The sequence below is a fragment of the Pristiophorus japonicus genome, chromosome 17 (assembly GCF_044704955.1).
Source record: "Pristiophorus japonicus isolate sPriJap1 chromosome 17, sPriJap1.hap1, whole genome shotgun sequence".
Lineage (NCBI taxonomy): Eukaryota > Metazoa > Chordata > Chondrichthyes > Pristiophoridae > Pristiophorus > Pristiophorus japonicus.
In genome coordinates, this window is record NC_091993.1 from 111,480,852 (window position 1) to 111,625,030 (window position 144,179).

Genomic DNA, 144,179 nt, shown 5'->3' on the forward strand with positions numbered 1-144,179 from the left:
ACTTGCCCGCCCGCTCCCCGTAACCCTTAATTCCCTTATTGGTTAAAAATCTATCTATCTGTGACTTGAATACATTCAATGAGCTAGCCTCAACTGCTTCTTTGGGCAGAGAATTCCACAGATTCACAACCCTCTGGGAGAAGAAATTCCTTCTCAACTCGGTTTTAAATTGGCTCCCCCGTATTTTGAGGCTGTGCCCCCTAGTTCTAGTCTCCCCGACCAGTGGAAACAACCTCTCTGCCTCTATCTTGTCTATCCCTTTCATTATTTTAAATGTTTCTCGAAGATCACCCCTCATCCTTCTGAACTCCAACGAGTAAAGACCCAGTCTACTCAATCTATCATCATAAGGTAGCCCCCTCATCTCCAGAATCAGCCTAGTGAATCGTCTCTGTACTCCCTCCAAAGCTAGTATATCCTTCCTTAAGTAAGGTGACCAAAACTGCACGCAGTACTCCAGGTGCGGCCTCACCAATACCCTGTACAGTTGCAGCAGGACCTCCCTGCTTTTTGTACTCCATCCCTCTCACAATGAAGGCCAACATTCCATTCGCCTTCCTGATTACTTGCTGCACCTGCAAACTATCCTTCTGTCATTCATGCACAAGGACCCCTTCCCTTTTATAGGGGGCACTGGGGAAAATTGTGATTTTAGTGCCCCAAAAAAAAACACAAAAAAAAAACACAAAAAAAAAACAAAAAAAGGGGGGGGAAAAAAAAAAGGGCCTTGTAAATGTCTGGAGTGTCACCCAGGTCGGGTGGCACCGTTTAATGTTTTATGTTTTGCAGGTGAACTCCAAAAAGAGTTTCATGCACAAGGACCAATTGTGGAACAGTGGAGGCGTGTCCTGCACAGTTGGAGCTGAGCTGCAGAGAGGAGAGCAGCTACCAACTTTTGCTCCTGCCTGGAGAGCCCTGAGACCAGCCCAGGAAGAGAAGGAAGGAAGGGGCTTCACCACCAACTTTCACCCAGAGGGAGAGGAGGAGAACAGAAAACTTTAAACAACTTTTACCATTCTGCAAAGAGTTGGAGAGAGGGGGAAAGGACCAACAACATCCAGTGTGGAAGGAGGGAGACTCTACATCTTCTACAGGTGGGTGTGGGTGCATTTCCCAAACAGATTTTGTTGCATCGGTGGGGGGAGGAAAGAAGACCACTGAGGGCCGGAACATCGCGGGGTGTGTGTGTGTGTGTGGTAGTGTGTGTGGGGGCCTTGCTTACAACTAGGCCCCCCGCACAATTGAACCCCCACAATTGAACCCCCCCCCCCCCCGCAATTGCCTAGCCTGGGATAGCTGGAGCTACCAGGCTGAAGATTTTTCTCATTTACCCTATTAACATCGTTAGGAGTGTGTGCCTGGTGGCTCTAGCTGCCCCAGGTGAAGACGTCTTCTCCCCCCACCTGAAGACCCACCCCAAGGACTGTGTTTTTTGTGTTTTGCCATCTGGGGAGTGCACCCACCCACAGCTGCGAGGGGAGACCTGCCCTCGCAGTTCCCCCCCCCCTTCCCACCCCCCTCTCTCTTTCTCTGTTACTCTGTTTCTCCCCTCTCTCTCTGAGGCCCCTTTCTCCTAATTTATTTAAAAAACAATTGAGACAACTGAGCAGAGGGAGCAAGGCCCCTCCCCAATTGCCAACGAGGGGAGAGGTGCCTCGTTAAGGGCTCCTCTGCTCAGTTAAGATACGAGGCCAATAAAGACCATTAAGGCCTGTGACTTTGGGGTGGGTGTAGCCCTTAAAGGGACCCCGTGATGGCGACCCCATCCACGCCGGCGGCAGGGCCAGCGAAGACGTATGCGCAGGCGGTGTCCACATCCACGGCACCTCCTGCGCCACCCGCTGCCCTGCCACCTTTCAGATTAATTAGCAGAAAACACGGGGTCAAGAGCAACACTCACCCCACAATGAGCATTGAGGAGTGCGTGCGGGCGATGGCTGGGGTAGTCGGCCCCTCGGCCATTGTCGCGGCCTCCAAGATGTCTGGGAAGGCTGTGTTCTTCCTGGGGTCGGAGCGGGCGGTGTCCCTGGCCCTCGAAAGGGGGCTCACGGTGGGCGGGACGTTCCTGCCGGTGGATCCCCTCGAGGCCACCGCGCAGAGGATCATCGTGTCGAACGTCCCGCCCTTTGTTCCGGCTGGGCTCCTCCTCCCTCACCTACAACAACTGGGGGAGGTAAGGTCAGGGATCAACCCCATACCGCTCGGCCTCAGGGAGAGCAGCCTGCGCCACGTGTTCTCCTTCCGCCGCCAGCTCTTTGTCCGGCTGGCGCGGGAGGAGACGACGGAGGGGTCTTTTAATGTGGTGCACGAGGGGACTGTCTATCGCGTCTTCTGGACGTCGGACGGCGTGCGGTGCCATGCCTGCAGAGAGGTGGGGCACATTCGCAAGAACTGCCCCGCCTCCAAGGCCGCCAAACCACCGAAGGCGGCCAAGGCTGGCGCCGCCGCCACCCCTCCCCCTAGTTGCGTCCGCGTGCCGGGAGCCATAGGTGCGCGGGCATCGTCGGAGGCCTTTGTTTTCGGGGCCTCCGGCGGGGGGGAGGAAGAGCGTCCGAACGGAAGGAAGGCGCGGGACAAGGCAAAACATCCAGAGGCGGGTCCCCTCGGTGCGCCAGACAATTTGTTTACCGCGCTCGGCCCAACCCAGTCACCGGCGAGCGCGGGATGCCCCGAGCCCGTGCCCGAGCCCTTGAACAACACCACAGAGGGGCCTGGGCGCGGGCAAGAAAAGGAAAAGGGGGAGGCGGAGCGGGAGGCCTCGGCAGACATGGAGGTCTCCCTGCCTCAGCGCACCTCCAGCAACAAAAGGAGGCGCCGCTCCGTTGAGGCGGAGGGGGAACAACATCCCTCCGCGGAGGAGTCGGTGCCCGCCGCGTGTCCCGCGTCCCACACCAGCGCCCCCAAGCAGCGCCGTAGGCGGGAGGAATCTGTCCCCGGGGAGGGTGAGACAGTCGAGGCTGCCCAGCCTCTGCCTCCCGGGGATGGCGTGGAAGATCTGCCTGTCGTGGGGGGCGTGGGGACCGCGGAGGAATGCATTGCCGCCGGGCCGGGCGCCCCGGGGACTGAGGCGGGCAGGGCCGAAAAGGCCGAACCTGAGCCCGCCCAGCCAATACCCAACTTCCCCTGGGAGTCGCTCGACCCGGCAGAAACCGAAACAAATGTTAATTATGACACTGTAGATGCTGGGCCGGGGGGTGGCAGCGGGGAGGGGGAGGAACACCCACCCTCGCCCCTTACTTTGGAGCTGGAGCACTTGGGGAGCCTGGGGATTTCCTATGGCCGGGTCTCTCCTTGTTCCCCGGTTCCTGGGGCGGAGGGGGAACCCCTTCCGCTGTCGTTTCCCGACCCAGCACCATTTTTAAAAGAGCCCAGTGGGGACTCCTCTGCCGACGATCCTGGGGGTGGGATCGGGGCAGAGCCAGGGCCGGTTGGAGCGGCCGGTTCATTTGCCGTGCCTTGTGCGGTCGATGGGCCGGCTGCTGGCGGCCACCTCCCGGAGGAGGACGGGGACTCGGTGGGGGACGCGGGAGAAAATCTAGAGACCACCGCCAGCGAGGCGGTGGATCTGCTCGCGGCCGCCGCCGAGACCATCCTCATTCCTGCCGGGGTCGCTGCGACCAAGCCCGACTGGCCCTGGAAAAATGGTCCGAGCCAGAGCTGATCAAGGGGTCCGTCCGCGCCGCCGTTAAAACCTTGGCCGCGGGCGGGCCCTTGACAAAGGAGCAACACCTTGAGCTGCGCGAGCTCGAGGGACTCCTCGCTGGGCTGCGGAGGGAGCGGAGCTCAACAAAAGACTCCGCTCCCTCCCCCACAATAGGTTAAGGTAGAGGTTGCACTATGCTTTTGCCATGAAGATAACCATAGCCAGCCTCAACATCAACGGCGGCAGAGGGGCACGCCGTAGATTTGACAATTTTTCGCTCCTGCGGGAGGGGAAATATGCGGTGTGCTTCCTGCAAGAAACCCACACCGTTCCGGGAGACGAAGCCACGTGGCTCCTGGAATGGCAAGGAGAGGTCCGCATGAGCCACCTCACCGCCATTTCTAGTGGGGTGGCCATCTTGCTGGGCCCGCATTTTCAGCCGGAGATCTTGGGGGTCGAGGAGCCCGTGCCAGGCCGCTTGCTGCACGTAACGGTTCCGCCACGCGGCCGATGCCATCGAGTCGCTAAAAACAGCTCTGGGCCCTGACCCCGTTAGGTGCATCGAGGAGGCTCAAGCACGTGGGGAGATCCCGTCCGAACTGACCCCCGTCCGGACGGAATTCCTCATTGGCGCCAAACCCCGGAACCTCCCTCGGGGGCCGGCGCCTCACAACTTGAGCCGCCTCGGGGAAATCCTCTCCGTGCCTTTCAGTTCCGCGCGGAGGGGTTTCCTGTACGGGCTGCTCCTGCACACTCTCAACTTTGCCATCCTCGCCGGCCGTCCGGACACGCCATGGCGTACCATCTTGCCGTCCGGAGGAGGCGGGGGTCCCCGATGGAGGGCACTCTACGCAGGGGTCCTTCCACTATTCATTGGGGACTTGGCCTGGAGGGTGGTGCACGGAGCAGTGCCGTGCAACAAATTTTTAAGCCGGTTCACGGACTCCCAGGCCGCCTGCAATTTCTGCGGTCTGGAGGAGTCCGTGTTTCATGTTTTTATTGAATGTACGAGGTTGCAGCCCCTGTTCCATTATTTGAAGGGGCTGCTCCTGAAATTCTGGCTGCACTTCAGTCCCACTCTCCTGATCTTTGGGCACCCTGTGCGGACGGGAGCGGGTAGGTCCGAGGGTCTCCTCGTAGGACTGCTCCTGGGCACGGCCAAGAGTGCCATCAGCCGGTCCAGGCAGCGGGCGGTCGAGGGGGTCGTTCAACCTGACTGCCTGCCTCTCTTCCGCTCTTACATCCGGTCCAGGGTGTCCTTGGAGATGGAGCACGCGGTGTCCACCGGTACGCTCGTGGCCTTCCGCGAGAGGTGGGCACCGGAGGGACTGGAGTGCATCATCACGCCCGGCAACCAAATTTTAATTTGATTTTACGTTTTAAAGTTTAATTTGTTTTAATTGCCGGTGCTTTTAGTGTCCCCCTTCCCTTTTATAGGGGGCACTGGGGAAAAATTGTGATTTTAGTGCCCAAAAAAAAACCAAAAAAAAAGAAAAACACAAAAAAAAAAAGGAGGAAAGAAAAAAAAAAAAGGGCCTTGTAAATGTCTGGTGTGTCACCCAGGTCGGGTGGCATGGTTTAATGTTTTTTGTTTTGCAGATAAACTCCAAAAAGAGTTTCATGCACAAGGACCCCCCCAGGTCCCTCTGCACCGCAGCATGTTGTAATTTCTCCCCATTCAAATAATATTCCCTTTCACTGTTTTTGTTTTCCAAGGTGGATGACCTCACATTTTCCGACATTGTATTCCATCTGCCAAACCTTAGCCCATTCGCTTAACCTATCTAAATCTCTTTGCAGCCTCTATGTGTCCTCTACACAACCCGCTTTCCCACTAATCTTTGTGTCATCTGCAAATTTTGTTACACTACATTCTGTCCCCTCTTCCAGGTCATCTATGTATATTGTAAACAGTTGTGGTCCCAGCACCGATCCCTGTGGCACACCATTAACCACCAATTTCCAACCCGAAAAGGACTCATTTATCCTGACTCTCTGCTTCTGTTAGCCAGCCAATTCTCTATCCATGCTAATACATTTCCTCTGCCTCTGCGTACCTTTATCTTCTGCATTAACCTTTTGTGTGGCACCTTATCGAATGCCTTTTGGAAATCTAAATATATCACATCCATCGGTACACCTCTATCCACCATGCTCGTTATATCCTCAAAGAATTCCAGTAAATTAGTTAAACATGATTTCCCCTTCATGAATCCATGTTGCGTCTGCTTGATTGCACTATTCCTATCTAGATGTCCCGCTATTTCTTCCTTATTGATAGCTTCAAGCATTTTCCCCACTACAGATGTTAAACTAACCGGCCTGTAGTTACCTGCCTTTTGTCTGCCCCCTTTTTTAAACAGAGGTGCTACATTAGCTGCTTTCCAATCCGCTGGTACCTCCCCAGAGTCCAGAGAATTTTGGTAGATTATAACAAATGCATCTGCTATAACTTCCGCCATCTCTTTTAATACCCTGGGATGCATTTCATCAGGACCAGGGGACTTGTGTACCTTGAGATCCATTAGCCTGTCCAGCACTACCCCACTAATGATAGTGATTGTCTCAAGGTCCTCCCTTCTCACATTCCCGTGACCAGCAATTTTTGGCATGGTTTTTGTGTCTTCCACTGTGAAGAGGTGGAAGAGTAGAGCTTGCATGTGAGCACGTAGGCCTGAAGGAGGTTGCAGAGGAAGAATGGGTTGAGGCCATGGAGGGATTTGTAAATCAGGTTGAGAACTTTGCTTTTGCATTTGATGAAACACCTTCTTCCAAGCTAACTTACATCATCACTTGTATTTTACAATCTATACATATTTAGAGACCTTGACATTGCCATTATTTGTGTAATATTTAACTGTTTGCAATAATACTACGCAATCTCCCATGGCATTGCACACAGGCAGTGAAGACCAAGTGTAGCCTTTCGGCAGGTGCTGGGTTAGCGGGTGGGTGATGATTGGACTAGGGGCCTCTGATGTAATGCAGTCCTCAATGCTGTCAGTGTTTTTATAAAAATTCTTTTGCTTTATGTTATAATATATAGTATAATGGCAAATTGGGAAGCAGAGAAGTAGAGTTTGTTGGTACACAGGTGTTTCTCTGCAGTGTCGGTGAGGAAAGGAGATGCAGAACTGAGGGGTAACAGCGCCACCATTGATGGGAGTGTGTAATTACATTCTGAGAAGTTTATAGAGGCAATTTCCCTGAGAAATGTGGACAGAGGAATTTACAATGGAAAATGTAGACACAATCATAAGAACAGGAAGTGAGGTTTTGTACACAGGAAATGCATGCAGACGTAAGGTTTGTTAGCATATTATAGATAGTAGCAATACGATGCAGTTTAATTTTAGTTGGGTTACACGTAATAATTTATCCAAACCATTAATTTTAAGGAGGGTCTTCAATGTGTTGATCAAAGGGTAAACTCCTTCAGTGCATTTAGTTCCACTGAAATCATCCAGATCCAAAGACCACACCATGGCACCTCCAAAGTTATTATTCTTCAGCCACTGAACCTACAGTTAAAAGCGAAAAAAAATCTAAAATTGGCATTATATTGAACCCGAATGCTTTTCCTGCTAAAAAATGTTCTGCTAGATATATTGTCTCTGATATCCCAATGCCTCTAAGGAATACTCAGCTCACAAACATACGGGAGAGGTAAAAGGAGGGAGACCCATGGCACTTTTACATTGCTTTGAGATTTCTGGGGCTTCCCCTGAGGAAGAGGAACAACAGGTATAGGCATCGTAATGCCCTGGAAATGAGGTGGGAGGGACCTAACAATGCCTCTAAATACAGTTTCCCATTTGGATTCCTGACTGTTTAGTGGGATTCCTGAAGAAACTGTCACTAACCCTCACATTTAGTCCCCCTCAGATTGGTGGCTCTGTGAGGTCAGGCAGTAAGGTGAGGAAAACCTAAAAAGTTATGATGCTTTTCCTTTTAACGTGGGCCCATTGAATTGTTGGGGCTGGATTCAGGTCAGGTGAGGCACAGTGCACTTTGCGTGTGTGGTGGTCAGGATAGCAGTGAGGTAAGGAATATTGCTGCCATCGTTTCCAGACTTGTTCTTTTACATCGGCATGGTTTTCCAAGATTATTGCAGCCCGATTGTATTGTACAATGTTTTTTATTTATCAGAATTCATATAATACCTTGAAATAAGGTGTTTAACTCTTAACTATATTTATTGTTACTCCAGTGAATAATGGCATTCTTCAGCTCAAAACAAATCCATTATATTGCACTTAATCTCAATTACATAGTCTTCTTTACACATGTCCTCCAGCTCATACATCCTCAGTGTTTCTGTCAATCATCCTGTTGCCCATAGCCTATCACAGATAGCCTATTTTTGTATCCAATTCAAAACATGGAATGGATTGAAGACAGAACATGAATTCTGGAATGGGTCTATCACATCACATGTGGTGTGGAATGGATCTATCATAGAGCATGAAATGAATGTGTATAACTGCAAGAGTTACCAACTCCTGTATGTTCCTTCCTTGTAGTATTGATGCCACACTGATTCATTTTATGTACATATCTGCTAGTGTTGCAATGTTTATTTGATTCATTGTTCTTGCCGTGATCAGAACAAATTGTCGGCTATAAATTATACTGACTAAGCTGAAGATAACTGAGTTTTCATATTTAGATCATTTTTAAAATATGTGGGAATTTCCTATGTTGGAAGAACTGCTATCATAACATACTGTGGCACATGAGCCCATACAGAACGAGAGCTGCCAGACCTGGATACCATTCCGAATTGTGTGAGTTGTCACTGGACGAGACCTACTTTATTTAACTTCTACTATAACCTAAGAATAATGGCCCTGAATTTGCAGACAGAGGCTTCCCATGAGGAAATGCCTCCGATCCGCAAATAAAATGCTCACGTGCCTGGAGGAGACTTGTGGTCCTGGTACACGTGGGTTGAGGCCCACGTATCTCATGTGCACATGCAGGTCGCAAACGCCCCTGGGATCATGTAGTCTGGCCCAACCAATAAAAGAAAGGAATCCCCATGCAATGCTTCTGGGAATTCTGTATGTACAGAATCCCATAAGTATTAATGGGAATACCCCAAAAAATACATCTACACTTCAAATTTAAAAAAAATTACACATATAAAATTAATTAAAATTGCATTTAATTAAATATTTAAAACAAGTTTAATCTTTTGAAAAATAAATTTACATGTTTTAACAGGACTAAAAATAAACTTGCTTTATTGCAAAGGGTTTTTAATGTATAACTGATTGATCAAATTTTACTTTTATGTTTTTTAAAACTCTTACGGTGGGCATGTGTAAGAGTTTCACGGGCAGAAGTTGAGCAAATAGCCCAACTCTCCACCCACGGAGGCCCTTTTCCCGGGATGCAGAGGATCCATCAAGAAAATTCTTGACAGATCGCAAGTTCCGGGTTTTTGTGCATGCGCTTGATGCACGAAAACCTGGAACTTGCGCGGCCACTACGGGCGCACCTCGTATACACCCATAGGGGCCGCAAATTACGGCCCAGTATCATTGCTCCCTATTTTGCCGTGTCTAAATTAAAAAACAGTGAATTAAAAAATGAACAATATTACATAACCAGTTTCCAAGCTAATGATTGAGAAAAGCTCCATTGATTTACCTTTATTAATAAAATTATCTTATTGTGTCCTGTGTAGATCTCTGCTGTTATTGAAACTGCATACTGAATACTTCTGGCATATGTGTGAAATTATGAAAATAAATTATAGCACATACTTTGAGTATAAAGCTCTGCCGATCGTCATATCCAACCCATTGATTACCCTTGAATGCATAAGGAACCTTCTGTTCTTCAATCAATTGTGCGGTCGCAGTTTTCAAAAGTGTACAGATCTGTCAATCAAAATCAGTAAGTATTGTTAACGGCTCAGTCAAATCAATCTTGTTTTCTCATAGCCGCAGTCCCATTTATAATCAGCATTGTCAACTCCCATTGTTAATCAATAAAATATATTTCACTGTAGCAGAAGAATGTTGCCATTTTATCAGGAATGAGAGAATCCTTTAAAAAGAGTTTATATTTTACATTAAATAATAATAACTTTTATTTATATAGCGCGTTCAATGTAGTTAAACGTCCAAAGGCACTTCACAACAATTTTATAACACGTTAGATATTGACCATTGAGGGAAAGAGAGAAAAAGTGTGAGAATGAAGTGTAAAAAGAGGTTAAAAGCTCGGGTCTGAAGCGGCAGCTAAAATGCACACGCAGATAGACACAGGCGAAAAATCGGGAAAAAAATTCAAATTACATTGTAAATAATACAACAGTAAAATCAGTAAAATAAAAATCAATTATAATTAAACAAAATTAAATATATACCATAATTATAAATTAAGTTAAAATGAGAAAATCAGCAATTGAAGCAAATTAAATCAGTTATTAGCTGTCTTTAAGATTCATTCCCTGTCCAGTGATTCAATTAATCTGGAAGAACCAATCACTGCCCTCCATCCCTGTGATGTCATAATTTTATTACTTTTCATTTCTCATTAAAGGGATATGGAATATTTAATGGGGTGGTATTATCTTTGTAATGCTAACAGTGAGGATCAATCACAAAGGGATGGGCCAATTATCATCTTAACTGGTCTTTTTCAAGGGCAAATATTGTAGACTTTTTGAATGATCATAGCTCTGTATCAAATTTTCTCCTTTTGTAATAAATATAGACACATATATACAGAGATGATATTTACTTTATTATTATGTGTTCTGTAGAGTATGAAAACATAAGTGGAATGAGTTGGTAAGTACTGAAATGTGACGTGCTGTTTATTGGATTATAAGGACATACGAGGGCTGATGTTTCGACAGCACACATCTGGCGCAGCCCATCACCAGATGGGGAAACCGTGGCCTTGCTCCCCAGTTCATTTTGAAAAATCGGCCGCATAGTGTAGTTGAGGAATTTTTAAAAATTTCAAGTATAGCTTTTCCGAACATCCATAAACCCTTTGGGTGTCAGCTTGGCTACGCTGGTGACATTCTGAGCCCAGAGTCAGCAGGCTGTGCGTTACATGACAGGACTCAGGCATATAATGAAGACTGAAACTCTCGTGCATTACTGAGATAGTGCCCAGCTGTTGGAAATGTTGCCGAGATGTTAAACTAAATTCCCATCTGTCTTATTTTGGTAAAGGTCATTTGGCATAATTTAAACAAGAGCAGGGAGTTACTGTCCTGCCATGGACTGACATTCCTGTGAACATCATCACTTAAACTGATTACCCGGGCATTCATAGCATTTCTTTTTGTGGGATCTTTCAGTATGCTAAATGGCTGCTATGATTGTTCACTGTATATGAAGCCCATTCAGATGTCTCTGAGAGCTGTATAAGGTGCTTTGAAACCCTGGAATTTGACAGTAGTTTTGGTGGAAGACTTACAGAAATCCTGGAGAAACAGCATAAATGGCCAATTGTGGTGGGAGATTGGGGAACAACCAAGGAAATATTACCCCTGTGTTTTTAAACAATTTAATCCTGATCACTTTCTATTTAAGATAAACTATCATGTGATAAATTAATAACATTTTCAGCAAAATTACCTCATGGTAAGCCAAGAATCCAGCCTCCCTGGTTAATTGGCCAGCTTGGCCAGGACCAGATACTGGAGCACCAACACCTGTTGCGGAGGAGCTCAGGGTGAAGCTACGTCCATATGTTGGGAATCCAACAATGAGTTTCTCTGCTGGGGTACCATTGTCTTTCCAGTATTTTATAGCAAAGTCCTGCAAGACAATTTAGCTTGATATCTTTATTGAGATTTTACGAACAAAAAACCTTTTGTTAAAACATATTGGTATAACATTACAGTGGTAATGAAAAAGATAAAATAGAGATGCCACTTTTTATGAACATACTTACAATATTAAAGTAAATAAATTGGCCTTGGTCCTTTGAGCCACGATACAGAGGACTATTGTGTCCAGTAACATTCTCCCAAGATCCATGAAAATCATATGCCATCACAGAGATAAAGTCGAGATAACTGTTTTAAAAAATATATTATAAAATGACGCATTGCAATTCAAAGTTCATTTCAATAGTTATTTATGAAAGCCAATGCAACAGGGTGACCATATTTTCAAAACCAAATCTGGTGACACACTGGCAATGTGCCCTCGAATTTTGGGGGGGTACGTGGCTCTTTAATGGTCTGCGCGGCCCACTCAATGTTTCGCGCATGCGCAAATTTTCGCATTGGAAAAGTCGGTCCTGGGCTGTGCCAGGCCGACAGGTAGCTGCACAGCTTAGATACACTGAATCATGAATATTGTGTGTATTCTGCAGTGGTGCTGTCATCTGCTCGTCCCTGAATACCCAAAATTTTAATTTCTCAATTTTAAATCTGTTCCACAGAAACTGAGATTTTCCATGAAACACCCTCTGTCTCAGAAGGTTTCAGATTCACAAACCTCTTCAGAGTTTGAGAATTTAGAACATGCCTTCCCTTATTCAATTAATAAAAACACCATGTACCATTCCATCCCCCACAGTGCAGTGCGGCCAGAGTTATAGATAGGGCCCTTTCTCAGCCGCTGCATTGTGGGACGGCATGGCCAGCACTGACACTCCAGTCAACGTGCTTCCAGGATTGCGTTCCTGACCTCAAACAGGACAAGAATCTCTGAAAAACAGCTTGCTGTTCATTAACATTGGAAAAAAAAATCAAACACTCAGTATCGGGAAGAGATTTTTAAATCGGGGACTCTTGTTTGTCCCAAGGCACATTCCCAAATCTGGGAACTGTCCCCGGAAAATGGGGACGTCTTGTCTGTCTACATTGTATCTATTAATGGTGGGATGATTTGCATCCTATCTTTGACTATTATGACTATGGCAACTCTTGATGACTGAGTTTTTTTATTTCTCAGCCAAGCCACTAGATGGCAGTGCTCACTAGGTTGGAGAATAGTATCTCAAGCAAAGTCAACCCCATGCTACTTAACACAGAGAAGCACTGGAAAACTGGCTAGCAGTTACAGCTGTAGCAGAGGTCTGTGAAATTAGGAAATTGAACAGAAAGAATAAAACAGAACCAAATTAAAATAATAAATATTACTTCTTGTAGACGACAGAATGTTGTGATATTTCCATCTATCATCATAGGCGGTCCCTCAAAATCGAGGAAGACTTACTTCCTCTCTAAAAGTGAGTTCTCAGGTGACTGTAGAGTCCAATATGGGAATTACAGTCTCTGCCACAGGTGGGACAGACAGTCATTGAAGGAAAGGGTGGGCGGGGAGTCTGGTTTGCCGCAAGCTCCTTTCACTGCCTGCGCTTGTTTTTTGCCTTGTGTTAAACTTCACTTAGCGATGCGTCTCTGGTGCTGCTTGTTACCAGCTAGACAGTAGTATAGGAAGTATCATTTAAACAGGTCAGTTGCTTGAACCCTCAATCGTAAACATGTTGTACGATGAGGAGCATCAAAAGGGGAAGGAAGTGAGTTTAAAAGGTTGCTTGCACCTTGATTAGGTGAAAGGACGAGTCCTATCCCACCGTGTTAAAAATTGACATCGGTCAAAATCTTTAGCTGTTGTTCACAAGGCTAATAAAACAACTTAAGTGGTTTATTTATATTATTTATAATATTTTAAATGATCCATAATGAAAGTTTTTTCCCAAAGTTTGTAAGTTTCAATCTTCTATAAGTCATACTTACTTTGAAATCTCAGGTATATCATACGCGACATCAATGGTGTCTTTTCCAGCAGCAACCGCAGCAGTAAGCAGGAGTCTGCTGTTCCTAGTAGCCTGTGCCTCTGTATTAAAGGCCGCTAGCAATTCCTACAAAAGATGAGTACATTTTGATTTTTAATGATGATAAGCATTCTTCCAAACATAATTATTGTGGTCACAGCTCCTGTTGATAGTGTACCATTTATGGGCATTCTGTCTCTCTTAAACTGCTGTGAATGTTTAATGTGGTGGATGGTGTCCAATTAAGCGGGCTGCTTTGTCGTGGATGGTGTCGAGCATCTCGAGTGTTGTTTGAGCTGCACTCATCTGGGCAAGTGGAGAGTATTCCATCACACTTCGAATTTGTGCCTTGTAGATTGTGGAAAGATATGTCTTGTAGGTGGGGAGTCAGGAGGTGAGGTGCTTGCTGCAGAATACGCCATCTTGTGACCTGCTCTTGTAACCACAGTATTTATGTGGCTGGTACAATAAAGTTTCTGGTCAATGGTGAGACCCCCAGGATATTAATTGTCATTTTTGTATGCTTGGGTTTACTAGCCACCAGGTGGTGCCACTGTCGGAGGTCATTGGGTTGTGCACACGTGTGTGCAGCCAAGGTATAAAAGGCCAACCATCTTGTAATGAAATTACTTTGGGCTCTAATAAAGTAGAGCCAGGTTTGTACCTGTTCGGAGTTTACAGTATTCAGTCTATTGAGTTATTGCATTCACAACGTTTGGTAACGAGGTAACAAGAACCTTCACATGCAAAAATGAGCACAATTGGAATTCTGGAGCAATTCTTGGAGGGAGAAGGTTGGACAGACTTTGTAGCCCTGTTGAACTAACAAAATGGAGGAAGAGGCAGACGTAGTTCGGCGCTGGGCGGTCCTCCTCACGATTTGTGGTCCAAAAATCTATGGACTCATACAGAATCTCCTCTCGCCCTTAAGTCCAACGGACAAGGACTATGAAACATTGTGTGCTCTGGTACGTGACCATCTCAAACCAGATGAAGACATCATCATCTCAAGATATCGATTCTATACGTATGTTCATTCTGAGGGCCAGGATGTATCAGAATTCGTTGCTGACCTAAGATGTCTTGCTGGACCGTGTAAGTTCGAAACTGCATTGGCAGACATGCTGCGGGACTTCCTTGTAATCAGCATCAACCACAAGGTGATCCTGCGTAAGCTACTGGCGGCGGAGATGCTGGATTTGAGCAAGGCCATCACGATTGCCCAATCATGCATGACGACGGACAAAAGCTTAAAGCAGATATCATTGAAAAATCGGAACTCGGCAAGTACTGTAACCAAGATAGTATCGTCATTTGGCAGAGCTGCATATAGCAGGGCCTACCCGACTGCATATGCGAAACCTGTGGCTGCTCAAAATCCGCCAATGAGAACGAATCTAATATCACCATGTTGGCTTTGTTGGGGAAATCATCGGCATCATCAGTGTCAGTTTAAACAGTATATTTGTAAAGGCTGTTCAAAAGTGAGGCATCTCCAGCGCATGTGTCCGCAACTGAGCACCATGTGGAGGATGAGGACCAGTCTAGTGTGGAGTCGGATATGTAATCCGAGATACCAGAGGAGGAAGTATATGGGCTGTATTTGTTCCTAATAAAGAGCCAACCGATAATGATTAATGTAAAATTTAATGGTGTGCTGGTATCGATGGAATTGGACATGGGTGCGAGTGATTTGACAGGCTGTGGGATACTAAGGCTGTGAGGCCTAAGCTGAGTCCAGTCAATGCCAAGTTGCATATGTACACTAAAGAACTCATAACGATGATTGACAGTGCAGTATCAAGGTGTCGTATGATGGTGTGGGTCACGATTTACCATTATGGATTGTTCCAGGCAAAGGTCCAACGCTGTTCAGCAGGAATTGGTTAGAAAAAATCAAATGGAACTGGAACGAGATCAAAGCATTGTCGTCGGAGGAAGGTATCCATGTTTGAACCAAGCATCGGCAATTTCACGGGAGCCAAGGTGCAGATCCACATGGACTCGGATGCAAGACCCATCCATCATAAAGCTGGGGCAGTTCCATACATGATGAGGGAGAAGGTTGAAATCAAACTGGACAGACTCCAACGTGAAGGGTCAAATTTAACGAATGGGCCAGCCCCATTGTTCCCGTGTTGAAAAGTGATGGCACTGTCAGGATTTGTGGAGATTACAAGGTTATAAGAACATAAGAACATAAGAATTAGGAACAGGAGTAGGCCGTCTAGCGCCTCGAGCCTGCTCCGCCATTCAACAAGATCATGGCTGATCTAGCCGTGGACTCAGCTCCACTTACCCGCCCGCTCCCCAAAAGCCTTAATTCCCTTATTGGTTAAAAATCTATCTATCTGTGATTTGAATAAACTCAATGAGCTAGCCTCAACTGCTTCCTTGGGCAGAGAATTCCACAGATTCACAACCCTCTGGGAGAAGAAATTCCTTCTCAACTCGGTTTTAAATTGGCTCCCCCGTATTTTGAGGCTGTGCCCCCTAGTTCTAGTCTCCCCGACCAGTGGAAACAATCTCTCTGCCTCTGTCTTGTCTATCCCTTTCTTTATTTTAATGTTTCTATAAGATCACCCCTCATCCTTCTGAACTCCAATGAGTAAACACTGGGTCTACTCAATCTATCATCATAAGGTAACCCCCTCATCTCCGGAATCAGCCTAGTGAATCGTCTCTGTACCCCCTCCAAGGCTAGTATATCCTTCCTTAAGTAAGGTGACCAAAACTGCACGCAGTACTCCAGGTGCGGCCTCACCGGTACCCTGTACAGTTGCAGCAGGACCTCCCTGCTTTTGTACTCCATCCCTCTCGCAATGAAGGCCAACATTCCATTCGCCTTCCTGATTACCTGTTGCACATGCAAACTAACCTTTTGGGTTTCATGCATAAGGACCAATTGTGGAGCAGTGGAGGCGTGTCCTGCACAGTTGGAGCTGAGCTGCAGAGAGAGGAGCAGCTATCAACCTTAGCTCCTGCCTGGAGAGCCCTGAGACCAGCCCAGGAAGAGAAGGAAGGAAGGGGCTTCACCACCAACTTTTACCCAGAGGGAGAGGAGGAGAACAGAAAATTTTTTTACATCTTTACCATTTCTGCAAAGAGTTGGAGAGAGGGGGAAAAGACCAACAACAACAACATCCAGTGTGGAAGGAGGGAGACTCTACCATTCTACAGGTGGGTGTTGGTGCAGTCCCAAAAAGACTTTGTTGAATCGGTGGGGGGAGGAAAGAAGACCACTGAGGGCCGGAACATCGCGGGGGGTGTGTGTGTGTGGAAGTGTGTGTGGGGGCTTTGCTTACAAATAGGCCCCACACACAACTGAACCCCCCCCCCCCGCCCAATTGCCTAGCCTGGGGTAGCTGGAGCTACCAGGCTGAAGATTTTTCTCATTTACCCAATTAACATCGTTAGGAGTGTGTGCCTGGTGGCTCTAGCTACCCCAGGTGAAGACATCTTCTCCCCCCACCTGAAGACCAACCCAAAGACTGTGCTTGTGTGTTTTGCCATCTGGGGAGTGCACCCACCCACAGCTGCGAGGGGAGACCTGCCCTCGCAGTTCCCCCCCCTTCCCACCCCCCTCTCTCTTTCTCCGTTACTCTCTGTTTCTCCCCTCTCTCTCTGAGAGCCCTTTTCCTCCCAAATCAATTAAAAAAAAACAAACAAACAATTGAGACAACTGAGCAGAGGGAGCAAGGCCCCTCCCCAATTGCCAACTAGGGGAGAAGTGTGCCTCATTAAGGGCTCCTCTGCTCAGTTAATGTACGAGGCCAATAAAGACCATTAAGGCCTGTGACTTTGGGGTGGGTGTAGCCCTTAAAGGGACCCCGTGATGCGACCCCATCCACGCCGGTGGCAGGGCCAGCGAGGACATATGCGCAGGTGGCAACCGCTTCCACGGCACCTCCTGCGCCACCCGCTGCCCTGCCACCTTTTCAACTTATCACCAGGAAACACGGGGTCAAGAGCTACACTCACCCCACAATGAGCATTGAGGAGTGCGTGCGGGCGATGGCTGGGGTAGTCGGCCCCTCGGCCATTGTCGCGGCCTCCAAGATGTCTGGGAAGGCTGTTTTCTTCCTGGGGTCGGAGCGGGCGGTGTCCCTGGCCCTCGAAAAGGGGATCACGGTGGGCGGGACGTTCCTGCCGGTGGACCCTCTTGAGGCCACCGCGCAGAGGGTCATCGTGTCAAACGTCCCGCCCTTTGTTTCCGCTGAGCTCCTCCTCCCTCACCTACACCAACTGGGGGAGGTAAGGTCGGGGATCAACCCCATACCGCTCGGCCTCAGGGAGAACAGCCTGCGCCACGTGTTCTCCTTCCGCCGCCAGCTCTTTGTCCGGCTGGCGCGGGAGGACATGACGGAAGGGCACTTTAATGTGGTGCACGAGGGGACTGCCTACCGCGTCTTCTGGACGTCGGACGGCGTGCGGTGCCATGCCTGCAGAGAGGTGGGGCACGTTCGCAAGAACTGCCCCGCCTCCAAGGCCGCCAAACCACCGAAGGCGGCCAAGGCTGGCGCCGCCGCCACCCCTCCCCCTAGTTGCGTCCGCGTGCCGGGAGCCATAGGTGCGCGGGCATCGTCGGAGGCCTTTGTTTTCAGGGCCTCCGGCGGGGGGGAGGGAGAGCGTCCAAGCGGAAAGAAGGCGCGGAACAAGGAGAAACATCTAGAGGCGGGTCCCCTCGGTGCGCCAGAAAATTTGACCACCGCGCTCGGCCCAACCCTGTCACCGGCGAGCACGGGGTGCCCCGAGCCCGTGCCCGAGCCCTTGAATAACACCACAGAGGGGCCCAGGCGCGGGCAAGAAAAGGAAAAGGGGGGGGCGGAGCGGGAGGCCTCGGCAGACATGGAGGTCTCCCTGCCTCCGCGCACCCCCAGGAACAAAAGGAGGCGCGGCTCCGATGAGGCGGAGGGGGAACAACATCCCTCCGCGGAGGAGTCGGTGCCCGCCGCGTGTCTCGCGTCCCCCACCAGCGCTCCCAAATTGCGCTGCAGGCGCGAGGAGTCTGTCCCTGGGGAGGGTGAGGCAGTCGAGGCTGCCCAGCCGCTGCCTCCTGGGGATGGAGTGGAAGATCTGCCTGTCGTGGGGGGCGTGGGGCCAGCGAAAGAATGCATTGCCGCCGGGCCGGGCGTCCCGGGGACTGAGGCGGGCGGGGCCGAAAAGGCCGAACCTGAGCCCGCCCAGCCAATACCCAACTTCCCCCGGGAGTCGCTCGACCCGGCAGAAACCGAAACAATTATTTATGACACTGTAGATGCTGGGCCGGGGGGTGGCAGCGGGGAGGGGGAGGAACACCCACCCTCGCCTCTTGCTGTGGAGCTGGAGCACTTGGAGAGCCTGGGGATTTCCTATGGCCGGGTCTCTCCTTGTTCCCCGGTTCCTGGGGTGGAGGGGGAACCCCTTCCGCTGTCATTTCCCGACCCAGCACCATTTTTAAAAGAGCCCAGTGGGGACTCCTCTGCCGACGATCCTGGGGGTGGGATCGGGGCAGAGCCAGGGCCGGTTGGAGCGGCCGGTTCATTTGCCGTACCTTGTGCGGTCGATGGGCCGGCTGCTGGCAGCCACCTCCCGGAGGAGGACGGGGACTCGGTGGGGGACGCGGGTGAAGACCTAGAGACCACCGCCAGCGAGGCGGTGGATCTGCTCGCGGCCGCCGCCGAGACCATCCTCATTCCTGCAAAGGAACTCCGGGATTTTTTGGCCCAGAGCCGGGGTCGCTGCAACCAAGCCCGACTGGCCCTGGAAAAATGGTCCGAGCCAGAGCTGATCAAGGGGTTCGTCCGCGCCGCCGTTAAAACCTTGGCCGCGGGCGGGCCCTTGACAAAGGAGCAACACCTTGAGCTGCGCGAGCTCGAGGGACTCCTCGCTGGGCTGCGGAGGGAGCGGAGTTCAACAAAAGACTCCGCTCCCTCCCCCACAATAGGTTAAGGTAGAGGTTGCACTATGCTTTTGCCATGAAGATAACCATAGCCAGCCTCAACATCAACGGCGGCAGAGGGGCACGCCGTAGATTTGACAATTTTTCGCTCCTGCGGGAGGGGAAATATGCGGTGTGCTTCCTGCAAGAAACCCACACCGTTCCGCTCCTGGAATGGCAAGGAGAGGTCCGCATGAGCCACCTCACCGCCATTTCTAGTAGGGTGGCCATCTTGCTGGGCCCGCATTTTCAGCCGGAGATCTTGGGGGTTGAGGAGCCCGTGCCAGGCCGCTTGCTGCACGTAACGGTTCGCCTGGGGGACGTGCCGCTCCATCTCGTGAACGTGTACGCCCCTCAGCCCGGCCCGCAGCAAACGCGCTTCTTTGAAGAGATGTCCGCTCTTCTTGGCTCCGTCGACGTCGGCGACTGCATTGTCCTCGGGGGGGATTTTAACTGCACCCTCGAGGCGAGGGACCGCTCCGGTGCCCCGCAGTGCATGACGGCGATGGAGAAGTTGAGGGACCTGGTCGGGTCCTTCGACTTGGTGGACGTCTGGCGAAATCTCCACCCCGACTCCAGCGCCTTTACTTGGGTGAGGCCTGGAGTAGGATGGTCTAGAGTCGACCGCCTTTACGTGTCTCGGGCGTACGTTTCCTGCGTCCCGGCGGCCTCCATGCGGCCGGTGCCGTGTTCGGACCACCACCTGGTGTGGGCGGAGCTCGCTTCGCTCCGTGCGAGGACTGGGTCCGCGTACTGGCACTTTAACAACCGGCTGCTGGAGGACGTGCGGTTCCAGGACTCGTTCCGTCGATTCTGGTCCGACTGGAGAAGGAAGCAGGGGGGCTTCCCCTCCTTGAGGCTATGGTGGGACGTGGGCAAGGCTCACGTCCGCGTCTTCTGTCAAGAGTACGCGAGGGGGTCGACCAAGAGGCGGGCAGCCAGAATCGGGCGCCTAGAAAAAGAGGTGCTCGACCTGGAAGCCCGTCTCGGTCAAGTCGTCCAGGACCCGGCCCTGCGGACGGTGTACGAAGCGAAGAAGGCCGCGCTGAAGGACCTGCAGCTCGTCGGGTCCCGAGGCGCGTTCGTGAGGTCGCGGATCCGGTTCCTGCGGGATCTGGACCGCGGCTCCCCCTTCTTCTACTCGCTGGAAAAAAGGCAGAGTGTCCGTAAGCAGCTCTTCACGCTGCTGGCCGACGACGGCTCTCTCGTCTCGGATCCGGAGGGCGTCAACAACAGGGCCCGTGAATATTACGGGGCTCTGTTCTCTCCGGATCCGTCCAGCGAGGAAGCGCGTAGAGTTTTGTGGGAGGACCTGCCGAAGGTCAGCCCGGAGGGCGCCGAAAATCTGGAAGCTCCGCTAAGCCTGGCGGAGCTGACCGGTGCCCTCGACCGGCTCTCGAGGGGAAAATCCCCGGGGCTGGACGGGCTGACCGTGGAGTTCCACAGAGCGTTCTGGGACGTCCTGGGGAGCGACTACGCGCGGGTCCTGGGGGAAAGTCTGGCGACCGGGGAGATGCTCCTCTCTTGGCGCAGGGCAGTCATCGTCCTGCTGCCTAAGAAGGGCGATCTCCGCCTCCTTAAGAACTGGCGCCCGGTCTCCCTCCTCAGCACGGACTACAAAATCTTCACTAGGGCGATGTCTGCTCGCCTTGGTGCCGTGCTGGATCACATGATCCACCCCGACCAGTCCTACACGGTCCCGGGCCGGACAATCCACGATAACATCCATCTGGTCCGGGACCTCATCCATTGTTCCCAGGAGGCTGGTCTCTCGGTCGCCTTCCTATCCCTCGACCAAGAGAAGGCGTTCGACAGGGTGGATCACGACTATCTGCTCGGAACTCTGCGCGCTTTCGGGTTCGGGACGCATTTCGTCGCCCGGATCCGACTTTTGTACGCCGCCGCGGAGTGTCTGATTAAGGTTAACGGGTCCTTGACGGCGCCCCTTCGCTTTAGGAGAGGGGTGCGCCAGGGATGCCCCATGTCCGGCCAGTTATACGCCGTTTGCGTGGAGCCTTTCCTGCGCCTCTTGCGGACGAGGTTGACGGGACTGGCTCTGCAAGGGCCGGGCGTGGAGGTCGTCCTCTCGGCTTACGCCGATGACGTGCTCCTCGCGATAGAGGATCCCGCTGACCTGCGGAGGATGCGTGAGTGCCAGGAGATTTACTCGGCCGCATCCTCCGCCAGGATCAACTGGGAGAAATGTTCCGGACTCCTGGTGGGTCAGTGGCGGGTGGACTCCCTGCCGGAGGAGCTCAGGCCTTTTGCCTGGAGCACGACCCATCTCCTCTATCTGGGAGTCTACCTTAGCCCCGACGAGGGAGCCTGGCCGGCGAACTGGCAGGAGCTGGAGGCCAAGGTCGCCGCTCGCCTAGGGCGCTGGACAGGACTGCTCCGAGTGCTGTCCTACAGGGGTCGAGCGCTAGTCATAAACCAGCTGGTGGCCGCAATGCTGTGGTACCAGCTGGTCACTTTGACCCCTCCCCCTGCGTTTGTCGCTAAGATACAGAAGAAGCTGCTGGACTTCTTCTGGAACAACAGGAAGCACTGGGTCTCTGCCGCGGTCTTGAGTCTCCCGCTTGAGGAGGGCGGTCAGTCGTTGGTGTGCGTCAGCGCCCAGCTCGCGACTTTCCGTCTTCAGACCCTGCAGAGATACCTTTACGTCGAGCCCCCTCCTAGGTGGTGTGCTCTGGCGAGGTATTTCTTCCGCCAGCAGCGCGACCTCAATTATGACACGCAGCTCCTGTTTGTGAACTTGGGGGGTGCCAGGACCGCCCTCCGGTAGCTGCCTGTCTTTTACAGGGAACTCATCAGGGTCTGGAACAAAGTCTCCACCAAGCGCAGCTCTCCGCCGGCTGGAGTGGCGGCCGTCCTGCAGGAACCGCTGCTCAGGAATCCGTACCTCCACGGCCGAGGTTTTATGTGGCGGTCGGAAGAGAGGGCTGTGGCTGGTTAGGTGACCAGGGTCAGGGACCTGCTCGATGGCGGAGGAGCGGGCTGGATGGCGCCAGACACGCTGGCGCGGCGCCTAAATTCTGCCAACGTCCGCCACGCGGCCGATGCCATCGAGTCGCTAAAAACAGCTCTGGGCCCTGACTCCGTTAGGTGCATCGAGGAGGCTCAAGCACGTGGGGAGATCCCGTCCGAACTGACCCCCGTCCGGACGGAATTCCTCATCGGCGCCAAACCCCGGAACCTCCCTCGGGGGCCGGCGCCTCACAACTTGAGCCGCCTCGTGGAAATCCCCTCCGTGCCTTTCAGTTCCGCGCGGAGGGGTTTCCTGTACGGGCTGCTCCTGCACACCCTCAACTTTGCCATCCTCGCCGGCCGTCCGGACACGCCATGGCGTACCATCTTGCCGTCCGGAGGAGGCGGGGGTCCCCGATGGAGGGCACTCTACGCAGGGGTCCTCCCACTATTCATCGGGGACTTGGCCTGGCGGGTGGTGCACGGAGCAGTGCCGTGCAATAAATTTTTAAGCCGGTTCACGGACTCCCAGGCCGCCTGCAATTTCTGCGGTCTGGAGGAGTCCGTGTTCCATGTTTTTATTGAGTGCACAAGGTTGCAGCCCCTGTTCCATTATTTGAAGGGGCTGCTCCTGAAATTCTGGCTGCACTTCAGTCCCACTCTCCTGATCTTTGGGCACCCTGTGCGGAGGGGAGCGGGTAGGTCCAAGGGCCTCCTCGTAGGACTGCTCCTGGGCACGGCCAAGGGTGCCATCAGCCGGTCCAGGCAGCGGGCGGTCGAGGGGGTCGTTCAACCTGACTGCCTGCCTCTCTTCCGATCTTACATCCGGTCCAGGGTGGCCTTGGAGATGGAGCACGCGGTGTCCACCGGTACGCTCGCGGCCTTCCGCGAGAGGTGGGCACCGGAGGGACTGGAGTGTATCATCACGCCCGGCAACCAAATTTTAATTTGATTTTACGTTTTAAAGTTTAATTTGTTTTAATTGCCGGTGCTTTTAGTGTCCCCCTTCCCTTTTATAGGGGGCACTGGGGAAAATTGTGATTTTAGTGCCCAAAAAAAAAACCAAAAAAAGAAAAACACAAAAAAAAACAAAAAAAAGGGGGGAAAAAAAAAGGGCCTTGTAAATGTCTGGAGTGTCACCCAGGTCGGGTGGCACCGTTTAATGTTTTATGTTTTGCAGGTGAACTCCAAAAAGAGTTTCATGCATAAGGACCAATTGTGGAGCAGTGGAGGCGTGTCCTGCACAGTTGGAGCTGAGCTGCAGAGAGAGGAGCAGCTATCAACCTTAGCTCCTGCCTGGAGAGCCCTGAGAACAGCCCAGGAAGAGAAGGAAGGAAGGGGCTTCACCACCAACTTTCACCCAGAGGGAGAGGAGGAAGGCAGAAAACTTTTTTAACAACTTTTTACCATTCTGCAAAGAGTTGGAGAGAGGGGGAAAGACCAACAACAACATCCAGTGTGGAAGGAGGGAGACTTTACCATTCTACAGGTGGGTGTGGGTGCATTTCCCTAAAAGACTTTGTTGTATCGGTGGGGGGAGGAAAGAAGACCACTGAGGGCCGGAACATCGCGGGGGGTGTGTGTGTGTGGAAGTGTGTGTGGGGGCCTTGCTACAACTAGGCCCCACACACAACTGAACCCTCCCCCCCCAATTGCCTAGCCTGGGATAGCTGGAGCTACCAGGCTGAAGATTCTTTAAACACCTAATTAAACATCGTTAGGAGTGTATGCCTGGTGGCTCTAGCTGCCCCAGGTGAAGACGTCTTCTCCCCGCACCTGAAGACCAACCCAAAGACTGTGCTTGTGTGTTTTTGCCATCTGGGGAGTGCACCCACCCACAGCTGCGAGGGGAGACCTGCCCTCGCAGTTCCCCCCCCTTCCCACCCCCCTCTCTCTTTCTCTGTTATTCTCTGTTTCTCCCCTCTCTCTCTGAGAGCCCTTTTCCTCCCAAATTAATTTAAAAAAAAAACAATTGAGACAACTGAGCAGAGGGAGCAAGGCCCCTCCCCAATTGCCAACTAGGGGAGAGGTGTGCCTCGTTAAGGGCTCCTCTGCTCAGTCTATTAAACGAGGCCATTTAAAGACCATTAAGGCCTGTGACTTTGGGGTGGGTGCAGCCGTTAAAGGGACCCCGTGATGGCGACCCCATCCACGCCGGTGGCAGGGCCAGCTAGGACTTATGCGCAGGCGGCATCCACATCCACGGTGCCTCCTGCGCCACCCGCTGCCCTGCCACCATTCAAACTAATAACCAAAAAACACGGGGTCAAGAGCTACACTCACCCCACAATGAGCATTGAGGAGTGCGTGCGGGCGATGGCTGGGGTAGTCGGCCCCTCGGCCATTGTCGCAGCCTCCAAGATGTCTGGGAAGGCTGTGTTCTTCCTGGGGTCGGAGCGGGCGGTGTCCCTGGCCTTCGAAAAGGGGCTCACGGTGGGCGGGACGTTCCTGCCGGTGGATCCTCTCGAGGCCACCGCGCAGAGGGTCATCATATCGAACGTCCCGCCCTTTGTTCCCGCTGAGCTCCTCCTCCCTCACCTACACCAACTGGGGGAGGTAAGGTCAGGGATTAACACCATACCGCTTGGCCTCCGGGAGAACAGCCTGCGCCACGTGTTCTCCTTCCGCCGCCAGCTCTTTGTCCGGCTGGTGCGGGAGGAGACGACGGAGGGCTATTTTAATGTGGTGCACAAGGGGACTGCCTACCGCGTCTTTTGGACGTCGGATGGCGTGCGGTGCCATGCCTGCAGGGAGGTGGGGCACGTTCGCAAGAACTGCCCCGCCTCCAAGGCCGCCAAACCACCGAAGGCGGCCAAGGCTGGCGCCGCCGCCACCCCTCCCCCTAGTTGCGTCCGCGTGCCGGGAGCCATAGGTGCGCGGGCATCACCGGGGGCCGATGCTTTCACGGCCTCTGGCGGGGGGGAGGGAGAGCGTCCGGCGGAAAGAAGGCGTGGTAGAAGGCAAAACATCCAGAGGCGGATCCCCTCAGTGCGCCAGAAAATTTGACCACCGCGCTCAGCCCAACCCTGTCACCGGCGAGCGCGGGGTGCCCTGAGCCCGTGCCTGAGCCCTTGACCAATACCGCAGAGGGGCCCGGGCGCGGGCAAGAAAAGGAAAAGGGGGGGGCGGAGCGGGAGGCCTCGGCAGACATGGAGGTCTCCCTGCCTTCGCGCACCCCCAGGAACAAAAAGAGGCACCGCCCCAATGAGGCGGAGGGGGAACAACATCCCTCCGCGGAGGAGGCGGTGCCCGCCGCGTGTCCCGCGTCCCCCACCAGTGCCCCCAAATTGCGCTGCAGGCGCGAGGAGTCTGTCCCCGGGGAGGGTGAGGCAGTCGAGGCTGCCCAGCCGCTGCCTCCTGGGGATGGCGTGGAAGATCTGCCTGTCGTGAGGGGCGTGGGGCCAGCGGAAGAATGCGTAGCCGCCGGGTCGTGCGTCCCGGGGACTGAGGCGGGCGGGGCCGAAAAGGCCGAACCTGAGCCCGCCCAGCCAATACCCAACTTCCCCCGGGATTTGCTCGACTCTGAAAATGCCAATTTTATTGAATCCGTACACGCTGGGCTGGGGGGTGGCGGTGGGGAGAGAGAAGAACAACAACCCTCGCCCCCTACTGTGGAGCTGGGGGAATTGGAGGACCTGGAACATTACTTTGACCAGGTCTCTCCCTGTTCCCCGGTTCCTGGGGCAGTGGGGGAACCCCTTCCACTGTCGCTTCCCGACCCAGCACCAATTTTAAAAGAGCCCAGTGGGGACTCCTCTGCCGACGATCCTGGGGGTGGGATCGGGGCAGAGCCAGGGCCAGATGGAGTGGCTGGGCCGTTTGCCGTACCTCGTGCGGTCGATGGGCCGTCTGCTAGCGGCGACCTCCCGGAGGGGGACGGGGACTCGGTGGAGGACTCGGGTGAAGATCTCGAGTCCATCGCCAGTGAGGCGGTGGATCTGCTCACGGCCGCCACTGAGACCCTCCTCATTCCCGTAGAGGAACTCCGGGACTTTTTGGTCCAGTGCCGGGGTCGCCGCGACCAAGCCCGTCTGGCCCTGGAAAGATGGTCCGAGCCGGGGCTGCTCGTCGCGTCCGTCCGCGCCGCCGCTAAAACCATGGCCGCGGGCGGGCCCTTATCAAAGGCTCAAGGCCTTGAGCTGCGCCGGCTCAAAAAGTTCCTCGCTGGGCTGCGGAGGGAGTGGAGTTCAACAAAAGACTCCGCTCCCTCCCCCACAATAGGTTAAGGTAGAGGTTGCACTATGCTTTTGCCATGAAGATAACCATAGCCCGCCTCAACATCAACGGCGGCAGAGGGGCACGCCGTAGATTTGACAATTTTTCGCTCCTGCGGGAGGGGAAATATGCGGTGTGCTTCCTGCAAGGAACCCACACCATTCCGGGAGACGAAGCCACGTGGCTCCTGGAATGGCAAGGAGAGGTCTGCATGAGCCACCTCACCGCCATTTCTAGTGGGGTGGCCATCTTGCTGGGCCCGCATTTCAGCCGGAGATCTTGGGGGTCGAGGAGCCCATGCCAGGCCGCTTGCTGCACGTAACGGTTCGCCTGGGGGACGTGCCGCTCCATCTCGTGAACGTGTACGCCCCTCAGCCCGGCCCGCAGCAAACGCGCTTCTTTGAAGAGGTGTCCGCTCTTCTTGGCTCCGTCGGCGTCGGCGACTGCATTGTCCTCGGGGGGGATTTTAACTGCACCCTCGAGGCGAGGGACCGCTCCGGTGCCCCGCAGTGCATGACGACGATGGAGAAGTTGAGGGACCTGGTCGGGTCCTTCGACTTGGTGGACGTCTGGCGAAATCTCCACCCCGACTCCAGCGCCTTTACTTGGGTGAGGCCTGGAGTAGGATGGTCTAGAGTCGACCGCCTTTACGTGTCTCGGGCGTACGTTTCCTGCGTCCCGGCGGCCTCCATGCGGCCGGTGCCGTGTTCGGACCACCACCTGGTGTGGGCGGAGCTCGCTTCGCTCCGCGCGAGTACGGGGTCTGCGTACTGGCATTTTAACAACCGGCTGCTGGAGGACGTGCGGTTCCAGGACTCGTTCCGTCGATTCTGGTCTGACTGGAGAAGGAAGCAGGGGGGCTTCCCCTCCTTGAGGCTATGGTGGGACGTGGGCAAGGCTCACGTCCGCGTCTTCTGTCAAGAGTACGCGAGGGGGTCGACCAAGAGGCGGGCGGCCAGAGTCGGGCGCCTAGAAAAAGAGGTGCTCGACCTGGAAGCCCGTCTCGGTCAAGTCGTCCAGGACCCGGCCCTGCGGACGGTGTACGAAGCGAAGAAGGCTGCGGCTAAGGACCTGCAGCTCGTCGGATCCCGAGGCGCGTTCGTGAGGTCGCGGATCCGGTTCCTGCAGGATCTGGACCGCGGCTCCCCCTTCTTCTACTCGCTGGAAAAAAGGCAGAGTGTCCGTAAACAGCTCTTGACGCTGCTGGCCGACGACGGCTCTCTCGTCTAGGATCCGGAGGGCGTCAACAACAGGGCCCGTGAATATTACGGGGCTCTGTTCTCTCCGGATCCATCCAGCGAGGAAGCGCGTAGAGTTTTGTGGGAGGACCTGCCGAAGGTCAGCCCGGAGGGCGCCGAAAATTTGGAAGCTCCGCTAAGCCTGGCGGAGCTGACCGGTGCCCTCGACCGGCTCTCGAGGGGAAAATCCCCGGGGCTGGACGGGCTGACCGTGGAGTTCCACAGGGCGTTCTGGGCCGTCCTGGGGGGCGACTACGCGCGGGTCCTGGGGGAAAGTCTGGCGACCGGGGAGATGCCCCTCTCTTGGCGCAGGGCAGTCATCGTCCTGCTGCCTAAGAAGGGCGATCTCCGCCTCCTTAAGAACTGGCGCCCGGTCTCCCTCCTCAGCACGGACTACAAAATCTTCGCCAGGGCAATGTCTGCTCGCCTTGGTGCCGCGTTGGACCACATGATCCACCCCGACCAGTCCTACACGGTCCCGGGCCGGACAATCCACGATAACATCCATCTGGTCCGGGACCTCATCCATTGTTCCCAGGAGGCTGGTCTGTCGGTCGCCTTCCTATCCCTCGACCAAGAGAAGGCGTTCGACAGGGTGGATCACGACTATCTGCTCGGAACTCTGCGCGCTTTCGGGTTCGGGACGCATTTCGTCGCCCGGATCCGACTTTTGTACGCCGCCGCGGAGTGTCTGATTAAGGTTAACGGGTCCTTGACGGTGCCCCTTCGCTTTAGGAGAGGGGTGCGCCAGGGATGCCCCATGTCCGGCCAGTTATACGCCGTTTGTGTGGAGCCTTTCCTGCGCCTCTTGCGGACGAGGTTGACGGGACTGGCTCTGCAAGGGCCGGGCGTGGGGGTCTTCCTCTCGGCTTACGCCGATGACGTGCTCCTCCCGGTAGAGGATCCCGCTGACCTGCGGAGGATGCGTGAGTGCCAGGAGATTTACTCGGCCGCGTCCTCCGCCAGGATCAACTGGGAGAAATGTTCCGGACTCCTGGTGGATCAGTGACGGGTGGACTCCCTGCCGGAGGAGCTCAGGCCTTTTGCCTGGAGCACGACCCATCTCCTCTATCTGGGAGTCTACCTTAGCCCCGACGAGGGAGCCTGGCCGGCGAACTGGCAGGAGCTGGAGGCCAAGGTCGCCGCTCGCCTAGGGCGCTGGACAGGACTGCTCCGAGTGCTGTCCTACAGGGGTCGAGCGCTAGTCATAAACCAGCTGGTGGCCGCAATGTTGTGGTACCGGCTGGTCACTTTGACCCCTCCCCCTGCGTTTGTCGCCAAGATACAGAAGAAGCTGCTGGACTTCTTCTGGAACAACAGGAAGCACTGGGTCTCTGCCGCGGTCTTGAGTCTCCCGCTTGAGGAGGGCGGTCAGTCGTTGGTGTGCGTCAGCACCCAGCTCGCGACTTTCCGTCTTCAGACCCTGCAGAGATACCTTTACGTCGAGCCCCCTCTTAGGTGGTATGCTCTGGCGACGTATTTCTTCCGCCAGCAGCGCGACCTCAATTATGACACGCAGCTCCTGTTTGTGAACTTGGGGGGTGTCAGTACCACCCTCCGGGAGCTGCCTGTCTTTTACAAGGAACTCATCAGGGTCTGGAACAAAGTCTCCACCAAGCGCAGCTCTCCGCCGGCTGGAGTGGCGGCCGTCCTGCAGGAGCCGCTGCTCAGGAATCCGTACCTCCACGGCCGAGGTTTTATGTGGCGGTCGGAAGAGAGGGCTGTGGCTGGTGAGGTGACCAGGGTCAGGGACCTGCTCGATGGCGGAGGAGCGGGCTGGATGGCGCCAGACACGCTGGCGCGGCACCTAAATTCTGCCAACGTCCGCCACGCGGCCGATGCCATCGAGTCGCTAAAAACAGCTCTGGGCCCTGACTCCGTTAGGTGTATCGAGGAGGCTCAAGCACGTGGGGAGATCCCGTCCGAACTGACCCCCGTCCGGACGGAATTCCTCATCGGCGCCAAACCCTGGAACCTCCCTCGGGAGCCGGCGCCTCACAACTTGAGCCGCCTCGGGGAAATCCCCTCCGTGCCTTTCAGTTCCGCGCGGAGGGGTTTCCTGTACGGGCTGCTCCTGCACACTCTCAACTTTGCCATCCTCGCCTGCCGTCCGGACACGCCATGGCGTACCATCCTGCCATCCGGAGGAGGCGGGGGTCCCCGATGGAGGGCACTCTACGCAGGGGTCCTCCCACTATTCATCGGGGACTTGGCCTGGAGGGTGGTGCACGGAGCAGTGCCGTGCAATAAATTTTTAAGCCGGTTCACGGACTCCCAGGCCGCCTGCAATTTCTGCGGTCTGGAGGAGTCCGTGTTCCATGTTTTTATTGAGTGCACAAGGTTGCAGCCCCTGTTCCATTATTTGAAGGGGCTGCTCCTGAAATTCTGGCTGCACTTCAGTCCCACTCTCCTGATCTTTGGGCACCCTGTGCGGAGGGGAGCGGGTAGGTCCGAAGGCCTCCTCGTAGGACTGCTCCTGGGCATGGCCAAGGGTGCCATCAGCCGGTCCAGGCAGCGGGCGGTCGAGGGGGTCGTTCAACTGACTGCCTGCCTCTCTTCCACTCTTACATCCGGTCCAGGGTGTCCTTGGAGATGGACCTCACGGTGTCCACCGGTACGCTCGCGGCCTTCCGCGAGAGGTGGGCACCGGAGGGACTGGAGTGCATCATCATGCCCGGCAACCAAATTTTAATTTGATTTTACGTTTTAAAGTTTAATTTGTTTTAATTGCCGGTGCTTTTAGTGTCCCCCTCCCCATTTATAGGGGGCACTGGAAAAAATTTGATTTTAGCGCCCCAAAAAAAAAAAAAGAAGAAAAAAAAAGGGGCCTTGTAAATGTCTGCTGTGTCATCCAGGGCGGGTGGCACGGTTTAATGTATTTTTATGTTCACAGATAAACTCAAAAAGAGTTTCATGCACAAGGGCCAATTGAGGAGCAGTGGAGGCGTGTCCTGCACAGTTGGAGCTGAGCTGCAGTGAGAGGAGCAGCTACCAACTTTAGCTCCTGCCTTGGAAGGCCTGGAGAGCCCTGAGAACAGCCCAGGAAGAGAAGGAAGGAAGGGGCTTCACCACCAACTTTCACCCAGAGGGAGAGGAGGGAAGCAGAAAACTTTGAACACTTTACCATTTCTACAAAGAGTTGGAGAGAGGGGGAAAGACCAACAACAAACATCCAGTGTGGAAGGAGGGAGACTCTACCATTTCTACAGGTGGGTGTATTGGTGCAGTCCCCAATCGACTTTGTTGAATCGGTGGGGGGAGGAAAGAAGACCATTGAGGGCCGGAACATCGTGGGGGGTGTGTGTGTGTGGAAGTGTGTGTGGGGGTCTTGCCCACAGCTAGGCCCCACACACAATTGAACACCCCTCCCCCATTGCCTAGCCTGGGATAGCTGGAGCTACCAGGCTCAAGAAAATTTACCACCTATTTTACATCGTTAGGAGTGTGTGCCAGGTGGCTCTAGCTGCCCCAGGTGAAGACATCTTCTCCCCTCACCCGAAGACCACCCCCAAAGACTATTTGTGTTTTGCCATCTGGGGATTGTACCCACCCACAGCTGCGAGGGGAGACCTGCCCTCGCAGCCTTCCTCTTTCCCGCACCCCCCTTCTCTATCTCTCTCTCTCTGTCTCTCCCCTCTCTCTCTGAGACCCCTTCCTCCTAATTTAAAAAAAAACAAACAAAAAAGCAACTGAGCAGAGGGAGCAAGGCCCCTCCCCAATTGCCAACTAGGGGAGAGGTGTGCCTCGTTAAGAGCTCCTCTGCTCAGTCTATTAAACGAGACCATTTAAAGACCATTAAGGCCTGTGACTTTGGGGTGGGTGTAGCCCTTAAAGGGACCCCATGATGGCGACCCAATCCACGCCGGTGGCAGGGTCAGCAAAGACATATGCGCAGGTGGCAACCGCTTCCACAGCACCTCCTGCGCCACCCGCTGCCCTGCCACCATTCAGATTAATTACAAGAAAACACGGGGTCAAGAGCTACACTCACCCCACAATGAGCATTGAGGAGTGCGTGCGGGCGATGGCTGGGGTAGTCGGCCCCTCGGCCATTGTCGCAGCCTCCAAGATGTCTGGGAAGGCTGTGTTCTTCCTGGGGTCGGATCGGGCGGTGTCCCTGGCCCTCGAAAAGGGGCTCACGGTGGGCGGGACGTTCCTGCCGGTGGATCCTCTCGAGGCCACCGCGCAGAGGGTCATCGTGTCGAACGTGCCGCCCTTTGTTCCCACTGATCTCCTCCTCCCTCACCTACACCAACTGGGGGAGGTAAGGTCGGGGATCAACCCCATACCGCTCGGCCTCAGGGAGAGCAGCCTGCGCCACGTGTTCTCCTTCCGCCGCCAGCTCTTTGTCCGGCTGGCGCGGGAGGAGACGACGGAGGGCTATTTTAATGTGGTGCACGAGGGCACTGCCTACCGCGTCTTCTGGACGTCGGACGGCGTGCGATGCCATGCCTGCAGAGAGGTGGGGCACATTCGCAAGAACTGCCCCGGCTCCAAGGCCGCCAAACCACCGAAGGCGGCCAAGGCTGGCGCCGCCGCCACCCCTCCCCCTAGTTGCGTCCGCGTGCCGGGAGCCATAGGTGCGCGGGCATCGTCGGAGGCCTTTGTTTTCAGGGCCTCCGGCGGGGGGGAGGGAGAGCGTCCGACCGGAAAGAAGGCGCGGAACAAGGCGAAACATCTAGAGGCGGGTCCCCTCAGTGCGCCAGAAAGTTTGACCCCCGCGCTCGGCCCAACCCAGTCACCGGCGAGCGCGGGGTGCCCTGAGCCCGTGCCCGAGCCCTTGAACAACACCGCAGAGGGGCCCGGGTGCAGGCAAGAAAAGGAAAAGGGGGGGCGGAGCGGAAGGCCTCGGCACACATGGGGTTCTCCCTGCCTCAGCGCACCCTCAGCAACAAAAGGAGGCGCCGCTCCGTTGAGGCGGAGGGGGAACAACATCCCTCTGCGGAGGAGTCGGTGCCCGCCGCGTGTCCCGCGTCCCCCACCAGCGCCCCCAAGCAGCGCCGTAGGCGGGAGGAGTCTGTCCCCGGGGAGGGTGAGACAGTCGAGGCTGCCCAGCCTCTGCCTCCCGGGGATGGCGTGGAAGATCTGCCTGTCGTGGGGGGCGTGGGGATCGCGGAGGAATGCAATGCCGCCAGGCCGGGCGTCCCGGGGACTGAGGCGGGCGGGGCCGAAAAGGCCGAACCTGAGCCCGCCCAGCCAATACCCAACTTCCCCCGGGATTTGCTCGACCCGGCAGAAACCGAAATTAACAATTTTAATGAAACTGTAGATGCTGGGCCGGGGGGTGGCAGCGGGGAGGGGGAGGAACACCCACCCTCGCCTCTTGCTGTGGGGCTGGAGCACTTGGGGAGCCTGGGGATTTCCTATGGCCGGGTCTCTCCTTGTTCCCCGGTTCCTGGGGCGGAGGGGGAACCCCTTCCGCTGTCGTTTCCCGACCCAGCACCATTTTTAAAAGAGCCCAGTGGGGACTCCTCTGCCGACGATCCTGGGGGTGGGATCGGGGCAGAGCCAGGGCCGGTTGGAGCGGCCGGGTCATTTGCCGTACCTTGTGCGGTCAATGGGCCGGCTGCTGGCGGCCACCTCCCAGAGGAGGACGGGGACTCGGTGGGAGACGCGGGAGAAGAACTAGAGATCACCGCCAGGGAGGCGGTGGGTCTGCTCGCGGCCGCCGCTGAGGCCCTCCTCATTCCTGCAAAGGAACTCCGGGACTTTTTGGCCCAGAGCCGGGGTCGCTGCGACCAAGCCCGACTGGCCCTGGAAAAATGGTCCGAGCCAGAGCTGATCAAGGGGTCCGTCCGCGCCGCCGCTAAAACCTTGGCCGCGGGCGGGCCCTTGACAAAGGAGCAACACCTTGAGCTGCGCGAGCTCGAGGGACTCCTCGCTGGGCTGCGGAGGGAGCAGAGTTCAACAAAACATTCCGCTCCCTCCCCCACAATAGGTTAAGGTTGAGGTTGCACTATGCTTTTGCCATGAAGATAACCATAGCCAGCCTCAACATCAACGGCGGCAGAGGGGCACGCCGTAGATTTGACAATTTTTCGCTCCTGCGGGAGGGGAAATATGCGGTGTGCTTCCTGCAAGAAACCCACACCGTTCCGGCAGACGAAGCCATGTGGCTCCTGGAATGGCAAGGAGAGGTCCGCATGAGCCACCTCACCGCCATTTCTAGTGGGGTGGCCATCTTGCTGGGCCCACATTTTCAGCCGGAGATCTTGGGGGTCGAGGAGCCCGTGCCAGGCTGCTTGCTGCACGTAACGGTTCACCTGGGGGACGTGCCGCTCCATCTCGTGAACGTGTACGCCCCTCAGCCCGGCCCGCAGCAAACGCGCTTCTTTGAAGAGGTGTCCGCTCTTCTTGGCTCCGTCGACGTCGGCGACTGCATTGTCCTCGGGGGGGATTTTAACTGCACCCTCGAGGCGAGGGACCGCTCCGGTGCCCCGCAGTGCATGACGGCGATGGAGAAGTTGAGGGACCTGGTCGGGTCCTTCGACTTGGTGGACGTCTGGCGAAATCTCCACCCCGACTCCAGCGCCTTTACTTGGGTGAGGCCTGGAGTAGGATGGTCCAGAGTCGACCGCCTTTACATGTCTCGGGCGTACGTTTCCTGCGTCCCGGCGGCCTCCATGCGGCCGGTGCCGTGTTCGGACCACCACCTGGTGTGGGCGGAGCTCGCTTCGCTCCGCGCGAGGACGGGGTCCGCGTACTGGCATTTTAACAACCGGCTGCTGGAGGACGTGCGGTTCCAGGACTCGTTCCGTCGATTCTGGTCCGACTGGAGAAGGAAGCAGCGGGGCTTCCCCTCCTTGAGGCTATGGTGGGACGTGGGCAAGGCTCACATCCGCGTCTTCTGTCAAGAGTACGCGAGGGGGTCGACCAAGAGGCGGGCGGCCAGGGTCGGGCGCCTAGAAAAAGAGGTGCTCGACCTGGAAGCCCGTCTCGGTCAAGTCGTCCAGGACCCGGCCCTGCGGACGGTGTACGAAGCGAAGAAGGCCGCGCTGAAGGACCTGCAGCTCGTCGGGTCCCGAGGCGCGTTCGTGAGGTCGCGGATCCGGTTCCTGCGGGATCTGGACCGCGGCTCCCCCTTCTTCTACTCGCTGGAAAAAAGGCAGAGTGTCCGTAAGCAGCTCTTGACGCTGCTGGCCGACGACGGCTCTCTCGTCTCGGATCCGGAGGGCGTCAACAACAGGGCCCGTGAATATTATGGGGCTCTGTTCTCTCCGGATCCGTCCAGCGAGGAAGCGCGTAGAGTTTTGTGGGAGGACCTGCCGAAGGTCAGCCCGGAGGGCGGCGAAAATTTGGAAGCTCCGCTAAGCCTGGCGGAGCTGACCGGTGCCCTCGACCGGCTCTCGAGGGGAAAATCCCCGGGGCTGGACGGGCTGACCGTGGAGTTCCCACAGAGCGTTCTGGGACGTCCTGGGGGGCGACTACGCGCGGGTCCTGGGGGAAAGTCTGGCGACCGGGGAGATGCCCCTCTTTTGGCGCAGGGCAGTCATCGTCCTGCTGCCTAAGAAGGGCGATCTCCGCCTCCTTAAGAACTGGCGCCCGGTCTCCCTCCTCAGCACGGACTACAAAATCTTCGCCAGGGCGATGTCTGCTCGCCTTGGTGCCGTGCTGGACCACATGATCCACCCGACCAGTCCTACACTGTCCCGGGCCGGACAATCCACGATAACATCCATCTGGTCCGGGACCTCATCCATTGTTCCCAGGAGGCTGGTCTGTCGGTCGCCTTCCTATCCCTCGACCAAGAGAAGGCGTTCGACAGGGTGGATCACGACTATCTGCTCGGAACTCTGCGCGCTTTCGGGTTCAGGACGCATTTCGTCGCCCGGATCCGACTTTTGTACGCCGCCGCGGAGTGTCTGATTAAGGTTAACGGGTCCTTGACGGCGCCCCTTCGCTTTAGGAGAGGGGTGCGCCAGGGATGCCCCATGTCCGGCCAGTTATACGCCGTTTGCGTGGAGCCTTTCCTGCGCCTCTTGCGGACGAGGTTGACGGGACTGGCTCTGCAAGGGCCGGGCGTGGAGGTCGTCCTCTCGGCTTACGCCGATGACGTGCTCCTCGCGGTAGAGGATCCCGCTGACCTGCGGAGGATGCGTGAGTGCCAGGAGATTTACTCGGCCGCGTCCTCCGCCAGGATCAACTGGGAGAAATGTTCCGGACTCCTGGTGGGTCAGTGGCGGGTGGACTCCCTGCCGGAGGAGCTCAGGCCTTTTGCCTGGAGCACGACCCATCTCCTCTATCTGGGAGTCTACCTTAGCCCCGACGAGGGAGCCTGGCCGGCGAACTGGCAGGAGCTGGAGGCCAAGGTCGCCCCTCGCCTAGGGCGCTGGACAGGACTGCTCCAAGTGCTGTCCTACAGGGGTCGAGCGCTAGTCATAAACCAGCTAGTGGCCGCAATGTTGTGGTACCGGCTGGTCACTTTGACCCCTCCCCCTGCGTTTGTCGCCAAGATACAGAAGAAGCTGCTGGACTTCTTCTGGAACAACAGGAAGCACTGGGTCTCTGCTGCGGTCTTGAGTCTCCTGCTTGAGGAGGGCGGTCAGTCGTTGGTGTGCATCAGCGCCCAGCTCGTGACTTTCCGTCTTCAGACCCTGCAGAGATACCTTTACGTCGAGCCCCCTCCTAGGTGGTGTGCTCTGGCGACGTATTTCTTCCGCCAGCAGCGCGACCTCAATTATGACACGCAGCTCCTGTTTGTGAACTTGGGGGGTGTCAGGACCGCCCTCCGGGAGCTGCCTGTCTTTTACAAGGAACTCATCAGGGTCTGGAACAAAGTCTCCACCAAGCGCAGCTCTCCGCCGGCTGGAGTGGCGGCCGTCCTGCTGGAGCCGCTGCTCGGGAATCCGTACCTCCACGACCGAGGTTTTATGTGGCGGTCGGAAGAGAGGGCTGTGGCTGGTGAGGTGACCAGGGTCAGGGACCTGCTCGATGGTGGAGGAGCGGGCTGGATGGCGCCAGACACGCTGGCGCGGCGCCTAAATTCTGCCAACGTCCGCCACGCGGCCGATGCCATCGAGTCGCTAAAAACAGCTCTGGGCCCTGACTCCATTAGGTGCATCGAGGAGGCTCAAGCACGTGGGGAGATCCCGTCCGAACTGACCCCCGTCCGGACGGAATTCCTCATCGGCGCCAAACCCCGGAACCTCCCTCGGGGGCCGGCGCCTCACAACTTGAGCCGCCTCGGGGAAATCCCCTCCGTGCCTTTCAGTTCCGCGCGGAGGGGTTTCCTGTACGGGCTGCTCCTGCACACTCTCAACTTTGCCATCCTCGCCTGCCGTCCGGACACGCCATGGCGTACCATCTTGCCGTCCGGAGGAGGCGGGGGTCCCCGATGGAGGGCACTCTACGCAGGGGTCCTCCCACTATTCATCGGGGACTTGGCCTGGAGGGTGGTGCACGGAGCAGTGCCGTGCAACAAATTTTTAAGCCGGTTCACGGACTCCCAGGCCGCCTGCAATTTCTGCGGCCTGGAAGAGTCCGTGTTCCATGTTTTTATGGAATGCACAAGGTTGCAGCCCCTGTTTTATTATTTGAAGGGGCTGCTCCTGAAATTCTGGCTGCACTTCAGTCCCACTCTCCTGATCTTTGGGCACCCTGTGCGGAGGGGAGCGGGTATGTCCGAAGGCCTCCTCGTAGGACTGCTCCTGGGCACGGCCAAGGGTGCCATCAGCCGGTCCAGGCAGCGGGCGGTCGAGGGGGTCATTCAACCTGACTGCCTGCCTCTCTTCCGCTCTTACATCCAGTCCAGGGTGTCCTTGGAGATGGAGCACGCGGTGTCCACCGGTACGCTCGCGGCCTTCCGCGAGAGGTGGGCACCGGAGGGACTGGAGTGCATCATCACGCCCGGCAACCAAATTTTAATTTGATTTTACGTTTTAAAGTTTAATTTGTTTTAATTGCCGGTGCTTTTAGTGTCCCCCTCCCCTTTTATAGGGGGCACTGGAAAAAGGAAAATTTGATTTTAGTGCCCAAAAAAAAAAACCCAAAAAAAGGAAAAAAAAAGAGGGCCTTGTAAATGTCTGGTGTGTCATCCAGGGCGGGTGGCACCGATTAATGTTTTTGTTTTGCAGGTAAACTACAAAAAGAGATTCATGCACAAGGGCCAATTGAGGAGCAGTGGAGGCGTGTCCCGCACAGTTGGAGCTGAGCTGCAGTGAGGGGAGCAGCTACCAACCTTAGCTCCTGCCTTGGAAGGCCTGGAGAGCCCTGAGAACAGCCCAGGAAGAGAAGGAAGGAAGGGGCTTCACCACCAACTTTCACCCAGAGGGAGAGGAGGAAAGCAGGAAACTTTTTTTTTACCATTTCTACAAAGAGTTGGAGAGAGGGGGAAAGACCAACAACAACATCCAGTGTGGAAGGAGGGAGACTCTACTATTCTACAGGTGGGTGTATTGGTGCAGTCCCCAATAGACTTTGTTGTATCGGTGGGGGGAGGAAAGAAGACCACTGAGGGCTGGAACATCGCGGGGGGTGTGTGTGTGTGGATAGTGTGTGTGGGGGCCTTGCTTAAAACTAGGCCCCACACACAATTGAACGCCCCCCCCCCCCCCACATTGCCTAGCCTGGGGTAGCTGGAGCTACCAGGCTGAAGATTTCTTCAATCACCCGTTAAACATCGTTGGGAGTGTGTGCCTGGGTGGCTCTAGCTGCCCCAGGTGAAGACATCTTCTCCCCTCACCCGAAGACCACCCCAAAGACTATTTGTGTTTTGCCATCTGGGGATTGCACCCACCCACAGCTGCGAGGGGAGACCTGCCCTCGCAGTTCCCCCCCCTTCCCAGCCCCCTCTCTCTTTCTCTGTTACTCTCTGTTTCTCCCCTCTCTCTCTGAGAGCCCTTCCTCCCAAATTGGAAAAAAAAACAATTGAGACAACTGAGCAGAGGGAGCAAGGCCCCTCTCCAATTGCCAACTAGAGGAGAGGTGTGCCTCGTTAAGTGCTCCTCTGCTCAGTCATATTAAACGAGGCCAACCAAGACCATTAAGGCCTGTGACTTTGGGGTGGGTGTAGCCCTTAAAGGGACCCCGTGATGGCGACCCCATCCACGCCGGTGGCGGGGCCAGCAAGGACATATGCGCAGGCGGTGTCCACATCCACGGCACCTCCTGCGCCACCCGCTGCCCTGCCACCTTTTACTAATAACGAAGAAACACGGGGTCAAGAGCTACACTCACCCCACAATGAGCATCGAGGAGTGCGTGCGGGCGATGGCTGGGGTAGTTGGCCCCTCGGCCATTGTCGCAGCCTCCAAGATGTCTGGGAAGGCCGTGTTCTTCCTGGGGTCGGTGCGGGCGGTGTCCCTGGCCCTCGAAAAGGGGCTCACGGTGGGCGGGACGTTCCTGCCGGTGGACCCTCTCGAGGCCACCGCGCAGAGGGTCATCGTGTCAAACGTCCCGTCCTTTGTTCCCGCTGAGCTCCTCCTCCCTCACCTACACCAACTGGGGGAGGTAAGGTCGGGGATCAACCCCATACCGCTCGGCCTCAGGGAGAACAGCCTGCGCCACGTGTTCTCCTTCCGCCGCCAGCTCTTTGTCCGGCTGGCGCGGGAGGACACGACAGAAGGGCACTTTAATGTGGTGCACGAGGGGACTGCCTACCACGTCTTCTGGACGTCGGACCGCGTGCGGTGCCATGCCTGCAGGGAGGTGGGGCACGTTCGCAAGAACTGCCCCGCCTCCAAGGCCGCCAAACCACCGAAGGCGGCCAAGGATGGCTCCGCCGCCACCCCTCCCCCTAGTTGCGTCCGCGTGCCGGGAGCCGTAGGTGCACGGGCATCGTCGGAGGCCTTTGTTTTCAGGGCCTCTGGCGGGGGGGAGGGAGAGCGTCCGACCGGAAAGAAGGCGCGGAACAAAGCGAAACATCTAGAGGCGGGTCCCCTCAGTGCGCCAGAAAGTTTGACCACCGCGCTTGGCCCAACCCAGTCACCGGCGAGCGCGGGGTGCCCTGAGCCCGTGCCCGAGCCCTTGAACAACACCGCAGAGGGGCCCGGGCGCGGGCAAGAAAAGAAAAAGGGGGGGGGCGGAGCGGGAGGCCTCGGCAGACATGGAGGTCTCCCTGCCTTCGCGCACCCCCAGGAACAAAAAGCGGCACCGTCCCAATGAGGCGGAGGGGGAACAACATCCCTCCGCGGAAGAGGCGGTGCCCGCCGCGTGTCCCGCGTCCCCCACCAGTGCCCCCAAATTGCGCTGCAGGCGCGAGGAATCTGTCCCCGGGGAGGGTGAGGCAGTCGAGGCTGCCCAGCCGCTGCCTCCTGGGGATGGCGTGGAAGATCTGCCTGTCGTGGGGGGCGTGGGGCCAGCGGAAGAATGCGTAGCCGCCGGGTCGAGCGTCCCGAGGACTGAGGCGGGCGGGGCCGAAAAGGCCGAACCTGAGCCCGCCCAGCCAATACCCAACTTCCCCCGGGATTTGCTCGACTCGGCAGAAACTGAAAATATGATAAATACCACAGAACATCCACACGCTGGGCTGGAGGGTGGCGGCGGGGAGGGGGAAGAACAACAACCCTCGCCCCCTACTGTGGAGCTGGGGGAATTGGAGGACCTGGAACATTACTTTGACCAGGTCTCTCCCTGTTCCCCGGTTCCTGGGGCAGAGGGGGAACCCCTTCCGCTGTCGCTTCCCGACCCAGCACCAATTTTAAAAGAACCCAGTGGGGACTCCTCTGCCGACGATTCTGGGGGTGGGATCGGGGCAGAGCCAGGGCCAGATGGAGCGGCCGGGCCGTTTGCCGTACCTCGTGCGGTCGACGGGCCGGTTGCTAGCGGCGACCTCCCGGAGGGGGACGGGGACTCGGTGGAGGACGCGGTTGAAGATCTCGAGTCCATCGCCAGTGAGGCGGTGGATCTCCTCGTGCCCGCCGCTGAGTCCCCCCTCATTCCCGTAGAGGAACTCCAGGACTTTTTGGTCCAGTGCCGGGGTCGCCGCGACCAAGCCCGTCTGGCCCTGGAAAGATGGTCCGAGCCGGGGCTGCTCGTCGCGTCCGTCCGCGCCGCCGCTAAAACCATGGCTGCGGGCGAGCCCTTATCAACGGCTCAAGGCCTTGAGCTGCGCCGGCTCAAAAAGTTCCTCGCTGGCCTGCTGAAGGAGTGGAGGTCAACAAATGACTCCACTCCCCCCCCCACAATAGGTTAGGTAGAGGTTGCACTATGCTCTAGTCATGAAGATAACCATAGCCAGCCTCAACATCAACGGCAGCAGAGAGGCACACCGTAGATTCAACAATTTTTCGCTCCTGCGGGAGGGGAAATATGCGGTGTGCTTCCTGCAAGAAACCCACACCGTTCCGGGAGACGAAGCCACGTGGCTCCTGGAATGGCAAGGAGAGGTCCGCATGAGCCACCTCACCGCCACTTCTAGTGGGGTGGCCATCTTGCTGGGCCCGCATTTTCAGCCGGAGATCTTGGGGGTCGAGGAGCCCGTGCCAGGCCGCTTGCTGCACGTAACGGTTCACCTGGGGGACGTGCCGCTCCATCTCGTGAACGTGTACGCCCCTCAGCCCGGCCCGCAGCAAACGCGCTTCTTCGAAGAAGTGTCCGCTCTTCTTGGCTCCGTCGACGTCGGCGACTGCATTGTCCTCGGGGGGGATTTTAACTGCACCCTCGAGGCGAGGGACCGCTCCGGTGCCCCGCAGTGCATGACGGCGATGGAGAAGTTGAGGGACCTGGTCGGGTCCTTCGACTTGGTGGACGTCTGGCGAAATCTCCACCCCGACTCCAGCGCCTTTTCTTGGGTGAGGCCTGGAGTAGGATGGTCTAGAGTCGACCGCCTTTACGTGTCTCGGGCGTACGTTTCCTGCGTCCCGGCGGCCTCCATGCGGCCGGTGCCGTGTTCGGACCACCACCTGGTGTGGGCGGAGCTCGCTTCGCTCCGCGCGAGGACGGGGTCTGCGTACTGGCATTTTAACAACCGGCTGCTGGAGGACGTGCGGTTCCAGGATTCGTTCCGTCGATTCTGGTCCGACTGGAGAAGGAAGCAGGGGGGCTTCCCCTCCTTGAGGCTATGGTGGGACGTGGGCAAGGCTCACGTCCGCGTCTTCTGTCAAGAGTACGCGAGGGGGTCGACCAAGAGGCGGGCGGCCAGGGTCGGGCGCCTAGAAAAAGAGGTGCTCGACCTGGAGTCCCGTCTCGGTCAAGTCGTTGGGGACCCGGCCCTGCGGACGGTGTACGAAGCGAAGAAGGCCGCGCTGAAGGACCTGCAGCTCGTCGGGTCCCGAGGCGCGTTCGTGAGGTCGCGGATCCGGTTCCTGCGGGATCTGGACCGCGGCTCCCCCTTCTTCTACTCGCTGGAAAAAAGACAGAGTGTCCGTAAGCAGCTCTTGACGCTGCTGGCCGACGATGGCTCTCTCGTCTCGGATCCGGAGGGCGTCAACAACAGGGCCCGTGAATATTACGGGGCCCTGTTCTCTCCGGAGCCGTCCAGCGAGGAAGCGCGTAGAGTTTTGTGGGAGGACCTGCCGAAGGTCAGCCCGGAGGGCGCCGAAAATCTGGAAGCTCCGCCAGGCTTAGCACCCCCAGCAACAAAAGGAGGCGCCGCTCCGTTGAGGCGGAGAGGGAACAACATCCCTCCGCGAAGGAGTCGGTGCCCGCCGCGTGTCCCGCATCCCCCACCAGCGCCCCCAAGCTGCGCTGTAGGCGGGAGGAGTCTGTCCCCGGGGAGGGTGAGACAGTCGAGGCTGCCCAGCCTCTGCCTCCCGGGGATGGCGTGGAAGATCTGTCTGTCGTGGGGGGGCGTGGGGATCGCGGAGGAATGCATTGCCGCCGGGCCGGGCGTCCTGGGGACTGAGGCGGGCGGGGCCGAAAAGGCCGAACCTGAGCCCGCCCAGCCAATATCCAACTTCCCCCGGGATTTGCTCGACCCGGCAGAAACCGAAATTAAGAATTTTAATGAAACTGTACATGCTGGGCCGGGGGGTGGCAGCGGGGAGGGGGAGGAACACCCACCCTCGCCCCTTACTTTGGAGCTGGAGCACTTGGGGAGCCTGGGGATTTCCTATGGCCGGGTCTCTCCTTGTTCCCCGGTTCCTGGGGCGGAGGGGGAACCCCTTCCGCTGTCGTTTCCCGACCCAGCACCATTTTTAAAAGAGCCCAGTGGGGACTCCTCTGCCGACGATCCTGGGGGTGGGATCGGGGCAGAGCCAGGGCTGGTTGGAGCAGCCTGGTCATTTGCCATACCTTGTGCGGTCGATGGGCCGGCTGCTGGCGGCCACCTCCCGGAGGAGGACGGGGACTCGGTGGGGGACGCGGGAGAAGAACTAGAGACCACCGCCAGGGAGGCGGTGGATCTGCTCGCGGCCGCCGCTGAGACCATCCTCATTCCTGCAAAGGAACTCCGGGACTTTTTGGCCCAGAGCCGGGGTCGCTGCGACCAAGCCCGACTGGCCCTGGAAAAATGGTCCGAGCCAGAGCTGATCAAGGGGTCCGTCCGCGCCGCCGCTAAAACCTTGGCCGCGGACGGGCCCTTGACAAAGGCGCAATACCTTGAGCTGCGCGAGCTCGAGGGACTCCTCGCTGGGCTGCGGAGGGAGTGGAGTTCAACAAAAGACTCCGCTCCCTCCCCCACAATAGGTTAAGGTAGAGGTTGCACTATGCTTTTGCCATGAAGATAACCATAGCCAGCCTCAACATCAACGGCGGCAGAGTCCCCCTCCCCTTTTATAGGGGGCACTGGAAAAAATGTGATTTTAGCGCCCAAAAAAAAACCAAAAAAAAGAAAAACACAAAAGAAAACCACACAAAAAAGAAAAAACGGGCCTTGTAAATGTCTGCTGTGTCATCCAGGGCGGGTGGCACGGTTTAATGTTTATGTTTTTTTTCAGGTAAACTCAAAAGAGTTTCATGCACAAGGACCCCCAGGTCCCTCTGCACCGCAGCATGTTGTAATTTCTCCCCATTCAAATAATATTTCCTTTTACTGTTTTTTTTTCCAAGGTGGATGACCTCACATTTTCCGATATGATCAACCGAGTTTCGAAACAGTTTTGTAACAGCCTGTTACCGAAGGCTGATGACCTGTTTGCAATGCTAGCCGGGGGGATGTCATTCACAAAACTGGATCTGACATCGGCCTACATGACACAGGAGCTGGTCGACACAGCGAAGAAACTTACGTGCATCGACACTCATAAAGGACTGTTTATCTACAACAGGTGTCCTTTTTGAATTCGCTCGGCTGCAACCATATTTCAGAGAAACATGGAGAGTCTATTGAAGTCCGTCCCCAGAACCGTCGTGTTCCAAGATGACACACTGGTCACAGGTCGTGACTCCGCCGAACGTCGGAACATTCTGGAAGAGGTTCTACATCGTCTGGACAAAGTGGGACTCAGACTGAAATGTTCGAAGTGCGCCTTCATGGCATCGGAGGTCAAATTCCTGAAGAGGAAAATTGCTGCTGATGGTATCAGGCCTATGGACTCAAAAACCAAGGCCATCAAAAATGCACCCAATCCTCAGATATATGGAGTTAGTTGCGTGCTCCAACAAGCTAATGAGTAGGGCAAATTACAACCTGTTACATATACTTCAAAAAGTTTGTCAAAGGTGGAAAGAGCCTACAGCATGGTAGAGAAAGAAGTACTAGTCTGTGTGTATAGGGTTAAAAAGATGCATCAGTACCTGTTTGATCTTTCGTTTGAACTGGAAACAGATCACAAGCCACTCATTTCATTGTTTTCGGAAAACAAAGGTATCAATACCAATGCATCGTCTCGCATCCAGAGGTGGGCGCTGACATTATCTGCCTATGATTATGTCATTCACCATAGACCTGGCACAGAATTGTGCTGATGCATTGAGCGGTCTGCCGTTGCCCACACCGGAGGTTGAAACGCCACAACCGGCAGACCTACTGTTAGTCATGGATGCTTTTGAAAGTGAAGTCACAGCCCACCAAGTTAAGACCTGGATCAGCCAGGATTCGATAGTATCTGTTGTGAAACGTTGTATTCTTAGTGGTGATTGGTCTACCATACCCAAGCAAATGTGTGAGGAGACCAAATCTTACATCCGTCGCAAAGACGAACTATCCATTCAATCAGATTGTATAGTGTGGGGTAATCGTGTTGTTATCCCAAGAAAGGCAGAGAGAAATTTGTGCATGATCTACATAGCACTCATCCCGGTATTGTTATGATGAAAGCCATTGTCAGGTCTCATGTATGGTGGCCTGGAATTGACTCTGATTTGGAACCACGTGTGTATCAGTGCAACACTTGCATGCAGCTTAGTAAAACACCAGCGGAATCGCTGCTGAGTCTGTGGTCATGGCCATCTAAACCATGACTTTGCAGGTCCCTTCCTGGAAAAGATGTTCTTAGTTGTGGTGGATGCTTATTCCAAGTGGATAGAGTGTACAATCATGTCATTCAGCAGATCCACAGCTACCATTGAGAGCCTTCGTGTCATGTTTGCTACACATGGTCTGCCTGACATTGTTGTAAGCGACCACGGCTCTTGCTTCACCAATATGGAGTTTCAAGAGTTCATAAAACTCAATGGTATCAAACATGTGAGGTCAGCACCATTCAAACCCGCATCCAATGGACAAGCAGAGCATGCAGTCCAAACCATCAAGCAGAGTATGAAACATATAACTCAGGGTTCACTGCAGACTCGCTTGTCATTCATATTGCTTAGTTACAAGACAAGACCCCACACGCTTACTGGGGTCTCCCCTGCTGAACTATTGATGAAGAGAGGTCTCAAGACCAGGCTCTCTCGTGTCCACCCTGACTTGAATAATCGTGTTGAATACAGACATCAAAGCCAGCAAGGGTATCATCATTGCGCTACTGTGTCACACATTTCTATCAATGATCCTGAGTATGTACTGAATTGTAGTCAAGGTCCCAAATGGATCGCCAGTATTGTTACGGCAAGGAGTGTAACAGAGTGTTTATCGTTAAGCTCAAGAATGGGCAGACATGCAGGAAACATGCCGATCAGATAAAGCTGCGGCACACGGATGAACCGGAACAGTCTGAGGAAGACACAATCAGTGATCAACAAACCTACCCAAAGTCATCAGAGGACTCCGCTGTCATCAATTAATCTGGACTTTAAATCACTGACATGGTCAATGAATCTGGACTTTCAATCCCTGACATGGTCATTGCCACTCCCATCAAATCGGCTACCCAGCCTCCAGTCATAACAGACTCAGAACGTTCGTCCAAGGCTGGAGTTGAACTGAGACATTCAACTCGGGAGCGGAAAGCCGCGGACTATAAAAGACCAGCCATCTTGTAATGTAATCACTTTGGGTCATAATAAAGTAGAGCCAGGTTTGTACCTGTTCGGAGTTTACAGTATTCAGTCTATTGAGTTATTGCATACACCACATTGATGGTGGGTGATTTGACAATTGTAATGCCGTTGAATGTCAAGGGGCGGTAATTAGACTCTCTTTTGTTGGAGGTAGTCATTGCCTGGCACTTGTGCGCCTTGAATGTTACTTGCCACTTATCAGCCCAACCCTGAATGTCATTCAGGTCTTGCTGCTTGCTGCATGGGATGATGGGATTTTCTTATGTGGAGAAATTGACTACACTAGGCCTATATTCCCTACAGTTTAGATGAATAAGAAGTGATCTCATTGAACCATATAAAATTCTTAACGAGCTTGACAGGGTAGATGCAGGGAGGGTGTTTCCCCTGGCTGTGGAGTATAGAACTAGAGGTCACAGTCTCAGAATAAGGGTCAACTATTTAGGACTGAGATGAGGAGGGATTTCTTCACTCAGAGGGTTGTGAATCTTTGTAATTCTCTACCCCAAAGGGCTGTGGATGCGAAGTCGTTGAGTATATTCAAGACAGATTTTAAGATAATGATCGAATCAAGGGATATGGGGATAAGGCGGGAAGGTGGAGTTGAGGTAGAAAATCAGCCATGATCTTGTTGAATGGGGGATCAGGCTCGAAAGGCCACATGGTCTATTGCTGCTCCTAGTTCTTAGATTCTTATTTTCATCAAAATGTGGCCTTACTGACATTGGGGTGCATTATTGTTTTTCAGGTCTCTGTAGCTCATTTGTGCTCGATTTGTTCCACATTGTCTAAAGCTTCTAGCAGAAATAAAATCTTGTCTAAAAGGAATGAGATGTAAGAAATGTCATTACTGTAGTAGGTACAAAGCTTTTCTGTAATGCTCCTACTAGATATTACATTAAAGATTAGCCTTAGACCTTTCACCTTGACCAAGATAGTGAAGCGGTTTTTATCTTCAGGTGGACTGCCTCGAGCGGCTGGATACTCCCAGTCCAGGTCTAAACCATTAAATCCGTGCCTCCGCAGAAAGGAGACTGAGGAGCTGATGAATGTTGCTCGATTTTGCGGTGTAGAGACCATGTTGATAAATCTAATCACAGAAACAGATTGAAAATAGAGAAAGCATTAATTTCATAAATCTTCTTTTGAGAACTGATTCGGTTTTTTTTCTGACCAGTTTTGTTCCTTTCAACAGTTAGCATGCTCATACTAAACTCTGCACTTCAACGTTTTAATGCCTGCATTTAAGAAAATAAGCACAGAGAAATTTAGTATGAGTACAGTAAACCTTCACTCAGGAAGAGTGTTCTGAATACTGACATTTTCGGCATTGTCCCAAAAATTCTAACTGAATAATTTTCTATTTAAATATGCAAAAAATTACATAAGTGAAGTTGTGTAATGGTAAATCTGTACCTGGGATTTCTTTGACATTCCTATGTTTTGGGGTTAAATTTCTGGCACAGATTGAAACCCAAACTTACTCGGATACTCAAGTTCCAACGAGAAGTGATACAGTGGCTTCGGAATTGCATTGTTGAATTTCAATTGGGTTCGGTAATGAACTTAAACTCTCCCATTTTATAGTCATTTGTTTACTGCTTGTGAATGTTGTAGAAGGGAAAAGGGGAATTTATGGCTATGGGGTGATTTGTACAGAAGGGTTTTTTTGAAGCAAAATTCAAAATGGTGATTATTTAGTGTTGACTGTACTTTCTGGGATTACAGTAAGATATATCTATAGTTCAGAAGAAAACAGCCTTGCCTTTGAGTCAGAAGGTTGTGGGTCCATGTACCACTCTAGAGACTTGAGCACATAATCTAGGCTGTCAGTGCTGAGGGAGTGCTGCACCTTCGGATAAGAAGTTAAACCAAGGCCCCATCTGATGTAAAAGATCCAATGGCACTATTTCGAACAATAGCAGGCTAGTTCTCCACGCTGTCCCGCCCATTTTTTATTCCTTAACCGACATCACTAAACAAATTATTTGGTCAATTCGCTGTTGGCAAATTAGCTGCAGGGTTTCCCACATTACAGCAGTGACAATACTTCATTGGCAGCAAAGCGGTTTGCAATGTCTTGAGGTTGTGAAAGGCGCTCCATAAATGCAAGTTCTTTCATGGAGAACACTTTACTCGTGCTATTCTCGTTTCATGTAATATTAAAGTTAGTAATGGCACATTTTCAGATCAGTACATGTTCTATCAATGTCACATAGGTGCAGAGGACTATTAAGGAACAGAAACCCCATCCATTCATGCCAGTCACAAGCAGTTTAGAACAGATATTCTGTATGTGTGACACTGCAAATACTGACAATTCCCTCGGAGCCCTTCGTGCTAACTTCTGAAAAACAGTCACAGTTAGCCAAAGAAAAACTGAAAGACGGGGCTAAAAATTGCCCCCCGCTCGAAACGGGGTGCATACAGCCTGTTTCAATGATTTTTACTGCAGCTCTAGTTGAGATCGCCTCTTGAGCAAAATTCCGCTCTTTATCTTTTTTTACTTGGATCCGGACATCGGTCTTAATGGGGGCGATGACTATACGAGAGGGGCAGATATGTGGCGGTGGTAACACCTGAGGGGCGGAAGTTGGGGGTGCACAGTGACCACCATGATGACGTCATCGAGCCTTCGCGATTTTTAAACTTGGGCCAACTGGTACACCAGGGTGGCTTTCGGCGAGGCCTTCAGCCTGGCACTCAAGAGGTGGCCTGTTAGTGGCCCGGCCGAACCTGGGGCCAAAATAGTCGGCCCGACATGGCAGTCGGCTGATAAAAAAAACACATGGCGTCAGTGGCCATGCATCTTCCCCTTTAAGGGAAGTCGCACCACCGTTGCAGAATGTCACAGTCTCACTGGACCACTGGGAAAAAACAGGTTTTGGCACCGCCGGGCGGGCTGAAGATTTTCAGAGGGGAATGCCGCCATCGGGGTGTTGGTAGATTGCCGGTGCGCACGGCAATGACGCACTTAACGTGGATCAGCAGAAGCAGAGCGGTGGGGGGCGGGGGGGGAGGAGTTCGGGGCACCGCCAGGAAACCTCAGAAGGGCAATTGGGCTATCAGCGGCCATTCCATGAAAAGGTGGCGGCCACTCCACTCCGCAGCGCGGCCGCTGATTTGCGGTGATAAGTGACCTTAAGGAGAGGGGCAATATCAGCCGCAGGAACTACAATCACCGAAAAGGCCTTTTTAATTGGTCATGGCAATAGAAATAAATAAATTCTTCTTCTCGCAAAAAGTAATCACGTTATGGAATAGCCTTCCAGAAAGAGTAAAAAGTACTTGTTTTTATATAGCGCCAAAGGATTTTTAAAAATTGAATCATTGTTGTAGTATAAGGCGTAGTGGATATGAAATATTAAAATCGTTTAAGAAGCAATTGTATGTTCAATGGGGGAACTTGAAGGCCTTTCTGTATGATTGTACCAAGAATGGCCTTCTTCATCGTTAATGATCTTGTGCAGTTGTGAAATGCAAAGAAGGTATGGGGTAAAATAATCCCTATTGACTAACTGAATACCAATCAGGACAGGTGTTTCGGCCCCTCCCTTCCACATGCGCAGTGGCACGCTGTATACACAGAATTCTCGATGATACAAAGTTTGTAATTTTTCATAATGCCCCTCAGATCAAACCTACAAACTTCTCCGTCCTGTTAGAAAACCAATGGCTTAAAGTTAAATTCCTGCTAAATTGGCCACATTTTTTGGGTTGTCGGTCTGACTGGGCAATCTACATTTCTCAGCAACTAAATGAGAAATCTAATAGGAAGCCTGGAACTCCTTAAGTTAGGTTTGTGTTGCCATAGTTTTATTGCATAATTGAAAGTTGCCAATTTCATTTTATTAGATCAACGGAGAAATGCTGACATGGGACTTTTTCTATTTCGTGAAAATGAAAATATTACCAATTTTACCTGGTGGTACCAAAATTCCAACCTCCAATGGCTAAAAGTGTTTTCAAATTATTATTTCTGTTGAGAGAAAGAATAGAACCCATGAATGTCAATATTGCAGTAAGTTAGGAGCATATTCCATCAATGTTTACTTTCTCTATCCAGATAAATAATACACAGCAATTATGTCAGTGATCATTTGGTTACAGCATTTTAAATAACTTAACGTGAGAATAATTGTAAAATTGATCTGAAATTTGTAGCTAACGCAGCTCAGAGAATGATATGACGTACTTCATTTTCAGAGCATTGAATCTCCTGTACATTTGCTCATCGTTCCATTCAAAGGTGGTGAGTTCATTGTTGTTGGTCATGCTGGCAAAGGCATAAATCAGGTGGGTGCACAGGCAGGGGTCAACATTTTCTGGGAAGAATTTACCACCATCTGGTCTGTACTGAGACCAGTTTGTGTAGTAACAAACCAGTTTGAAGGAGGAGACTAAAGTGTGAAGAAAATGTTGCAGTTATTTCAAATATTAGACAATAAGGTGGCAAAACTGAAAAAGAACAACACGTGACGCACTTTGTTGAACCCTTGACCCTGATGGGAATAAACCTTTGATGGGGTTCTAAGGGTAGAAACATAGACATAGAAAATAGGTGCAGGAGTAGGCCATTCGGCCCTTCTAGCCTGCACCGCCATTCAATGAGTTCATGGCTGAACATTCAACTTCAGTACCCCATTCCTGCTTTCTCGCCATACCCCTTGATCCCCCTAGCAGTAAGGACCTCATCTAACTCCTTTTTGAATATATTTAGTGAATTGGCCTCAACAACTTTCTGTGGTAGAGAATTCCACAGGTTCACCACTCTCTGGGTGAAGAAGTTCCTCCGCATCTCGGTCCTCAATGGCTTACCCCTTATCCTTAGACTGTGACCCCTGGTTCTGGACTTCCCCAACATTGGGAACATTCTTCCTGCATCTAACCTGTCTAACCCCGTCAGAATTTTATATGTTTCTATGAGGTCCCCTCTCATTCTTCTGAACTCCAGTGAATACAAGCCCAGTTGATCCAGTCTTTCTTGATAGGTCAGTCCCGCCATCCCGGGAATCAGTCTGGTGAACCTTCGCTGCACTCCCTCAATAGCAAGAATGTCCTTCCTCAGGTTAGGAGACCAAAACTGTACACAATACTCCAGGTGTGGCCTCACCAATGCCCTGTACAACTGTAGCAACACCTCCCTGCCCCTGTACTCAAATCCCCTTGCTATGAAGGCCAACATGCCATTTGCTTTCTTAACCGCCTGCTGCACCTGCATGCCAACCTTCAATGACTGATGTACCATGACACCCAGGTCTCTTTGCACCTCCCCTTTTCCTAATCTGTCACCATTCAGATAATAGTCTGTCTCTCTGTTTTTACCACCAAAGTGGATAACCTCACATTTATCCACATTATACTTCATCTGCCATGCATTTGCCCACTCACCTAACCTATCCAAGTCGCTCTGCAGCCTCACAGCATCCTCCTCGCAGCTCACACTGCCACCCAACTTAGTGTCATCCGCAAATTTGGAGATACTACATTTAATCCCCTCATCTAAATCATTAATGTACAGTGTAAACAGCTGGGGCCCCAGCACAGAACCTTGCGGTACCCCACTAGTTACTTTCACTTTGTTCTCCAAGAAACGTATGAATTTATTTTCAAAATACATTGTTTGCCTTCAATACTCCCGCCACAGAGCTAAGTGCATTAAAGGCAATTTGGGTTTACACCTCACACAATTGTGTGTCAGTTAATATTCATTTACACATTGTAATTTGCACCGAGGAGAAAAAAATTAACATCCACCCCGCCCCCCGCCCCCCGCCCCAACCACCATGTTTAAAAGAACCTGATTAATAGGCAGAAGTTATTCATATTTTTTCAGGATGGAGATGGGGGGCCAGTATAAACGAGTTATGTCGATTCAGCCACCCGTTATATATATCTCTCCCAATTTTCACTAATTGCAATGTTTAAACCAAATTCAAATTCTGAAGCTGCCATGGTGGGATTTGAACCCGCGTTCTATTGGATCGCTACTCATGTAAAATAATATAACTACATTACCACAACCAGGACCAATGAATTGTACCACTTTATATAAAGTATAAATGTGTAATGACTTACCCTGTGATACATGGAGTAAGAAGATCAAACTCACTAAAATAAAATATAAATGCATATTTTTATTTCATATCACATTTGTAAAACTTGTTTTAAAAAAGGATAGATTACAAACTAATTTAAATCAATATTTAATTTGATTATTCTGTGACATGAATGTATATTCTAACACCTATGTCTTAAGTCAATTGCTATATTGTATAATCTACTTTCTATGTCTTTGATGTTGAATTTTTTTTTTAAGATGAATCGATTCCACAACTTGACCACTTTATATGGGCTGGCAGTTTGTGAAAAATCTATTCGATCGAGACATATGGGGATAATTTGCTGAGTACGTGCTGGGTTTGAGAAAACCCACCCTCCCCCAGCACATACTGCACAATCGCAGGGATGATGCCGCATAGAATGTGGTGCCACCTTTTGGATAATATGTTAAACTGTGCCGTTCTCTGATGTTCATGTGGATGGAAAGGATCCCATGGCACAATGCGAAAAATATCCACACAAGCAGACAGATGGTGAGAAACAGAATTGCCTGCTGATGAAAACTGCCGCCCGATTAAGTGGCTGCATTTGCCATTATACATGGTTTAAAATAAAGAAAATATGAAACAATATATACAGTGCTTACCAGTCAAGAGAAGTGCCTTCCCCATCCTAGTGCTTTGAAGCAGTTCTGTCACTGGTTTTGCATAGAGTGGTGCCTTTGATTGTTTGTGTACGACACTTTTTTAAAAAAAGGACCTGTGAAATAAATCATAAGTAAGTAAGTAATTCTCAAGGAAATAATATCTTTGATCAATGAAATCGATTTAATTCAGATGAATACTTTTCAGAATTATTCTGCATTATACGTAAGCCTAAATGCAAAGTAACTTAAGTTCACCTAAACATGCAGCAGCGCACCTTTTATAGTTTGATGCACGTATCATAACAGTTCATTTTTGTATTTTATGGAATTGCGCATTAAGCAGAAGTTCTGTTATAAGAACATAAGAACATAAGAATTAGGAACAGGAGTAGGCCATCTAGCCCCTCGAGCCCGCTCCGCTATTCAACAAGATCATGGCTGATCTGGCCGTGGACTCAGCTCCACTTACCCGCCCGTTCCCCATAACCCTTAATTCCCTTATTGGTTAAAAATCTATCTCTCTGTGATTTGAATACATTCAATGAGCTAGCCTCAACTGCTTCCTTGGGCAGAGAATTACACAGATTCACAACCCTCTGGGAGAAGAAATTCCTTCTCAACTCGGTTTTAAATTGGCTCCCCGTATTTTGAGGCTGTGCCCCCTAGTTCTAGTCTCCCCGACCAGTGGAAACAACCTCTCTGCCTCTATCTTGTCTATCCCTTTCATTATTTTAAATGTTTCTATAAGATCACCCCTCATCCTTCTGAACTCCAACGAGTAAAGACCCAGTCTACTCAATCTATCATCATAAGGTAACCCCCTCATCTCCGGAATCAGCCTAGTGAATCGTCTCTGTACCCCCTCCAAAGCTAGTATATCCTTCCTTAAGTAAGGTGACCAAAACTGCTCGCAGTACTCCAGGTGCGGCCTCACCGGTACCCCGTACAGTTGCAGCAGGACCTCCCTTCTTTTTTACTCCATCCCTCTCGCAATGAAGGCCAACATTCCATTCGCCTTCCTGATTACCTGCTGCACCTGCAAACTAACTTTTTGGGATTCATGCACAAGGACCCCCAGGTCCCTCTGCACCGCAGCATGTTGTAATTTCTCCCCATTCAAATAATATTTCCTTTTACTGTTTTTTTTTCCAAGGTGGATGACCTCACATTTTCCGACATTGTATTCCATCTGCCAAACCTTAGCCCATTCGCTTAACCTATCTAAATCTCTTTGCAGCCTCTCTGTGTCCTCTACACAACCCTCTTTCCCACTAATCTTTGTGTCATCTGCAAATTTTGTTACACTACACTCTGTCCCCTCTTCCAGGTCATCTATGTATATTGTAAACAGTTGTGGTCCCAGCACCGATCCCTGTGGCACACCATGAACCACGGATTTCCAACCCGAACAGGACCCATTTATCCCGACTCTCTGCTTTCTGTTAGCTAGCCAATTCTCTATTCATGCTAATACATTTCCTCTGACTCCGCGTACCTTTATCTTCTGCAGTAACCTTTTGTGTGGCACCTTATTGAATGCCTTTTGGAAATCTAAATACACCACATCCATCGGTACACCTCTATCCACCATGCTCGTTATATCCACAAAGAATTCCAGCAAATTAGTTAAACATGATTTCCCCTTCATGAATCTATGTTGCGTCTGCTTGATTGCACTATTCCTATCTAGATGTCCCGCTATTTCTTCCTTAATGATAGCTTCAAGCATTTTCCCCACTACAGATGTTAAACTAACCGGCCTATAGTTACCTGCCTTTTGTCTGCCCCCTTTTTTAAACAGAGGCGTTACATTAGCTGCTTTCCAATCCGCTGGTACCTCCCCAGAGTCCAGAGAATTTTGGTAGATTATAACGAATGCATCTGCTATAACTTCCGCCATCTCTTTTAATACCCTGGGATGCATTTCATCAGGACCAGGGGACTTGTCTACCTTGAGTCCCATTAGCCTGTCCAGCACTACTCCCCTAGTGATAGTGATTATCTCAAGGTCCTCCCTTCCCACATTCCCGTGACCAGCAATTTTTGGCATGGTTTTTGTGTCCTCCACTGTGAAGACCGAAGCAAAATAATTGTTTAATGTCTCAACCATTTCCACATTTCCCATTATTAAATCCCCCTTCTCATCTTCTAAGGGACCAACATTTACTTTAGTCACTCTTTTCCATTTTATATATCGGTAAAAGCTTTTACTATCTGTTTTTATGTTTTTCGCAAGTTTACTTTCGTAATCTATCTTTCCTTTCTTTATTGCTTTCTTACTCATTCTTTGCTGTCGTTTAAAATTTTCCCAATCTTCTAGTTTCCCACTAACCTTGGCCACCTTATACGCATTGTTTTTTTTTTTGACACTCTCCTTTATTTCCTTGGTTATCCACGGCTGGTTATCCCTTCTCTTACCACCCTTCTTTTTCACTGGAATATATTTTTGTTGCGCACTATGAAAGAGCTCCTTAAAAGTCCTCCACTGTTCCTCAATTGTGCTACCATTTAGTCTGTGTTTCCAGTCTACTTTAGCCAACTCTGCCCTCATCCCACTGTAGTCCCCTTTGTTTAAGCATAGTACGCTCGTTTGAGACACTACTTCCTCACCCCCAATCTGTATTACAAATTCAACCATACTGTGATCACTCATTCCGAGAGGATCTTTTACGAGGAGATCGTTTATTATTCCTGTCTCATTACACAGGACCAGATCTAAGATAGCTTGCTCCCTTGTAGGTTCTGTAACATACTGCTCTAAGAAACAATCCCGTATGCATTCTATGAATTCCTCCTCAAGGCGACCCCGTGCGATTTGATTTGACCAATCGATATGTAGGTTAAAATCCCCCATGATTACTGCCGTTCCTATTTCACATGCCTCCATTATTCCCTTGATTACTGCCCTCCCCACCATGAAGTTATTATTTGGGGGCCTATAAACTACGCCCACCAGTGACTTTTTCCCCTTACTTTCTCTAATCTCCACCCACAATGATTCAACATTTTGTTTATTAGAGCCAATATCGTCTCTCACAACTGCCCTGATATCATCCTTTATTAACAGAGCTACTCCACCTCCTTTCTCTTCTTGTCTATCTTTCCGAATTGTCAGATACCTGTGTATGTTTAATTCCCAGTCTTGGCCACCCTGCAACCACGTTTCTGTAATGGCCACCAAATCATACCCATTTGTAATGATTTGTGCCGTCAACTCATTTACTTTATTTTGAATTCTGTGTGCGTTTAGGTAGAGTGTTTTAATACTAGTTTTTAAACCATGATTTTTAGTTTTGACCCCTCCTGCAGCCCCTTTATATTCATACATATTGTCCCTTCCTATCACCTTGTGGTTTACACTTACCCCAGTGCTACTCTGCTCTGTTGCCTCCTGCCTTTTGCATTTTTTCTTGGGGTCCTGTTCATCTGCACTCTCACCCACTCTAACTAGCTCAGAGCCCTCTCCTGGGTTCCGAATACTCCTTGCATTGAGGCACCGAGCTTTCATGCTTGCCTTTTTATTACACTTTGACCCTTTAGAATTTTGCTGTACAGTGGCCCTTTTTGTTTTTTGCCTTGGGTTTCTCTGCCCTCCACTTTTACTCATCTCCTTTCTGTCTTTTGCTTTTGTCTCCATTTTGTTTCCATCTGTCTCCCTGCATTGGTTCCCATCCCCCTGCCATATTAGTCTGTTGAAAGACCTGCTGTGTTACAATGTGTTTTGACTGTTTAGAACATTTGTAAATGTTCAGGAATTTATAAGCCAACATCCCTCTATCTTTAGGAAAGTATATACGCAATTCTTCCAATGAAAATATCTGAGTTAACTGTCCAAAATTGTAACCACAGCGGTGTGGAGAACTGGGTAAGGCTGTCGTGGTCCTGTTATTATACAGTGAGAATGGAGATTAATGCATTGACCTGTACATCAGTCATCCATTTGAAACACATGTGGACAGTGTATAGGCAAATACTGCATGTGGCTCAATGTTAGCCTGGAAAAACGCAGAGGAAGAAATGTTGAGGGTGTTGGTGACCACAGCTGTCACATTCATTGCTGATCTTGTGTTTCCAGTCTCCAGTCATCTTAGTTAACCCTTACCATTGGACCAAGACCTAGCTCTGTCAAATCCGTTTGGTGGCTGGTGTGCAATGGCCACCACACGTTAAAAAAATCCACGCACAGGCATCTTCCACCCTTCAGGATGTAGTTCAGAATCTGGAATATTAGGTCCTTTATTGAAACACCTGTGACCTCATCCCTTTTTGGCATGGAAGCAAGTCATCCTCGATACGAGGGACTGCCTATGATGTTGTAAGTTAGCTGTAGGTGGTCTTGCAGCAGGCAACACATCTCTGCATCTGCTTCCATGCTGACCCTGAGACTATGGGCACTGTTGTTCCGTGTGTGCCAACCATCAGCATCTCATGTTGACATCAGCACTTTGGGGACCCGATCAGTGACAAATAATAGCTCAAGTGGCTCCACCCCAAGTCCAGTGACCAATGCACCAGACAGGCTTTGCTGCACCATATTGCTCCCAGCAGTAAAGACCCATAGTGCCGCATATTTATACTGTAGCATCGGAATTCCTGCCTGTGGCATACAGAGGTGGAAATGATTTCCATTGGCATTGGGAGTGGTGTGAAGAGGAAGGCCATGCAATGTATTAGTAACTGGACTCTAGGAACAATTGGAGGAAGTGATAGCCGAGCGATGGAGAGAGAATGCATGTCATTGGGAAGGGGAGGAATGGGGATGGTGCCATAATCTCTGTGAAAGGCTGAGGAGAGGAAGGGGTGTACTGTCTCCATCTACTTGGAGCATAGGGGATAGAGCACACCTGTGAACTAGAGCTCAATGCAGGTGATGGAGTGGATGTGAGAGCATGAATTTTGAGGTAGCTTTAGTTAAAAATTCATTGAGTTACTAAGTATACAAATGCTGATAATTAACTGGAATGCGTTATGTTTCATGTAAGAATTCACGGTAGGAATTGTCACAAAAACAAGAGTTCCTACCTACAGTGTTTAGTGGCTGTAATCCACCTCTTTAAGCACTAGGACAGGCGTTAAGGCCAGAGTAGCCCTTTCTGGCCCATTAATGCAGCGTCAGGTAGGAGCGAGACTGAGGAGAGACGGGAAGAACTGCATGGAATTTCAGGACCTTAGTCCCTTATCCTCTAACTGAAGTTTCATGTTGACAGGCTCCCCAACAGCTGGGAGTCGTATTTTGATACATAGGTCTGGAGGTTCCTCAGAACCTGTTTCCGCAGCACTTCCGGCAATGTTACGATGTTGGAGCATGAACAGCTTTGTGGAAAATCTAGGGTAAAATGCATGGAACTAAAGTATAGTGTTTTGTTATGGAACAGGCATATAGGAGCCTCTGTACTACAATACGGTACATGATAGAGGCCATGTTGTAAAAGTTGCAGAGATTAAAAGTGTGTGCAAATGCTTCATCTTGATTGCATGGGGACACGGCCTGCATTTGGTTTTACAGCGACATGAACAGCACATTACACTTTGGCTGCATCATGTTAATATACTTTTGCTATTGTAATGTATTTGCTTCATGGGTTCTTTGCTTAAGAATTTATAGCAACACATTGCCATTAGGAACTAGTTGGTTTATTAACAAAGGTTTAACAATCACACTACACATTACCAGTTCATCCACTAGGCTCACAATTGTATACCTCATTGTGGATGACCTAGACCCAACTGACTGGTGTTTTATTGAGTCTTGTGAACAACACATGACTGGCTAAGCCACTCACAAAAACCTGTGAGCATACTCACAAGTACATACATTACAGCTAGAATCTGGGTTATTTACTTCTGATGTCACTCTGCAGGGTGACTTAGAGCAGATTGTTCTGAACAGGTTTTACTTCCCAATGGAGATACATCTGCACCTTCAGGAACTTCAAAATTCTTGTTAGAAAACGGGGTTCTTCTAACAAAAAAAAGACATTTTCATATGATCCCAAAAGCAATAATAAAAATCCTGAAATCCAATGTAATGAAAAAATAACGTAACTTACTCAGTGACCTTGAAGCAGTAGGTGGCCTTATTACTAGGCGTTTATTCAGGTTTTTTTTTCCAGACACACGTCACTTTCTGAGTTGTCAGCTTCTTTAGGGTTGTGTCAACTATTTTGAAGTTGTGCACCAGCTTCTCTGAGTTTTACAGATTGGCACGCAGGCCATTGTGAAGTATAGAAGTGGTTAAAATGAATCAGAAGCTTTGACAGTCTGTAAAAATTCAACCTTTTGAGGGGAGCTGGCCTATTGACCCATTAGAAGAACATCGACAATTTTGTGCCTTTAACATTTGGATTTTTCTGTCAAGCGTTTGTGTACTTATGCTTTTTTCTCCTTTCAATACTAGCAACCAGATGTGTATACCTACATCTTAAGTTCCAAATTCCATGTAATAATTTGTTTTCACATGTCATAATCAGGGTCATTATTGAGTCACTTGTTAGGTAGGGGGGATGCCAGATCTTTCGGAGCTGTTGGTCAGTAATTGGATAGTTTTGTACATTTTTAGAACTTTCACATTTCAAAGCCATGCATTTGCATAACTTTCTGAGAAAGTTGCTCTCCCATGTTTAATGAAAAGAGAAATTGCACACCGTAAAAGATTCATATCGGCTGTTCTTTTCAGGTTTGGTTGGTTTCGGTGGTGCTGGCTTAAGGAGAGGCTCAGAACAAATAGTTAGAATAGGTTGGTGAAATACATACGGCCGATCATCAGAGCAGAGCTAAAGCAGCTTATCAATATGCTGTGGCTGAGACTGCACTGCTAAGTATTTCCACTGCTTTCTCATATTTATATATAAAATGCGGAAGAAGGCATTAAGTGATAACGGTGCGGTTTTCAATTTATTCATGGGATGTGGGCGTCGTTGGCAAGACCAGCATTGATTGCCCATCCCTAATTATCCTTGAGAAGGTGATGGTGTGGTGCCTTCTTGACACAGTGCTGTCAGGGAGGACGTTCCAGGATTTTGGTTCAGCGATGATGAAGGAACGACGATATATTTCCAAGTCAGGATGGTGTGTGACTTGATAGGGAATTTGCAGGTGATGGTGTCCCTATGCCAAAATTCCCTGGATTCTGGAGAGGTCCCAGCGGATTGGAAAAACGCAAATGTAACGCCGCTATTTAAGAAAGGAGGGAGACAGAAAGCAGGAAACTATCGACCAGTTAGCCTAACATCTGTCATTGGGAAAATGTTGGAGTCCATTATTAAGGAAGCAGTAGCAGGACATTTAGAAAATCATTATACAATCAAGAAGAGTCAGCATGGTTTTATGAAGGGGAAATTATGTTTGACAAATTTGCTAGAGTTCTTTGCGGATGTAATGAGCAGTGTGAATAAAGGGGAACCAATAGATGTCATGTATTTGGATTTCCATAAGGTATTCGATAAGGTGCCACATAAAAGGTTACTGCACAAGATAAGAGCTCACAGGGTTGAGGGAAATATATTAGCATGGATAGAGGATTGGCTAACTGACAGAAAACAGAGAGTCAGGAAAAATGGGTCATTTTCGAGTGGAGTGCCACAGGGATCAGTTCTGGGGCCTCAACTATTTACAATCCATATTAATGACTTGGATGAAGGGATCGAGTGTAATGTAGCCAAACTTGCTGATGATACAAAGATAGAACATAAGAACATAAGAAATAGGAACAGGAGTAGGTCATATGGCCCCTTGAGCCTGCTCCGCCATTCAATATCATGGCTGATCTGATCATGGACTCAGCTCTACTTCCCTGCCTGCTCCCATAACACCTTATCCACTTATCGTTTAAGAAACTGTCTATTTCTGTCTTAAATTTATTCAATGTCCTAGCTTCCACAGCTCTCTGAGACAGCAAATTCCATAGATTTACAACCCACTGAGAGGTGTCTTTAGGTAAAGAAGATCATTTTCATAATGATCATGATTACACCTGTCGGTTATGTGTTGTATCAGCCTCTGTTTACAGTACCTAGCAATGATATCACGCAATGATCTCATGCCATGTCGTCCTGTCATCTTTTAGCTATCGACGATGAGGTCCATGCAGAGGCGAACGGGTGGAGGGCCACCAGACCCAGTGACATCACTGAGATGGAGGAGCGGGTGCTCGCACTCGTGGGGAAGCACACCCGGATAGCCACGGACGCATCTGCAGACCCTGAAGTGATGCCACGTGAGTAAAGTTTACACCACTGTGTAATGAAAAGTCAATAGATGCCACACCCACTCATCTCCGAACAATCATATATGATAGATGATTTCTAAAATTGTCATAGAAATAATGCTGGCCTAATGAAAATCATTACAATGCAAATGTGTTGATGATCATGACATGTGATGTCTGTGATGATTTTGAGAGCGGTGGTGCTTTTGTTGTGCATATGCTGTATGTAGCGCTGGATTCACCTTGTGACCCTAGCACCCCCTTCTCCTCCAATAACATCATTTGTCTTTTTCAGCTCAGCCACCAGCGCGTCCCAAGGTAAGACCACAGAGGCCAGAAGGTGGGGGCGCGGGGCAGGAGTTGACGGACGATCCTACATCTGGTGCTGAGGAGCTCCGATTCTCGCTGGGTCTGTTCTCCACGGATGAGAGTGTGGACTTCGAGAATCTGCATCGCCACACTCCAGAAGCCCTTCATCCCCCAGGGCATCTAGTGGTTCTCCGGTCATTCCCGCCTCCACTCTGGAGGTACCGGCCCCAAGCACTTCGCCACAGGGCACCCCATTTGTCCCCGCGGAGGCCTCGTGGATGCGGCAGGTCTGTTCCACGAGCACCACATGACAGCGGAGAGATGGTACAGTTGTCCAGGAGGACTGTAGACATTGGTGACCAGCTCATCGAAGCATTGGGGGGCATATCCCGACAGCTGGCCACCATCTCCGGCACCATGACTGAGTACATTCCGCGGATGGGGGAGGCACTGGCTGCGATTGCCAGGAACATTGCTAGCACAGGCCTCCCAGTTGTCCCAGCGTACGGCACTCCACCCCTAGGTTCCGCACCACCACTGCGAACGACAGATGAGAGCAAGGACCAAGATCCTGCTTCTGCATCAGAGAATGTTGCCCCCTTGGCACCCCCCGCTCCCGCACCCGTGCAACCACCGCATTTGTATTCTGTGTTGCTGGACAAGTTGAACATTTGATTGATGTCAATGGTGGAAAAAGTGGGGTGTTCGCGGGCGTTGGGTGTTATTACCTGTGATACCAATGTTGGTATAAAACATTTTTTATTGAACATAACCTTGTTGCGCATTATCTCAGATAGCCGGACCGTTACATACTGGTGATTCCTTAACATGAAAGGGTTAAATACAACTTAACATCAATCAACGTAAACTTTAACTGGCACCAAGGTGATGGGCAGCATTGATGCCTGAGCTGCACACACACGGCAGTGTGTCAGCGTTGTCACTCAAATCAACGTTCTTTCAGGCAAATCGTTCAGATATCAGCTCCTCACATAAGAATCTTGCAGCTATGTAGCCACCACGGGCCCTTTCCTGTGGTCTGGAGGGGGTCGTTGTCATGGTTGCATAGCCAGCCTGATTGTCTGGCCCTAGGTCAGCGTCCAGCCCCTCGTCGTCCTTTTCCTCTCTCTCCTGAGGCGGAGCATCAGTGCCTTCTGACAATTCTTGGCCCCTCCTGATAGCCAGATTATGCAGCATCAAGCACACGACCACACATGTACCTAGTTGCTCAGGGTTATATTGTAGCTCCCCTCCTGAGTGGTCAAAACATCTGAAGCACTGCTTAAGCACAGTTATTCTTTTCTGGACCACATTGCGTGTGTTTCTGTGGCTCTGGTTGTATCGCGTCTTGGCCTCGGTGTGGGTGTCACGCAGGGGGGGTCATCAGCCAGGTGGCTAGGCCATATCGGTTATCACCAAGCATCCAGCACAGTCTGGTGTTGAAGTAACTGCTGTGACCTTGGTCCTTTATTGTGTAACTCCAGAGTGTCCCTTGGGTGTGGTGGGCAGCCTTTTATACTCTGTCTCGCAGGTACTTTCGGGTCTCCCACCACAGTGCCCCTTGTGGCGCACCATTGTAACTATACATTTAATGTACATGGACAATACATAACATCTCACTCCCCCCCTCCAAGTTCCAAAAGCAAATTGCCGGTAACCTCGGCCTTGTTCGTCCTGGTTGATTTGTGAGTGTGAGTCCATGACCATCCACTTCCCTCTTCCCCCCCATGTTGAGATTATGTTTGCGATCTGGTGCAAGCATGTGGTGTTTGCAGTCCTTACGTGAGTGATACAAGTACACAAACATAATCTCCAGTAGAAAGCAGGTACACATAGACAGTACATTTGTATGATACATATAGATGCGTTGAAGAGTTATATCAAAAGGTTGCAGGTACACTGAACAATTAAATCCCAGCTCCACTGGGTGAGGTATGGTGGCGGCATACTGCCCCTTTTTGCCCGAGGTAATGGGCTGCGCTGAGACAAGGTATGGCAACTAGTGGGTTGCCTGTGTTCTCAGAAAATAGTTGCCTTTGCGGCTTGTCTGCAGCCGCTGAACAATTGCATAAATCACATAAAATCAGAAATCGCATTAATCCATTAGTCATGTTATTATAGATCCATTAACCCTTTTAACTGTGCATTGTGATATTAACTCTTTTCACCAATCATATCAATCATTTTAATCACAGTAATCATTTTAGCATCAAAATATTAACTCTTGTCATAAATCACGTCATCATACAAATAACAGTAATGATTTTGACTCACTCTTGCCCTTAAAAAAGCCTCTTTGTGGGGACCGCCAACGGTGTAAGGCCCCTTTAAAACTCCCGGGTACATTTCCCTTTTAAGACGCCATTTTGTTTTTCCCACGAGGTTTCTACTGGGCGCCGCCATTTTAGGTGCTCTGCTGGTGCCTGCCTGCCGCTCTCTCTGCAGAACTCTGCTGCCACGAGGCTCGCCGCTATCTTGAACTCGCTGTGCTGCTGCCTGCGCTCTCTCTCTCTCTCTCCCACACCCCTCGCAGCTGACCTTTTTGCCCAGGAGCCGCCACACACACACACGTCCTCCGGAGCCGACCTCCTCACTGCCGCAGCCGATCCTGGACGAGCCCCACTCCTGGGAGCACCGGCTCTCACCACGTCGCCGAGCGAGTCCCGTTCCCGAAACTGCCGATTCACCGCTCCTCCCGCTGCAAGCCCCGTGAACGGCCGCCTCTGCCTGCGGGCCGACGAAGCCCTTCTCTCTTCTCCAGCTCGGTCGGCACTGCTACTGGTTCCAACGCCTCTTTCTCACTCTCAGACTTTGCAGGGGAGAGTCGACGCCCGCCGCTGCTCTGCCCAACCCCACACACGCTTCCTTCGCTGCCATCCGATCCAAAGGTGGAGGCCTGCTCTGCCTGTGAACACGGGGGACAGCGGTCTGTGGAGGAATGAAGTCTTCCCAGCTCCCACGGACCTAGTGTTGGCCCATCGCCTGCAATGATCCACAAAGGTAAACCATGCGTCTCGCCACCATGAGATACCTGCACATCCGTTCTGCCAAGAACAGGTATCAGTTCCTTGGTGTAGGTGCGCAGCTTCACCGTGACCGGGACCAGCTTGGGTTGATCCACAGTTTATCAAAAGTTTCCTGACTCATCAGCGACTGACCCGACCCCGTGTACACTTCCATACTCACTGGAACTCCGTTAATCTTGACTTCCATAATCACTGGGGCCGAATCGTCGGTACACGTATACAGTCCAAACGCATCATCTTCTTCTACCTGGGGCTGGGATGCCAAACCGCAATGCTCTTCGCTGGATAGCAGATCATCTACCATCTCCTCAGCCACACAGTGAGTCATGTTTCTTTTGCACATACGCTGAAGGTGACCTTTCGTGTGGCAGGTGAGCCCCATGGCTTCCTCCGCAGCGCCAGCATGGTGCTACTCGATTGGCCCCCCTCGGCGGACTCTGAGTTCCAGGACCCTGAGGTCCGTGCTCTCTGCCCTGGGCAGAGCCACGTTCTGCAGTTTTGTCCGTGATAGGCGCTATCCTGTGAATAGTACCTGCCGGGTTCGAGACCGTGTGGATCATCTGCTTGGTGCTGCAAGTCGAGGTCATAAATGCCCGGCTGATGTTAATGGCTTGCTGCAGGCTGACTGTAGGTTCAGTAGATAGCAGCTTGTGAAGGAGACCCTCATGGCTAATCTCCATAACAAAGATGTCTCGCAACACCTCGTTAAGGTGTGTGCCAAAATCGCACGTCGCCGCAAGTCTCCTGATGTCTGCAGCATATTTTGTGACATCCTGGCCCTCAGGTCTGCAGTGGTGGTGGAATTTGTGCCTGGCCATGAGGATGCTCTCCTTCAGTTTCAGTTGGTTACGAATGAGTTCAATCAGTTGCTCATATGACTTGTCCTTGGCGCTCGCGGGTGCCAGCAAATCCCTGACGAGACGGTAAACCTCATCGCCACAACTGGACAGCAATATCGCCTTACGCTTCTCTATCAGTGCATCCGTGTTCCCTGTCAGGTCGTTTGCTATAAAATAGTACTCGAGTCTTTCCATAAAGGCATCCCAGTCATTACCCTCTGTGAAATCCTTTAGCGTGCCCAAAGTAGCCATGGTTGCGTGAAGAGCTCGTCCGTGTCCTCGTCGCCAATTTGTGATGTGTGTAGCACCCAAATCACTGACTCAACACAGTCTGGTGTTGTCGTAACTGTTGTAACCTTGGTCCTTTATTGTGCAACTCCAGAGTGCCCCTCAGGTGTGGTGGGCAGCCTTTTATACTCTGTCTTGCAGGTACTTGTGGGTCTCCCACCACAGTGCCCCTTGTGGTGCACCATTGTAACTATACATTTAATGTACATGGACAATACATAACAGTTCTTGTGGGTGACTCTTAAAGGTGTCAGAGACAGCGCTCTCATGCAGGATGTGATGCTCATCGAAGGTGCCCAGACATTTGGCATTCACTGCCAGTATGATCTTGTTGTGCATCGACAACTAGTTGGACCTTCAGGGAGTGAAATCCTTTTGTGTTATAAAAACGCTCCAGGTCCTAAGAACATAAGAACATAAGAAATAGGAACAGGAGTAGGCCATACAACCCCTCGAGCCTGCTCCGCCATTCAATAAGATCATGACTGATCTGATTGTGGACTCAGCTCCACTTCCCCGCCCGCTCCCCTTAACCCTTATTCCCTTATCACTCAAGAAACTGACAATTTCTGTCTTAAATTAACTCAATGTCCCAGCTTCCACAGCTCTCTGAGGCAGCAAATTCCACAGATTTACAACCCTCTGAGAGAAGAAATTTCCCCTCATCTTTGTTTTAAATGGGCGGCCCCTTATTCTAAGATCATGCCCTCTAGTTTTAGTCTCCCCCATCAGTGGAAACATCTTCCCTGCATCCACCTTGTCAAGCCTCCTCATAATCTTGTACGTTTCGATAAGATCACCTCTTATTCTTCTGAACTCCAATGAGTAGAGGCCCAACCTACTCAACTTTTCCTCATAAGTCAAACCCCTCATCCCTGGAATCAAACTAGTGAACCTTCTCTGAACTGTCTTCAAAGCAAGTATATCCTTTCGTAAATATGGAAACCAAAACTGCACAGGTGTGACTGCACCAATACCTTGTATAACTGTAGCAAGACTTCCCTGCTATTATACTCCATCCCCTTTGCAATAAAGGCCAAGATACCATTGGCCTTCTTGATCACTTGCTGTACCTACATACTATCCTTTTATGTTTCATGCACAAGTACCCCCAGGTCCCGCTGTACTGCGGCACTTTGCAATCTTTCTCCATTTAAATAATAACTTGCTCTTTGATTTTTTTTCTGCCAAAGTGCATGACCTCACACTTTCCAACATCATACTCCATCTGCCAAATTTTTGCCCACTAACTTAGCCTGTGAGAGAGGGTGGCCTCATGGCGATGTAAGTGCACTGTATAACTCCCTTCACCTTGTGGAACTTAGCAATGCGGTAGAATGCTCCAGCCCTGTCAGTCTGAGCCTCCGTGGTCATGGGGAAGCTGATAAAGTCCATCCTTCTCGTGTACAGGGCCTCCGTGACCTGTCTTATGCAGCGATGGGTTGCATGGTGAGACAGAGGGCAAATCTCGAGTGCGGAGACCCGAAAGGAACTGGACGCGTAGAAAGACCTCGACCTCGACCGACACTGATGTCCTGATGGCAGGCTGCATATGTGACCTGATGAGCTCACCTATTTCATTGATCATCACCTTATGGAAGCACAGTCTCTGAAGGTAGGTGTTGTTGGAGACGTCGAGGTAAGACCTCTTTTCCTTGTACATGCGGGGTGTGTATGGTCTGGCCCTCCTCCTCATTCTTGCACATCTTAAATTGGGGACATAATGATGTGCATCACACATTGAGCCATCTGCAGTCTGCAGCATTTGCGTATTAATCGATGCAGGCTGAGAAATGGCTGGCCCCATTGCATTGAAAGTACAATAGTGATTGATCAGAAGCAATGATTTCCTCACTAAAATATACCGAGAGTAAACCCCCAATAGTCCAGAGTCTGAAAATATGTCTGTTGAGATGGTCGCTTCACCTAACAACTCCAGAGTCAATGCAAACTCCTCCGAAGCTGAAGCAGCCTTTTGAATGAAGCGACCTGCAATTTTAAAAATGGTAGCCACATTGCTGGCGTTAGTTCAGAACAGTTCCACTTTTTCTGGCGGTTTTTTGGGCGAGCGATATTGTGGGCGATGTGTGTGCGAAGTGGTGAAAGTGACAGTGGGCGATCTTACCAAATGTGCTCTTTACCACAAAAAAAAATGGGCATGCGGTATTGTTGAATCTCGGCGTTAATTCTGTGTGGAAAGTAACGCTGGACGATATTATGGACGTTGATCTCGCCCATTCTGATGATTCCACCCAAAAAAAGTGGATGGGTGGTAATATTTTTTCCCGTCGCTAAGCTCATGGGAAAAGTAACGCTTGGCAATGAGTTTCCTAAAAATGCCCGTCAGTTTCCATTTTGTGCCAAAATGGGCGATATATGGGCGTTATATGTCATTTCAACGGTAAAATGGGCATTAAGTGAGCGTTAAAAAATGGAAATTTGAGCCCTATGTCTTTTCAGCTGGGTCCAGTGTTCATATTTGCCAATAGCCCTTATAACTATGCAGGTGCATGTGTCACTCACCATTATTTTGGTGAGAACCGGGTTTCTCTGGGTTAATCCTCACCATACCTGACTGCCAAGTTGAGGTATTTGGACCTTCTGTTCTTTAGTGTCATTCTCTAAGTCCTTCATTACTTTTTGCTTTTAAATCATGTAACTGCTTACAGAGTTCCATCACAGACCTCCGTATCTTGCCTTTATGATCCTACATCCTTGCTTCCATAACCAAGACTTCCAGCAGTCTCATAGTAGAAAGAAAAAGAAGTAGAAAGAAATCAAAAGGTGATGTCACAGTCAAGGGGGTAAGTGATTGGTAAGTAGTTTTTCTTTTTCTTTTCTTTATCAGTAAGTGACCTTTTAGCATTGTTGTTGCCAAATTAAGTTTATCAAAGGGTTAAGTAATGGCAGGACAGCTCGGACACGTGTTATGCTCCTCCTGTACTATGTGGGAAGTCAGGGACGCTTCCGGTGTCCCTGACGACTACCTGTGCGGAAAATGCATCCGCCTACAGCTCCTGGCGGACCGCATTGCGGCACTGGAGCTGCGGGTGGATTCACTCTGGAGCATCCACGATGCTGAGGTTGACGTGAATGGCACGTTTAGTGAGTTGGTCAGGCCGCAGGAAAAGGGTACACAGCCAGATAGGGAATGAATGACCAACAGGAAGAGCAGTGCAAGGAAGGTAGTGCAGGGGTTGCCTGCAGTCATCCCCCTGCAAAACAGATACACCACTTTGGGTACTGTTGGAGGGGGGGGGGGGGATGACTGATCAGGGGTGGGCAGCAGCAGCCAAGTTCATGGCACCATGGGTGGCTCTGCTGCACAGGAGGGCAGGAAAAAAGAGTGGGAGAGCAATAGTGATAGGGGATTAAATTGTAAGGGGAATAGATAGACGTTTCTGCGGCCGCAACCGAGACTCCAGGATAGTATGTTGCCTCCCTGGTGCAAGGGTCAGGAATGTGTCGGAGCGGGTGCAGGGCATTCTGAAAAGGGAGGGTGAACAGCCAGTTGTCGTGGTGCATATAGATACCAACGATATAGGTAAAAAAATGGATGAGGTCCTACAAGACGAATTTAGGGAGCTAGGAGCTAAATTAAAAAGTAGGACCTCAAAAGTAGTAATCTCAGGATTGCTACCTGTGCCACGTGCTAGTCAGAGTAAGAATCGCAGGATAGCTCAGATGAATATGTGGCTTGAGGAGTGGTGCAGCAGGGAGGGATTCAAATTCCTGGGACATTGGAACCGGTTCTGTGGAAGGTGGGACCAGTACAAAACAGATGGTCTGCACCTGGGCAGGACCGGAACCAATGTCCTAGGGGGAGTGTTTGGTAGTGCTGTTGGGGAGGAGTTAAAGTAATATGGCAGGGGGATGGGAACCTATTCAGGGAGTCAGAGGGAAGTAGAATGGGGGAAGAAGCAAAAGATAAAAAGAAGAAAAGTAAAAGTGGAGGGCAGAGAAACCTAAGGCAAAAAGCAAAAAGGGCCACATTACAGCAAAATTCTAAAGAGGCTCAGTGTGTTAGAAAGACAAGCCTGAAGGCTCTGTGCCTCAATGCGAGGAGTATTCGGAATAAGATGGACGAATTAACTGTGCAGATAGCAGTTAACGGTTATGATGTAATTGGCATCACAGAGACATGGCTCCAGGGTGACCAAGGCTGGGAACTCAACATCCAGGTGTATTCAACATTTAGGAAGGATAGACAGAAAGGAAAAGGAGGCGGGGTGACGTTGCTGGTTAAAGAGGAAATTAATGCAATAGTATGAAAGGACATTGGCTTGAATGATGTGGAATCAGTATGGGTGGAGCTACGGAATACCAAAGGGCAGAAAACTCTAGTGGGAGTTGTGTACAGACCACAAACAGTAATAGTGAGGTTGGGGACAGCGTCTAACAAGAAATTAGGGATGCATGCAATAAAGATACAGCAGTTATCATGGGTGACTTTAATCTACATATTGATTGGGCTAACCAAACTGGTAGCAATGCAGTGGAGGAGGATTTCCTGGAGTGTATTAAGGATAGTTTTCTAGACCAATATGTCGAGGAACCAACTAGGGACCTGGCCATCCTACACTGGGTGATGCGTAATGAGAAAGGACTAATTAGCAATCTTGTTGTGCTTCCCTTGGGGAAGAGTGACCATAACATGGTAGAATTCTTTATTAAGATTGAGAGTGACACAGTTAATTCAGAAACTAGGATCCTGGACTTAAAGAAAGGTAACTTCGATGGTTTGAGGCGTGAATTGGCTAGAATAGACTGGCAAATGATACTTAAAGGTTGACGGTGGATAGGCAATGGAAAACATTTAAAGATCACATGGATGAACTTCAGCAATTGTACATCTCTGTCTGGAGTAAAAATAAAACAGGGAACGTGGCTCAACCGTGGCTAACAAGGGAAATTAAGGATAGTGTTAAATCCAAGGAAGAGGCATATAAATTGGCCAGAAAAAGTAGCAAACCTGAGAACTGGGAGAATTTTAGAATTTGGCAGAGGATGACAAAAGGTTTAATTAGGAGGGGCAAAATAAACTACAAGAAACAGCTTGCCAGAAACATTAAAAACTGACTGCAAAAGCTTCTAAGATATGTGAAGACAAAAAGATTAGTGAAGACAAACAGGTCCCTTGCAGTCAGATTCAGGTGAATTTATAATGGGGAACAAAGAAATAGTAGATCAATTGGACAAATACTTTGGTTCTGTCTTCACGAAGGAAGACACAAATAACCTTCCGGAAGTACTCAGGGACTGAGGGTTTAGTGAGAAGGAGGAACTGAAGGATATCCTTATTAGGTGGGAAATTGTGTTAGGGAAATTGATGGGATTGAAGGCCGATAAATCCCTGGGGCCTGATAGTCTGCATCCCAGTGTACTTAAGGAAGTAGCCCTAGAAATAGTGGATGCATTGGTGATCATTTTCCAACAATCTATCGACTCTGGATCAGTTTCTATGGACTGGAAGGTAGTTAATGTAACACCACTTTTTAAAAAGGGAGGGAGAGAGAAAGCGGGTAATTATAGACCGGTTAGCCTGACATCAGTAGTGGGGAAAATGTTGGAATCAATTATTAAGGAAGAAATAGCAGCGCATTTGGAAAGCAGTGACAGGATCGGTCCAAGTCAACATGGATTTATGAAGGAGAAATCATGCTTGACAAATCTTCTGGAATTTCTTGAGACTGTAACTAGTAGAGTGGACAAGGAGAACCAGTGGATGTGGTGTATTTAGACTGTCAAAAGGCTTTTGACAAGGTCCCACACGAGAGATTGGTGTGCAAAATCAAAACACATGGTATTGGGGGTAATATACTGACGTGAATAGAGAACTGGTTGGCAGACAGGAAGAAGAGAGTCGGGATAAACGGGTCCTTTTCAGAATGGCAGGCAGTGACCCCAGCTCCTTACAATATACATCAATGACTTAGATGAAGGAATTGAGTGTAATATCTCCAAGTTTGCAGATGACACTAAACTGGGTGGCGGTGTGAACTGTGAGGGGGACGCTAAGAGGCTGCAGGGTGACTTGGACAGGTTAGGTGAGTGGGCAAATGCATGGCAGATGCAGTACAATGTGGATAAATGTGAGGTTATCCACTTTCGGGGCAAAAACACGAAGACAGAATATTATCTGAATAGTGGCAGATTAGGAAAAGGTGAGGTGCAACGAGACCTGGATGTCATGGTTCATCAGTCATTGAAAGTTGGCATACAGGCACAGCAGGCGGTGAAGAAGGCAAATGGTATGTTCGCCTTCATAGCTAGGGGATTTGAGTATAGGAGCAGGGAGGTCTTACTGCAGTTGTACAGGGCCTTGGTGAGGCCTCACCTGGAATATCGTGTTCAGTTTTGGTCTCCTAATCTGAGGAAGGACGTTCTTGCTCTTGAGGGAGTGCTGCGAATGTTCACTAGACTGATTCCCGGGATGGCTGGACTGACATATGAGGAGAGACTTGATCAACTGGGCCTTTATACATTGGAGTTTAGAAGGATGAGAGGGAATCTCATAGAAACATATAAGATTCTGATGGGACGGGACAGGTTAGATGCTGGTAGAATGTTCCCAATGTTGGGGAAGTCCAGAACCAGGGGACACAGTCTTAGGATTAGCTGTAGGCCATTTAGGACTGAGATGAGGAGAAACTTCTTCACTCAGAGAGTTGTTAACCTGTGGAATTCCCTGCTGCAGAGAGTTGTTGATGCCAGTTCATTGGATATATTCAAGAGGGAGTTAGATATGGCCCTTAAGGCTAAGGGGATCAAGGGGTATGGAGAGAAAGCAGGAAAGAGGTATTGAGGGAATGATCAGCCATGATCTTCTTGAATAGTGGTGCAGGCTCGAAGGGCTGAATGGCCCTATTTTCTATGTTTCTATAGCCCTTCTGCTCATTAGTTCAAAGGGTGTCAGTCCTGTCGTCTGACTTGGGGTTGCCCTTAATTTCATCAGTACTCCGGGTAACTCCGCCCCCTTCCTGTCTCCTCGATTGCCTTGGCTATTGCTGTCTTTAAGATCCTATTTATTCATTCCACTAATCCGGGTGCCTCCCAGTGGTATGGGATGTGGAATTTCTGTCTAATCCCTAGCAAAGTACAGGCCTGTTTCATCACCTTCCCTTTAAAGTGTGTACCTTGATCTGAGTCCAGCTGTAGTGGCATTCCCCATCGGGGTAATATAACTAAGCAGTATGTCTTCCCCTTTGTGGCTGGGTAGCGGTCCAGTAAAATCTACTTGTAAGTTTTCCCAGGGTCCCTTTGGTCAGGGTTGATACACTACTGACCTTTACTTTCTCCCCAGGATTTCGCGCATGTCACGCATTTTCTACAGTGGTTCTCTATATCGCTACCCATTCCCTTCCACCATCAGCATCTGGACATCGAGCTGATCATGTTGGTTCTACCTGTATGTACATACTCGTGGTATAAATTTAGCAGGCTCCCCTGGATGCATTCCAGGACTATCACATTCCCATCTTTCCTCCATGCTCTGTCAATCCCTTGTTGTGCTCCCTTCTGCTTCCACCCCTCCTTTTCCTGTAGAGTGGCTTCTCCCTGTACTTTAAGCATGTTTGCTTCCTCAGGCCCAAGTGTACAGGCTCCGACCTGAGCTTTCCCGGCCAGTTTACCTGTCTCAGCCACCCGCTTCGCTGCTTCTTCTGCCCATACATTTCCCTGTTGGTGTTGATCAGTAATGTATCCCCGTCTACTCCAGGCTATCATATAAACATGCACTACTCAAAAAGCATACCGACTGTCTGCAGGCTATCATATAAACATGCACTACTCAAAAAGCATACCGACTGTCTGTATAGATGTCTACTCTTTGTCCCTTCCATCCTCAGAGCCTCGGTGAGAGCCACCAATTCAGCCACTTGAGCCGATAAGCTCCCTTCTAGCGGTCCTTCCCTTCTAACCTGTCTGCTGCTATCTATCACTGCCCATCCCGTTCGTGGTATCCCATCAACTATAACGCCGGCACCCATCTACATATAGATCCATGTCTGCCTCCTCAAGCGGGGTCTCGCTAGCCTGACTACTTTCCTCATCTTCTCCTGTTGGGTTACACTGATGCCCCTCTCCCTCCATAATGATCCACCCTGCAGTGTTGTTACAGTTGTCTTTATTATTTATACCGTGCCGTTGGGGGGCAAGAGCATTGGTTCCCACCTAGCCCTTCGTGCATCGGATACCGTTTTTAACCGTCCTGGGTTAAGCAATTCTACTAAGGTATACTGGGTATGTAGGATAACGCATCCTGACATTACTAGTGGTTCACTAACTCTGATGGTCCACGTAGCACAGTCGAGGGCAGCAATGCACCTCGATAGTCCTACAGTTTACCTGAGTAATATGCCACTGGCCTATGCCTGTCCCCATGTAATTAAGTCACTATCACATTATAATGATCTTTACTGTGGTAGGTATAGATGTAGAAGGGCCTATTCTGGTCGGGTAATCCCAGAGCTGGAGCACTTAGGAGGACTTGTTTTACAAATGTCGTTTCTTGATCAGGGCCCCAATCCATTGGCTCTTGGGATGGTTTACTCCCTTTGACCAGGTCCTGTATAGGTTGGGCTATCTCGGCATTTCGACAGTAGTTGAATAGCCCTAATACCTGCCTGACCCCTTTCACAGTCCCTGACCTTGGCATTGATCTAATAGCCTCCTTTCTGTCTTTGGGCATTTGTCTTTTCCCTTGTGTTATTTTACACATCCCATTAAAGATAGAAAATATAGATCAAACGTTTTAACTTGGTCCCAGTCATTACACACATTTTTTTTTAATTCTTTATAATTTATTTTCCTTCTGGCATGTGGGAAAACATTACTTTCCAATTACGAACCTTAAATTGATAATGTCCAATATTTTTAAAATTTCATGAAGCGATGCTAAAGTTGTTTGGTGAACTAAATAAAACAGCTGTCAGTGGGAAGGGTTAACTCCTTTACCAGTTTGTAACAAGGCATGGCATCATTACGTGACTTCGCGTAATTCTTTTCTTTTTAAACCTTTCCCGATTTTGGATTTCCAACCTGTCAAATATCATCTATTTTAGGAAGGTTTCCAAATCTCCTTTACTGAAATAGAAATTTTCCCGTAATTTAAAATATAATTTTCCAAACAACCGAACGACAACTTTTATTTTACCAGCAAAAATCATTATCAACACACAGTGTCTTTTATCTTTTTCCAATGTTTCATATCTGGAACTAGGGACATTCACACTTTGAAATAACCAGAATTTCACTGTGGCCACAATGAAAGTCCGGTTTTCCTATCTTTTTTTCATAGCCAATATGTTATTAACTAAACACAATACAGAGCAGACAAAATAAAATAGCATACAGTAAGTTATGTCAGTTTCCTTTCTTCAGATGCCTTTCCAATGAATTGTAAAAATACTGAATTAGTCTTTGTATTTAACAAAAATCTCAGACACATTTTACACAGAAGGCAAAAGAGGGCGTAGCTTCCCTTAGCTCTGAGAAATTTATGCAGGCTTTTTAAAAGGGATACTAAAGAAGACGGTGGTTTTTAAACATTCTAATTGAATACCAAATTGAAAAGACAGTGCTTTGTTACGATTCCAATTAATTTAAAACAAGACCAGACATTGTTAATTTAAACTACGTAAGACAATCGCAATTTTTTTGCAATCCAATTAAAACGTTCAATTTGTTTTTCTTTTAGCAACTGTAACTTCAAGGCTGAAGTTTTATCTTTTGTTAAACAACCCGTCTTTTGTGCGTTTCATGACTCCTTAAATCAAAATAAATCCGTACCTGCGTTTCTAACTTAAAATCTAATTCTAGGTACACAATGAACATTTTAACACTCAATTTGTTCATACTTTCCCAGATCCAATACAACATTACCAAGAGTTAAAAAAGCTTTCAGCACCATGTCTGAAATGTGGGGGAGCTAAAAGAAACATACAGACAATCATTTCTCTTTTAAAAGACCTGCTTTCAAACACATTCCACAGTCAAGAAACTTCCACACAAACACTTCCATACAAACTGAAACTTTTAAACAGCATCCTTTCCTTTTCTTTTCTGCGGACATTCTTTCATCTTTTGATGGGCTTCCCTCAGTTCATTCTTAAACATTTTTTAAAATTTATTTTTTCCTCGGCAACTTGTGTTATCACCGTCTATGCCTATACCCGAGGACCCCTCTGGTTCCCATTTTCTGCTAGCCATTTATTTTCCCTAAAAATCCTGGGGTTGGCACCCACCGTCCCTTTAGGTTGTATTCCTTCATTGTTTGTGCCGCACACGATCAATACAGGCTTCTCCTTGTTTTATTACCGTTTCACCCGTCACGCTTCAGGACATACACCTGTCCTACCTCAGTCTTCGTCCTTCCATGGTTCACAATAACTTAGTTCTTTATGCAGATTACCTCCTTCCCCGTCAATGCTACAGCTCTGTAGGTCATACAAAAAAGATTACTCACCCCAACAGCTACCACATCGTCCAGGTTGGAGTGTCTGCACCCTGCTCGCAGTGACAAATGTTGGGGGAAAAAGAAGACTTCTCTTCAAGGTGGATTCCCCGAAATAAAGAATCGACACCAGCCCATATAGCCACCACGGAATCACTCAGACGAAACCTTGGTTAAATACTCCGATCTTTATTCAAGCTTATGCAGGGGAAGCATTTCAAACCTACCCTTTAACGGAAGGGGAGGGGCGTTGAAACGTGTCAGCGCTACACGGGGAAACCATGTAGTGCTGTCGATCCCACCCCAGATATCGCCCAACAGGAAGTGGAGCACATGACATAGGCACAAGCTACAGAGTATTGTGCTTGTGCATTTATCCAACCCTCCACCTGAACGTTTGTGTGTGGGTGCAAGTAAATATGAGACAAAGGGAATTAAAAATCCAAAATAGATTAGCAGAAAACCTTCTGATTTTATATTGATTTTGTACTGAAAGAGAAATGTTACAGAGAGTGCAAAGGAATGCAGGGAAAGTAAGACAGGTTTATTAAATCAAGCAGGATCATTGTGTACTGTGTCCAGAGCCTGATTAGAAAATCACAGAAATATCATGCTCGGGTACTTAGTTGATGCCATTGCACTTCTTCCATTGACAAATACTCAAACTATTGACTCATTTCTGATTCTCTGCTACTCATTTGTTTAGATCATCTTTCATCATAAACAAGAAATTCATCACAACAATCAGTTTAATAAAATGAAAATATAGCTGTGGTTACTTAAGAGACAATCTTACACAATTCTGGTAAATACAATGACAGACTGACTCATTATCAACTTCATTTTAATTTTACATGCTTTAAATTTTCATTCATGTTTTGAGTAAACGTGTTGCAATCCAATCTATGTATTACTGTTACATTATTGAGGCCAATTGCAACAAAGACAACTTTCATCAAACACCAATCCCAGAGGACAATTCATATGGTAAGTTCGTCCATGGGCACAATTGTAAAATTTATTTAGATCATTTGGGTCAGCATATATCCCATCAGGCTTGTCTTGGCACCATTTGTTCAATTTTTCATCAGCAATAGTAGTTGTAATAATTAATGGAGTAGTGGAATTCACTCTGCTGGTCACAGGTGGTGTTGCTGTATCTGATGATGGCTCACATTCTGTAAAACAAAATGTGAATAGTATTTTAATAAATTGCATTCTAATATTTTGGTTAAGATTTTCATTCTTTTGTCATACTCAGTTGCTTCCACACATAATTATATCGTGACAACAGGAGAAGTGGGCACAAAGTATGAGAATGTAAAATTAGGCCTGATATCAGTGTAAAGTATGTACCTGTGAGTATGTTCACAGGTCTGTAGAGCTGTTGAGAAGCTGGCACCTAACAACTTGAGCCTCCTCTAGGAAATCCCCTTTCAGTTCTGCGTGGAGGGGATTCCTGTACGGGCTGCTCTTGCACACTCTCCACTTGCCATCCTCGTCTGCCGTCCGGACACACCATGGCGCACCATCTTGCCGTCCGGAGGAGGCGGGGGTCCCCAATGGAGGGCACTCTACGCGGGAGTCCTCCCATTATTCATCGGGGACTTGGCCTGGAGGGTGGTGCACGGAGCAGTCCCGTGCAATAAATCTTTAAGCCGGTTCACGGGCTGCCAGGCCGCCTGCAATTTCTGCGGTCTGGAAGAGTCCGTGTTCCACGTTTTTATGGAGTGTGCGAGGTGGCAGCCCCTGTTTCATTATTTAAAGGGGCTGCTCCTCAATTTCTGGTTGCACTTCAGTCCCACACTCCTGATCTTTGGGCACCCTGTGCTGAGGGCCTCCTCGTAGGACTGCTCCTGGGCACGGCCAAGGGTGCCATCAGCCGGTCTAGGCAGCGGGCGGTCGAGGGGGTCGTTCAGCCTGACTGCCTGCCTCTCTTCCGCGTGTACATCCGCGCCAGGGTGTCCTTGGAGATGGAGCACGCGGTGTCCACCGGTACGCTCGCGGCCTTCCGCGAGAGGTGGGCGCCGGAGGGACTGGAGTGCATCGTTACCCCCGGCAACCAAATTTTAATTTGATTTTATTTATTTTACAGTTTGATTTGTTTTAATTGCCGGTTTTAATGTCTCCCTCCCCTTTTATAGGGGGCACTTGTAAATTACGTTTTTAGAGCCCAAAAAAAACAAAAAAAAATCTGCAAAAATATTTTTAAAAAACAAAAAATAAATTAAAAAAGGGCCTTGCGAAATGTTTGGAGTGTCCCCCAAATCGGGGGTCACTTGACCTAATGTTTATTTGTCTCCTTTAAAAGAGTTGTAGAGCTGTTGAGGAGCTGGCATCTAACAACTTGAGCCTCCTCTAGGAAATCCCCTTTCAGTTCTGCATGGAGGGTTTCCTGTACGGGCTGCTCTTGCACACTCTCCACTTGCCATCCTCGTCTGCCATCCGGACACACCATGGCGCACCATCTTGCCTTCCGAGCAGGCGGGGGTCCCCGATGGAGTGCACTCTACCCGGGAGTCCTCCCACTATTTATCGGGGACTTGGCCTGGAGGGTGGTGCACGGAGCAGTCCCGTGCAATAAATTTTTAAGCCGGTTCACGGGCTCCCAGGCCGCCTGCAATTTCTGCGGTCTGGAAGAGTCCGTGTTCCACGTTTTTATGGAGTGTGCGAGGTTGCAGCCCCTGTTTCATTATTTAAAGGGGCTGCTCCTCAATTTCTGGTTGCACTTCAGTCTCACACTCCTGATCTTTGGGCACCCTGTGAGGAGGGGAGCAGGTAGGTCCGAGGGCCTCCTCGTAGGACTGCTCCTGGGCACGGCCAAGGGTGCCATCAGCCGGTCCAGGCAGCGGGCGGTCGAGGGGGTCGTTCAGCCCGACTGCCTGCCTCTCTTCCGTCCCTACATCCGGGCCAGGGTGTCCTTAGAGATGGAGCACGCGGTGTCCACCGGTACGCTCGCGGCCTTCCATGAGAGGTGGGCACCGGAGGGACTGGAGTGCATCATCACCCCTGGCAACCAAATTTTAATTTGTTTTTATATGTTTTAAAGTTTAATTTGTTTTATTGCTGGTTTTAGTGTCCCCTTCCCCTTTTATAGGGGGCACTTGTAAATTTATGGTTTTAGAGCCCCAAAAAACACAAAAAAACCACAACCCCCCCCCCCCCCCACTCCTCCCAAAAAAAGGGCCTTGAAAAATGTTTGAAGTGTCCCCCAGATCAGGCGGCACTTGATTTAACTGGTTAGATTTTGTTTGTTACAAAAGAGTTGTAGAGCTGTTGAGGAGCCGGCTCACAACTTGAGCCTCCTCTAGGAAATCCCCTTTCAGTTCTGCACGGAGGGGATTCCTGTACGGGCTGCTCTTGCACACTCTCCATCTTGCCATCCTCGTCTGCCGTCTGGACACGCCATGGCGCACCATCTTGCCGTACGGAGGAGGCGGGGGTCCCCGATGGAGTGTTCTCTACACAAGAGTACTCCCCTTATTTATTGGGTACTTGGCCTGGAGGGTGTTGCACGGAGCAGTCCCATGCAATAAGTTTTTAAGTCGGTTCACGGGCTCCCAGGCCGCCTGTAATTTCTGCGGTCTCGAGGAGTCCGTGTTCCACGTTTTTATTGAGTGTGCGAGGTTGCAGCACCTCTTCCAATATCTGAAGGGGCTGCTCCTCAAATTCTGGTTGCACTTCAGTCCCACATTCCTGATCTTTGGGCACCCTGTGCGGAGGGGAGCAGGTGTGTCAGAAGGCCTCCTCGTAGAACTGCTCCTGGGCATCAGCCGGTCCAGGTTGCGGGTGGTCGAGGGAGTCGTTCAGCCCGACTGCCTGCCTCTGTTCCATGGTTACATTCGAGCCAGGGTGTCCCTGGAGATGGAGCACGCGGTATCCACCGGTACGCTCGTGGCCTTCCGCGACAAGTGGGCACCAGAGGGACTGGAGTGCATCATCACCCCCGGCATCCAAATTTTAATTTGATCCTTTAATGTTAAAAGTTGAATTTGTTTTATTTGTTGGTTTTAAGCGGCACTTGTACTAATGTTTTACACTAATAGTTGTAATGCCGTTGAGTTGTGAGAGGCTTAGCCAATCATGCGATGTTCACAAGACTCAATAAAATCCCAGCCAGTTGGGTTCAGGAGATCCACGATGAGGCAGGTGGTTGTGTGCCTGGTGGATGAACGGGTAATATTTTGTGTGATTCTTAAAACTTTGCTAATAAACCAACTAGTTCATAATAGCAACATGTTGCTATAAATTCTTAAGCAAAGAGCCTTTGAAGCAAATACATTATAATCAGGAGGTTCTCCTTCACGACACAACTTGCACTTACATAATAGCACCCTGAACACAAAACATGCTGCACGGAGGCAGAAATGAATATTGAGCAGCAGCAGGAGAAAAACTGGGAAGGTGGCTGAGCCCATGGCCGAAGAGGAAGGATTTGAGGCCCTGTAAAGGGACAGGAAGAAGGCTTTAGGAACAGAGCTCCAGAGTGTAGGGCCAAGACAGTTGAATGCTCTGCCATTGTAGGTGGAGTGGAGGAAGGGAGAAAACAGAGACAAGAGCTGGAAGAGTAGAGCATGCATGTGAGCACGTAGACCTGAAGGAGGTTGCAGAGGAAGAATGGGTTGAGGCCATGGAGGGATTTGTAAATCAGGTTGAGAACTTTGCTTTTGCATTTGACACAACACCTTCTCCCAAGCTAACTTACACCATCATTTGTAATTTACAATCTCTACTTATTGATAGACCTTGACATTGCTATTATTTATGTAATATTGTTATTTATGTTATGTTATATTTGCAATAACACTACGCAATCTCCCATGGCATTGCACACAGGCAGAGAAGACCCAGTGTAGTCTTTCAGCAGGAGCTGAGTTAGCGGGTGAGGGATAATTGGACCAGGAGCCGCTGATCTAATGCGGTCCTCAATGAAAGGCAAACATGATGTCAGTGTTTTTATAAAAATTCTTTTGCTTCATGTTATAATTTATAGTATAATGGCAAATTGGGAAGCAGAGAAGTAGAGTTTGTTGGTACACAGGTGTTTCTCTGCAGTGTCGGTGAGGAAAGGAGATGCAGAACTGAGGGGTAACAGCGCCACCACTGATGGGAGTGTGTAATTACAGTCTGAGAAGTTTATAGAGGCAGTTTCCATTAGAAATGTGGACAGAGGAATTTAAATTGGAAAATATCGGCACAAGCATAAGACCAGGAAGTAAGGTTTTGTATACAGGAAATGCATGCAGACGTAAGGTTTGTTAGCATATTATAGATAGTAGCAATACGATGCAATTTAATTTTAGTTGGGTTACACATAATAATTTATCCAAACCATTAATTTTAAGGAGGGACTTCAATGTGTTGATCAAAGGGTAAACTCCTTCATTGCATTTAGTTCCACTGAAATCATCCAGATCCAAAGACCACACCATGGCACCTCCAAAGTTGTTATTCTTCAGCCACTGAGCCTACAGTCAAAAGGGGAAAAAATCTAAAATGTTCATTTTGTTAAATGAAATTGGCATTATATTGAACCCAAATGCTTTTCCTGCTAAAAAAATGATCTGCTAGATATATTGTCTCTGATATCTCAATACTTCTAAGGAATGCTCATGTAAGAGAAATTTGGCATTAGGGGTACCAGCGGGACAAGGATTAAAGTGCTGGTTCCTGCACCGACCCATGAGGAGGTAAAAGGCCTCTCTTCAGCCTTGTACCAAGGCTCCAGAAGTTATTAATTCAATAATATTCCGACAGGATCCGATGTGAGAACCTAAACAGACATTGATAAGACCTTGCAAAGAGGCTTGAGGCAGACTCACGGGCATCAAGAAGAATCAACAAATTCTGACCTAATGAAGTCATTCTAGTCATGGCCTAAGGTGGTCACGAGAGTCTTGGCCTGTCAATCCAAAATAGCACTGATAAGGTAGTCCAATTAGAGAAGTAGCACTGATAAGGTAGTCCAATTAGAGATCTAGGGAGGTCTGACCAGGGAACGGAGGGGTTTTTGAAATGTATAAAAGTTGTATGATTGTGCTGTTCGGAGAGCATCTCCACTCACAGGCGGCTGTGATGAGAGGTGTTCCCGGACGTTCGTAATAAAAGATCGTTATACTTTGCCTTCCGTCTCTGTCTGCTAACTTCGAGAATTGCTACGTGGGCTGGGGCGAGCGTCGACCCATTATATCAGTGGGCCTGCTCGTGGGGGGAGAAGCCTTCCCATTTTCCCCTGACATTCAGTTCCCAAACATACAGGAGAGGTCAAAGGAGGGAGACCCATGGCACTTTTACATTGCTTTGAGATTTCTGGGGCTTCTCCTGGGGAAAAGGAACAACAGGTATAGGCATCGTAGCGCCCTGGAAGTGAGTTGGGAGGGACCTAACAATGCCTCTAAATACAGTTTCCCATTTGGACTCCTGACTGTTTAGTGGGATTCCTGAAGAAACTGTCACTAACCCTCACATTTAGTCCTCCTCAGATTGGAGGCTCTGAGAGGGCAAGCAGTAAGGTGAGGAAAGCCTAAAAAGTTATGATGCCTTTCCTTTTAACATGGGCCCATTGAATTGTTGGGGCTGGATTCAGGTCAGGTGAGGCACAGTGCACTTTGCGTGGGTAGTGGTCAGGATAGCAGCGAGGTAAGGAATATTGTTGCCATCAGTTCCAGAGTTATTATTTTATATCAGCATAGTTTTCTAAGATTATTGCAGCCGATTGTATTGTACAATGTTTTTTAATCAGAATTCATATAATACCTTGAAATAAGTCTTTTCACACTTATATTTATTGTTCCTCCAGTGATTAATGGCATTCTTCTATTCAAAACAAATCATTATATTGCACTTAATCTCAATTACCTAATCTTCTTTACACATGTCCTCCAACTCATGAATTCTCAGTGTTTCTGTCAATCATTCTGTTGCCCATAGCCTATCACAATGGTGGTCTATTTTTGTATCCAATTCAAAATAGGGAATGGATTGAAGACAGAACATGAATTATGGAATGGGTCTATCACATCACATTAGGTGTGGAATGGATCTATCGTAGAGCGTGAAATGAATGTGTATAACTGCAAGAGTTACCAACTCCTGTCTGTTCCTTGTAGTATTGATGACACACTGATCCATTTTATGTGCATATCTGCTAGTGTTGCGACGTTTATTTCAATTCATTGTTCTTGCCGTGATCAGAACAGATTGTCGGGTAAATTACACTGACTAAGCTGACGATAACTGAGTTTTCATATTTAGATCATTTTTAAAATATGTGGGGATTTTCTATGTTGGGAGAACTACTATCATAACATACTGTGGCACATATGATCCCATACAGAGCGAGAGCTGTCAGACCTGGACACCATTCAGAGTTGTGTGAGTTGTCACTGGATAATCTCTTTCACCAGACGAGACCTACTTTATTCAACTTCTACTATAACCTAGGAATAATGGCCCTGAATTTGCGGACAGAGGCTTCCCGTGAGGAAATGCCTCCGATCCACAAATAAAATGCTCACGTGCCTGGAGGAGACTTGTGGTCCTGGTACACGTGGGTTGAGGCCCACGTATCTCATGTGCACGTGCACTTCGCAAACGCCCCTGGGATCACGTGGTCTGGCCTAGCCATTAAAAGAAGGGAATCCCCATGCAATGCTTATGGGGATTCCGTATGTATGTATGTACAGAATCCCATAAGTATTAATGGGAATACCCCAAAAAATACATCTACACTTCAAATTTTAAAAAACAATACATATTTAAAATTAATTAAAATTGCCTTTAATTAAATATTTAAAACAAGTTTAATTTTTTGAAAAATAAATTTACATATTTTAACAGGACTAAAAATAAGGGATTTTAATGTATAACTGATTGGTATCATTTTATTTTTACGTTTCTTAAAACTCTTATGGTGGGCCTGCTTTTATCATGTGTAAGAGTTTCACGGGCAGAAGTTGAGCAAATAGCCCAACTCTCCACCCACGTAGATCCTTTTCCCAGGGATGCAGAGGATCCATCAAGAAAATTCTTGACAGATCGCAAGTTCCGGGTTTTTGTGCATACGCTTGACGCGCGAAAACCTGGAACTTGCACAGCCCCTATGGGCGCACCTCGTATACACCCATCGGGGCCGCAAATTACGGCCCAGTATCATTGCTCCCTATTTTGCCGTGTCTAAATGATATAACAGTGAATTAAAAAATGAACAATATTACATAACCAGTTTTCAAGCTAATGATTGAGAAAAGCGCCATTGATTTACCTTTATTAATATAATTATCTTATTGTGTCCTGTGTAGATCTCTGCTGTTATTAAAACTGCATTCTGAATACTTCTGGCATATGTGTGAAATTATGGAAATAAATTATAGCACATACTTTGAGTGTAAAGCTCTGCCGATCGTCATATCCAACCCATTGATTACCCTTGAATGCATAAGGAACCTTCTGGTCTTCAATCAGTTGTGTGGTCGCAGTTTTCAAAAATGTACAGATCTGTCAATCAAAATCAGTAAGTATTGTTAACGGCTCAGTCAAATCAATCTTGTTTTCTCATAGCTGCAGTTCCATTTACAATCAGCATTGTCAACTCCCATTGTTAATCAATAAAATATATTTCACTGTAGCAGAAGAATGTTGCCATTTTATCAGGAATGAGAGTTTATATTTTACATTAAATAATAATAACTTTTATTTATATAGCGCCTTTAACGGAATAAAATGTCCCAAGGCGATTCACAATAATTTTACAACATGTTAAATATTGATCATTGAGGGAAAGAGAGAAAAAGTATGAGAATGAAGTGTAAAAAGAGGTTAAAAGCTCGGGTCTGAAGCGACAGCTAAAATGCGCACGGAGATAAGACATAGGTGAAAAAAACTTTTTTAAAAATTCAAATTACATTGTAAAGAATACAACAGTAAAATCAGTATAATAAAGATTAATTATAATTAAACAAAATTAAATAATATATACCATAATTATAAATTAAGTTAAAATGAGAAAATCAGCAACTGAAGCAAATTAAATCAGTCATTAAGATTCATTCCCTGGCCAGTGATTCAATTAATCTGGAAAAACCAATCACTGTCCTCCATCCCTGTGATGTCATAATTTTATTACTTTTCATTTCTCATTAAAGGGATATGGAATATTTAATGGGGGTGGTATTATCTTTGTAATGCTAACAGTGAGGATCAATCACAAAGGGATGGGCCAATTATCATCTTAGCTAGTCTTTTTCAAGGGCAAATATTGTAGACTTTTTGAATGATCATAGCTCTGTATTAAATTTTCTCCTTTTGTAATAAATATAGACACATATATACAGAGATGATATTTACTTTATTATCATGTGTTCTGTAGAGTATGAAAACATAAGTGGAATGAGATGGGAAGTACTGAAATGTGACGTGCTGTTTATTGGATTGTAAGGACATACGAGGGCTGATGTTTCGACAGCATACATCTGGTGCAGCCCATCACCAGATGGGGAAACCGTGGCCTTGCTCCCCAGTTCATTTTGAAAAATCGGCCGCATAGTGTAGTTGAGGAATTTTTAAAAATTTCATGCACAGCTTTTCCTAACATTCAAAAACCCTTCAGGTGTCAGTTTGGCTACGCTGGTGACATTCTGAGCCCAGAGTCAGCAGGCTGTGTGTTACATGTCAGGACTCAGACATATGATGAAGGCTGAAACTCTCGTGAATTACTGAGATATTGCCCAGCTGTTGGAAATGTTGCCGAGATGTTAAACTAAATTCCCATCTGTCTGTTCTGTTGGTAAAGATCATTCGGCATAGTTTAAACAAGAGCAGGGACTTACTGTCCTGCCATGGACTGACATTCGTGTGAACATCATCACTTAAACTGATTACCCGGGCATTCATAGCATTTCTTTTTGTGGAATCTTTCTGTATGCTAAATGGCTGCTATGATTGTTCACTGTATAAGAAGCCCATTCAGATGTCTCCGAGACCTGTATAAGGTGCTATATAACCAAGGAATTTGACAGTAGTTTTGGTGGGAGATTTACAGAAATCCTGGAGAAACAGCATAAATGGCCAATTGTGCCATTTTGCCAGGGTTTCCATTGAAGTTATGGCGGGAGATTGGGGATCAACCAAGGAAATTCTACCCTTGTGTCTTTAAACAATTTAATCCTGATCACTTTCTATTTAAGATCAACTTCAGAGAATTTATCATGTGATAAATTAATAACATTTTCAGTAAAATTACCTCATAGTAGGCCAAGAATCCAGCCTCCCTGGTTAATTGGCCAGCTTGGCCAGGACCAGATACTGGAGCACCAACACCTGTTGCGGAGGAGCTCAGGGTGAAGCTACGTCCATATGTTGGGAATCCAACAATTAGTTTCTCTGCTGGGGTACCATTGTCTTTCCAGTATTTTATAGCATAGTCCTGCAAGACAATTTAACTTGATATCTTTATTGAGATTTTAACTAACAAAAAACCTTTTGTTAAAACATATTGGTATAATATTACAGTGGTAATGAAAAAGATAAAATAGAGATGCCACTTTTTATGAACATACTTACAATATTAAAGTAAATAAATTGGCCATGGTCCTTTGAGCCACGATACAGAGGACTATTGTGTCCAGTAACCTTCTCCCAAGATCCATGAAAATCATATGCCATCACAGAGATAAAGTCGAGATATCTGTTTAAAAAAAAATTACAAAATGATGCATTGCAATTCAGAATTCATTTTAATAGTTATTTATGAAAGCCATTGTAACAGGGTGACCATATTTTCAAATCTGGGAACACACTGGCAATGTACCCTCCCATTTTGGGGAGGTACGTGGCCCTTTAATGGTCTGCGCGGCCCACTCAATGTTTCGTGCATGCGCAAGATTTCGCATTGGAAAAGTCGGTCCTGGCTGTTATACAGAATCATGAATATTGTATGTATTCTGCAGTGGTGTTGTCATCTGCTCATCCCTGAATACACAAAATTTTAATTTCTCAATTTTAAATCTGTTCCACAGAAACTGAGATTTTCCATGAAATACCCTCTCTCTCAGAAGGTTTCAGATTCACAAACCTCTTCCGAGTTTAAGAATTTAGAACATGCCTTCCCTTACTCAATTAATAAAAACACCATGTCCCATTCAATCCCCCACAGTGCAGTGCGGCCAGAGTTATAGATAGGGCCTTTTCTCAGCTGCACTGCATTGTGGGAAGGCAGGGTCACCATTGACACCTCCAGTCAACCTGCTCAAGGATTGCGTTTCCTGATCTCAAATAGGCCAAGAATCCCTGAGAAACGGTTTGCTGTTCATTAGCATTGAAAAAAATCAAACACTCAGTATCGCGAAGAGATTTTTAAATCGGGAACTCTTGATTGACCGGGGCACATTCCCAAATCTGGGCACTGTCCCCGGAAAACGGGGACGTCTTGTCTGTCTACATTGTATGTATTAATGGTGGGATGACTTGCATCCTATCTTTGACTATTATGACTATGGCAACTCTTGATGACTGAGTTTCTTTATTTCTCAGCCAAGCCACTAGATGGCAGTGCTCACTAGGTTGGAGAATAGTATCTCAGGCAAAGCCAACCCCATTCTACTCAATACAGTGAAGCACTGGAAAACTGGCTAGCAGTTACAGCTGTAGCAGAGGTCTGTGAAATTAGGAAGCGGAATAGAAAGAATAAAACAGAACCAAAATAAAAATAATAAATATTACTTCTTGTAGAAGATAGAATGTTATGTTATTTCTATCTATCATCATAGGCAGTCCCTCAAAATCAAGGAAAACTTGCTTCCACTCTAAAAGTGAGTTCTCAGGTGACTGTACAGTCTCTGCCACAGGTGGGACAGACAGTCGTTGAAGGAAAGGATGGGTGGGGAGTCTGGTTTGCTGCACGCTCCTTCCGCTGCCTGCGCTTGTTTTATGCTTGGTGTTAAACTTCACTTCGGGATGCATCTCTGGTGCTGTTGTTGCCAGCTAGCCAGTAGTATAGGAAGAATCATTAAAACAGGTCAGTTGCTTGAACCCTGAATCGTAAACATGTTGTATGGTGAGGAGCATCAAAAGGGGAAGGAAGTAAGTTTAAAAGGCTGCTTGCACCTTGATAAGGTGAAAGAAAGAGTTCTATCCCACCGTGTTAAAAATTGACATCGGTCAATATCTTTAGCTGTTGTTCACAAGGCTAATAAAACAACTTTAAAGTGGTTTATTTATATTATAATATTTTAAATGATGCATAATGAAAGTTTTTTCCCAAAGTTTGTAAGTTTCAATCTTCTATAAGTCATACTTACTTTGAAATCTCAGGTATATCATAAGCGACATCAATGGTGTATTTTCCAGCAGCAACCGCAGCAGTAAGCAGGAGTCTGCTGTTCCCAGTAGCCTCTGCTTCTGTATTAAAGGCCGCTAACAATTCCTACAAAAGATGAGTACATTGTGATTTTTAATGATAATAACCATTCTTCCAAACATAATTACTATGGTCACAGCTGCTGTTGATAGTGTACCGTTTATGGGCATTCTGTCTCTCTTAAACTGCTGTCATTGGATATGCATTGGACTTATTTTATATGATACTGCGTGTACTTCCCTGAGATCTTGGTTCAACTAAATATGCTGCGGTCATTTTCAGTGCTTGTGTTGCAGCCATTTCAGCCTAAATTTTCCAGGATATTTGACTTTTAGAAGAGATAAGCAAAATGAATAAGGGAGCAGTGGGTAGCCCTGAAAATAAAGACAATGGAGAGAAAGGATCTTAGCTCTGAAAATCAAGAGCTAGAATAACTGGGTGGAGCTGATCAACATCAGGGACAGAAAACACTGGTGGGTTTACTTCATAGCCCATGTAACAGCAGTTGTAGTGGGTGGCAGAATATAAATTAGTAAATTAGAAGTATATGTATCAAGGTTAATACTCTAATCACAGGGGAATGTAACGTTTTTCTGGTGTTGCTTGTTGCCAGCTAGCCAGTGGTGTAGGAAGTATCATTAAAACAGTTCACTTGCTTGAACTCTCAATCGTAAACAAATTTGCAATAATAGTGTGGTGGACGAATTCCTGGAATGTATTCAAGATGGTTTTCTAGATCAGTATGTCGAGAATCCAACTAGGGAACAGGCCATTTTAGATCTAGTATTGTGCAATGAGTAGAAGTTAATTTATAACTTTATAGTAAAGAAGTCTCTGGGGAAGAGTGATCATAATATGATAGAATTTTATATCAAGTTTGAGAGTGATTTAAGTAGGTCTGAAACGAGGGTCGTAAATCTGAACAAAGCACACTACATAGGTATGAGCGGCACGTTGACTAAGGTAGGTTGGGGAACTAGATTCAAAGATATGGTGATAGGTAAGCAATGCCAATATTTAAAGAATTCTTTCATAATTTGCAATGAATATACATTCCCTGAAGGAGTAAAAAAAAACATGGAATTAGTTGCCCAGCCATGGCTAATGAGAAGTTAAAGGTCGTATTTGTGGATAGTAAAGAGGGAGTGTTTGCTAGTGCTGTTGGGGAGGGTTTAAACTAATATGGCAGGGGGATGGGAACCTATGCAGGGAGACAGAGGGAAGTAGAATGTGGGCAGAAGCAAAAGATAGAAAGAAGAAAAGTAAAAGTGGAGGACAAAGAAACCCAAGGCAAAATGCAAAAATTACAACAAAATTCTAAAGGGGCAAAGGGTGTTAAAAAGACAAGCCTGAAGGCTCTGTGCCTCAATGCGATGAGTATTCAGAATAAGGTGGATGAATTAACTGCGCAGATACCAGTTAACGGATATGATGTAATTGGCATCACGGAGACATGGCTCCAGGATGACCAAGGCTGGGAACTCAACTACCAGGGGTAGTCAACATTTAGGAAGGATAGACAGAAAGGAAAAGGAGGTGGGGTGGCATTGCTGGTTAAAGAGGAAATTAATGCAATAGTAAGGAAGGACATTAGCTTGGATGATGTGGAATCTGTATGGGTGGAGCTACGGAATATCAAAGGGCAGAAAATGCTAGTGGGAGTTGTGTACAGACCACCAAACAGTAATAGTGAGATTGGGGACAGCATCAAACAAGAAATTAGGGATGCGTGCAATAAAGGTACAGCAATTATCATGGGCGACTTTAATCTACAAATTGATTGGGCTAACCAAACTGGTAGCAATGCGGTGGAGGAAGATTTCCTGGAGTGTGTTAGGGATGGTTTTCTAGATCAATATGTTGAGGAACCAACTAGAGGGCTGGCCATCCTAGACTGGGTGATGTGTAATGAGAAAGGACTAATTAGCAATCTTGTTGTGCGAGGCCCCTTGGGGAAGAGTGAGCATAATATGGTAGAATTCTTTATTAAGATGGAGAGTGACACAGTTAATTCAGAGACTAGGGTCCTGAACTTAAGGAAAGGTAACTTCGATGGTATGGTACGTGAATTGGCTAGGATAGGCTGGCGAGTGATACTTAAATGGTTGACGGTGGATAGGCAATGGCAAACATTTGAAGATCACATGGATGAACTTCAACAATTGTACATCCCTGTCTGGAGTAAAAATAAGACGGGGAAGGTGGCTCAACCGTGGCTAACAAGGGAAATTAAGGAAAGTGTTAAATCCAAGGAAAAGGCATATAAATTGGCTAGAAAAAGCAGCAAACCTGAGGACTGGAGGAATTTTGTAATACAGCAGAGGAGGACAAAGGGTTTAATTAGGAAGGGGAAAATAGAGTATGAGAGGAAGCTTGCTGGGAACATAAAAACTGATGGTAAAAGCTTCTATAGATATGTGAAGAGAAAAAGATTAGTGAAAACAAACGTAGATCCTTTGCAGTCAGATTCAGGTAAATTTATAATAGGGAACAAAGAAATGGCGGGCCAGTTAAACAAATACTTTGGTTCCATCTTCATGAAGGAAAATACAAATAACCCTCTGGAAATACTAGGGGACCGAGGGTCTAGTGAGAAGGAGGAACTGAAGGATATCCTTATTAGGTGAGAAATTGTGTTTGGGAAATTGATGGGATTGACGGCCGATAAAGCCGATAGTCTACATCCCAGAGTACTTATGGAAGTAGCCCTAGAAATAGTGGATGCATTGGTGATCATTTTCCAACAGTCTATCGACTCTGGATCCTATGGACTGGAGGGTAGCTAATGTAACACCATTTTTTAAGAAAGGAGGGAGAGAGAAAACAGGTAATTATAGACCAGTTAGCCTGACATCAGTAGTGGGGAAAATGTTGGAATCAATTATTAAAGATGAAATAGTAGTACATTTGGAAAGCGGTGACAGGATCAGTCCAAGTCAGCATGGATTTATGAAAGGGAAATCCTGCTTGACAAATCTTCTAGAATTTTTTGAGGATGAAACTAGTAGAGTGGACAAGGGAGAATCAGTGTATGTGGTGTATTTGGACTTTCAAAAGGCTTTTGACAAGGTCCCACACAAGAGATTGGTGTGCAAAATGGTATTGGGGGTAATGTACTGACGTGCATAAAGAATTGGTTGGCAGACAGGAAGCAGAGAATTGGGATAAACGAGTCCTTTTCTGAATGGCAGGCAGTGACTAGTGGGATGCCGCAGTGCTCAGTGCTGGGACCCCAGCTATTTATAATAGACATTAATGATTTGGAAGAGGGAATTGAGTGTAATATCTCCAAGTTTGCAGATGACACTAAGCTGGGTGGTGGTGTGAGCTGTGAGGAGGATGCTAAAAGGCTGCAGGGTGACTTGGACAGATTAGATGAGTGGGCAAACGCATGGCAGATGCAGTATAATGTGGATAAATGTGTGGTTATCCACTTTGGGGGTAAAAACACGAAGGCAGAATATTATCTGAGTTGTGGCAGATTAGGAAAAAGAGAGGTGCAACGAGACCTGGGTGTCATGGTACATCAGTTATTAAAGTTGGCATGCAGGTACAGCAGGCAGTGAAGAAGGCAAATTGTACGTTGGCCTTCATAGCTAGGGGATTTGAGTATAGGAGCAGGGAGGTCTTACTGCAGTTGTACAGGGCCTTAGTGAGGCCTCACCTGGAATATTGTGTGCAGTTTTGGTCTCCTAATCTGAGGAAGGACGTTCTTGCTATTGAGGGAGTGCAGCGAAGGTTCACCAGACTTAATACCGGGATTGCTGGACTGACATATGAGGAGAGATTGGATCGACTGGGCCTGTATTCACTGGCGTTTAGAAGGGTGAGAGGGGATCTCATAGAAACATATAAAATTCTGACAGGACTGGACAGGTTTGATGCTGGAAGAATGTTCCCGATGTTGGGGAAGTCCAGAACCAGGGGACACAGTGTAAGGATAAGGGGTAAGCCATTTAGGACCGAGATGAGGAGAAACTTCTTCACTGAGAGAGTTGTTAACCTGTGGAATTCTCTACCGCAGAGAGTTGTTGATGCCAGTTTGTTGGATATATTCAAGAGGGAGTTAGATATGGCCCTTAAGGCTAAAGGAATCAAGGGGTATGGAGAGAAAGTAGTAAAGGGGTACTGAGATAATGATCAGCCATGATCTTATTGAATGGTGGTGCAGGCTCGAAGAGCTGAATGGCCTACTCCTGCACCTATTTTCTATGTTTCTATGTAATCGAAGGCTATTGCATTTAGCCCCCATTGTAACACAGAAGTCCAATGCACTAATCTTTCAACGCAACTTTTGCTCAATGCACATTTCAATAAAATGCAAAAATATCTATGGGAACTATTATGATACGCGGATCAAACGATAAAAGTGTGCTCCATGTTCAGGTGAACTTAAGTTACTTTACATTTAGGCTTACGTATAATGCAGAATAATTCTGAAAAGTATTCATCGGAATTAAATAGATTTCATTGATTTAAGATATTGGGGTTGAAATTGGAGACTTTAGCACTGGCTGCTGATGCCATAAAATGGTGAAAAGACAGAGGCCGGTGTTCTTCTGCCAGCTGCTGGTGGATCCATCGGCGTGGGCCATTTGGGAGCTGCCGGTAATGCTGCCGGTATACACAAGTGGCAGGGAAATTTAAATGAAAGAGATCGTGACGCCAGTGATATGTCTTGTAGATGGGGAGTCAGGAGGTGAGACACTTGCTGCAGAATACTCCAGCTTGTCACCTGCTCTTGTAACACAGTATTTATGTGTCTGGTACAATTAAGTTTCTGGTCAATGGTGACCCCCAGGATATTGATGGTGGGTGATTTGACAATTGTAATGCTGTTGAATGTCAAGGGGTGGTGATTAGACTCTCTTTTGTTGGAGGTAGTCATTGCCTGGCACTTGTGTGCCTTGAATGTTACTTGCCACTTATCAGCCCAATCCTGAATGTCATCCAGGTCTTGCTGCTTGCTGCATACTACATGGGATGGATTTCCTATGTGGAGAAATTGACTAGACTAGGCCTATATTCCCTACAGTTTAGATGAATAAGAAGTGATCTCATTGAACCATATAAAATTCTTAAAGAGCTTGATAGGATAGATGCTGGGAGGGTGTTTCCCTTGGCTGTGGAGTATAGAACTAGGGGGTCACAGTCTCAGAATAAGGGTCAACCATTTAGGACTGAGATGAGGAGAGATTTCTTCACTCAGCGGGTTGTCAATCTTTGTAATTCTCTATCCCAAAGGGCTGTGGATGCGAAGTCGTTGAGTATATTCAAGACAGAGATTTTTAGATAATGATGGAATCAAGGGGATAAGGCGGGAAGGTGGAGTTGAGGTAGAAAATCAGCAATGATCTTGTTGAATGAGGATCAGGCTCGAAGGGCCACATGATCTATTGCTGCTCCAATTTCTTAGATTCTTATTTTCATGAAAATGTGGCCTTACTAGCATTGGGGTGCATTATTGTTTTTCAGGTCTCTGTAACTCATTTGCGCTCGATTTGTTCCACATTGTCTAAAGCTTCTAGCAGAAATAAAATCTTGTCTAAAAGGAATGAGATGTAATGAAATGTCATTACTGTAGTAGGTACAAAGCTTTTCTGTAATGCTCCTACTAGATGTTACATTAAAGATTAGCCTTAGACCTTTCACCTTGACCAAGATAGTGAAGCGGTTTTTATCTTCAGGTGGACTGCCTCGAGCGGCTGGATACTCCCAGTCCAGGTCTAAACCGTTAAATCCGTGCCTCCGCAGAAAGGAGACTGAGGAGCTGATGAATTTTGCTCGATTTTGCGGTGTAGAGACCATGTTGGTAAATCTAATCACAGAAACAGATTGGAAATAGAGAAAGCATTAATTTCATAAATCTTCTTTTGAGAACTGATTCGGTTTTTTTTCTGACCAGTTTTGTTCCTTTCAACAGTTAGCATGCTCACACTAAACTCTACACTTCAACGTTTTAATGCCTGCATTTAAGAAAATAAGCACAGGGAAATTTAGTATGAGTACAGTAAAGTTTCACTCAGGAAGAGTGTTCTGAATACTGACATTTCCGGCATTGTCCCAAAAATTCTAATTGAATAATTTTCTCCTTAAATATACAAAAAATTACATAAGTGAAGTCGTGCAATGGTAAATCTGTACCTGGGATTTTTTTGACATTTCTATGTTTTGGGGTTAAATTTCTGGCACAGATTAAAACCCAAACTTACTCGGATACTCGAGTTTCAACGAGAAGTGAAACAGTGGCTTCGGAATTGCATTGTTGAATTTCAAATGGGTTCGGTAATGAACTTCTACCCTCCCATTTTATAATCATTTGTTTACTGCTTTTAATGTTGTAGAAGGGAAAAGGGGAATTTATGGTTATATGGTGATTTTTTTACAGAAGGCTTTTTTGAAGCAAAATTCAAAACGGTGACTATTTAGTGTTGACTGTACTTTCTGGGATTACAGTAAGATATATCTATAGTCCAGAAGAAAACAGCCTTGCCTTTGAGTCACAAGGATGTGGGTCCATGTATCACTCTAGAGACTTGAGCACATAATCTCGGCTGTCAGTGCTGAGGGAGTGCTGCGCCTTCAGATAAGAAGTTAAACTATCCGACCCAAGGCCCCAGCTGACCTCTCAGGTGGACGTAAAAGATCCAGTGGCACTATTTCGAACAATAGCAGGATAGTTCTCCACGCTGTCCTGCCCATTATTTATCCCTCAACCAACATCAGTAAACAAGTTATCTGGTCAATTCGCTGTTGGCAAATTAGCTGCAGGGTTTCCCACATTACAGCAGTGATAATACTTCATTGGCTGCAAAGTGGTTTGCAATGTCTTGAGGTCGTGAAAGGCGCTCTATCAATGCAAGTTCTTTCATGGAGAGCACTTTACTTGTGCTATTCCCGTTTCATACAATATTAAAGTTAGTAATTGCACATTTTCAGATCAGTACATGTTCTATCACTGTCACATAGGTGCAGAGGACTATTAAGGAACAGAAACTCCTTCCATTCATGCCAGTCACAAGCAGTTTAGAACAGATATTCTGTATGTGTGACACTGTGCAAATACTGACAATTCCCTCGGAGCCCTGGTCCTAACTACTGAAAAAGAGTCTCAGTTACTAAAGAAAAACTGAAAGACGGGGCTAAAAATTGGCCCCCACCTGACACGGGGTGCATGCACCCCATTTCAATGGTTTTCAACTGCAGCTCTAGTTGAGATCGCCTCTTGAGCGAAATTCTGCTCGGGGCACCGCCAGGAAACCTCGGAAGGGCAATTGGGCTATCAGCGGCCATTCCATGAAAAGGTGGCGGCCACTCCACTCTGCAGCGCGGCCGCTGATTTGCGGTGATAAGTGACCTTAAGGAGAGGGGCAATATCAGCCGCAGGAACTACAATCACCGAAAAGGCCTTTTTAATTGGTCATGGCAATAGAAATAAATAAATTCTTCTTCTCGCAAAAAGTAATCACGTTATGGAATAGCCTTTCAGAAAGAGTAAAAATTACTTGTTTTTATATAGCGCCTTTCATATTCTCACAACACGCCAAAGGATTTTAAAAAATTGAATCATTGTTGTAGTATAAGGCGTGGTGGATATAAAATATTAAAATTGTTTAAGAAGCAATTGCATGTTCAATGGGGGAACTTGAAGGCCTTTCTGTATGATTGTACCAAGAATGGCTTTCTTCATCGTTAATGATCTTGTGCAGTTGTGAAATGCAAAGAAAGTATGGGGTAAAATAATCCCTATTGACTAACTGAATACCAATCAGGACAGGTGATTCGGCCCCTCCCTTCCACATGCGCAGTGGCACGCTGTATACACAGAATTCTCGATGATACAAAGTTTGTAATTTTTCATAATGCCCCTCAGATCAAACCTACAAACTTCTCCGTCCTGTTAGAAAACCAATGGCTTAAAGTTAAATTCCTGCTAAATTGGCCACATTTTTTTGGGTTGTCTGCCTGACTGGGCAATCTACATTTCTCAGCAACTAAATGAGAAATCTAATAGGAAGCCTGGAACTCCTTAAGTTAGGTTTGTGTTGCCATAGTTTTATTGCATAATTGAAAGTTGCCAATTTCATTTTATTAGATCAACGGAGAAATGAGACATGGGACTTTTTCTATTTTGTGAAAATGAAAATATTACCAATTTTACCTGGTGGTGCCAAAATTCCAACCTCCAATGGCTAAAAGTGTTTTCAAATTCTTATTTCTGTTAAGAGAAAGAATAGAAACCATGAATGTCAATATTGCAATAAGTTAGGAGCATATTCCATCAATGTTTACTTTCTCTATCCAGATAAATAATACACAGCAATTATGTCAGTGATCATTTGGTTACAGCATTTTAAATAACTTAACGTGAGAATAATTGTAAAATTGATCTGAAATTTGTAGCTAACGCAGCTCAGAGAATGATATGACGTACTTCATTTTCAGAGCATTGAATCTCCTGTACATTTGCTCATCGTTCCATTCAAAGGTGGTGAGTTCATTGTTGTTGGTCATGCTGGCAAAGGCATAAATCAGGTGGGTGCACAGGCAGGGGTCAACATTTTCTGGGAAGAATTTACCACCACTTGATCTGTACTGAGACCAGTTTGTGTAGTAACAAACCAGTTTGAAGGAGGAGACTAAAGTGTGAAGAACATGTTGCAGTTATTTCAAATATTAGACAATAAGGTGGCAAAACTGAAAAAGGACAACACGTGATGCACTTTGTTGAACCCTTGACCCTAATGGAATAAACCTTTGATGGGGTTCCAAGCATTCTTTCACTTTGTTCTCCGAGAAACCTTCGCATTTATCTTCAAAATACATTGTTTGCCTTTAATACTCCCGCCACAGAGCTTTGTGCATTAAAAGGAATTTGGGTTCACACCACACACAATTGTGTGTCAGTTAAAATTAACTTACACATTTTAATTTGCACCGAGGAGAAAAAAAATTAACATCCACCACCCCCTCCCCCCCACCATGTTTAAAAGAACCCGATTAATAGAAATAGGCAGAAGTTATTCATATTTTTTCAGGATGGAGCTGGGGGCTAGTATTAAACAAGTTATGTCGATTCAGCCACCCATTATATATATCTCTCCCAATGTTTAAACCAAATTCAAATTCTGAAGCTGCCATGGTGGGATTTGAACCCGCGTTCTATTGGATTGCTACTCCAGTAAAATAATGTAACTACATTACACAACCAGGACCAATGAATTGTACCACTTTATATAAAGTATAAATGTGTAATGACTTACCCTGTGATACATGGAATAAGAAGACCAAACTCACTAAAATAAAATATAAATACATATTTTTATTTCATATCACATTTGTAAAAATTGTTTTAAAAAAGGATTACAAACTAATTTAAATCAATATTTAATTTGATTATTCTGTGACATGAATGTATATTCTAACACCTATGTCTTAAGTCAATTGTTATATTGTATAATCTACTTTCTATGTCTTTGATGTTGAATTTTTTTTAAGATGAATCGATTCCAGAACTTGACCACTTTATATGGGCTGGCAGTTTGTGAAAAATCTATTCGATCTAGACATTATGGGGATAATTTGCTGAGTACGTGCTGGGTTTGAGAAAACCCACCCTCCCCCAGCACATACTGGACAATCGCAGGGATGATGCTGCATAGAATGTGGTGTCACCTTTTGGATAATATGTTAAACTGTGCCGTCCTCTGATGTTCATGTGGATGGAAAGGATCTCATGGCACAATGCGAAAAATATCCACACAAGCAGACAGATGGTGAGAAACAGAATTGCCTGCCGATGAAAATTGCAGCCCGGTTAAGTGGCTGCATTTGCCATTATAGATGGTTTAAAATAAAGAAAGTATGAAACAATATATACAATGCTTACCAGTCAAGAGAAGTGCCTTCCCCATTCTAGTGCTTTGAAGCAGTTCTGTCACTGGTTTTGCATAGAGTGGTGCCTTTGATACTTTGTGTATGACACTTAAAAAGGACCTGTACTGACTGGTGCACTGCACACCCTTTTATAGTTTGATCCACGAATCATAATGATTCCCAAAGACATATTTGCATTTTAGGGAAATGCGCATTAAGCAAGAATTGTGTTGAAAGACTCCAGCATCTGCCTTCTGTGTTACAATGTGTTTAGAGCAAATGTAACATTCAGGAATTTATCATTTAGAACTTTTACATTTCAAAGCCATGTATTTGCACAACTTTGTGAGCAAGTTGCTCTCCCATGTTTAATGAAAAGAGACATTGCACACCATGAAACATTCAGATCAGCTGTTCTTTCAAGGTTTGGTTGGTTTTGGTGGGGCTGGCTTAGAGAGTTTAATAGAACAAATAATTAGAAGTGTTTAGCGAGATACGTATGGTCTTTTATCACAGCAAAGCTGAAGCAGTTTATCAATATGCTGAGACTGCACTGCCAAATATTTCCAATGCTTCATAATATACACATTATGCAGATTAAGAAATTAAGTAATATATGTGCGATTGTCACTCAAATTGCAGTGATGTACCCCAGGAGTCAAACTGCAGTGGGATGACCTTTTGCATGTGCAATACATAAAGTTGAGTAACGAAGTATGTAATTTCATCAGACCAACAATTGACCTTCTGCATCTGTTAAAGTGTTGAAATAAATATGTCCTAATTCAGAGGTCCTAGAGATCGGCAGTTCAAGAGGTCTAGGAGTTCGGAGGTCCAAGAGGGGAAGTGGGTGATCACCCGACGTAGTAAGAATGCTAGGCAGGTAGTGCAGGAATCCCCCCGTGAGTCCATCTCTCTTTCCAACCGATATTCTCTTCTGAGTATCGGTGAGGGTGATGGTGCCTCTGGGGAGTGCAGCCAGCGCCAATTCCAAGGCACCACGGGTGGTGCTCCTCCTGTACCATGTAGGAACTCAGGGACAACTCCAGTGTCCCTGACGACTACGTGTGCGGGAAGTGTGTCCGCCTCCAGCTCCTGACGGACCGCGTTGCGGAGTTGGAGCTGAGGGTGGATTCACTCTGGAGCATCCACGATGCTGAGAATGACGTGAGTAGCACGTGTAGCGAGTTGGTCTTACCGCATGTGAAGGGTCCACAGCCAGATAGGGAATGGAAGACCAGCAGGAAGAGTAGTGCAAGGGGGGTGGTGCAGGGGTCCCCTGTGGTCATCCCCCTGCAAAACAGATACACTGCTTTGAGTGCTGTTGGGAGGGATGACTCATCGGGGGAGGGCAGCAGCGGCCAGGTTCATGGCACCGTGGCTGGCTCTGTTGCACAGGAGGGCGGGAAAAAGAGTGGGAGAGCGATAGTGATAGGGAATTCAATTGTAAGGGGAATAGATAAGCGTTTCTGCGGCCGCAACCGAGACTCCAGGATGGTATGTTGCCTCCCTGGTGCAAGGGTCAAGGATGTCTCGGAGCGGGTGCAGGACATTCTAAAAGGGGAAGGAGAACAGCCAGTTGTCGTGGTGCACATTGGTACCAACGACATAGGTAAAAAAAAGGGATGAGGTCCTACGAAACGAATTTAAGGAGCTAGGAGCTAAATTAAAAAGTAGGACCTCAAAAGTAGTAATCTCAGGATTGCTACCAGTGCTACGTGCTAGTCAGAGTAAGAATCGCAGGATAGCGCAGATGAATACGTGGCTTGAACAGTGGTGTAGCAGGGAGGGATTCAAATTCCTGGGGCATTGGAACCGGTTCTGGGGGAGGTGGGACCAGTACAAACCGGATGGTCTGCACCTGGGCAGGACCGGAACCAATGTCCTAGGGGGAGTGTTTGCTAGTGCTGTTGGGGAGGAGTTAAACTAATATGGCAGGAGGATGGGAACCAATGCAGGGAGACAGAGGGAAACAAAAAGGAGACAAAAACAAAAGACAGAAAGGAGATGAGCAAAAGTGGAGGGCAGAGAAACCCAAGACAAAAAACAAAACGGGCCACTGTACAGGAAAATTCTAAAAGGACAAAGGGTGTTAAAAAAAAAAAGCCTGAAGGCTTTGTGTCTTAATGCAAGGAGTATCCATAATAAGTTGGATGAATTAACTGTGCAAATAGATGTTAACAAATATGATGTGATTGGGATTTCGGAGACATGGCTCCAGGATGATCAGGGCTGGGAACTCAACATCCAAGGGTATTCAACATTCAGGAAAGATAGAATAAAAGGAAAAGGAGGTGGGGTAGCATTGCTGGTTAAAGAGGAGATTAATGCAATAGTTAGAATGGACATTAGCTTGGATGTTGTGGAATCTATATGGGTAGAGCTGCAGAACACAAAGGGCAAAAAACGTTATTGGGAGTTGTGTACAGACCTCCAAACAGTAGTAGTGATGTTGGGGAGGGCAGCAAACAGGAAATTAGGGGTGCATGCTTAAGGGTGCAGCAGTTATAATGGGTGACTTTAATATGCACATAGATTGGGCTAACCAAACTGGAAGCAATATGGTGGAGGAGGATTTCCTGGAGTGCATAAGGGATGGTTTTCTAGACCAATATGTCGAGAAACCAACTAGGGGGGAGGCCATCTTAGACTGGGTGTTGTGTAATGAGAGAGGATTAATTAGCAATCCCGTTGTGCGAGGCCCCTTGGCGAAGAGTGACCATAATATGGTGGAATTCTGCATTAGGATGGAGAATGAAACAGTTAATTCAGAGACCAAGGTCCAGAACTTAAAGAAGGGTAACTTTGAAGGTATGAGGCGTGAATTGGCTAGGATTGATTGGCGAATGATACTTCAGGGATTGACTGTGGATGGGCAATGGCAGACATTTAGAGACCGCATGGATGAACTACAACAATTGTACATTCCTGTCTGTCGTAAAAATAAAAAAGGGAAGGTGGCTCAACCGTGGCTATCAAGGGAAATCAGGGATAGTATTAAAGCCAAGGAAGTGGCATACAAATTGGCCAGAAATAGCAGTGAACCCGGAGCCTGGGAGAAATTTAGAACTCAGCAGAGGAGGACAAAGGGTTTGATTAGGGCAGGGAAAATGGAGTACGAAAAGAAGCTTGCAGGGAACATTAAGACGGATTACAAAAGTTTCTATAGATATGTAAAGAGAAAAAGGTTAGTAAAAACAAACATAGGTCCCCTGCAGTCAGAATCAGGGGAAGTCATAACAGGGAACAAAGGAATGGCGGACCAATTAAACAAGTACTTTGGTTCGGTATTCACTAAGGAGGACATTAACAACCTTCCGGATATAAGAGGGGTCAGAGGGTCTAGTAAGGAGGAGGAACTGAGGGAAATCCTTATTAGTCGGGAAATTGTGTTGGGGAAATTAATGGGATTGAAGGCCGATAAACCCCCAGGGCCTGATGGACTGCATCCCAGAGTACTTAAGGAGGTGGCCTTGGAAATAGCGGATGCATTGACAGTCATTTTCCAACATTCCATTGACTCTGGATCAGTTCCTATCGAGTGGAGGATAGCCAATGTAACCCCACTTTTTAAAAAAGGAGGGAGAGAGAGAACAGGGAATTATAGACCGGTCAGCCTGACATCGGTAGTGGGTAAAATGATGGAATCAATTATTAAGGATGTTATAGCAGCGCATTTGGAAAGAGGTGACATGATAGGTCCAAGTCAGCATGGATTTGTGAAAGGGAAATCATGCTTGACAAATCTTCTAGAATTTTTTGAGGATGTTTCCAGTAGAGTGGACAAGGGAGAACCAGTTGATGTGGTATATTTGGACTTTCAGAAGGCTTTCAACAAGGTCCCACACAAGAGATTAATGTGCAAAGTTAAAGCACATGGGATTGGGGGTAGTGTGCTGACATGGATTGAGAACTGGTTGTCAGACAGGAAGCAAAGAGTAGGAGTAAATGGGTACTTTTCAGAATGGCAGGCGGTGACTAGTGGGGTACCGCAAGGTTCTGTGCTGGGGCCCCAGCTGTTTACACTGTACAGTAATGATTTAGACGAGGGGATTAAATGTAGTATCTCCAAATTTGCGGATGACACTAAGTTAGGTGGCAGTGTGAGCTGCGAGGAGGATGCTATGAGGCTGCAGAGCGACTTGGATAGGTTAGGTGAGTGGGCAAATGCATGGCAGATGAAGTATAATGTGGATAAATGTGAGGTTATCCACTTTGGGGGTAAAAACAGAGAGACAGATTATTATCTGAATGGTGACAGATTAGGAAAAGGGGAGGCGCAACGAGACCTGGGTGTCATGGTACATCAGTCATTGAAGGTTGGCATGCAGGTACAGCAGGCGGTTAAGAAAGCAAATGGCATGTTGGCCTTCATAGCGAGGGGATTTGAGTATAGGGGCAGGGAGGTGTTGCTACAGTTGTACAGGGCATTGGTGAGGCCACACCTGGAGTATTGTGTACAGTTTTGGTCTCCTAACCTGAGGAAGGACATTCTTGCTATTGAGGGAGTGCAGCGAAGGTTCACCAGACTGATTCCCGGGATGGCGGGACTGACCTATCAAGAAAGACTGGATCAACTGGGCTTGTATTCACTGGAGTTCAGAGGAATGAGAGGGGACCTCATAGAAACGTTTAAAATTCTGATGGGCTTAGACAGGTTAGATGCAGGAAGAATGTTCCCAATGTTGGGGAAGTCCAGAACCAGGGGTCACAGTCTAAGGATAAGGGGTAAGCCATTTAGGACTGAGATGAGGAGGAACTTCTTCATCCAGAGAGTGGTGAACCTGTGGAATTCTCTACCACAGAAAGTTGTTGAGGCCAATTCACTAAACATATTCAAAAAGGAGTTAGATGTAGTCCTTACTACTAAGGGGATCAAAGGGTATGGTGAGAAAGCAGGAATGGGGTACTGAAGTTGCATGTTCAGTCATTGAATGGTGGTGCAGGCTAGAAGGGCCGAATGGCCTGCTCCTGCACCTATTTTCTATGTTTCTATGTTTCTATGTGCTGTGGGCAAGTCTTCAACTTGGGCACCATCTGCTTTTGGGTTACGTTGGTGGATGGGGCACGACTGAGCACCTTTCCCCAGACTGTGAGTCTCTCCAGCTGCTGTCACTCACACAGTGACTCAGCCTGGACTGGGGGAGAGCTGACCTGGCTCACTGTCTACCCTGCGATTCTTTGGGACATTAGCTCTGACCACACGGAGGTCTCCGAGCACAGCCCATGGACACGGTGCCCTCTCCCATTAGAGTCCTGTCATTGCCGAGCTCACCAGCGGTCCAGTTTTCCCCCTCCCCTCCCTGGGGAACCTCCATCGATTCAAATAAACCACCTACCTCCCCACAGGCGCCGAATGCCACAGCCCATGAATGGGGCCTTTCCTGGAGATTGTATGCGAGATGTTTGGTGTCAAGCATTAGTTCATAATCACGATCTTATTAAATATTTTCTCTGAACGTAGATGTTATAACCATGCATCCATTGTGGATACAAACCATATTCGCATTTAACGTTAACAATGAATAGCATGTGGGGTGACTAATTGTGGATTACAATATCTGTTGTGTTTCCGTAATAGTACCTAGTCAATTAGCTTATGCCTTGCTCTTGTCACGTTTGCAGAGGAAGATATCTAAGAATCATGCCGAGCAGAAGCAGACTGGAGGAGAGCCTGCTGAGCTGCACCCTCTGACCAACCTGGAGAACGTGCCACAACATTAGTGGGCACCCATAATCGTTCTGCCACCCGTGTGGTGCAGATCCTGTTGTTGTGCCACGTGAGTAATGTGTAAAGTTGTGGTAAACCAGTGGTAATTTAAAGTAATTTAATGGCATTTCATTATAATATATGAATGATGCCATGTTATGCATGCAGTTTCTCTACTCTTAATGTAACGTCTCTAGTTCACATTTATTGCAGTAGTGTTGCTCCTTGTACATATGCTAACGCAGCGCAAGCATTCTCATGTCTCCCCTTCTCTTCTAATAACCTCAATTATGTTTTCCAGCTCCCCAGACTCCCCAGGCACAATGGGAGGCCCCTGCACCAACACCTGTACCATCGCAGGTTGTCATCAGCACGAGTGACAAACACCAAAGTAAGGAGGAGGATGAAACAGAGCCTGATTTTCATCTGTGGTACTTGCAACCACGTCATCCTCAACGGATGAAGTAGCGGGGCCAAGCGGCTTGAGCAGGCCATTCCAAGGCATCCAGTGCCCATGCCAACCCCGCGGAGGTTGAGTCGGCGAGGTAAGCATGTGCTGCGATGGGCAGATGTCAATGAGGACATGCAGTCACTGTCAAGGGCGAGTGTCAACATAGGTCGAGAGCTCCTCCAGGCGCTTGGTGAGTTGACTGGCAACATTGCTACGCTGCAAGAATAACGGCGGGCATGGAGCAGATAATTGCGGCAATGGGGCGAACGACTGACTCTGTCGATGCCTTGCAGCATGCGATAATTTCGGGGTACGGCACTGCACCCCAAGGTGTCGTACCACCAACCACCACGACAGATGCGAGACAGGAGGAAGAACTTCCTTCTGACTCAGAAGACGTTTCTTCGCAAACATCTTCTCCTCCATCCACCACAGGTCATTCTGCCGATGTCACCGCCCCCCCCCCCCCCACACACTCAGCAGCAGCCCTTGAGATGCTCTGCTTGGTCCCGTTACTCGGAGGTTACGTGGGAAATGGGGGGTTACAAGGGAGGGTCAAGGTACAGGAGGGAAGCATGCCGCAGGTGGGGGGTGGGGGCGCGGGGTGGGGAGGTTGGGACTGTATATTGTTGTTATTTAAAAACATTTGTTGAATGTTGACTATTGGAGATGGTGGGAGGGTGTTGTTATATTGCTCTGTTAAAAATTGTGTTCACTGTTGGAGGTCGGGGGGGTGGTGTTATATATGTTTGTTAAAAAAAATTTAAATTACCTGTTAAATTATTGAAACATTTTATTTAAGTTTTACAATAACATAAGGTAAAACATCAATACAATGGTTGGAAACAACGGCCATGGCCAGGTAAGAATGAAACATAACGCAACTGTAATTGTCACCAACGTAACTTCACACAAAGCGTTCATTTATGAGCTGCTGACGCAAGAGTTTTGCAGCTACATATCTACCACGGGGGTTTTTTCAGTGGTGTCGGGGGGGGGGGGGATGTGGGGGCATGGGTTTATCGCCAGGCTAAATTGTCCTCCCCAAGGTCTTTGTCCTCCTATTCCGCCTCTCCTCTCTACTGAGGTGGACCGGCGGTCCCATCTGGCAATTGTTGTCCTCTTCTGATAGCTAGGTTATGCAACATGCAGCACACCACAATGAACTCAGCGACCTGCTCAGGGTGATATTGTGGGTTGCCTCCTGAGTGGTCAAGGCATCTGAAGCGCTGCTTCAGAACTTCAATTGTCTTTTCAACAATATTGCATTAGGTATATGGCTTTCGTTGTAGCGCTTCTCGGCTTCCATAAGAACATAAGAACATAAGAACATAAGAATTAGGAACAGGAGTAGGCCATCTAACCCCTCAAGCCTGCTCCGCCATTCAACAAGATCATGGCTGATCTGGCCATGGACTCAGTTCCACTTACCCGCCCGCTCCCCGTAACCCTTAATTCCCTTATTGGTTAAAAATCTATTTGTGATTTGAATACATTCAATGAGCTGGCCTCAACTGCTTCCTTGGGCAGAGAATTCCACAGATTCACAACCCTCTGGGAGAAGAAATTCCTTCTCAACTCGGTTTTAAATTGGTTCCCCCGTATTTTGAGGCTGTGCCCCCTAGTTCTAGTCTCCCCGACCAGTGGAAACAACCTCTCTGCCTCTATCTTGTCTATCCCTTTCATTATTTTAAATGTTTCTATAAGATCACCCCTCATCCTTCTGAACTCCAACGAGTAAAACCCAGTCTACTCAATCTATCATCATAAGGTAACCCCCTCATCTCCGGAATCGGCCTAGTGAATCGTCTCTGTACCCCCTCCAAAGCTAGTATATCCTTCCTTAAGTAAGGTGACCAAAACTGCACGCAGTACTCCAGATGCGGCCTCACCAATACCCTGTACATCTGGGGATTACGCAGGGGGTCATGAGCCAGCTGGCAAGGCCATATCCTTTATCCCCCAGCATCCAACCGTTCCACTAACACACTGCCTCAGCATCCCTACCAATCTGCTGGATCACAGATTGATGGCCTGCTGCGTCACCGTGAGATCCCCGGTGGACTGTGATGGAATGAGTGATGATGGCAGCAGTCAGAGCTTGCATGGCGTCCAGTTGAGATTGATGAGAGAATGCGGAGCTTCGATGACATCAACCATTCTCTGTAATACAACACTAAGACGTTGCATTGCTTCCGCCTGTGCTGCAATAGAAGCTGCCACATTGCCCTTGACATGCGTCATGAGGTCTGAGTCTCCACGGTCTCTCTGGCAGTCCACCATCATCTGCTAACTAGAAATGATGGGCTGCAGGATGTGCACAGAGCTGTGTGCAATTTTGGAGATGGACTCCTCCACACACCTTATCATTGCCGAGAGACTCTCGGACACCCTTGCCATTGCACCTATCAATCTCGGAATTCATGGCCATCACCCTTCTTTTGTATGCCTCCCCATCGAGGTCCTCATCAGAGTCTTGTTAGAACTCGCATTCCAGGGAGCTGACTCCTGAAGTAGCCTTTTCCCTTGGCATTGCTGCAACTCGCTTGTCCCCGGTGCATCACCTAGTGCAGACCCCTCTACTAAGCTTGCCTTTAACGATCGCGCCATGCCAGTCTCTGAGCTGGTGCTCGCGGGTGAGTGATGCAGTGGCACGGTGCATTGCTCCTCCTCCTCTTCTCCTTCCTCACTCTCAGTGGGAGGCTCTGGAACCAGCTGCTCATATTGTTGCTGATTATTTGAAAGCATAAAGGCACAAGTCTCACGTTAATGTGAGGGCAGGGGGGCAGGAATGGAGCAAGGAATGCAGACAGTATGAAAAGCTGAAAAGTGAGAAAGACTTGTGGTGTGAGAGGGAAGTGGGATGAGAAAAGCAGAGGGTATGAAGATACTGTTGCTGTTCCCAATGGGGTTGACATGGCAGACAGATGTTCAGATGCTGGTATGTAGAACCTGTTGAAGTATGTATTCATTTTGACTGCCCGACGGAGGTTGTTAAATTTTTTACGACGCTGTGTCAGGCTGCATTGCATGGCACCAGTGGCCGAGACATTCTCTGCCACTTCCCCCCCCATCGCCCTGAAGACTTGGAGCATTGGCCTCCTTCCAGTTGCTGGGAACAGCGCTTCCCTCCTTTGCTCCACTGCAGCCACCAATGCCTCCCATTCTTTGATGCAACGAGCTCCCTCCCTGAGATTGGGATTGGGATCAGCCATTGCCATCAGGGGATTAACTTCCTTATAGGTGGCCTTCAGATCCAGGAATGCTGAAAATGAGCAGCTGCCATTGATACAACCTTCCTTTTCAGAGCTGGAATGAGCCAATGTGAAGGATGGAAGGATCATTGCTGAATGCAAACCACCTGAAATTCATTAGTGCTCTGGTGCTAGCGCCCTGTTGCACCCGACTGAGGTCATTAGCACTTTATTTAGTGCCCCCTTTCCTTCCTGAGGCACTAAAGCCCAATTTAGTAGAAGTTCAGAATCATTAGCGCCTGCTGCTAAATTTTCAAAATTTCAAAAGTTAGCATCCCGACCGAATTTCTCCCCATATTCTTCAACTTCTACAACAACAACAACAACTTGTATTTATATAGTCCCTTTAAAGTAGTGAAACATCCCAAGGCGCTTCACAGGAGTATTATGAGATAAATAAAATTGACACCGAGCCGCATATATAGAAATTAGCGCAAGTGACCAAAAGCTTGGTCAAAGAGGAAAATTTGAAGGAGCGTCTTGAAGTAGGTAGAGAGGTGGAGAGACTTAGGCAGGGTGTTCCAAAGCTTGGGGCCTAGGCAACAGAAGGCACGGCCACCAATGGTTGAACGATTATAATCAGGGATGCTCAAGAGGGCAGAATTAGACGAGCGCCGAGATCACGGAGGGTTGTGGGGCTGGAGGAGATTACAGAGAGGGGGAGGAGTGAGGCCATGCAGGAATTTGAAAATAAGGGTGAGAATTTTGAAATTAAGGCTTTGCTTAACAGGAAGCCAATGTAGGTCAGCGAGCACAGGGTGAAGGGTGAGCGGGACTTGGTGAGTTAGGACACGGACAGCTGAAACTTCTATTACAACCTTTGCTCCCTTTTTTGAAATGCATAAATAATATAACACATTCAGTCTCAAAGCTGATGATTGAAAAAAGCTCCATTGTTTTACCTTTATTAATAAAATTATCTTATTGTGTCCTGTGTACATTTCTGCTGTTTTGAACTGCAAACTGAATACTTCTGGCATATGTGTGAATTTATAGAAATAAAATTATAGCACATACTTTAAGTGTAAAATTTTGCCACTCGTCAAATCCAACCCATTAATTTCCCTTGACTGCATAAGGAGCTTGCTGGTCTTGAATCAATTGTCTGGTAGTAGTGTTCATAAATGTACAAACCTGTCAATCAAAATCAGTAAGTATTGTTAACATCTCAGTCAAATCAATCCTGTTTTCCCATAGCTGGAGTCCCATTTATAATCAGCATTAAGTCAACTTCCATTGTTAATTAATAAAAGATAGTTAACACCAACAGAAGAACAATGTTGAAATGTTATCAGGAAAGAAAGATTCAGTCTTAAAAAAAAACAGGTATTACAAAAAAAAACATTTTAACGGGATATTGAATATTTAATGAGTGTGGTATTGGCCCTGAAATTCCGTTCGACCTCTTCCTGCGGGGAAACGACCTAAAAAAAGCAAAAAGATACGCACTTACCTGCTGCTGCTACGACTGTCCGATCTTCTGAGCCTGAGGCCCAGAGGTGACTGCGCGTCGCAGCGCGTGCACGTGGGGACGTGCGCAGGTCGGGATCTAGTGACAGCAGCCAATCAGATACAGTATAGGTTCTCATTCATAGCAATAGGAGTTCCGTAAATTCAAAAAGGGAAGGGGATTTATCATCTCAGCAAGTCTTTTTCAAGGGCAAAAAGCATAGACCTTTTGAATGATCGCAGAACATCACCAGATGGGGAAACTGGCCTTGCTCCCCATAATGGTCTGTCAATTAATTTTGGAAAATCAGTCATTTAGTGTCGTTAAATAAATTTTTTAATTTTCATGCATCGCTCTTCTTAACATGCAGTACCCTTTGGGTGTCAGCTTGAATCCGTTGGTGATGCTCTGAGCCCAGAGTCAGCAGGCTGTGCGTTCCATGCCAGGACTTAAACACATAATGAAGGCTGAAACTCTCATGCATTACAGAGAGAGCGCCCTGTTGTTGGAGTGCTGCTCTTTAATGAGTTGTGAAACTAAATTCCCATCTGTCTATTCTGTTGCTAAAGATCATTTGGTATAGTTTGAAAAAGAGCAGGGAGTTAACATCATATCATGGCCTGACATTCCTGTGAACATCATCACTGAAATTGATTAACTGGGCATTCAGGTCATTACTTTTTGTGGGATCTTGCTGCAAGCTAAATGATTACTTCTGATCCCGATCATAGTTTTAGTGGAAGATTTACAGAAATCTGGGAGAAACAGCATAAATGGCCGATTGTGCCATTTCGCCGGGGTTTCTATTGAAGTTATGGTGGGAGATCGGGGAACAAGCAAGGAAATTCTACCCCTGTGTTTTTGAACAATTTAATCCTGATCACTTTCTATTTAAGATAAACTTCAGAGAGTTTATCATGTGATAAATTAATAACTTTTTCAGCATCATTACCTCATGAATGCCAGCTCATTCATCATTGGGCCAGCTTGGCCAGGACCAGATACTGGAGCACCAACACCTGTTGCTGAGGAGCTCAGGGTGAAGCTACGTGCATATGTTGGGAATCCAACAATGAGTTTCTCTGCTGGGGTACCATTGTCTTTCCAGTATTTTATAGCATAGTCCTGCAAGACAATTTAGTTTGGTATCTTTATTGAGCTTATACAAACTAAAAATGTTTTGTTAGAATATATTGGTAAAATATTACAGTGGTAATGAAAAAGATAAAATATAAATGTCACTTTTTACACACACTTACAACATTGTAGTAAATAACTGCGCCTAGGTTTTGACCACCATGAGGGTTATTCTGTCCAGTCATACTCTCCATAGCCCCATGAAAATCATATGACATCACACAAAGTCTAGATATCTGTTTAAAAATAAAAGTTACTACATGAAGCATTACAATTCAAAGTTATTCTTAATAGTCGCTAGAAGTATTACTGGTGGGCCAATGGTTCGAATAGTAGAACACTGATTCCCAGCTCCGAGGTCCCTGACGGTTCTTTGGGCGGGATTTTCATCACCTAAGTACTTTGAAGGTCGGCAGGCGGCAAATCTGCGACGTACGCCGCCAATCTGGGCGGCAGCCGGCGGGGAACTCTCATTCTCGTCGGCAAAGGTGCTTGCCACCCAAGGATGGAGTCGGGCCCAGGGGTGGTCGAAGAACTAAAAATAAAAAGCATCAAAAATGAAAAAAAACATCTAGTACCTGTAAAGAAATAATTTAAATAAACTTCACTAAACTTTTTTATAGCATCTTCACACTTATCATTGAGGACAGAGTTGCCTGCATTCAGTGGTCCACTGCCGTCCTGCCGCCAATTCCAGCTGACTCCCGCCCGCACCAATTTGGCATCTCGGTGACGAGAGGTTGATACGATCATGGACTCGGGTCCACTTCCCTGCCCACTCTCCATAACCCCTTATTCCCTTATTATTTAAGAAACTGTCTATTTCTGTCTTAAATTTATTCAATGTCAGATTCCACAGCTCTCTGGGGCAGCGAATTCCACAGATCCACAACCCTCTAAGAGAAGAAATTTCTCCTCATCTCAGTTTTAAATGGGTGGCCCCTTATTCTAAGATCGTGCCCTCTAGTTCTAGTCTCCCCCATCAGTGGAAACATCCTCTCTGCATCCACCTTGTCAAGCCCCCTCATAATCTTATACGTTTCGAAAAGATCACCTCTCATTCTTCTGAATTCCAATGAGTAGAGGCCCAACCTACTCAATTTTCCTCATAAGTCAACCCCCTCATCTCTGGAATCAACCTAGTGAACCTTCTCTGAACTGCCTCCAAAGCAAGTATATCCTTTTGTAAATATGGAAATCAAAACTGCACGCAGTATTCCAGATTTGGCCTCACCAATACCCTGTACAACTGTAGCAAGACTTCCCTGCTTTTATACTCCATCCCCTTTGCAATAAAGGCCAAGATTCCATTGGCCTTCCTAATCACTTGCTGTACCTGCCTACTAACCTTTTGTGTTTCATGCACACGTACCCCCAGGCCCCGCTGTATGGCAGCACTTTGCAATCTTTCTCCATTTAAATAATAATTTGCTCTTCGACTCCACTGCGTGGCCGTTGCTTTCCGGCAGTAAGAGGCATTTTCGGGAGGCTGAATTTCGGCACCTATATGTTCATACTAAACTCCACTCTTTAACAGTTTAATCCCTGCATTTTTTCAAAAAAACAAGCACAGAGAAATTCAGTATGAGTATGTTAAAGCTTCACGCAGGAACAGTGTCTCAAATTCTGACATTTGCTTCATTGTACCAAAAATTCTTCCTGAATCATTTTCTACTTAAATACGAAAAATTTTATATAAGTGAAGTTGTGCAATGGTAGATCAGTACCTGGGATTTATTTGACATTCCTATGTTTTGCGGTTAAATTTATGGCACAGATTGAAACCCAAACTTCATCATCATCATAGGCAGACCTTCAAAATCGAGGAAGACTTGCTTCCACTCTAAAAGTGAGTTCTCAGGTGACCGGACAGTCCAATATGGGAATTACAGTCTCTGTCACAGGTAGGACAGACAGTCGATGAAGGAAGGGGTGGATGGGGAGTCTTGTTTGCTGCACTCTCCTTCCTCTGCCTGCGCTTATTTTCTGCATGCTCTTGGCGACGAGACTCGACTTCCTCCACATAGGGCGGTCTTAGGCCAGGGATTCCCAGGTGTCGGCGGGGATGTTGCACTTTATCAAGGAGGCTTTGAGGGTGTCCTTGAAGCATTTCCTCTGTCTACCTGGGGTTCGCTTGCCATGTAGGAGTTTCGAGTAGAGCACTTGCTTTGGGAGTCTCGTGTCAGGCATGCAGATGATGTGGCCTGCCCAACGGAGCTGGTCGAGTGTGGTCAGTGCTTCGATGCTGGGGCTGTTGGCCTGGGCCAGAACACTAACGTTAGTGCATCTATCCTCGTTGCAGGATCCTCCCGAGGCAGCGTTGGTGATACTTCTCCAGCGCTTTGAGGTGTCTACTGTATATGGTCCACATCTCTGAGCTGTTCCCTATTTGTATCCATGCTGCCACTGTCCCTTTTATTTCATGGGCTTCAACTTTGCTGGAAAGCCTATTCTGTGGCACTTTATGAAATGCCTTTTGGAAGTCCATGTACACCATATCAATCGCATTGCCCTCATTAACCATCTCTGTTACCTTATCAAAAACTCAATCAAGTTAGTTAAATATGATTTGCCTTTAACAAATCCATGCTGGCTTTCCTTACTTAATCCATTCTTGTCCAAGTGACTGTTAACTTTGTCCTGGATTATCGTTTCTAAAAGCTTCCCCACTACTGAGGTTAAACTGACTGGCCTGCAGTTGCTAGGTTTATCCTTACACCCTTTTTTGAACAAACGTGTTACATTTGCAATTTTCCAGTTCTCTGAGACCAGCCCTGTATCCAAGGAGGATTGGAAGATTATGGCAAGTACCTCCGCAATAGGGATGGTACGATGGGGATGCGGTGTACCACGGTGACCTTGACGGCAACTGGGAGAGCTATCTTCGCCCTGCTCTCAGGCAGCAGGAGGTGGCAGAGTGACCATCTCCTTACTGAAACATAGCCTCTTAAGTCACTGCTCCTCACTAATTGAAGGTAGGAGATGTGCTGTCGGAAGACCCTAGGTGGGTAAGGCCTCCTGTTGAGAGCCTTCATGGTTCTCCTCCTGCCTCTGCGCACAGGTTCCCCTCTGCTTCCTTTGCCATAGATCCTGAAGGAAGAAGGTCGACTGTCAGTACAGCCCCCTTGACTGTAAGCAAGTGTTGTGAGCAGAAGCATTTAAAAATTAATAAGGGAATTCTGCACTTGCAATAACACTCCCTGTTACCAAAAAAACTTGAAATAATTAAAGAAAGCTGTTTCAGTGGCAGGAAGTAGCAAACAGCCACTGAAACTGCTGAACCATGTCAGGTACAGCTGATTGCCCTTAAATATCACTGCTGCAGCCTGCTTTCTGCTGGTGGACACCAGCTCTCCCTGTCGTTGTTCTGCATTGACGGTAAGTATAATGGGTAAATGCAGTGTTGGAGATCGGGCATCAAGTGAGCGTTGCACACTCACTGACTTCATGATCGCTTTCATTTAAATCTCCTTGGCACTAGTGTATACCGGCAGCATTACCGGCAGCTCCCAAATGGCCCACGCCGATGGATCCATCAGCAGCTGGCAGAAGAACACCGGCCTCTGTCTTTTCACCATTTTGTGGCAGCAGCGGCCAGTGCTAAAGCCTCCAATTTCAACCCCAATATCTTAAATCAATGAAATCTATTTAATTCCTATGAATATTTTTCAGAATTTTCCTGCATTATACGTAAGCCTAAATGTAAAGTAATTAAGTTCACCTGAAAATGCAGCACACTTTTATTGTTTGATCTATGTATCATAATAGTTCCCATAGACATTTTTGCATTTTATTGAAATGTGCATTGAGCAAAAGTTGTGTTGAAAGATTAGTGTATCGGACTTCTGTGTTACGATGGGGGCCAAATGCAATAGCCCTCGATTACGTTCATGGTTATCGCGATGCGTGATTAACCCACGCCCATTTAATGTAATGCAGGCAGCACGGCAATGTTGTGCTGCCTGCTCATTTCATTGACTGCACGCATCAGCGGGGGTCCAGAAATTATGAGAGGCTAGCACCACTTAAAGCAAGCCTGCAAAATTTAAAACCTGCTTGCACCTCTTAAAGTGGAGGTGCACTGTGGCTGGAGCAGGTGGTGGAAGTCGTTGTACATTCTGACGTGGGAAAGACTCAATAATGGCATAACATGGGAGAGTGTGGTATGCTGCAATGGAGGCCTTAGTGGAGGAGGTGCAAAGGAGGAGATATGTACTGTATCTAAAGGAGGCCCTCCAGACAAATGCTCAGATGGCAGTGGAAGAAGTTAGCCATAGCAATCAGAAGTCAGAATATCAGAAGCCAAGCCCTGAGGACCTGGATGCAATGCCGCAAAAAGTGTAATGACCTCACACAAGCGGTAAGGTCATCTTCAAGTGGCATATCTCACAAACCTCAGCAACTGCTCAATGTAGCACACCGCCAACACTCAGTTTCAAACAATCTCTATCAATCAGGACTCACACCTAACATTCATAGCTTCACCTCACCCTCACACACTTAGCACTGCTGCACCCCTCACAACCAGATCTCACAGCTTGCACACACTGCAGCTGTTCAACCATGAAAGTCACCCAAACATATTGCACAACACTCACTGACACACTTCCCTCTCTCTTGCAGGACAAGGTCATGCACAACTGGAGGTTGCAGGAGCTAAGCGCAGGGGGACAGGCATGCCTGCGTGTCCTTAACCCCATGAAGGAAACAGTGCTCACCACCATTGGAATGGCCAGTGCTGAGGCTGTGGCCGGCAGCTAGGCGAAAACCATAGAAGTTGACGGTATGCTCATGCCTAATGCTCCTTCCCACATCCCACTTCCCCTCATCCCACAATCTCTTCTGATTTACAAGCTGCAGATGGTGTAAGCATGCAACTCTTGCTTTCCCTCTCTCTCCTCACCACAACTCCACCCTTGTGCCTTTCTCCTTTCAGATACCCAAGAACTACAACCTGGCCAGGCAGTGATGGAAGAGCAACAGGTGCAAGAGCCACAAGGCAGTGACGATGAAGAAACATCATCATTTCATTTCACAGTCACATATACTGACGCTGCGGGTAAGTTAGAGGATAGCCTAGAGGTGGGATCTGCACATGCTGAGACACCAGGCACAAGTGGCCTGCAGCCAGGGCAGGGGGCAAGGGTAGCGCAGATGCCAGCTTACCAGAGGGCGAGATTGCACACGAGTTCTGCTACAGAGAACTCAGATGAGCACTCGGTGGGGCAGGCTACAGAAGGCTGATGGGTATGCACAATGAAATGCTTGGTGCATTGGCAGGTTGCTGTCATGCAAGGTCAGCTTGCTGCCGTTCAAGCTCAGACTGCTGCCATCATGGCTCTGGATTCCAGTGTACAGAGGGGCTTGCAGGGTGTCACAACAATCTGTCCTCCAACACATTACTAGGATTGCTGAGGCGCCTCCCCGGGCGAGTGGCAGTGGCTCCGTGGAGCATGAACCTGCTAGCCTCTCTCAAGATGACAGCATTCGTCCTCCTACTACTGCTATTCCGCCAGTGCATGCTAAGATGGTGCAGTCTGCAGCTGGGCCTTCTAGACCCAGAGTTGCTCAAAGTCGTCCTCCAAGGCCATCTGCAGTCTCCTCCACTGAAAATCATTAGCTTTCCACCAGCCATGCAGCCACTGGGGTAGCACTGCGTAGGAGTACTATGTCAGGCAAAGGCATGCGGAAGACAGGCACTAAGGGAATGCACAAGGGTGATTAGTTTATGTTTGTTTGCAATATGGCATGATTTGATTTATAAATTTGGTTTGGAATGTTTATTTTGTGTTGGTTTTTCTATTCGCAATGTGGCCAAGCGAACCCTGTGATGGTCAATGACAGAGAGAAGGTAAGGTGTGGGACTGTTGGTGAATGGGGAACTGGGATTGCATTTATTGGTACTGCACTTGGATGAGTACTTCACGGACAGCCTGGCCAGAAAGGGACTGTCTAGGTTGCCTCATCCCTTCCTCTTCCACCTCCTCCTGCTCCTCCTCTGCCTGCTCATCAGTTGCTCGCCTTATAGCTGGTGGCACAGGCTGTGCCCTCATGATGGTGACATTGTGCAGCATGCAGAAGACCATCACAAATCTTGATACCCGCTCTGCCAGGTAGTGAAGGGCCTCTCCAGAGCGTTCCAGGCAGCAAAAGCGTTGTTTCACCCTGTCAACGGTCTGCTCCATCATATGGCAGCATGACTTTAATTGTATGCATTCTGCCCACATATGCATGGGTTGCGCACTGGAGTCATGAACCATTTCTTCAGCGGATGGCCCTTGTCACAAAGTAGCCACCCTTTGGGTTGACATGGCGGCTCAGATGAAGTGGAGTTGAGGCAAAGATCAGATCAGCCATGATCTTATTGAATGGCGGAGCAGGCTTGAGGGACCAAATGGCCTACTCCCGCTCCTATTTGTTATGTTCTTATGTTCTTATGATCTGCTTACTCTGCATACTTCCAGTGGATGCACATTGCACACGCACTAATCCCCTCACTAATATGGCATCCAGCCCGACTCACACCATGAGTGGGTGCGTACTGTGGACACCATTTTTGACCTCTAAGGGCACTCGTAGCACCCAAAAAACTTAGATTTTTTTTTTATATACAACCACCGGATGTCTCAAAGTGCTTTACAGCCAATGAAGTACTTTTGGAGTATAGTCACTGTTGTAATATCGGAAAAAACGAGTGCGACTGATCCAAATTTTATGCCCAATGTATTTTGACTGTTTAGTTCAAATGTAACAGTTCTGTAATTTATAAGCCAATATCTCAGATTCCTTTGGAAAGTATATATGCAATTCTTACAATGAAGAATGTACCCTGAGATGTTACACAACAACTGTATTTTTTAACTCATCCAACATTTGACTTGGCTAAAAAGTAGATGAGCTCCATCTGTACTGGTAATGTTAATTATGTGGAGGGTAAGACTTAGTGAAGTAGGAGGCCATTGAAGTTCAATTGATGTTAACAGATGACACACACGGGTGATACGGTCTCAATAATTTAGAGAGCAGCCTTATGACCTTGTCCTGTGAACAACATATCAGCTGACAACCAAAGTTAAAGGACACAGCTCCCCTTTCCTAAAGAAACCCCAGTCCAAATAGCTGAGCATGCATTCTGCCAATTGGTCCATTGTGGGAACAGTCACCAACTTTGCTTCCTGCCCCTCATACTAGCTGACATTGTAAATGGTTCCAGCCTCAGGTACTGTCCCTTCCCTTTCAAAACTGCCCTTGATCCCTCTGTCCTTGCAAGCTACGAATCTCCCTTTCCTCTCTCAAGTCCTTGAACATGTTGTCACCTCCCAAATCCATACATCATTCGCAAGCAAGTGTTCATTCTACCACCTTCCCAAATTAAGGAGATCATGTGAGGACACATGATACGTGAAGTGAACGGAGTCCTAGTACCAAGTGTTTCTGTTTGACTCCAGGGCTGGATTTTCCGCTCTTGTCCGTCTCTGTTTCCGCCCCGGAGTGGCGGCAATGGCGGCGGTAAGCTCTTCTGCGCAGGCAGCCGGCTTTCAGCGCCCCTCCCACCCCCCCCCCCCCGCCCCGGGGTTTTCAGGGCCGGTTTCGACGGGGCACGGAGCATTATCGCCCGGAAGAGGTGAGCCAGTGTGCAACGCCCCTGGTTGCGACACCGGATCAATTTTTGCCTCCTTCCCGATCCGTACCACTGTGTAGAGCCCCGTGCTGGAATCGCCTGTGAAAGCTAGCGGTCCGAGCTGTAGCGGCCGCAGTGAGGTAAGTTATGTCGACCTCAGGTAAGTGCGATTGTTTTTTATTTTATTTTTAATTTATGTAGTGGTGGCGTGGGTTATTTATTGGAAATGTTTTTGGTGGTTTTTTTCCAGGTTTTTTCTCTCCCCAGGCCTTTCTCAGAGCGCTCTGAGACCGGTTGTTTAGCTCAGTATTTTTGCATGCTAAGCCCTAAAAGAGGTGTGTAACGCCTCCCTCCACACTAAGGGCCCAGCTGCCCAATTTTGCTGACTGAGACGCAAACTTTTTCCAGGCAGTATCAGGACCCCCCCACCACCATTAATGCCCCAAAATCCAAAAATCCGAAAATCCCGCCCCTGGACTCTACCTAATTATTCACCTATCGTGTGTGTAAAGACACAGTCCTATTTGTAAGGATCAAGATTGCTTTTGGGGTGATCTTTGACTAGTGAGCATGAGGAAAGTATCTGAGTTAAATGTCCAAAATTGTAACCACAGCAGTGTGGAGAACTGGCTAAGGGTGTCATGATCCTGTTGTTCTACAGTGAGAATGGAGATTAATGTGTTGACCTGTACATCAGTCATCCATTTGAAACACATGTGGACAGTGCATTGGCAAATACTGCACGTGGCTCAATGTTAGCCTGAAAAGAAGCAGAGGAAGAAATGTTGAGGACGTTGGTGACCACAGCTGTCACAAGCATTGCCGATCTTGTGTTGTAAGTTAGCTGTAGGTGGTCTTGCAGCAGGAAACACATCTCTGCATCTGCTTCCATGCTGACCCTGAGTCTATGGGCACTGTTGTTCCGTGTGTGCCAACCAACAGCATCTCATGCTGACATCAGTACTTTGGGGACCCGATCAGTGACACATAACAGCTCAAGTGGCTCCGCCCCAAGTCCAGTGACCAATGCACCAGACAGGCTTTGCTGCATCACAGCATGTTGCTCCCAGCAGTAAAGACCCATATTGCCGCATATTTATGCTGTAGCATCGGAATTCCTGCCTGTGACTTACAGAAGTGGCATTTCTGCCACCTCCAGTGAGATCTTTTCCCCTCACCTTTTATCATTCCGAAGAGACTGTTCTCTCCACGACACCCTGATCCACTCCTCAATCACCCCCAACACCCACTCCCCTTCCCACAGCACCTTCACGTGCAAGCGCAGGAGATGCAACACCTGCCCTTTTATCTCCTCGCTTCCCACCGTTCAGGGCCCTAAACGCTCTTTCCAGGTGAATCAGCGATGTATTTCTTTCAATTTAGTATACTGTATTTGCTGCTCACAATGCAATCTCCTCTACATTGGGAGACCAAACGCAGATTGGGTTACCTCTTTGTGTCTGCAAGTTTCCGGTGGCCTGTAATTTTAATTCTCCACCATACTCCGACCTCTCGATCCTCAGCCTCTTACACTGTTCCAATGAAACTAAAGGTAAGCTCAAGGAACAGCACCTCCTCTTTTGATTTGGCACTTTACAACCTTCTGGACTTGACATTGAATTTAACGATTTCAGATCATAACCTCTGCCTCCATTTTTTCGGACAGCAGCTTTTGCTGATGGTTCTGATATTCCCATTTGCACCTCCTCTAGACCCATATTTTGTTTCTTTACTTATCCCATTACCATCTCCTTTTGCCTTGCACCGTCATCCCTTTTGTCATATAATGTCTCCTGCCTTCCACCCTATCACAGACCTTCCCTTTTGTTCTTTCCTCCACGCCCCCTTTCCGTGCCTCTGCACGTGCTTAAAATCTCTTGCATCTCTAACTTTTTCCAGTTCTGACGAAAGGTCACCGACCTGAAACGTTAACTCTGTTTCTCTCTCCACAAATGCTGCCCGACCTTCTGAGTATAAACAGCATTTTCTGTCATTATTGAGTCACCTATTGGAGGGGCGTGGGCAGAGGCTATGCCAGTTTTGTTGAAGCTGTTGATCAATAACTGGATCGTTTTGCACATTTTTAGAACTTTCACATTTCAAAGCCATGCATTTCACAACTTTGTGAACAAGTTACTCTCCCATGTTTAATGAAAAGAGAAATTGCTCACCATAAAAAATTTTAATCAGCTGTTCTTTCTAGATTTTGGTTAGTTTTGGTGGCACTGCCTTAGAGAGATTAATAGAACAAATAGTTAGAAGTGTTTGGCGAGAAACATATGGCCGTGCATGAAAGCAGAGCTAAAGTAGTTTATCAATATGCTGCAGCTGAGATTGCACTGCTAAATATTCCCAGTGCTTTATATTAATACATAAAACGCAGATGAAGAAATTAAGTGAAAACTGTGCGATTGTCACTCAAATTGCAGTGAAATCACTCAAATTGCAGTGATGTACCTCGGCACTCAAACTGCAGTGGGATGAAATTTTGCATGTGCAATACATAAGTTTGAGTCACAAAGTATGTAATTTCATCAGAACAACAATTGACCGACTACATCTGTTAAAGTGTTGAAATAAGTATGTCCTAATCTGTTTAAGCACATTGCAGGTTTGAGTCCTGCCCTGGTCACCATTGTTACAGGGTCCCTATGTCGGGGGTGCTCGGCCCTAGGTTACTCTGTCAATGATTTGGCTTGACAATTCCAATTGGCAATAGCAAGGCTTTATTGTAACATTAGCAGAATCAACCATACACACAGTATTCAAGCAACAATGAGCAAAATCGAGGTCGGCATTACCGGGTCAGAGTCTCTGGACAGCAGCGCAGTCCAGAGGGTAGGTCTTGTTCAAATCTGCTGCATTTTGTTCTGTTCATTTGTACCCTTTTCCTTGTGGCATTGTTGTGCATTCATGCCCCTGCATCAGCCAAAGCTCATTGCCTCCATTCCGCCTAACTTCAATCAGCCATTACTTACACAGACAACTGCCCAGAATAAGGCATGACCAATCGACTGTCAAACTGTACAATCAATAAGTTGTTAACAGTTAACAAGGTTAAGGCCATCTAACAGTTAACAAGGTATCACACACGTCCTTATTGTGGCTTCACTCTCTCTAGCTTCAGCCAGCCATTATCTTGACCCATTACCATCCCCTTTTGCCCTGCACCATCATCCCTTTTGTCATTGAATTACTCTTGTCTTACAAGCTATCACCAACCTTCCCTTTTCTTCTTTCCTCCCCTCTCCCCCTCCCCTCACCCTTGCCCAGAATTAGGTGTGACCTCCCTCCAATGATCTGGTGATCATAATTCAATAAGATCTAGGGTAGTTATGGAAAAGGGCAAAGGTGGACCAGGAAAAAAGTTCTCAACTGGGGTAAAGCTATTTTGCTGAGCTGAGATGGGATTTGGCCAGGGTGGACTGGAAACAGTTACTTGTTGGTAAATCAGTGTCAGAGCAGTGGGAGGCATTCAAGGAGGCGATCCTGAGGGTACAGAGCAAGTATGGTCCCTTAAAAAAAAGGTTGGGGCTAACAAATCTAGAGCCCCCTGGATGTCAAAGGACATACAGGGTAAGATAAAGAAAAAAAGGGAAGCTTGTGACATATTCCGAGAACTCAACACTGCAGAGACTCTAGAGGAGCATAAGAAGTGCAGGGGTGCAATTAAAAAAGATATCAGGAAAGCAAAGAGAGAGCATGAAAGAATGTTGGCAAGTGAAATCAGGGAAAACCCAAAGATGTTTTATAAATACATTAAGAGCAAGAGGATAACTAGAGTGTGATGTCTGTAAATTCTGTAAACTTGTAATACTTATAGCTCCATACTGTGGATGTGGATATATTGTGTACTGCAGCTGCTGTTAAGAAGCTGTGTGTGTCCTGTGCTCTGTAAAGATATCACATAGAGAAAGATTGGGGCCTATTAGAGACCACAAAGGAAATCTGTGTGTGGAGGCAGAAGATGTGGGTATGATTCTTAATGAATACTTTGCATCTGTTTTCACAAAAGAGAGGGGTTATGCAGACTTTGTAAAGAGGGAGGAGGAGTGTGAAATATTAGACGAGATAAACATAGTGAGAGAGGAAGTATTAAGTAGCTGAACACCTTTGAAAGTCGATAAATCCCCAGGCCCGGATAAAATGTATCCCAGGCTGTTAAGAGAAGTAAAAGAGAAAATAGCAGAGGCTCTGGCCATCATTTTCCAGTCTTTTCTGACTACAGGTGTGGTGCCAGAGGACTGAAGGACAGCTAATGTTGTACCTTTGTTTAACAAGGGAAAAAGGGATAGACCGAGTAATTACAGGCCAGTCAGCCTAACCTCAGTGGTGGGAAAATTATTGGAAAAATTCCTGAGGGACAGGATAAATCTTCATTTAGAAAGACATGGATGAATAAAGGACAGTCGGCATAGATTTGCTAAGGGAAGGTTTTAATTTTAAATTTTGAAAAGTTAGCGCCAGGCGCAAGCGAATCTTAACTTCTAAATTGGGCTGTAGCATTCCAAGAAGGAAGGGGGCGGTAAATCAGGCGTTAATGACCTTAGTGGGCTGCTACAGGGCCGCTAACACCAGAGCGCTACCCAATTTTAGGTGACTTGCATTTAGCAATCATTCTTCAATCCTTCACACTGGTTCATTGCAGCTCTTAAAGGGGGGTTACATCAAGCTGCAGCAGTGCTGCATTGGAAGGAGAACTGAGAGCAAGTGGAAGAACTTTTTCTTGACTGCTGCTAATCCAGCTGGAGCGGAGAGAGCTCATTGTTTTAATGATGTGGCATTGGTGGGGCAGTGGAGAGAAGGAGGGATGCGCTCTACCCGGCAACTGGAAGGAGGCCATTGCCCCAGGTCTTCAGGGCCATGTGGAGGGAAGTGACAGAGGAGGTGTTGGCCAGCCGTGTAGTGCAACGAACCCTCGCACAGTGCCAGCAGAAATTCTCGACCTCAGTCCGGTGATCATGGTGAGTACTTGCTTCCACACCTCCTATATACGAGCCTCTGAACCTCTGTCTGTGCACACTGCGCACACCCTCACCACACAACCACCAAACATGTGCAGCTACTCAAACTCACATCCTCGTCTCACACCTTGCCTACATTCACAGCTATTCAACGACGGCAGACATATCTCCCCCACACATTGCTGGACTTATTACACGCACAAGTTCCTTTCTTTTGCAGACCAAGATGGCACACAATTGGAGGGAGCAACAGAGGACAGGCAGGGGTGAACCTTAGCTACAGCAGCTGTCCAACCTGAAGGAGCGAGTGCTGCGGCTCATTGGCCCGCAGGTGGTTGGTGCCATGGCCGTCAGCATTTCGACCCCACTGGGGGCAACAATGGTATCTTTATGCCCTCTCCTTTTCTCATCACACCACAAGGCTTTATCACTTTCCAGCTCCTGATACTTCCTTGCGCCATTCCTGTCCCCCTGCCCTCACCTTTCCAGCTCCTGATACTGTCTGCCTTCCTCGCTCCATTCTGTCCCCCTGCCATCACCTTAACATGAGTCGTGTGCCAGTTATGCTTTCACATAATCAGCAGGCAGATGACCAGCCTGTACCTGAGCCCCCCGCCGCACCCCTCCTCCCCCCCCCCCCATGATAGTGAAGAGGAGGAGGACCCAAGCATCGTGTCATTGCATCGCTCACTTGCAGGCACCAACTCAGAGATTGGCATTACACGGTCGATAGAGGTCAGCTTAGTAGAGGGGTCTGCACTGGGTGATGCACCGAGGCTTATGGGCTGCAGCAAGGACAAGATAAAGGGTAGCTTAGGAGCCAGATCCCCGGAGGGAGAGTTCATGCACGAGTTCTGCTGCACAGGACTCTGATGAGGACCTCGATAGGAAGGCATTCACAAGAAGGGTGATGACCATGCACTCTGACATGATAGGTGAAATGGCAAGGGTACCCAAGAGCCTCTCGGTAATGGTAACAAGCATGGAAGAGTCCACCTCCAACATTGCAGGGAGCTCTGCGCACACCATGGAGCTCATCATTTCCAGTCTGCAGACAATGGTGGACTCCCGGAGAGACCGTGCGGATGCAGACCTCATGATGCGTGTCATGTGGCAGCATCCATTTCAGCACAGGCGGTTGCAACGCAAAATCTTAGTGCTGTAATGCAGACAATGGTTGGTGGCATGGAAGCTCAGACTGCTCTCCTGAAGTCTTGGCTGAATACCATGCAAGCTCTGACTGCTGCCATCACCGCTGGGTGCACCACAGTCGACCAGGGATCTCACGGTGTCACAGCAGGCCACCAATCTGTGCTCCAGCAAATTGGTGGGGATGCTGAGGTGCTGCCACGGGGGAGTGGCAGTGGGTCAGTGGAGCAGGAACCTGCTGTCCTCTCTCCAGATGACAGCATTCCTGAGCCCACCACTGCCAGTCCGCCATTACACCTGTCATCCAGCCAGCCCAGACTGCCGCCGCCCAGTCTTCAGACTGCAGTCTAGAATCAGGCCTTCCAGGCCCAGAGCAGGCCGAGGGCGTCCTAAGGGACCGCCCTTGAAGAATGCCAATTGAGCGGCTGCCTCCTCCATAGCTGCTGTTGCTGTACCTGCTCTTCCTCGTCCTCCTCCCCATCCTCCTCTTGCTCTTCCTCCTGCTCCTGGTGGAGCTATGCCTGGTGGCATTCCGATGGTCTGCTCAATGATGCTCCTGGTGACGGCATGGCTGTCATTATATGAGTGCTGGGCAGGAGTGTTGAGCCAGGTCGAGAGCGGATAGCCCTTGTCTCCGAGCAGCCAGCCGCGAGCTTGACATGGTAGCTGGAAGAGAGCCGGCACACTGGTCTGGTGCAGGATAAAGGCATCGTAGCTGCTGCCAGGATAGCAGGCATTGATGGTGAGGATTCTGCGTGTGTGGTCGCACAGCAGTTGCACATTCAGTGAGTGGTAGCCTTTGCAGTTACGGAATACCTCAGGATTGTTATGCAGTGCCCGCAAAGCGACGTGGGTGCAGTAAATGGCACCCTGCACCATGGGGAAGCTTTCTATCCTGACTCAGCCATATGCTGCTTCTCTCTGGTCATGGGGAATGAAATGTATTCCCTTCTTCTGTAGAGAGCATCTGGGACCTCGAGGATGCAGCAATGGACGGCAAACTAGGAGATGTTGGAGATGTCTCCTGTTGCACACTGGAAGGATCCGCTGGCATAGAAATGGAACTTGATGGTGACTTTGACTGCCACTGAGAGAGCTGTCCTCATCCTCGTCTGAGGCTAGAGGTCTGGTTGTCGGAGGTGGCAGAGTTCTGTAACCACATCATTCCTGAAGCGCAGCCTTTGAATACACTGTTCCTCAGTGAAATTGATGAAGGAGAACTGCTGCCAGAATACCCTGGGGGGGGGTATGGTCTCCTGTTGCCAGCCCTGTTTGCCCTCCTCTCTCTGGCCACATTTTGCTGTCTTTCTCTCTGTGAGATTGAATGCCAACACAGCCCCCATGAACGAAATAAATGTTAGACTTTCAAAGGAAGTGATAACGGGGAACAAAGAAATGGCGGACCAATTGAACAAGTACTTTGGTTCGATATTCACTAAGGAGGACACTAACAACCTTCCGGATATAAGAGGGGTCAGAGGGTCTAGTAAGGAGGAGGAACTGAGGGAAATCCTTATTAGTCGGGAAATTGTGTTGGGGAAATTAATGGGATTGAAGGCCGATAAACCCCCAGGGCCTGATGGACTGCATCCCAGAGTACTTAAGGAGGTGGCCTTGGAAATAGCAGATGCATTGACAGTCATTTTCCAACATTCCATTGACTCTGGATCAGTTCCTATCGAGTGGAGGGTAGCCAATGTAACCCCACTTTTTAAAAAAGGAGGGAGAGAGAAAACAGGGAATTATAGACCGGTCAGCCTGACATCGGTAGTGGGTAAGATGATGGAATCAATTATTAAGGATGTCATAGCAGCGCATTTGGAAAGAGGTGACATGATAGGTCCAAGTCAGCATGGATTTGTGAAAGGGAAATCATGCTTGACAAATCTTCTAGAATTTTTTGAGGATGTTTCCAGTAGAGTGGACAAGGGAGAACCAGTTGATGTGGTATATTTGGACTTTCAGAAGGCTTTCGACAAGGTCCCACACAAGAGATTAATGTGCAAAGTTAAAGCACATGGGATTGGGGGTAGTGTGCTGACATGGATTGAGAACTGGTTGTCAGACAGGAAGCAAAGACTAGGAGTAAATGGGTACTTTTCAGAATGGCAGGCAGTGACTAGTGGGGTACCGCAAGGTTCTGTGCTGGGGCCCCAGCTGTTTACACTGTACATTAATGATTTAGACGAGGGGATTAAATGTAGTATCTCCAAATTTATGGATGACACTAAGTTAGATGGCAGTGTGAGCTGCGAGGAGGATGCTATGAGGCTGCAGAGCGACTTGGATAGGTTAGGTGAGTGGGCAAATGCATGGCAGATGAAGTATAATGTGGATAAATGTGAGGTTATCCACTTTGGTGGTAAAAACAGAGAGACAGACTATTATCTGAATGGTGACAGATTAGGAAAAGGGGAGGTGCAACGAGACCTGGGTGTCATGGTACATCAGTCATTGAAGGTTGGCATGCAAGTACAGCAGGCGGTTAAGAAAGCGAATGGCATGTTGGCCTTTGTTAGCGTTAGTGTTTTCTCTGAAGAATCACTCAACACTCAGAGTCGGTTCCAACGCCTGGCGGCATTTAATAACGCTCAGCGGGGAGGAAAAAACTCAGGACCGTATCCAGGTTTCTCTCCACAGAACAAAGAGTTACATGTACCTTTATATGTTTCACAACAGTTACAAAACAGTTTACTACAGTTACACAGCCCATCACGGCTGGACACAAGCCAATCACAACGATTATAGATTACATATAGGTTCTTTTAACCCAATAGAATTCTCCTAGTATCCAGGGAACCATATGTTCGGTTATTGTCAGCTTGGGCTGATCGATGGCTTTATAGGTTCTCTCCCTAGTTCTTTCATCTGGGAGAAATAATTGGTATATAGCCTTGTTTACAGCAAATGGTTTCCCTCTTATCTTTCTTCCTGGGGAATTAATTGGTTTATGGCCTTGTTCACAGGAGATGGTTTCCTTCTTATCTCTGTCTTCCCAGGCATTCCTACAGTGGGCCTCACAGGGTTATTGCTCGGTCAGTGAACGTTCAACATTTCACAGCTTGACTACCTGATTTCCCATCATGCCTGGGCAGCCATTTTATGTGTGTGTCCATTTAAGCTTATGTGAGTTTTAAATATCCAGCAGGTGCCTAATGCCTAAGTCTATATATATATTTCTACTCTCTACAACAATTCCCCCTTTCGGTAAAGGGTCTAGTCCTAGTCCCCTTTTAACCGAAATACTGCCTTTATCTGATATTTGTGCACGGCCCGGTATTCCTTGCCTCAACGTGCTGGCCAGTCACGCGGTTTCAGGAGTTCCGGTTGCTTAAATCAAATTAACAAAGGCTAGCTCCTCCCGTCCCCTTATCAAACAGGCCTGTTTAATATCCAGGGAACGGTGATTAGTCCGTTTCCGCCGTTTGTGGCGCCTGCATACCTGGCAGGCCATCACGCCCCATGTTATTGCTAAGATTAATTGTATACCGACCAGTGTGTGTGAAATAATTCGGATCCATGGGTGGATGTTCACATTTATTCCCCAGTCCCAGACCTTTCTCCACCAACTCTGACTTTGTAAGTCTACCTCGGTATCTTCTTCCAGTTCTTTGATTTTAGTTTGTAGCTGGTGATAGAGTTTTACGGATTGACCCACTCTGAGCCTTAACTCCCGTAATACCTCGGTTAGATGTGGGATAGGGACCTGCTCTGGCTCGTCATAATCCTGCAAATGATCATGGAGCTGATCAGTTACTTCAATAACTTCGGACTTCCGGCGCCTAACCTGGGTGATATGCGCTTGCCCGATCGCGACAGGTTGTAGTGGTGTAAAGCAAAAGTTTGGCTGCGGTATAGGGCACTGCAGGTCATTATACTGGTATGAACGCTCTGTGGTAGAGACGCAGTATCTTCCCCTCCCTCCGTAGCCTGCCCTCGCGAAGTGCATGTGTGCGGGCACTATTTCTAGTACACACCCGTTGGTTCGGTTAAACCCGCACTCGTCTAGTTCCCCTCGGCCCACCGGGTGAGGGCATACTGTGATTTCCCCCCTTTGCTTGCAATCTGCTAGGGAAATCCCAGTAAGTATGTTGTTTCGACGAACGGCAGAGGTGGTGGTTAGGTAGTAGCGTATGGAGACATTTTCCCGTATTACTCCGATATTCTCTAGTTGGTATAAGGGGAACGGCCCTGAGTCCGGCGTTGCTATGGGGATCAACAGGACTATCCCTATCCCGGTAGTCCTACCCATCTGGTAATCTGGAATTGCGGGGTATACTCGGGTCAGTCCCTTCAGAGTACAATTATCCAGTGTCCCCCTTTGGTTCGCCAACTGAGCTAAATGTGAACTGTCTATCCAATCGGGTACTTCCCCGCGTTGGATCTGGTCGAGGTTGTGGCGGATCTGTCCCACCATCCACAGACCATAAGCATGACAGAGTTGCCCCTGTCTTTGCTTTATTGTATCTTCTTGTTCTCTATCAATGAGGTGATTGATGGTTTTGGCGTGAGCTTCCAGGACTGAGATGCCATCCAACTGGATTTCGGCACCCTCCTTTCCTAGGTTGGCCTGGTCTTCCTGGTTTTGCTCCACCCTCTCCAATAACCCCTTCATCACCCCTTTAAGCTGTTCTACCCTCTCATTTAACCCTTGTATGTCTATCGAGTTCACTACGGAGGTTCCTGTATTGAAAACGGTAGCAACATCATTTACTATTTCCCTCTTCACCCTGGGTGCTAACCCCTGTCCCCGGAACTTACTGGCACCCATGGCATTGGCAGCCTGCTGCATTACGACTTTACTTAATACATTGTACATCTTCCTTGACTGTTCGGTACAATATTCCGGCATCTGGATGCCTGAAATATTGATCAGAACAGGCACAATTTCATGTTTAACATTATCATACAATAATTCCCCTTCGTTGTACATTGCAATCCCATTTTCTGGTCCCTTAGTAGTTATGGGACAAGGCAGTTCTTCGGGCAATGTAGTGATTCTTATGGGGCGCGGTGTCGGAGGGGGCAACATACAATTATATTGCAGCCGCCCCCGCCTCCTCGTAATACCCACACAGCCCCATTCCCTTCTTGCGGATGACTGATTGCTGGGATTGTCCCGGAGGCGCGCAAATTATGCCGAAAGTACATTCATCAAGCCCTTTGACATCCCTCCGTTTAATGCATCTGCTCCTTATACCCGTGGAGCACTGTACACATACTCTTATTCTTATTAGGATTCTTATTAGGATTCACTTGTAACCATGCATTAAAATAAGTCCTGTCCTTGCTCCAGTCCTTGGCTGCTGGGATGCACATTCCGTCCGTTAAATTACACAAGACTCCATAGTTCATATAGTTGTTTATTTCCAGCGTGCTCTGCTGTCCGTCGGTGTTGCCCAGGGTACGTGCATGTCGCAGGGCTATCCATATTACGAGTAGCGCCTTTCGTATTCCCATTCCGGTAAGTATTATCTGTAATTTTAAACAGACGGCCTGGTCGTCACCAGGGGTTAAGTTTTTTGCTCTACGAGTGTCCCTGTCACCCTGCAAAATCAGAAGGACAAGGTTATAATCGAACCATTTCGAGCTGAATCTGTAGGGCGTGCGCCCGTGTCTTTACCCACTTAAATATTACCCAGCTCCTATTATGACCAAGGCCAAAGCTATTCCTCCAAACATCGCTGTCTGCTTTACCGTTAGGTTGGGTTTGTGGACTACACCTACCCACCGTGGGGTACATTGGCTCTATTGCCAGAGGTGATGGTGCTATGGCTGCGCACTGCACTATCCGTCTAGACCCGTTATCTCTTCAAGCCTGTTTATCTTAGCTTTTAACTCTTCAATTTGTTTTATTGAGTATCTATTTCTTTATTGTATCAGGCAAGTATTATTACATAAGCTAGTTCTGTTTTTATTTTTGTTTCCTCTGTTAGGTGAGTCTTTTTTTTTTCTTATTAAGAAATCCAAATTAATAATGTTCAGTATAAAACGGCTGTCAATGGAAAGGGTTAACTCCTTTCCAGGTTTGTAAGAAGACCTGATGTCATTACGTGACTTCACGTAATCATCTGAAAAAAAAAAAGTCTTTGTGCCTTCAAAACTGGCTTCGAAATTAGGAATCCGTTAAAAACAGCATAAATCATTAGAGTAAACTCCAATGTTTTCTTAACTTCTAATTCAAGTACTTGCCAAAGAATTTTTTTTTTTAATTGTTTTAAAACAAGACCACACATACAATAGCAATTTTGTTTACTGAAATTCAATTCTGTTTTTTTTTTATTTCTCTCTTTCTCCTCGTTATCTTCAAAACCCTCCTGCTTGTTTAAACTGTTCGGGACATTTTTGATAAACACTGTCCATTTTGGAAATCTTTTCAAACTGCATTGAAACTTTTTCATAATTGAAAATTCGAATCCATGTAGAGTGTTTTTTACTTATTCCAATTTTTTTTTTCTTCTAATTAAACCAATATCTTTTTCACAGCAAACATCAACTAGTATTTAGTAAGTTATGTCTTTTTCCATTTAGTCCGTTACATCTTTTTTTTTTTATTTCTTCAAATTAGGTTTTGTATTTTACACGGAGGGTTCGTAACTCCATAAAGTTGTTAATTTAAAATCATTTGTTTACTTTCAAAGTGGCGTCTTTATCTTTTTCTTTTTCTCCATAACTGGAATGGAGTCCAGCTTTGAGAGTTTGAGTACTGCCTTTCGTTATCTCAAAATGCTCCAGTTTCAAAGTCGTTACTAAAGCTTGCTGTTTTTTAACATTTTCCAAAAGTTCCTTTTACACCTTCGCAGATAGCTCGCCACTTGCCCAGGAGTTTGACCTGATCAGATTTAATTTAATCTTTTTCTTTTTTTTTTTAAATCCACCTCAGTATTTCCTGTGCCTTCTCTGAATATCTCAAAATCCCAATTCAAACGTTGTAATTTCAATCTTTATTTAAAACTTTTTTTTAGAAGCTCTTTTTTTTTAAAGCATTCTTTATCTCATTCCGAGACTAAATTTATGTCTTTCAACCCAATCAATCATTGCATGTTTTCTTTCAGCAAGTAAGTGAGCATGTCAAATAAATATTTTGCTCAACAAATCTATTCTTTATTTGTTTATTTTCCTAGCTCCGTAACTTATCATCCGAATAAATCCACACCTGCGTTTCGAACTTAAATTTCTTAAAACTTCCCACATACAGGACAACATTACAAAGGGTTAAAAAAAGACTTTCACTCTGTTTCTAAAATAAACAGACACTTGCATTCCTCTTTCAACCAGGCTTTCGGAACATGAAAACATAAAAAATTCATTCTGCAGTCAAAAATCACACAGACACTTCTCACTCAACGATCAGACATTTACAACAGTCTCTCTTCTTGTTTTGGCCGGCTCTATTTTTGGATCCATGACCTTTCAGGGAATTCGTAGTTTTATCTAAATAATTCCTCACATAACTAATTCCTGAGGATTCCACCCTGCTTTAATCATTTTTTCAATTAGCTTCTTTTGTTTTTCCGCCAGGTGGCGGGTAAGCGACCCTTCTGGTCCCCACTCGAGTTTACTTGTTTTCATGGCCATTCCTGGGTAGGACTAGTACCGTTAGGAATCTACTCTCAGAGGTCCGCTTTCTTTCTAGCGCGACTTGTAGTAAACTGTCTCTTGGCTACTGTCAGGTCACAAGTTCTGCTGTTGCACAAACTTATACAATTCTTAAAAACGCGTTTAAGCAATTCCCGCAGTGCTCTACGTATCCTTAACGACTACCTACCACCGCTCAGCCCGTTGGTCCGACCCTGTTCACAGGTTTGGATTCCGTTAGCCGCTGTACACCGCTTGGTTCTACCCCGGGGTATTTCAAATTACACTACTGGGTCCGGAAGATGTCTCTCGGTATCACGATCCCACGGTCTAAGTGTGTTCCCTACGCCTACTTGGTTCCTGGCCGTCACGTGGGACAAAAGTCCTCCTAATTCAGGCTCAGGCTAGGCGTTTGAGATATTAGACCATCTCCTCATGTCGATCAACCAGCTTCCACCTTCCGCACCCTTTATACTTAAAAATTGTTTTTTATACTCACCCGGGTTTTTTCTAAGGGCGTCCAGTGACTCCGGGAAATCCCATCGACTACGCCATTGTTAGCGTTAGTGTTTTCTCTGAAGAATCACTCAACACTCAGAGTCGGTTCCAACGCCTGGCGGCATTTAATAACGCTCAGCGGGGAGGAAAAAACTCAGGACCGTATCCAGGTTTCTCTCCACAGAACAAAGAGTTACATGCACCTTTATATGTTTCACAACAGTTACAAAACAGTTTACTACAGTTACACAGCCCATCACGGCTGGACACAAGCCAATCACAACGATTATAGATTACATATAGGTTCTTTTAACCCAATAGAATTCTCCTAGTATCCAGGGAACCATATGTTCGGTTATTGTCAGCTTGGGCTGATCGATGGCTTTATAGGTTCTCTCCCTAGTTCTTTCATCTGGGAGAAATAATTGGTATATAGCCTTGTTTACAGCAAATGGTTTCCCTCTTATCTTTCTTCCTGGGGAATTAATTGGTTTATGGCCTTGTTCACAGGAGATGGTTTCCTTCTTATCTCTGTCTTCCCAGGCATTCCTACAGTGGGCCTCACAGGGTTATTGCTCGGTCAGTGAACGTTCAACAGTTCACAGCTTGACTACCTGATTTCCCATCATGCCTGGGCAGCCATTTTATGTGTGTGTCCATTTAAGCTTATGTGAGTTTTAAATATCCAGCAGGTGCCTAATGCCTAAGTCTATATATATATTTCTACTCTCTACAACAGTCTTCATAGCGAGGGGATTTGAGTATGGGGGCAGGGAGGTGTTGCTACAGTTGTACAGGGCATTGGTGAGGCCACACCTGGAGTATTGTGTACAGTTTTGGTCTCCTAACCTAAGGAAGGACATTCTTGCTATTGAGAGAGTGCAGCGAAGGTTCACCAGACTGATTCCCAGGATGGCGGGACTGACCTATCAAGAAAGACTGGATCAACTGGGCTTGTATTCACTGGAGTTCAGAAGAATGAGAGGGGACCTCATAGAAACGAATAAAATTCTGATGGGTTTAGACAGGTTAGATGCAGGAAGAATGTTCTCAGTGTTGGGGAAGTCCAGAACCAGGGGTCACAGTCTAAGGATAAGGGGTAAGCCATTTAAGACCGAGATGAGGAGCAACTTCTTCACCCAGAGAGTGGTGAACCTGTGGAATTCTCTACCACAGAAAGTTGTTGAGGCCAATTCACTAAATATATTCAAAAAGGAGTTAGATATAGTCCTTACTACTAGGGGGATCAAGGGGCATGATGAGAAAGCAGGAATGTGGTACTGAAGTTGCATGTTCAGCCATGAACTCATTGAATGGCGGTGTAGGCTAGAAGGGCTGAATGGCCTACTCCTGCACCTATTTTCTATGTTTCTATGTTTCTAAATCTGCCCGTAATGAAAGGCACAAAACTCCTTCAACTGTAAATCGGTGAAATCTGTCAAAACACCTGTCTGCCTATGTGGAAGTAAGCAGCAACTATTATTGGCCGAATAAAAATGTAACGATGCTGGCGCCTTTAAATAGGTCTCCTCCAGCCGACTCCCGACTGAAGCATGATAGCACGGTAATGGGACAAGTAGGAAAACAAAAGATGGGTCTAGAGGAGGTGCAAATGGCAATATCAGAATCATTACCAACTGCTGCTGTCTGAAAAAATGGGTGCAGTGGTTATGAGCTGAAATTATTGAAGAGTCCAGAAGGTTGTAAAGTGCCTTAGCAAAATATGAGGTGATGTTCCTCGAGCTTCTGTTGAGCTTCATGCGGACAGTGTAGAAGACCGAGAACAGAGTGCGATTGATGCGGAGAATTCAAATGACATGCCACTCTTACCTCTCTGTTGTATAAGTATATTTATTTCTTCAGGGTAAACATTAGAGGCACAAGTATGACCGTAACACAGAAGGACAAGTAGCTGACCTTGGGAAACATCAGTGTGTAACTTTCAATACTATAAGACATCTTACAAACCAAACTTTTATAAACTACCAAATAAACCAAGTTACTCTGTCAGGAATAGATTAGAGGAACATAGGTTAGAGGAAGAAAGAGGATATTGCTGTAAGAGAAATTAGTAATTTGGAGACGTGCATAGGGCTAGTTGGGCTTTCATAGAGGATGCACACTATTCTGTTAACTTCATTGCCCACAGTTCAACACTATATTTTTTTCTCTTTTCTTTTTTTTCCCTCTTTCTTTCCCACAGCAGCTGTTGATGATTCTGCCATTCCCATTTACACCAAAACTCGACACATCTTTTGTTTCTTAACTTGCCCCATTACCATCTCCTTTTGCTTTTCACCATCATCTCTTTTGTCTTTTAATCTCTCCTGCCTTCCACCCTATCACAGACCTTCCCTTTTGTTCTTTCCTCCCCTCCCCCCTTTCCCTGCCCTTGCACTCGCTTAAAAACCTGTTACATCTCTAACGGTTTCCAGTTCTGACGAAGGGTCATCAACCTGAAACGTTAACTTGGTTTCTCTCTCCACAGATGCTGCCTGAGCTGCTGAGTATTTCCAGCATTTTCGGTTTTTATTTCAGATTTCCAGCATCTGCAGTATTTTGCTTTTGTATCAACACTATCTACATCTCCTTCCCTTAGTTTTCAATACCAGAGTCAAGGGCACATCTTATCAACCCCTTCAGCTTCCATATATTAAATGGATTCTTCATATCAGTCTTCACAAAGGATACAATACACAAATCCCAGACTTAGTAAAGGTAGCCGAGCATTCTGTAACATCTGGAAGGTATTAAAGTATGGCTGCGATTCCACTACTCACTCTGGTGAAGTTACGGTGACGCAGCGGAAGCAGCTCTGGGAAAATTCACATTCTTGGGGATACAGGGCAGATGACATGACACTCGGAAATGTAGCAAACAGCGAGGAGGGCAGCAACAGACTTCAAGAGGAAATGGACAGACTGGTGAAATGGGCAGATACATGGCAGATGAAATTTAATGCAGTGCAAAGTAATGCATTTTGATAGGAGGAATGTGGAGAGGCAATATAAAGTAAATGGTGCCATTTTAAAGGAACAGAGAGACCTGGGGTGTACATACACAAATCTTTGAAGGTAGCAGGACAAGTTGAGAAGGCAATTAAAAAAAAATATAGGCTCCTTAGCTTTATTAATAGAGGCATAGGGGCCGAAATTCAACCACGCAGGAAACGGGTCGCACCTACCATTTTTCCTATGTTTTCACCACCATGGTGGATGCGGTGGCCTCTTGCGCGAAATTCAGCTCTTTGTCTTTTTTTCGAGCGGGGCAGTAGTCCGTCATAATGGGGGTAGAAGTGGGGGCGGGAGCGGAGTGGCCGTCATAAAAGGGGCGGAAGTGGGGGCGGGCAGAGTGTCCGTCATTGTCAGTCATCAGCGGAGCACTGATGACGTCATCACACTGGCGCGTCACTACGTCTCTCCCCTTCACTTAAAGGGGAGGGCCGCTGCGAACTCTGCGATTATTTTAGTTAGATTCAGTGGGCCACCAGGAAGTTTTTCAGCCGGGCCGGGCACCTGTTGGCAGCCCGGCCAAACCCGGGGGCATAATTGATGGGCCGACCTGGCAGTCGGCCGACAAAAAAAATAAGATGGCGGCCGCGGCATTGCGCCCTCCCCTTTAATGGCGGCACACAGCCGCCATTTTGCACACTCTGCAAACACAGTGCACCAAGAGAAAAAACTGTCGGGGCCACCGCAAGATTTTTTTAAAGTGAATTTTGCTTGCGGGGCAGGGGATCGGCAGTGCGCGTTTTGATGACGCACTTAGGAGGGTTTGGCAGCAGCGGGGCAGAAGTGGGGACTACCGGAAAAAGCACCAAAGAGAATTTCGTGAGCGGCAGCCATTCGTCAAGAAATCGGTGGCCATTTGGCACCACCACGTAGCCGCTGCTTTCCTGCGCTTAGCAGGTCTTATCGGGAGGCTGTATTTTGGCCCCATAGAGTAGAAAAGCAAGAAAGTTATGCTGAACCTTTATAAACCATGGGAAGGGCCCCAGCTGGAGTATTGTGTCCAATTCTGGGCACGACACTTTAGGAAGGATGTCAAGGCCTTAGAGAGGGTAGAGAGAAGATTTACTAGAATGGTGCGAGGGATGTCGGACTTCAGTTCTGTGGAGAGACTAGAGAAGCTGAAATTGTTCTCCTTAGAGCAGAAAAGGTTAGGGGGAGATTCTATACAGCTGTTCAAAATCATGAAAAGTTTTGATAAAGTAAATAAGAAGAATCTATTTCCAGAGGCAGGAGGGTTGCTAACCAGATGACACAGATTTAAGGTAATTAGCAAAAGAACCAGAGGTGAGCTGGGGAACAAAATGTTGATGCAGCGAGTTGTTCTGATCTGGAATGCACTGCCTGAAAGGGCGGTGGAAGCAGATTCAATAATCACTTTCAAAGGGGAATTGGCTAAGTACTTGAAGGGGAAAAATTGCAGGGCTATGGGGAAAGGGCAGGGGAATGGGAATAATTGGATAGCTCTTTCAAAGAGCAGACCTGTGCCAAATGACCTTCTTCTGTGCTTTATGATTCTATTGGGGGAAAAATTTGCTAACCTCTGGAAACGGGCATGGGGATTGCAGTATGCAATTAACCCATGCTCGTTCTTTGCTGTCATGTATCTTACATTATTATATATAACTGTATCCTAACATGCTATACATGACTGTAATAAGATATGACCTGTAACCACCAGCATAGCTTACCACCAGGGGTGCACTTGCAGGAGACACTGGGATACCTGTCCCAGACAGGTATATAAGGACAGGTCTCAGGCAAGTGCAGCATTCCAGAGCTGTGAAATAAAGGTGCAGGTCCGGAGTGACCTTGACTTCACTACATGCCTCATGTGAATCTGTACTGAGGGGACAGGACTTTACAGTGGCGATGAGGATGGGATTACAGAATCCACAGAATGGCGAACAACAGATCAGATGAAAAGTACAATGCTGGAGACAATTGGGAGGACTTTATAGAAAGGCTCCAGCAAAGCTTTGTAACCAAAGACTGGTTAGGAGACGACAAAGCAGACAACAGAAGAGCCCATCTCTTGACCAGCTGTGGCTCGAAAACATACGCTTTAATGAAGGATCTGCTGGCACCCGAGAAACCAGCAAGCAAGTCATTTGAAGAATTGAGCACACTGGTAAGGGACCACCTGAAGCCAGCAAGCAGCCTACACATGGCCAGACACAGGTTCTACAACTAAAGACACTGTGTGGGCCAGTCATTGAAGGTTAGCATGCAGGTACAGCAGGCGGTTAAGAAAGCAAATGGCATGTTGGCCTTCATAGCGAGGGGATTTGAATACAGGGGCAGGGAGGTGTTGCTACAGTTGTACAGGGCCTTGGTGAGGCCACACCTGGAGTATTGTGTACAGTTTTGGTCTCCTAACTTGAGGAAGGACATTCTTGCTATTGAGGGAATGCAGCGAAGATTCACCAGACTGATTCCCGGGATGGCGGGACTGACCTATCAAGAAAGACTGGTTCAACTGGGCTTGTATTCACTGGAGTTCAGAAGAATGAGAGGGGACCTCATAGAAACGTTTAAAATTCTGACGGGTTTAGACAGGTTAGATGCAGGAAGAATGTTCCCAATGTAGGGGAAGTCCAGAACCAGGGGTCACAGTCTGAGGATAAGGGGTAAGCCATTTAGGACCGAGATGAGGAGAAACTTCTTCACCCAGAGAGTGGTGAACCTATGGAATTCTCTACCACAGAAAGTAGTTGAGGCCAATTCACTAAATATATTCAAAAGGGAGTTAGATGAAGTCCTTACTACTCGGGGGATCAAGGGTTATGGCGAGAAAGCAGGAAGGGGGTACTGAAGTTTCATGTTCAGCCATGAACTCATTGAATGGCGGTGCAGGCTAGAAGGGCTGAATGGCCTGCTCCTGCATCTATTTTCTATGTTTCTATGTTTCTATACCCGACTTCGTGGCGGAACTTTGGAGGTTGACTAGTTTATGTGAGTTCTCCGATGAACTGAGGAGAGAAATGCTGAGAGACTTTTTCATTGAAGGAATAGACCACGCAGGCATATTCCGAAAGGTCATAGAGACCAAGAACCTGACCTTAGCGGCAGCAGCACTGGTTGCACAGACATTCTTGGCAGGGGAAGAAGAAATAAGGTTGATTTACAATGCAGGTACGACAACTAACGAAATATCGGAACAAGGAGTTCACAGCGTGAATCAAACTGCTACCCCCACACACAGACAAAAGTGGGAGAGCAGGCCCTCGACAGCAGGCAGTGGCGCCAGAAGCCATCAAGGGCCACAGGAACGGCCGTTCACACCTCATCAACCCACAATGCGAGCAATCAACTACAAACTGAGAGAAGCTCAAGAGAGATCAGCCAGACACAGCTCATTCTTTGGAAACAATGGAAGCGGTCAGTGCTGGATGTGTGGGGGTGGGCACTCGTCAAGGGGATGTCGATTTCAGCAGGCTGTTTGCAGGAACTACAGGGCATCTGGCCCGCATGTGCAAAAAAACGGCAGCTCAGCTGGTATACGAATCGGATGGGTCGGAAAGCGGACCAGAAGACGGTGGGGACAGTACCCAAGACACCGATGTACAGCGGGTCAACACGATCAATGGCCGCTGCTCCTACCACAAGATGCCTCCTATAATGATGAGGGTCGTACTCAACGGGATACCTGTCAATATGGAGCTGGATACGGGAGCGAGTCAATCTCTCATGGGCGCTCAACAATTTGAACAACTGTGGCCGCATAAAAGAGACAGACCAAAACTCACAAGGGTTGACATTAAACTAAGGACCTTTACCAAAGAAATCGTACCAGTCCTCGGCAGCGCCATACTCTCCGTCACACACAAAGGGACAGTGAACCGACTTCCCCTGTGGATTGTCCCTGGAGACCCCCCAGCACTGCTGGGGAGAAGCTGGCTGGCAAAACTAAACTGGAAATGAGATGATGTTCATGCCATGTCGTTAGAGGAACGGACCTCCTGCTCAACAGTTGTAAAGTGATTTGAACATCTCTTTCAGCCAGATGTGGGCACTTTCAAAGGGGACAAAGTCAAAATCTACATCACACAGGATGCTAGACCGGTCCATCACAAGGCCAGAGCTGTACCCTATGTGATGAGGGAAAAGATTGAACACGAACTAGACAGGCTTCTGCGGGAAGGCATTATATCACCTGTGGAATTTAGCAACTGGGCAAGTCCCATCGTCACAGTAATGAAGCCTGATGGATCCGTACGAATCTGTGGGGACGACAAATCTACCATAAACAGAGTCTCCCTACAGGACCAGTACCCGCTGCCCAGATCGGAGGACTTATTTGCCACATTGGCTGGAGGTAAACTTTTCTCAAAACTAGATCTCACATCTGCGTATATGATGCAAGAACTGACTAAAGAGTCTAAGCTACTCACCACCATCAACACACATCGAGGCCTTTTCATGTACAATCGATGCCCATTCGGCATCAGGTCGGCAGCTGCCATATTCCAGCGCAACATGGAGAGTCTGCTCAAGTCCATCCCGGGGACGGTTGTATTTCAAGACGACATACTTATCACAAGCAGGGACAGTAACGGGCAAGGAAGGAAACAGGCTACTGGTAGTACAAATGGATAATGGCCAAACCTGCCGGAGGCATGTAGACCAAGTCAAAAGCAGATTTACCAACAACACTGCAGAACCAGAGGCAGACTACAATGTGGAACTCGCACCTCACCTGGTGGACAGACAGAGGGAACAACCTGAGGAAAGGGCAATCCCAACAGACAGCCCAGGCGATTCAACAACAATCACACCAATCGAAACAGACAGCCCAGGCGAGATATCAGCAACCACACACACAGAAAAACAGACACCAAGGCAAACAACTGAACCACAACTCAGACGCTCCACGCGAGAGCGTAGACCACCTGAGAGACTGAACCTATAAAGACAACAAGACCTTGGGGGAGGGTGATGTCATGTATCTTACATTATTATATATAACTGTATCCTAACATGCTGTACATGACTGTAATAAGATATGACCTGTAACCACCAGCATACCTTACCATCAGGGGTGCACTTGCAGGAGACACTGGGATACCTGTCCCAGACAGGTATATAAGGACAGGTCTCAGGCAAGTGCAGCATTCCAGAGCTGTGAAATAAAGGTGCAGGTCCAGAGTGACCTTGACTTCACTACATGCCTTGTGTGAGTCTGTACTGAGGGGACAGGACTTTACATTTGCGTTACATGCAGCGTGGTAAATTTGTGCTCCCTGTTTACATGATTGCTGCCAGCGCTACCTGCACTGTTCATTGGCTGCACGCATCAGCAGGGGGCTGATATCGCAACTGGCTCGTGATACTTAAAGGTAACCTGCACCTCTTAAAGGGGAGGTGCATTGTGTCTACAAGAAATGGTGGGATTCATTTGAAAAGATGATCTGTGCGCTGATACTTTGAGAAATGGCTGAACATGCGTGAGAGCAAGCACCAAGGTTTACAGACACTGCACTGGACATGTTGGTGGAAGAGGTGGAAGGAAGCAGAGACGTCCTGTATCTACATGGGAGCAGGAGGCCCTCCAGACAGATGCTTAGGAGGCAGTGATAATAAGTGATGGTGGAAGTCAATTCCAGGAATGTTGCTTCAAGAACAAAGATGCTGTGCAACTTTAACAATCTCACACACGTTGTCAAGGTGAGTGAATTCTTCTTCAAATGGCATATCCTACCAAATGCACCACTAGCCTTATCCACTACTCAATTCTGTTCACCCCCATTACTCACCTACCAACAATCTCTATCACTCAATTCTCAACCCTAAAATGCATATGCCTTCCCTAAATGACATACACTTAACATTGTTGCAACCCTTGCAGGCACAACTCAAGCTTGCACACATTGGCAGCTATTGAATCATGACAGCCACAGAACCCAAACATATTTCCAGACACTCACTGACACACTTCCCTCTTTCCTGCAGGAGAAGGTGGTGCATGACAGCAGGCAGCAGCAAAGAACTGGAGGAGGACAAGCTGCCTGCATGTTTTAATAGAATCATAGAAAGTTACCGCACGAAAGGAGGCCATTTCGGCCCATCGTGTCTGCCAGCCTAATTCCACTTTCCAGCTCTTGGTCCGTCGCCTTGTAAGTTACAGCACTTCAAATGCTTTTCCAAGTACTTTTTAAATGTGGTGAGGATTTCTATCTCTACCACCCTTTAAGGCAGTGAGTTCCAGACCCCTACCACCCTCTGGGTGAAGAAATTTTCCCTTAAATCGCCTCTAAACCTCCTACCAATGACTTTAAATCTATGCCCCCTGGTTGTTGATCCCTCTGCTAAGGGAAATATATCCTTCCTATCCACTCTATCTCGATCCCTCATAATTTTATACACCTCATGAAGGGGACAATGCTAGCCATCATGGGAAGGGACATCACTAAAGCCATGGCCACTGGCTGGGCTGAAGCGATCGATGGTGAGGGCATCGGCATACCTTATCCTCCTTCTCTCATCCCACTTCTTCCCTATCCCCCAATCTCTTCTGATTTAGAAGCTGCAGATGGTGTAAGCATGCACTTCTCACTTTATTCTCTCCCCTCGCCACAAGCCAACATTTGTCCCTTTTTCATTTCAGATACCCAAGAACTGGAGCCTTCTCAGTCTGTGGAGGAAGAGGAACAAGACAGTGGAGATGAAGAGACACTGACACTCGATCTTACAATCAAAGCCACCACTCAGATGTTGATGCTGCGCATATTTCAGAGGCTGGGATAGAGGAGGGATCTGCATGTATGTGACACCAGGCACAAGTGTGCAGGTGTCAGGGCGGGGGAAAGGATAGCGCAGGGGCCAGAGCGGGGGAAAGGATAGCACAGGGGCCAGAGCGGGGGAAAGGATAGCACAGGGGCCAGAGCGGGGGAAAGGATAGCACAGGGGCCAGAGCGGGGGAAAGGATAGCACGGCGGCCAGAGCGGGGGAAAGGATAGCACGGGGGCCAGAGCGGGGGAAAGGATAGCACAGGGGCCAGAGCGGGGGAAAGGATAGCACGGGGGCCAGAGCGGGGGAAAGGATAGCACATGGGCCAGAGCGGGGGAAAGGATAGCACAGGAGCCAGAGCGGGGGAAAGGATAGCACGGGGGCCAGAGCGGGGGAAAGGATAGTGCAGGGGCCAGAGCGGGGGAAAGGATAGTGCAGGGGCCAGAGCAGGGGAAAGGATAGTGCAGGGGCCAGAGCAGGGGAAAGGATAGCGCAGGGGCCAGAGCGGGGGAAAGGATAGTGCAGGGGCCAGAGCGGGGGAAAGGATAGCACATGGGCCAGAGCGGGGGAAAGGATAGTGCAGGGGCCAGAGCAGGGGAAAGGATAGCGCAGGGGCCAGAGCGGGGGAAAGGATAGTGCAGGGGCCAGAGCAGGGGAAAGGATAGCACAGGGGCCAGAGCGGGGGAAAGGATAGTGCAGGGGCCAGAGCGGGGGAAAGGATATTGCAGGGGCCAGAGCGGGGGAAAGGATAGCACAGGGGCCAGAGCAGGGGAAAGGATAGTGCAGGGGCCAGAGCGGGGGAAAGGATAGCACAGGGGCCAGAGCAGGGGAAAGGATAGTGCAGGGGCCAGAGCAGGGGAAAGGATAGCACAGGGGCCAGAGCGGGGGAAAGGATAGTGCAGGGGCCAGAGCGGGGGAAAGGATATTGCAGGGGCCAGAGCGGGGGAAAGGATACTGCAGGGGCCAGAGCGGGGGAAAGGATAGCACAGGGGCCAGAGCGGGGGAAAGGATAGTGCAGGGGCCAGAGCAGGGGAAAGGATAGCACAGGGGCCAGAGCAGGGGAAAGGATAGCACAGGGTCCAGAGCGGGGGAACAGATAGCGCAGGGGCCAGAGTGGGGGAAAGGATAGTGCAGGAGCCAGAGCAGGGGAAAGGATAGTGCAGGGGTCAGAGCGAGGGAAAGAATAGTGCAAGGGCCAGAGCGGGGGAAAGGATAGCACAGGGGCCAGAGCGGGGGAATGGATAGCACAGGGTCCAGAGCGGGGGAAAGGATAGCACAGGGGCCAGAGCGGGGGAATGGATAGCACAGGGTCCAGAGCGGGGGAAAGGATAGTGCAGGAGCCAGAGCGGGGGAAAGGATAGCGCAGGGGCCAGAGCGGGGGAACGGATAGCGCAGGGGCCAGAGCGGGGGAACGGATAGCACAGGGGCCAGCTCACCGGAGGTGAGGTCACACACTAGTTCTGCTGCAGAGGACTCTGGTGAAAACTTTGATGGATCAGGCTACAGAAGAAGGCTGATGAATGTACAAATGCCAGGATAAGGGAAATCTCCTGCCTGGTGCGTTGCCTGTGGTCTCACACCAGCTGCATACTGAGGGAGTAGAATCCCTTTCGGTTCACGAAAATGGCAGATTTCACGTGAGGCGCATGCGAGGCAATGTGCATGCAGTCAATGGCACCCTGCATCATGGGGAACCCTACAATCTTTGCAAACTCTTGTGCTCAATCTGCCTGCTTATCACTGGCAAGAGTGAATGAGATGAAGCTGTCCCTCTGTGTATAGAGAGCTTCAGTGATCTCCCTTATGCAGCAGTAGACTGCAAACTGTGAGATGTTGCTTGTATCTCCATCAGTATACTGGAAGGAGCCAGACACACAAAAGTTAAAGAGCCATGGTCACCTTGTGACAAGCAGACAATGTGATCCTTGCCCTACTTTGAGATTGCAGTTGTGGCTACAGTCATTGGCAGATTTCAGTCATGACCTCTTTAGTGAAGCAAAGACGTCTCAAGCATTGGTCGTCGCTGAAGCTGAGGTAAGAGAATTATTCTCTAAAGACCCTTGGCCTCCTGCTGAGAGCCCTTCTCCTCCTCCTCCCTATTCTAGCAGCTTGCCCTGTTCGGCGGGCTTCTCTTCATTCTCCCAATTATACATTAGGACTCCGCGAAGCACCTAAAAAACGGACACTACAGAGCCCAATTTCTCCCTGTATCACAGTGAGCATTCTTCAATCTAATTGGTTGAAGAGACAGGCTGTTGCTTTTCCTGTTCACACAGGTCCCAGATCTTCTGGACAGGCTGTACATTGATGCTCAAAAGCCCATGAAAAATTTGTCGGCAGCTGTAAGCGTAATGGACAGCAATCCCATTCATTCACCACTGACTGCAAAATCTGACAATGTGTTTAGAAGTGAATAAAAAGACAGCGCTCTTTTGGAATTGAAAGAGTTCAGCCCAGATTAGTTACACGATCCCTGGTATATAAATTCACTGTGTGAAATAAAGACTGTTGAAACCATTCTTGTCTCTCTCTATTTTTTCAATACAGCTATGATCGCCTT

At 48.2% G+C, this 144,179-nt stretch overlaps 2 protein-coding genes across 2 annotated transcripts; both read right to left on the reverse strand.

Annotated features, from left to right (window-relative positions):
* Nucleotides 1-4,957: 4,957 nt before the first annotated feature.
* On the reverse strand, nt 4,958-67,049 carry LOC139228032 (chitinase-3-like protein 1; the record flags this gene model as incomplete). Its single annotated transcript, XM_070859178.1, has 13 exons — nt 66,959-67,049; nt 63,268-63,289; nt 52,719-52,813; nt 52,088-52,120; nt 50,205-50,409; nt 49,932-49,988; nt 46,934-47,099; nt 13,368-13,492; nt 11,570-11,693; nt 11,251-11,433; nt 9,415-9,531; nt 7,029-7,164; nt 4,958-4,971 (listed from the first exon to the last, which is right to left on the reverse strand). Coding segments are annotated over exons 1-13 (1,368 nt in total), but the record flags the coding sequence as incomplete, so codon positions are not given.
* A 9,242-nt stretch (nt 67,050-76,291) lies between these two features.
* On the reverse strand, nt 76,292-98,181 carry LOC139227924 (acidic mammalian chitinase-like). Its single transcript, XM_070859072.1, has 11 exons — nt 98,084-98,181; nt 97,458-97,490; nt 96,629-96,833; nt 96,356-96,412; nt 93,847-94,012; nt 88,136-88,260; nt 86,400-86,523; nt 86,080-86,262; nt 84,219-84,335; nt 81,172-81,307; nt 76,292-77,017 (listed from the first exon to the last, which is right to left on the reverse strand). The coding sequence occupies exons 1-11, from the start codon at nt 98,106-98,108 to the stop codon at nt 76,761-76,763; spliced, it is 1,428 nt and encodes a 475-aa protein (XP_070715173.1). The 5' UTR covers nt 98,109-98,181; the 3' UTR covers nt 76,292-76,760.
* Nucleotides 98,182-144,179: the final 45,998 nt, after the last annotated feature.

What these genes read in the sequence shown, in the direction of transcription:
- LOC139227924 (XM_070859072.1), bottom strand. Translation starts at nt 98,108, where the DNA reads ATGGGGAAGGCACTTCTCTTGACTG. An exon ending in CTTATTCCATGTATCACAGG is followed by an intron (nt 96,834 to 97,457) that starts GTAAGTCATTAC and finishes TTCACACTTTAG; the next exon opens with TCTCCTCCTTCAAACTGGTT. An exon ending in GGCAGAGCTTTACACTCAAA is followed by an intron (nt 81,308 to 84,218) that starts GTATGTGCTATA and finishes TTTTGACTGTAG; the next exon opens with GCTCAGTGGCTGAAGAATAA.